At 38.7% G+C, this 144,179-nt stretch overlaps 1 protein-coding gene across 1 annotated transcript; it reads left to right on the top strand.

Annotated features, from left to right (window-relative positions):
• Positions 1–28,152: 28,152 nt before the first annotated feature.
• LOC120513594 (tetraspanin-3-like) lies at positions 28,153–109,564 on the top strand. Its single transcript, XM_039733168.1, has 4 exons — positions 28,153–28,408; positions 104,869–105,703; positions 106,627–106,761; positions 109,443–109,564. Exons 1-3 carry the CDS (start codon positions 28,153–28,155, stop codon positions 106,724–106,726), a joined length of 1,191 nt encoding a protein of 396 aa, XP_039589102.1. The 3' UTR covers positions 106,727–106,761; positions 109,443–109,564.
• The last annotated feature ends 34,615 nt before the right edge of the window (positions 109,565–144,179 follow it).

Here is a 144,179-nt window from a genome sequence, read left to right as displayed (position 1 = left end):
TTTCAGAAAACACAAATCTGTTAAAGCAGCAAGATCAAACAGAATACCAGATGCATTTCCAGAGTACCTTTTCTGTATGGAAAAGACTGGTGATATATCAAATAATGAGCGTATGAAATATTGAAAGCAGACAAGAATTTGACTCTTTTTAAAGGTGACCTGGCCTAAGGGTGTTTGTGTACTATACTACCTGCTGCAAAAAGATTTAGTCTGACTGACAATTGGGCCATGACCTATGTCCATTGTACTAAGTCTCTTGCCATTGTTGTATCAGAAATCAGACTTAGATGCATGTGGGTAGCATATCTAATGATGCAGAAAGACAGTCAGGAGAAAACAGACAGAGGTATGAGTTATTATTGTATCTAGTTTTTAATTTTGTTTTTCTTTGATTTCAAACAGAATTTGGCTGTTAAAAAATTAATTTTAATATCATGTCTTTTTCCCCCCTGTGAATTGTTGGTAGACTTATAGAGCTTGAACCACTGTTTTGCTCTGGGAGGTAACTATAGAGGACCATACTCGATAACTGAAGGTGATTCACTTATCATTTTTAAGGCACCTTTTACTAAAATAAACATTCTTAAACTCTCTAATATTTGCTCCCATTTTGTCATGTTTCTGCTGATCAAGGCTTTTGTCTGACTTTGTACATTTTAGAAGGATTAATTTAGTTCTGATAATCACCTTTTCATTTTTAAGCTGCACCATATTTTTCCTATCCATTTTCTTTCTGGACATGGCAAAGCTGCAATTAATTTATTCATACAGGTGCCTTTGCATATAGCCTGCCAGAGATCATGTCAAAAGTCTCCAGAAACTTTTACAATTAACAGTTGTAGCTATTTAGCAACCCACTATCATTAGTAGCCTCTCGGCTCAGGTTACTTAATTAGTTACAACCAATTACCAGTAGGTCATTCTCTCCTGTGCAATTTGTACTTTAGTGAAGCAGCTTTTCCCTCACCCATTTAAAAGTCTGTTGTAGGTTGTTGTGCTTGAATGATTAATACTGACCTGGTAGGAGATCCGTAACAGGCACTTGATCCTGCTGCGGCAGGACTTGCTAGCAAGGTTTCTTCTAACGGCAGCGCCAGCACAATTCACTTCGCAGGCAGATCAGAGGGTGAGACTCAGTGTGAGTACAGAGGCACTGGTGGCAGAGTCACCTTTTTCCCCTTGAACTGTGTGGATTTATGATAAAACCGAGAGCTTTATCCTCCCATGCATTTATAATAAAAATGACTTTAAATCAGCTCATTAAAATGTCATTGTGCTGCAACAGGAGCTTCATTTTTTCCTGGGCACATTCAAAAGATCAGACTTATCAGATCTGTGCAGGCAGTATAGAAAGATGAAACTGATGCCTCTGGGTGTGCTCCTCCCTGCCTCAGAGAGCATGTTAGAGGAGGGAAGAGAAGGCTCTGGGGAGATCTTATTTCTGCCTTTCAAAGGCAGCTTACAAGAAAGATGGAGACAGACTTTTTGGCCTGTAGTGATAGAACAAGGAGTAGCAAGTTTATATTAATTTAAACTAATTTTTTTGATGATGAGCGTGGTAAAGCACTGAAGCTGGTTTCCCAGGGAGGTTCTAGACCCCTTCCTGAACTCATTCAAAGACAGGTTGGACAAGGCTCTGAGCAGCATGATCCAGCTGAAGATATCCCTGGTCACTGGAAGGGTTTTGGACAAAATGACCAGTAAAAATTCCTTCCAACTCAAACTCTTCTGTGACTCTACAATTCTGTGATCTTCCCTTCTTCATCAAATATGTTTCTGCTTCCTTGAGAAGTCTGCTGTGACCACACAAGTCTTTTCCTAACAATGGCTATAGGACCTGCCAGCTTTATTTCTTGTAGGAGCCTGAAATTGAAATTCCTATAAGAGAACATTATACTTGCCTGAAGATGCCTGGTTCCCATCATCTAATTTGTATCACTGAACAAGCCTTCCTCTGTCCTGTGAAACAATAATTTTTTCAGAAAGCTGTAATTGTAGTGCTTTGATTTTAACTAGGTATTTAGTGTGCAGACTTAGAAAAGCATTTTCTAGTGCCAGAAATGTGTTGGGGTAGATGTTTTGTGAGATTCTGCAGACTCTGGGCCTTTTTCCAGGGAATGCTGCACAATAATGAATACTAAACAGAAATTACTGAATACAGGTAAATTTTAATGAACAGCACTTGTGTGCTGAACATAGGTAGAAAAAAGATTTATTTATGAAGGCTCACCTGAGACTCGTTTGTGAAGGTTCACTTGAGATTTCAATATCCCAATCTAGATGAACGTTGCTGTTCTTGATATGTGCCATTTTGTCAAGATTTCTGAGCAGAGATGAGGAACAGGAAAAGAAGTTTCCATTTAGCATAAAATGCTAGTTTTATTAATATCCAATGAAACTTGTTGATCTTTAAAGCAAAGGGAAGATTTGAAGAGATTAAAAATTGTAAATAATCACAGTAGTCTTTATATATGCAATGCCTATAGAATGGCTAGATACACTGATAGTTGTTTTTCTTGCAAGGCAGAACTTGACTAGAACTAAAGAAATATTGGTGCTTTACAAGGTAACTTTTGTAGTTTGATAGCTTGCTTCTCTATGTTTCTCAGGATATTATTTACATGGTATCTGCTTTACTACAACTCATCATTGCAAAAGTTCTTAGTTTGTACTCTGGATGTGACCAAATAATATGTGGTAAACTACACGCAGAACAAATGATGATGTTAGGATTAATTATTGAGACAAGAAGTCAAATAGTACTTATGTATAATTATTTTCAGAGACTGAAGTCATGGCGTGGATTATGGTTAAATTACCTTCCTTTTACCCATTTATTCAGATATAAAACAGAAACAGTTTTCTGAAAGTGTTCATTAAGTCTATTTCAGGGTCTCTTTGGGACAGTTTTGGGTACTGAATATAAACTGGTATCAGCACTTTCCATGCTCCCACTGTAAGTGCAGTAACAATTATATGATACTGTGTATGATTCAGGCTTGCAGGTTTTTTTGAGTTATTCTGTAGCACAATAGATGGCTCTGTGTAATGACACTTGCCTGTATTTTCTCAAGTGACACTTTGCAGACACAGTTAGAGCACTGAATCTATCTTTTATGAATTAATTAAGATGGTATTTGTGTTTCTAACTCCCTCAAGGAAGAATGTAAATGAAGTATATTATGCTTAAAGTATTATTGTTGAGTTGGACTGAAAATTTCAGTTTGAGATTCTGAAAGTTGCTAGTGCTGTCTGTGTCAAGAAATAGAAGGTATCTATAATCCCTTTCATATTAAATACACACTCTACATTTAAAAGAACAGACTGTAAATTTCTTTTACAGAAAATAGTAAAATATTAGATAGAATGTGTATCATATTCTCAATAAAAAATATATGTATTTGAATAAGTTTTATAGTTAAGCACATAAAAAATTCAGGAAATCTGAGAACTGTTGACTGTATAGCTGAAATTTTCACTCTGTTTTATATGTGGAGGCAAATTCTTCCATTATGTCTTGGTTACCTATAAAAATGATAGTGCTGAAGTGACATACACAGCACTTTAAACAGAACACACCAGGCAGCACAGAAGCTGAGAGGCCAAATGAATTCAGCTGCGTGTAGTTACATGGCCCTTCATACTATTCCTTTTTCTTTTTTAGCCCAGAATATAGACTTCTCAGTTCTTAATTTCCGTGCATCTTCCAGCCATATAGTACTCAGTTAAAATAAAATGGGTAATGTTTATTGAAGAAGATGAGTCCATGCCATTTTTGGTCCTGTATCATACAAGATGTTTGTCTGTTACTAGGTTAAGTACCGTAATGAAAAAAGTCCATTTTCCTTGATACTGTGACTGAATCAATTTTTCATAGATTTTAAAATGTGCTATCAACGAGTATCAAGCGATCACTAGTACAGACCTCTGCACTTGCACTCTCTTCTTCAATGGAAGTGCTCAAATGCTTCACCTGTGGATGAGGGTAACATGGCTTTTAAAGAGGGAGAAATTAAGATGGAGGTGACTGGAGAATTTTCCAAGTAAATTGTGATTATTCAGGATGTTATTTAGGATTATTCAGGAGCCTCAGAAGGCTGACATATTGTAAAGCCTACAGCTTTACAATATGTCAGCCTTCTCTAAAATTCAGATACTGACAATGGTTGCATATTGAAAGGCACTCTTACAAATCTGGTTAAGGAATGGCCACCTGGATGTGGCAACAACTTATTAGCAAGACCCAATTGTTTCTGTGTCTCAGGCAGGTGTCTTTGGCTTCCTGCCAGGGTCTTCGAGCCCCTGCCAGGGCTTTGAGACATCCAGGGCATCCAGAGAGATGCTCTGGGTTCCGACATGAGACATGTCCAAAAACAGGGCATGCAATTATCTGTGAGTCCTAGAGTGTCCCATTTTTTTTTTTTTAAGATGCAGAAATGCAAACACGTTTCGCTTTTAACTGTGATTTAAGAAGGCTGAATTTTTCTATGACAGGCAATATCTTAGTCTGACCCAAATTCACTATTTTTGGAGCTGCTTTGCTGGAACAAGATGAACAAATGTCAATCCTTGTTTTCTGTTTTCATGGGAATAGATGAGAGTGGATATATTTCCACCAATAAGATTTGGAGGGTGATGTGTAATGTTAACATGCAAATCAGGTTGAGATGATATTTCTGTCAGGGGAAATAAAAACTCTTCCATGAATTTCCCTCATCATTCCTTTCATTTTCTGCATATAAGCTCCATGTAAAACTGTCAGGCTGGTAATTAGGCAAATTATAGGGACCTTATCATATGAAAACTAATGCAATTTCCAGAGAGAATTTCAAATGAAGATGCCCACAAGGAAGGCAGAAGTCTGAGCTTGTTTTCCTTTATTGAGACTGATTTATAAGTACACAGATTTTTCACTGTCTAAACTTGACAGCAGCAAGAGGATCTAAAGGTGGATTTTCTTGCAATGAATAGGTCTCTGAAAAATACTTGTCTTCCAGAAAGTAACATATTTAAATGCAGTGTAATTTTTTGGAAAATATTCCTGCTTAGCTCTGGTAAAATTGTACAAGCTGTCTGCATACTGCATGGTTTTTATGAGAAGTCATGAACTGGTGAAGGTTTATCCAAAATCAGCACAGACTTGTAAAGCTGGCAGCCATCTCTCCCAAGAGAGAGTTGGTGGGAAAAGCCAATTGTAAACTATGTTTTATAATTTGCTGCAAATTCTCTGTGCAGAGCTCTACAGAGAAACAGAATTTCTCAATTTAAGGAGATGGGGCAATAATAATTAAAAAAAAGTGATCATCCGCCTTTGTCCTTTTAAAAGCAGCAAATAACATTCAGTAAACAGATAAGAGGCTGGGGAAAATGTAGTAAGCTATGTAAGAAGGAACCAGCTCTCAAAACAATCAAGGGGAATGTTTTGGGGTGGCAGAGTCAAAAAGGAATACAATGTATGAAATAGACTAATTTTTCAGTCAGAAATATATTGACATAATATTCTTAAACTTCTGTAAGACATTTTTCTCAGTCCTGCATTACACCCATATAAAAAGACCAGCATTTGTCAAAATCAGTGTGTGTTGAATGAATCTAATTTAGAAGAAACTCATTGTAAAATTGAGAAAGTTAGACCTGTTGGCATGTCATCCAGTTGCCCATTCCCAGTTGAGGTGTCCAGGGATTGGTTTATAACCTATATTTGGTACTTTTTCATCAGTGATGCAGAACAGGGAATGTCAGCTGCCTGCTTTGGTGGGTCTGTGAGGAAATCACCCTGGTCTTGAGAACTGACCTGCTCTATCTCCACTGTGCTGGGATGGAAACTCTCCCCAGACCCTGCAGCCCAGTGTCTCTGGTCCCTCTTTACATTTATTAAACCATAAAATTTACAGCTCAGTGTACCAAAATTTACAGCTCACACTGAGGTCACATTGTAAGCCAGCAAGAGTCTTTACTGAGGCATGTGAAGGATGAAGAGCAGGCCTTGCTGTCTGTGTAATACAGTTTAAGTTTACTTTCTGAGCAGACATAGGATTGACCCAGTGTCTGGGACCTACCTCACTGGTAATACTGGGCAAGTGCCCAGAGACACTAGTGGTCCCTCCAGGAAAAAAAGCTACTGAAGGCTGATGTCCTGAGGAGGGGACATCCCTCAATCACACTGTCTTGGTGAAAAGACAACTATTTAGACACATAATCTATTTTTCTCAATCACATACTCTTCTTAACCGCTTTAGAAATGATCCCCCAAATCCTAATTTTACTTCTGTAAGTAGAACTGATTTTTTCCAGTCTATTTTTCTGTACATGTCTGATAACTGCCCCTTTCCTTCACAACCTTGTCATTGTGAAGTAGAGCCTGAAAATACAATCTACTTCCAAATACTGGTCCCTGTGATCATCTTGGGAACATCTTTGGTATTGGCAGATGGATTGCCATTTATGCTTACTATATTTCAGTGAAAGGTTTTGAGGACTGTTATGGAAACTAGGTAACCATTTCCTCATAAAACTGCTTGCTAGAGAAGTTTCTGCTGACATCACCAAGAGAAGGTGCTAAGAGCATGGTTATTATCATCTTGCCTGAGATCATCACTGTAAATGACAGGCCACAGTTTTGGAACCTTGTGATAAACTGCACAAGGTATTTTTGAGATCATAGTGATGCAAAAATGGGGTTCTTTTTTAAGAGAAGAGGAATGGGAAAGGGCAGGTGAATCACTTTCTTCTGATGTCCATTGTGTTTCTCTGGCCCCTTGGGCTCACAGGGATGTCTGTTTAAGAGTAGTTTTTCCAACTAATTTTATCATTAAAACCAGAAATTACTTCCTGTGGATATGGGAGGTGTTTACCACAACATGCTTGCCTGGGAGAAGCAAGACCCTTTTTGAAAATACCCAAGCCAGCTCTTGTTCTGTCTCACTGCTTTGCTGGGTTGATTTTCAGTTCAGAGGCGAAGATCCCAGTCCATATTCCTTCTACCTGGACATTATATCAACATCCACAGCATGGTGGCACTGTGAAGAATGGCATGTCATCCATGCTGGTGAGGAAAGGGTGGAGGTGTCAGACAATAATGAGGTGGAGACACACAAAATAGTTCTTGTTGTTCCTGGATAATGTGCCTGTGTACACAGCGTTAATTGGAGACCCATGCCTGCATCTCAGCGAGCTGATGGACTGACTTCCCTTCTCTCCCTGTTTATCTTCCAAATCTCTGACCAAATGGGGAGCTTCCTCTGACTGTGGACACTGCCATCCTCTAAGCTCCTTCAGCCCCTTCAGGCTGCCTCTATTTTATCAGTCACAGTCTGGATCCTCCAGGGTGAACAGCTTTGGAAAATAATCATCAGTCAGGCCTTATCAGTAGAAGTGAAGATGAGGACTCTCAGGATAACTCATCTATTGACACAGTGACACTAATCTATCGACACAACTTACTGGTGAATTTCTGGACTCTAGGTTGTGCTCAAGTTTTCACCCAACAGCTAAAGCAAGCAAATTCATCATCCGCAGATGCATCTAAGCAGTTTATTTCATATATAGAAAAACTGTGTGTCAGGTGGGAAAGGAGGGAAAAAATTAGCTTTTTTTCCCTGCTGGTGAGTTTAGGAGAAACAAGAGAAGGGTTTGTACCTGAGAAATCTCTTGCTGTTTTAGATAATGAAACAATTTTTTTCCCATAAAGGTTTACCTCCTTACCTTTCATGTGTGCCTGGGATGGGGAACCCTCCTGTGGGAATCTATAAAATTTGAGGGTTTTGGGAAAGCTGCAAAAGGCAGGCTTTAGAGACAGCAGAACTGTGATTAGAGCTAAGCAGTAGCTATAAAATAAGTCAGCAGAAAAATTATGTAAAAAGTAGAAAAGTAAGGACAATGGTCTGTGTATTAGTGCTTGTCTAGAATAACTCCTTAAGCTGCAGAAAAGTATATCTAGTGAGATATTAGGAAGTTCTAAGCTTAATAATGGAGCTCTGTGCATTGTATCTTAAGGCTTACAAGCAGGTATTTTATTTGAAATAAGCAAGCATTGTTTTAACCAAAGGGACTTTATAGTCCCTTTATAGTGGTTGGATGGAACTACTATCAATGTGCTTTTGTTTTGTGTGATTGGCCAAAAAACTTATAAAGTAAGTTGTAACCTTAAGTTCTTGGTCTGCTGCCTGGGATGTGAGCTGCTGGAAACTTCCCATTGCCATAACCATGTAATGAGACTGATGCTGGAAAATAAACAGCGTGAGACGCGTTCCTCAGCACTCCTGTCCCATTCGTGATTTGTACATGGACCCTGGCGGGTGATACCTCCCACACTCTGCAGTGACTAATTATTAGAACTGTGTTCAGAAAAAGCTCTGTCACGTGGCAATCAAAGGGGAGCAAGAAACTATTACAACTGACACTGTAGGCTAGAGGCAATGGCAACAAGAAGATTTCAGGAATCCAAAAAAAGAAAAAGAATCACTTGGTAAATACATGTGACATAATTATAGAATCATTGTGTCTATTTTTCTTGTCTGTGCTGGTCTTCTAGACCTAAATATTTTGCTTCATTTTAAATATTTTATTTACTTGTATGGCTTGACACAATTTTCTTCTTCTGATGTGCTTTCTTATCATATTGTTGAAGAGAGCTGCCTTCACTCTCCCTTGCCCTCTTTTCCCTCCTGCTTGCTTTTGCATAATTTTAAAGGCATACTTGCTCTTATAGCTTAAAGCAGTACTTCAATATATTCAGGCTGTGTTTGACTCCATAAAGAATTTCTTTTGCCTCTGTGATTTCAGAGAGCCTGAATTTATTGAGAGTACATACACACACACACACACACACACACACAAACACACACATATATATATATGTAAAAATTAAGATGGGAAACTTTAGGGAGAAATGTCTTTGAACTGTCATGCTAATGTAATTTTATTTTTAAAGCACATTTGGAGACCGTTTGTTCATTGTTTTGGTACATTAGCTTTGCAAATTAAGATGGGAAACTTTAGGGAGAAATGTCTTTGAACTGTCATGCTAATGTAATTTTATTAGCTTTGCGTTTGCTGATCTGGCCTTGGAAGCAGAGGCATGGGTGAAAGTTGGCATACTTTTGGTGTCACAGCAGTTCTACTCTGGAGTCTGCAGATCTACAAGCCAGACCTAGAGATTACTCCAGACTACAGGCTCAAATGGGAAGGGGGATACTGCTTCTAGTTCATGTTGTCTGCTATATGAGCTGAGAAAGCAACCCTGTAGTGGATGTAACCCAGAGCAGCCTTTACTCAACAGCATCTGATGTGTGAAGAGTAAGAGTGATGGGACCACGGGTTGAAGAGTATTACCTTAATGCCCTTTGAGCATATTCTCAGCTACAAACAAGGTGTGCAGGTCCATGTCTGTGCCTCTGTGCATGTCAGTTAGATCATGCTTTAATCCTTCTCTGAACCTCTAAAGTAAGGAGACAACAAGGTGTGCAGGTCCATGTCTGTGCCTCTGTGCATGTCAGTTAGATCATGCTTTAATCCTCTTCTTGGATAAAGGGAGGGTGGAAAATCTCTGAACCTCTAAAGTAAGGAGAGCCTTACTTTGGAAAGGATGTGCAGCCTTTCCCTGGATGGACACACCCTTGGAAAAGCAAAAGGACTTAAAACGAGGGAGTTTTGCCCTTTTTTGGGTTCTCTGTGTCTTTACACTTCTACCAAGGTCAGACTGTTGAACCTTTGGAACAACACAAGGGTAAGAACCACACAGTTCTTGGTTCTGCCTGTGAGAAGAGTGATCAGTCACCCTGTGGATTGCTCAAGAGATGTGTGAAATGTTCTTTAAACTGTCACAGAAATAAGACTGTAAAGGTTTTTCTTTCATTATTATTATGTTGTCTGTTTATCTCAATTCAAGTACTGATTCAAGCACCTTTTAACATTTGCTTAACAACACTTGTTTACCTAATTTTCTGTTACAAAATTTTTAGTGTTCCAGATACATTTGAAAAGGAGTAGGGTGGCTAAAGATGTGGACAGACTTTGAAATTTCTAAACTTTGAGAGAAGTCACCTGCCTGTGAATTGTGTGTCTCATTGACTTCAAAACTCTGAGGCTTTGTAGAACTAAACTTCAAGGGCAAGAGTTACGTGACCTTGGAAAGTTTATTTGGAATTTTTCATTTGGGGAAAATAATTTTCGATAATTGGGAAAATGAGAAAGCTGCAACTGTATAGCCTACAGAGGAGAAGTCTCAAGGAGGGATCTTTTTAATGGATGCAAGTACCTGAGGTGAGGGTGCAAAAGAGATGGAACCAGGCTCTGTCCAGCTGTATCCAGTGACATGATAGAGACAGCAGGGAGAAACTGAAACACAGGAGGCTCCCTCTCTACATTTTTCCACTGTGGGGTGACCAAGCACAGTCAAAGGTTGCCCCAAGAGTTTGTGCAGCCTCCATCCTTGGAGACTTCTGCAATATCCAGTTTTTGAAGCTTTCTGGACACTGTCCTTGGCAACATGCTGTAGGTGATTCTTCTTAACCAGGAGGCTGGATGAAATGGCATCCAGTGTTCCCTTCCAAATTCAACCATTCTGTCATTGTGTGATTCTCTGGTGCTGTTATCACACTTAGATGTCATTTATATTGGAACTGTATTAACACTGTTATTTAGCTTGTCATTTTGGAGAGCTGCAATACTGCTTTTGCCAGTTATTCATAAATCTGTATCTCATTCTATTGCCTGTTTCAGTTTGAAACCATTCATATTTCAATGGTTTTCCATTAGTTTAAAAGAATTTTGGCTTTTTGTCTCTAGTAATTCCCCATTCTTCATGTAGCCTGAAGTTTCTGCAACAATGCAATAATCGAAAACTAAAAGCCAGTAGCACTCACATTTTTCCCAGCAGGTTTAGTTTGTAAATCATTAAGACATCCTCCTTTGCTCACAGGTGAAGGACAAATTTACATTGAAGTTACAAAAGTAAATCTCCCTTCAATCAGATTTGTTACATGATAAGTAATTTAATTTCACTATATAAATTTGAGGCCCTTACAGTAGTAAATATAATTTGCCCTTTCCTTTTCTTGGATGTTACATTTTGGTGGCAATGAGTTAGTAGGAAGACTTCAATGAAGTCATGATTGTCTCTCTCTGCTCTGCACTGGGGCATCCTCACCTCAAGTCCTGGGGACAGGTCTGGGTAGCACAATATAAAAAAGACATTAAGCAATTAGAGAGTGTCCAGAGCAGGGCTGAGACAGTATTGAAGGGCCCTGAGAGGAAGCCTTATGGGGAGCAGCTGAGGTCACTTGTTCTGGACAAGACTGAGGGGAGACCTCACTGCAATCTACAACTTCCTTGTGAGGGAAGAGGAGGGGCAGACACTGATCTCTTTTCTGTGGTGACAGTGACAGGACTTGAGGGAGTAGCCTGAAGTTGTCTCAGGGGAGGTTTAGGTTGCATTATCAGAAAAGGTTCTTCACCCTGAAGGTGGTTTGAGCACTAGTGCAGGCTCCTCAGGGAAGTGGTCACAACACCAAGCCTGAGAGAGATCAAGAAATGTTTTGGCAATACTCTTGGGCACATACTGTAATTCTTGGGGATGGTGCTGTGCAGGGCCAGGAGCTGGACTTGATGATCCTTGTGGATCCTTTCCAACTCAGCATCTTCTGTGATTCCAAGCTCCAGGCTACTCTGTATTCTCCCAGACTGAGCTAATCTAGATTGGTTCACAGCTGGAATCATTGGCACTGAGTATGGTGGGGGATTCAGCAAAACAAAAAGCTGACACTAGCTGGTGGAGTTAAACTCCCACTAACCTACCCTAGAGGAAGAGACAAAAATAGGGCAGACCAGCAGAACCAAAACTGCAACAGAATTAAAAATTTCCCTGAAAACTAGGCATGTAGGTAGTAAAACAGAAATGTTGTTAGGCCAGTACTTGTGCTATTCAATACTGGGTGCAATGATTTCACATGATGGTTTTACACACAAAGGACTGTATTTAGCATTTGAATCCCACACAACAGCACACCATATCTGTTCATTCTTTGCAATATTCGAATCACCATGCTACAGACTTCCTAATGCTCTGCCTTGACTGCTATCAAAGGGAAATATGTGAGTCACATAGAGCATAATAATGAGACGATAAATTTCTTACCCACTACCTTCAGGCAGTAGTGTTTCTGTGCCTATAAACCTTGAGGGCAAGCATCCCACAGCATCCCTTGGTTAAGAAAGTGGCGAGGTATTTTGGGGATTAAACATCTTGATCAGAAAGAGGGCTCCACCCTCCGAAAAGAGGTGTGGAAGGTGGGGTTTCTGGACTTTGTCTGATGTTCCTAGGGAGTTCTGCTGAAGAGTAGCCCTTTCAGGAATTTACAAAAGGGAAGGAAAATAGTGTTTTGTCACACACACTTGTCATGAAAATAAGTGAATTAAGCCAACACACATGTACACACACTGAGGAGTAGATCCAGAGACTTATTTACTATGGTGGCTTACTTTTGTATCACACTGTAATTCACCCTGGGGCTCTGAGGGTAAAGTAAATGCGCAGTTATGACTATAGCTGCTCTCTGAGCCAGAGGTGGGGGGCAGAGTGCAAATTGTCCTGTGTTTCCATAGCTGTTTCAGCTGAGGTGGTTTAAATATGCTTTTGGCTGTTGCACCAGAGGAGGATGGCGGGAGAAAAGGAGTCTTTCACTGCCTCTGCTCTTTCCCTCTGCATCTACTCTGTCCATGAGGAATGGATAGCAAGAGAGACTGCAAGAGAAGATGCGGGAGAGGAACTGAGCAGACTGTCTGCTCTTAATCCCATAAATAATAGACAGATATGTATAGTTTCAGTTGATAATCCCAAAGTGTGATTAGGGTGAAGAACAGAGCAGGAAGGAGGGTGTTTGGTGTCTCACTGTGTTGCAAAACAGAGCATGTTTCCTTGTGATCCTGCTAGAAATTCCTGGCTTTGGCTTCAGCAGAAACAGGATCTCACTTTAGAAGAAGAATATCTTCCTTCAAGAAGGATAAGGTTTCATGCCCCAGCACGTGGTAGAAGGTCCTTCACCTACTGTTCCCATTTCTTCACAGGAGTTTGAGGAGGGAAAAAAGGTAATTAAATTATCATTGTTGCTTTTGCTCAAATACAGGAGATAGGAAAAAGCCTCATAGATTCAAAAGCATTTTTCTGCTTTCTTTAAAAGTAGATCTTGTAATATTAACCTCACTTTAATTATAAATTGCACCTGTTCTGAGGGAAACTGAGGGAAAAATAGCTGTAGAGTATCCCTGGATAAGTGTATTTTATCTGCTCTTTTTAAAGGCTGAAGGACAACAATGGAAAGATGATCATATTTCCTTGGCAGTTCCATAACCTACATTTTTTCAGCTTCTTCAAGTTACTAGGACTATCACCAGTACTATCAAATTGAAATTCATGTGAAGGACCTGGTTTCTTTTCCCCTTTCTGCCCCGATCTCTTCCATTCCTCTCCCCTTTTCCCTTCCCCTTTCTCCCCCGTTTCTCTTTTTCTCCCCCTTCCCTCCTCCTCTCCCTGCTCCTCTCCTCCTCCACCCGCCTCTATTTCCTTTCCTTTTACTCTTTATCTTCTGCCCCCTCACCTCGTGCACTTTCTCTGTCCTACCTTTTCTCATAAGAAAACATGCTGGCTGGCAAGAATCTTCCTGAAGGGCTAATTCAAGAATAAAGGATAGTACTTATCTGGCCACAAGAGATTTTCTTTCCTTCAATTTGAAATAATAAAACATAATGTATACAACATAAATAATGTTAGCTTTCAAAATTCTATGAGAGAATGGCAGTGTGTCTTTGCTGAGCACAATTTAAAACCCTTTGTGTGAGCTGATCAAATTAAATAAACCTCCTGTGCTGTCAAAGTTCGAAATCTACTGGTGTGCCAACATTCATTCTTCAGCTCCACATTTAGCTTTATAGGCAGACAAGGTCAGCTGTATCTGATTGATTCAGCTTCTGTCTTATGGCAGTACCAGACGGTTGTTTCTCTAAGAAAAAGGGTGTTTTCCCCTATTTTCCTCCCACAGCAGAGCAGCTGATTTGGTCTCATTCCACCAGATGGCAAGCTTTAACCAAGGGAAAAAAAGGGTTTTTGCAACTATCCATTTACCTTAGGGGAGAGGGGGAAGCGAGCTATGCTTAGTGGTTATTTTTGTTGTTTTTTTTCTTTCTGTTTTAAAAAATGATTTTACCATAAGAGGCTCACATCCATCTTCTGGCATGATTTGTAGTGTTAGAAAAATAAATCAATAGAACAACATTTGCTGTCAGCTATTGAGTAACTGACAGGTGTCATCAAGGGAAGCAAAAAATGGTTTAGAATATATGATCCATCCCCAAATTTCACCTAACAGAGACAGAATCAGTGCTCCTAAACAAACAAATGGGTATAGTGATTCCAGTAAAAAATGAGAAGATATTACTACGCTCTCAGTGCTGCATAACCTACTCTGAGTTCTGGTTATCCCCAAACCCCACATTAATGCCTACCTTTGACTCTCAGGAAGGAGCTGCTCTGCCCTGTATTTCTGCTATTATAACCTGCCCTTAATGCATGAACAATGCATGGAGCAGAGAACTCTGCTTGCTCTGTTCAAGCTACATTGCTTCCTCGGTCCAGGGCAGTCTGAGTCTCAGATCTCCTGGGAGTGGAGTTAAGTCTGCTTGTATTAGTGCAGCAGACTTTATCTGCTGTGTTAAAGCTGCTAATTTTCACGCCTTATGTTTTATGGACTGGCTGCTCCAGCTTCACAGGGGAAGCAGTGGTGTCACCAGGTTTGGCTTGGCATAGGTGACCCAGCCATGGAGTGCTACAGTGATGTGTGAGGACCAACTCTCCCACCCAAGTCCAAGCTCAGTAATCTGGCCCTGTGGATATGGAGATATCTTTGTCTCCAGCAACAACAACTCCAGGGGACTCTGCAGCCTTTGGGTTAGAAAATCTGGCACAGGAAAAAATCACAGTTGCAAGTTCCTTCAGTACTGGTTGTTTTTTTTTTTTTTTTTTTTAGCAGTTCTCACCTCCTGAGGTAGTGGGTCGTGGATAAATAGCATGGTGGGAGCCTTGGCCACCCAGGGGGTTGCTGTCCCCATCCATGCAAACAGAGAAGTGGTAACCAGTTGTTCAAGAGAACAGAAAAGATTGGCCAGCATCATGAAAGTCTTGAAAGGGTAGGGGGAAATCAAACCTACATTTCAGCTGCTGACCTAATGACTGGAGAAACAGAGTTCCCTTTTTTTCCTGTAGGTTCTTTTCAAGTAAATTACTCTTCCACTACAAGCATCTTTACAAGTTTAAAATAGCTTTACCTGTGTCTTTACACCTGTTTCTTAGCTCTTTCAAAAGAATAAACTTCTAAAACTAAATCAATGCCATAGACATTTGTAAGATTATGCCAGATGAGCCTGAGGGAAATTTATGCAACAAACACAATTATGTGGCAGTTTATAGAGTAGTCAAAACTTGTGAGCTTCAGTTCTGAGACTGAAAAATAAATACATACATTTTAGCTATTTTCGCATTTCCTGGTTCATTGCTTTAATTTTTTTTGCAGCATCATGGGAGGTTGAAAGCCTTTGTTTTTCCAAAAGTGGGAGCTCATTCTTCTGTTCTGACTCCTAGAACTGAGGCTTTATAAAAGGCTCAGGATTGATTATACTATGATGATTGAAGAGCTGCAGCAGAGCAGACTGCAGTGAAATGGAACAGCTAAGGAGTACAGGTGGCAGGCTGTGGGTGTCTGACTCTGTATTTATGCTATGAGGACTTAGCTTGTGCTTAATTTCTCTCAGGGAGGGGATTATGGGCTTTGGAGTTTCGTACTGTGCCTGCAGTTTGTGTAGGCCTTAGATCCTGCCCGCCCCCCCCGCTTTTGGATAAAGCACTGCAATTTCATGCAGTGCCTCTGCCAGAGCTCCAGGCATGCCTGGGGAAGTTGTGAAGACTTTCTGTGACTTGGACATCCTTGGACACATCTTCTGTCTCTGGAAACAATCAATATCTCTCCAAAGCCATGTAGGTTTGACCAACAGCACGGCTCATGTCACCTTGCTTCGCTGTCACTCATTTTACTATCCACCTTACTTTTCTGAATTAAGGGAACTTTTGAAAGCATCACACCAAGGTGAGAGAAGTGCAGCCAGGTAAGAACTGTTTAATGCTTCCAAAGGCAATTTGTCCTCTGAGAGATATGGGAAGCCCCTGCCCTTCCCAAGCTGTTCTCAGCAGAGCAGTGGTGTGCCAGCTTGGCATGCTTCTAAGTAACAGCAAGGTTATTTTTCTGCTGGGTCTCCCTTCTCTGCTGCTACTAAAAAATGCCACTGCAGTGCTATAGAGAGTCACAACAGTTTTAATTTCTGCTCTTGCTGTGGGCTTTGTCTCTGTGAACTTGGCTTTGGTTTTCCCAGTGTGAGTCAATTCAGAGATCACTTGTTTTTGAGACAGAATGCAAGGGATGAGACCAGTGTGATGACCACAAAAACCAGGCCAAAGAAAGAGAAGAAAGACAAGTATTTTTCCTTAATTGTATCCAGTAAGTTTGAATGCTGCACTAAAGTGAAAATCTCCCAAAACCTTGAACATATTAATGTCTTTTACTTGGTTTTAATATTACTATTTGTCTCATATGGGAAATTCTGCTGAGTCTGAATTTTAATTTTTTAATAATTCAATTGTTGATATACAAACTAAAACAAAATCAGATTCCTTTTCCATATTCATAATGGCTCTGCAGTTCTGAAAGAACTTAACTGTAAGAAACCAATGCAAATCAAAATTATTTTCTCCTAAGAAAATTCTGTAATAAAAGGTCAAGTAAATGTAAAGGATTGAACATCCACATAATACTTTTTCAAGGGTAGGAATAGATTTTGAAGTCATGCATCTTAGTTAAAAAAATGCTTTCAGTTCCTCTCTGAATGACATTTTGTAGTCTGTAGGGTTTGTTTAAGTACTAATCCGTCAAACATGGAGAGAGCTGAGATCTCTGGTCTAAGTAATTTGTGGAGAGGAGACAACCCTTCTACCTTAAATAAATCTGAGTTTTCTTTGAAAGAATTGCTTGAATCAGAAGTGCTGGGCTAGCAGGTGGCTGAATCCACATGTGATGTTTGATCTCAGATGTGTGGAAACCAGGCCAACAAAGGTATATAAAAGATGAATCTGCAGTAGGCTCAGAAAGATTCCAGTGCTGCAAATGAAGGTGTGGTCAAGTTTTCAAGGAAAGTGCTAGGTGTACTTGCCTTGTGCTCAGTCTTTTCTGGGATTTGGCTTGCAGTTGAGGTCCTGAAGTAGATGAACCTTTGGTATGAAATGTATGGTTTCTCTCATGTTATGTGTTTGCAAACTTTTTCTATGTTGTTATCTGTTGACAATATTCTGAAATCTCTTATTTTACTTACTGAGATAAAAAACTTTTGCTGCTGATGGCAGGCTCCTGCTCAGTCTTTCTTCTTCAAATAAATGTTGTTTTGTTGTTACTGCCTCTCTCTGCCACTGCTAAAATAAATCAGAATCCCCATCTCAATGCCTGTAGAGACAGAAACATTTAATTTATAGCAATTTCCTTTTCTCTTCATGGTTTCTTCTAAACAGAACATGCTGGGTCTCAACCTGCATTTGCATTTATGCTAAATTACAAGCAGAACAATCAATACAAGTCCCAGCTCATGCTGCCCACAGCTGAACAGCAGCAAAAAAAGAAAACTGCCAAGGAAATTTTTCCCACCCAGCCCGCTTGTTACTTGTTTCTTGTTAATTTACCTTAACAGATGGCAATTAGCCACCTATTTATTTATCACGGTGGTCTTGGAGCACCTCCCAAGAGCTGTGGAGATGAAAAGAGTAGTTTATCCTTAGACACATGTGAAGGCAGTAAGGCAGACCCAGACAGCCACTTCTCAGGGCATGTCAGGACAGGCAGAGAGGGTGTCTGGGCAGTTTCTCCTCTTTGAGTGCCCAAAGGGATGAAGACAGGACCTCCCTTCGAAGAGGACAGATACTGGTGGGACCGCCACTAGGGTGGTTATTGCAAGCACTCCAAGCATCCCTGACAGCTGCAGTCCTCCTTGGTGTGTGTGTGTGCCTGCTTTCCACCTCAGGGACCAAGCCAGCAGACCCCAGGTGACTGGCTACAGGAGTGATCTTAGTGCTGGAAGGCTGCTGGCGCTGCGTTCTGCTGTGACATCCCCTCTGTCCTGCCACCCACCTGCCGAGCTCCTACTCATGTGGCTGAAGGCCCTGCTAGGTGTCTGCCAGTCCTCCTCTCAGAGCACATGTGGGAAGGCGTTTGCAGCTTTTGCCTTGGGACCCATGCTGAACTTAAAACAAACAGAAGAGCATCTCTGATCCTGCAGATAGCAGCCATATCCTGCAGAGCCACAGAGACTGACTGAATTGACAGGATTAATGTGACTCCAGGGGGTGTCCGTGCAGCTAATCAGAAGATGCTGGTCCTGATGAAAAAAGCACAGAGGAGACAACTGGTATGCTAAGGGCAGTGAATTCGCCTTTATTGTAGTTACAGTGCTAATGATTGACACATTACTCTGTGGGATACAGCTAACTCTCAAGCTAATTCTTGAGTTGAAGCAGGAACAGCTCAAAAAATGTCAGCTACAAATGTAATGGCAATCACTGCTCAGGACACTTGTATTTTTTGATCAAGGGTCATGCTGTAATTGATGCAGGTTTTGGGGACTGTGGCTACAGCTCCTGCCTGTCTCCCATGCAGCTTCTGCTCAGAGCCTGCTCCATGTCCCAGAAACAAGTAGGTTCAACAGAAATTAGATGAATTAATAATTTCCCTCCATAAACTGATGCTCATAATCCTGGCTGCGATTTCCTGTTATGTCTTCCCTTCTGCAGAGAACTTTATTCCCTACTGAGATGAAATAAAATGAACCAAACCAGTGTCAAAACAATTCAAAGCGCTCTGCTCCTTTGAGCAGAGGGATCAGCTCTATAGCCTACTTTGCTTGTTAACTCCTCAGGCTGCTGAAGAAACAGATGCAGGAATAATGATAGTGTGTCTAATACTATATATTAAATTTAAGTGATGTGTTGATTTTATTGGTAACACAACATGGTGTGTAATACTCCTCTCTGTCCCAGCAAATGCCCCACCTTAGAATAAATCAAAATCTCTGTGTACCTGCAGATTACTGGCTAGCATCCAAATGAGCTATTGAATAAACATGCATGAAATATCACACAAAAGACACACAAAAAATTGCAGCTGAGAAGAATGGGCCCTCAGTCTCTGTTCAGTTAAACAGTTAGACCAGTTGCTTAAACCAATGCCAACACCACTAAAGGTGCAGCACAGCTTCCCAGAAGGCATCAGCTTGGGGTTCTCTGGTCAGATGACACAAAGTGTTTGGGGGTAGGTTTGGGACAGAGTCCCTCATAATGTACCTGCATGCAGAGGGTAGCCAACCAGCCAGGGTCCTTGGTCAAACAGCAATCTCATGTTGCTGAATTATGTATGTATGTATGTAAGACCAGTAAGTTTTGTTTATTTTGCATGTAAAGGCTTTTCTTTTTCTTTTAAAATTTATTAAATTGTCACTTCTTACAGAGCTCTCTTATCACCTCCCATTCATCTTTCCCCCAAAATCCTCTAAGCCCATGAAGAAATAGAAAAATCTGTATTAACATTTCACTTTTGAAAAGGGCTAAATATGATAACTGTCAAAAAAGTGTTTTTAGCAGGGAATAAAATGTTACCATTCATCATATCCATAGTAAAACCTACTTTTCTCCTGTCTTGTATTTATAGGGTTCTTTAGCTATGTTATGCTAATTAGCTTCTAAATTCTACTTTTTCTTTTTCCCTCTCTCCTATTTAATTAACATGGTGGATGTTGTCTTCGTCTTATGGCTACAATGAACAAGGCTCCTGTGAAAACTATGTTTTTTTTAAACCTTTTTAATTGAAATGGCATGAATTCAAAGATTGTCAGGCAGTTCTAGTAATTTGGTCACATGAATGTTGCTTTGGAGACTCTTCCCCCAAAGCACATTTAAAAACTCCCAAACTAGCTTTTTGCTTAGGTAGCAACTGTTGTGCAAAAGAACATAAAAAAAGGCGAGAAGTTAAAGAATAATTAAATATTTTCTAAATTTTGGCAGTTGCACATAAAATGTTGCATTCAAGTGTGGATACACCATAATTCACACAAATATCCTTCCTCTAAGGTAGAAAATAAGCCTGAGATACAGCCTATTTTTAAAAATTGGTGCTAGGTTCCTGTCCATGGTGTATTTGCATATGAAGTTTCCATAACTTCTTTACCCCATGCAATGAAATCCTTCTCCTCAGCAAGTGGGCTCTAGATATTTTGCTCTGGCAGGTCAAAGCACTACCCTAGTTACCAGAATGAGGAGTGCTGGGGTGAGCAACCTCTCCAACCCCACTGAAGCTGGATTACTCATCCATGTGGGAAGCAAACCACCGGCTGGGGAGGACAGCAGGGAAATGACATCCAAAGCTCAGCCAAGAGGGGGTGGACACTAATCGGTTGCTCCGCTGCTTTGTTGTTGTGGCTCCTGTGCTTGCTCACCCACCTCATTTCAACTGAAATTTCCATGGCTTTGCGTATTTGTCTGTAACAGATGTTTTGTTCTCAAAGGCTGCTCCTGCTTCTGTGGTGTTTTCACTTTGTTCACAGAGCCTTCCACCTCTACATGTATAGTGCACTGCATTGCTGAGGACCTGAGGGGCATGACGTTCATGCAGAGTGTGGCTGTCACTCCACAAAGTACATTAACAATCGTTATTTAAGTTTTCACTGAAAGACAAATCTGAGCAGGTTGCACTAAGATGTTTAACAACAGCTTGTAGTAGATGCTTTGATTTTTTTTTTCTCCAGCACCCCATAAACAGCTCAAAAATTCATTTAGACATCTTCTGCTTTAAGCGTTACCTAGTGCAGGGTGCTCGCTGCAGAGTGGAGTCCCAAACACAAGAGATGAAAAGCTGCAGTAAGTTTCTCTCCACTTATACTGCTAAAGCAGATGGGATTTGTTGTGAAAGAGGTCCAGGGTGAATCTCCTCAAACTACACAGGCCATAACTGCAGAGTTTCATAGATGCTAAAGTGTCTGATTTCCAGTAACGAAGTACTGCCTTTGCCAAAAGCACCAACAACTGCCCGAGTCTGCTTCATTTCCCTTTTCCAGAATACAGGCTTGCAATGCGTAAATCTCCTGTGTCCTGGTGCTGATACCTTTGTAACAGAATAATAACAGAGGGCAATACTAAATCAAGGCCTTAATCCAGTCATTATCACAGTTAGTCACATTCTGAAAAAGAACATCATCATGAATATCTATAGTGATTTTTATCACAGAAAAAGCTACGGAATTTTTCAACTGCAGAGATGCTTTGTAGTAAGCCTAAGATCTGCTCCAGTCTTGTTTTACTGCAGACACGCTCTGCAGACTTAACTTCATTTGATTCACTAATAGTCATGCCAGTTATAAAGTGGAGGCATTTAATTACAGTGCCTGCAGCTTGTGAGTCTTGATTCAAAGCCCACCAAAGTCAAAGGACGCGTTATAGCTGAATGAAAGAAATTCAAAAGACAGCAAGGATCCCAAAGTAAGCTGTGACTACATAATCAAGGTTGGAAGAGACTTCTAAGATTATCCAGTCCAGTCGTTGACCTTCCACTGACACTGTAAGCCCTGCACCACTAAACCACATCACCCAGCACCAGATCCAGATGCCTCTTAAATGCCTACAGGCATGGGGACTCTTATCACCTCCCTGAGCAACCTATTCCAATGTCTATAAATTTTCCAAAACAAGAAAAATTTTCTGTTAAATAGTGCTTAAGTTTGAAACTGTACTTCAAAGAATTTCTATTTAATAGGCTTCTGACTTCTCCTTCCTTGACGTAATTTTTTGTATTACAATATTTGTTCCTTGATCTGTTAGTACCTTTAGTTTATTCAATAGTGAGAGTGCTCACAAATATTTTGCAGTGGATATTGGTGGATTTCTTGCAATTCTGAATTAAAAGATGTTGCTTTCAGGAACTGAAAAATTTATTTAATATATATTCTAATTGAGTCATGTTTATTCAGCAATGCTTATTTGCCTTCTATTCTATGTTTTTATATTTTATATTTTACTTTTTTTCACCTCCAGGTTATAGTGTTTCAATAATACAATGCGATCATAGAGCAGATTAAAGCATTGTGAAACTCTTGTACTTTGCTCTTTTGAACTGATGGCCAGAATGTGGGTTAGTGTTTATCAGTGTAAACCCAGTGAAGCCAGTGGGAAAAGAGCATTTTATACAAACGCTTTCTAAATATCTCAGAACTGTGAGATGTGATAAGGCTGGACACTGCTCTTGGTTACCCCCACCTTCTGTAAGCATTTATACTTGAGGAAAGGGGATGCAGGATTTCTGCAGGATGCTGCCATTCTGACTGGGTAGAATGTTAACTCTCTGCTTCTTTTAAAGACAGTGCCCAACCACAAGGTGGCACGAAGTAGACTAGGTTTGACAGCAAAATATTGTGATTCTGGTTAATTTTCCAAATATTTCCCTTTCTTTATCAGTAAATGGCATAACAATACATAAAATGCCACGTTATGGGAGTGGCAAGTCTTAGTTTTGACCTTTGTACATGGAGCAGTGATCCATAACTAGGAGAAGTAGGTGTGTGCAGAATTGGTGGTGTAACTCTGAAAAGATTGGTTTTACACCAGAGATTGGTGTGCTGTAGTTGCTCCTTAATGGACAATTTTTATAAAAATGGGACTGATCAGCATTCCTTCTGCCCACTGATGGAGCTGTGGGAGAAGAGTCTTCATGGTTTTCCACATTAGATGTCCCCTCTATTTTTTTTCTAGTTTGACTACTGTGATATCTTCAACATTTCTGCAGTACTATTAATGCTTCTGACATTTTTTGAATTATGTATTGTGTTACTGCTAATCAGATGGAGGCACAAAATCATCAGATTCAGATGGAGGCACAGAATTCATCAAATAGCCCAAGTTTCTTTAAAAAGTTATGCTAATTGTTAGTATTACAGCAGTAAGGAACCACTGTACCTTGGACTCACCCTTGAAGGTATGAAGAACCTCCTTTAATGTTGGAAGCCAGAACATCAACTTAACTGAAGAAATTTCGTCGATTTTTACCTATGGATGATTAATACCAAGTAAGTTTCTGCTGATTATTGCAGAAGTTGAAACTCTTATGATGTCTCTTTAAACAAGATTTCACTTGGGCTTACACAATTAAAGCTTATACTTTGATTTGTGCAATGCAATTCTGCATAGTCCCAAAAATGCTGGAAAGACTTTTGTTATCTAGTACCTCTTTACTTTTTGAGCTGATCTGTCTGTGCTCTCTGGATGGGGAAGGGGAACTTGGAAAATCAGGAGACAAGTCTGTAGACCATCACCACATATTTAGCTAGTGTCCTCTTCTGGGAGTGGAAGGAAGTGCTTGATGAAGCTACATTTGTTAAATTTAATTTGAAACATCTTATGTTTGTAGAAGTTATTTGCATTTTCCATGTTCTGGAAATACTTCTGCTCTCTTGCATACCTAAAGCCTTAGCAATTGAACTGTGTTTGAGTCCTGTAGCTGAAATAATGGCAGAGATACTGTGAATTATCACCTATTTTGCAAGGATTGCACTTAGCTATTTTTTATAGAAAAATAAAGCAAACTTTAGTCTATATTTGTCTGTAACACTGTCTTTTAGATAGTCTGTTTCATAGGCATTTGGGCATTTTGCATGTGGTAGTTACTATGGTCCAGTTCCTTGCAGGATCAAGATGCATGCGTACTTAGCATGAGTGAGGTAATGGAGTCATCAACTTTCACATCAAACCATGAAATTACAGCAGTTTTTTTTCAATACTGCCAAGGCTGAGATAAAGTTCAGTGATTTACATCGAGTCTGGTATCAACAGAGCTGGTTTTTTTCAGAGATGTCCTTGTTCCTGTAGCTCTTTTTGGAAGTGGCAGCATGAAGAAGTTGTGCTCTGCTTGATTTCATCGAAACAGCATTTGATTGAGGATTGGACCTCACACTGTTTTGATAGGTGTCACTGCAGCTGAGACAATCTGGCTGTGCAGGGATCAGAGCTGTGAAATTAGTTTCTGCCTATTGATTGAGATTGTTCTGAATGCTACCAACACCATTAAGATAAATGAATTCTCTAACACTGTGAAAAAGGGAACTAGCATTGCTCACAAATTTTTAATAATTATTGATGTTTCCAATATTCATATCATTGACTTACAGGATGGATTGTAAAAAAGGAAGAAACATTTAAAAAGAGACTACCGTCAATGCAATGAAAAGCAACTAAGAACTGCAGAAACCTTAGAGTATAACTTCCTACCTATTCTCTGCTACAAGGAAGATCTGAAATTATTCAAAGATAGGGCAATATTGCAGTACAGCTTGACTGAGACATTGAAGTGTTCCTTTTCATTTAGAAGTTGAATGAAATTATAAGGATTAATGTAGCTTCAGATGTAATTAACCTGATGCTGTTTTATAAACATTAACTCCATTAATCTCTGGACTGGAATTAACTAATGTTTGGGCTTGTAATAAAAACAAATATTTTTTTTCTCAGTTTTATGTCAAGATGATTTTAAGCAGACAATTATTACACTGTGTCCTGGTACATGAGCTGTAAGAGCACAGGTTGGAATGTTCTAAGAAAGAAATGGAGTGGTATATTCAACAAAATGGGATAATTGCAATCCAGTGAAATAAGCTCCCTGTAAAATCAGAACTACATTCAGTCAGGCAAAGTAAGCAATAACATCTCCAAAAAACACTCATATCCAAACTGATATTAGAAAGCTGAGTATCTATATCCCATTTCCTGAACCAGCCTGTTGCAGAGAAGCAGCAATGCAGAAGCATGTCCCTGGTACAGCATTTAAGTTCTTAAATCTGTTCTTGAGCAAGACGAGCCCCATGACAATTTTTTTCCTGCTAGGACATTTAACTTCCTTGAAATGTTGGATGACTATCTAGGAACAGAGCATTAGGAAGAGATTTGCTGTTCATACTTGCATCTCCACAGATCCAGGTTTGCAATGACCAAAGGGAACTTTTAAAATGTACTTTCTCATGTAGTCTGTTCATGCAAGAAATGACAGATGGGCTTGGTCGCTAAGAGGGAAAACAGAGAATTGTGAGGAAATGTGCATGCAGACAGGTCAGGCTTACTATGATGTATTGCAGTTGTATTGGGACCAGTACCTCTGGAGAGGAAACCTGGAGAGGAGGCCTGTAGTGAAAGGAGAAAGAAGCCATCATGAATGGGCATTTATTGACCCCAAAGTCAGAAGCAGGAGTTATGAAGGTGATGATCTAAGCTGGGACTTCCCCTGCTCACAACAGAGCATGCTTGTATCAACTCTGCTTGCCATCACAGCTGGTGGCAAAGCAAGGTCTCTGGAGACAGCAAGGATGAGAAAGAGAAAGGTACTGCTGCTTGAGAGCCTAACTTGAGGACTCATTAAATGTTGTTTTCACAACACTAGAGAAGAAAAACTTGTGCTAAAATTAGCTAAGCCAAAATGAAAGATCTGTAGTAGTTTGTATGTGTAGTAAGAAATCATATATGACAGTTTGGTATCACCATGCCACGCCTGGCTGGCATAAACTTATTAGAATCAAGGGGTTTAGGGGTTCTTTGTTTCTTCTCTGCTCACTGATGCAAAGAAGCACCGCCACACCACAAGTCATACTGCTTGACTAGCCAACAGGTCCTGAGGGAAGTGGTGCCTGGTTTATCAACACAGTGGCATTTCCCTTGAAAATCTCCAAACTTAAGTCATGCTGCAATTTTTTGGCAAAGTACTATTTGCTAATACATTGAACTCTGGAAGAAAAAAGCAGGCTTTTCCTACAAGCAGCTCTCTGTCTGTGGAGTTCTTTTTGGAAAACTGCCTTGATGAAGGGTGTGAAAATCTGGCTCAGTCCCCTCTGTCATTGATGCAAAAAGCAAATTTCTTTCATGTACCTGGTTGTTACTGAGACCAATGCTGTGCTTACTCAGACATCCTGGGTTAGATCTTTCCAACTGTGCACAGTTCTCTTCTGTCTCCCCTGGATCTGATGGACTGCAATGATAACCCATCTCATTTGTTCCTTGTTGGTGCAAGGCTGAAAGGTTAAACTGGGCTAAATGCATAACCAGCCCCATGACCTAATGGCAGCTTCACACACTTTAGGGTGAATGTATAGGGACATGGTTGTTTGCTCAGGGAAAGCACTCACAGGTTTCAGCCTATGGACTCTCCTTCAGATAGACTGGAATGGGAATTTCCATGAGTAGAAACAGCTGGATCAAACTCTCTGTAAGTAATTAACACACAGGAGAGACAGTTGCGCTTGCACTTTATCAAGCCTCTTGGTAAGATTATGTACTCCAGATAATTAATCATTACATTTCCCTATACACATAATTACCTCTAGTTTCTTGCTCTCCCACCTCCACACATATAAACAATTCATATGCATGTATTTACAGAGTAATTACAGAGTGCATATGCTGTGATTAAAGGCATATAAACTGTGTATCCCTAATTACAAGAAAAAAACACCAACAAAAAATACCCAAACAAATGAAAGCTCAGGCAGGAAACCACACCACTTCTTTAACTGGATCAAATGCTTTTCTCTTCAGACTAATACAAAGGAAAAAAGAAACTCACATATTCTGTGCTATGAGCCTGGCAAAAAAGATGCGTGTCAGCCAGCCCAGCAAGTCCCTTGGTTGTAAATTATTTAATATATGGGACATAAATCAGAAAGCAATGTTACTTGGGACAAGATGAAAGAAATGCTGCATCTCAAAGTTAGAACACCATTTGGATTTAGTTTCCTTCCACCAAATAAGAGAAGATTCTGCATATATAGCTTTGGTGGAAAACACCTGCATCCCACATGAAGTGAATACAGGTATTTTTGCCTTCTGAAAACCCTTGCTGGCTTTGTTTACATGAGGTGATCTGATGTGGCTTTTATAAAACGAGTAGCACTGCTCTCTCCTGCTGAGGTCTCACATTCCCCCATGATATTTTGACGTATGACCTGTGTGTTTCCCATGGCAGACTGTTCAGACTTTCCTTCAGATATTTTGCTCCCAAAGCACTCCAGACTACTGGCAAATGAAGTAATTCTGTGGCATGGGGAGAGCAGGATCAAATGGAGTAATTCTGCATTTTCTTGGAAAATACTCCTCAGCACCAGGTGTGACTCTTGAGGATGATCCTGCTGAGGACTTGATCCATGTGGGTCCCTTTCAACTCAGTGTATTCGGTGATTCTGTAATCCTTTTGTCTGGGATTCATGAGGCAGGATAGTAAGAGTAGTCAAACAAAAAGAAAGAAGGTGACGTGGAAAAGTTTGCTTTGATTGCTTAGATTTATTTAATCTGGAACAAAATTGTTTAGAAAGTGCCATTCACTTTGGCTGCTAAAAGTCAGTGGTGAGACTACACTTTTCAGCATTTTGCTGACAAACTCCTCCTAGAATGACTCATCATTAGATCTTAAGAGCAGGCATAGAATGATGATTGGTTGTAGTTTTTATGTATCAGCGGGGCAACTGGGAGGTCCTGTACGTGTCCCATGTATCTAGTGCTGATCATGAAGTTCAGCACAAAGGGCTCTTATTTCCACATCTGCAGTTCCAGACAAGCTACTGTAAGGTCTGCCTGAAGAGGTCCTGGACACCATCTCCAGGAGTAGGTCAGCTTGCTTTCTGCCACTAGAGGATGACCAGGACCCATTGTCTTTATGGATGTCAATGCAATTGTTCTCTGCTATTCATGCTGGAACACCACACTTGTTGCTGTGGGCATTCTCTGGACCTGTCTTTGTAGAAGTGGATGCATTGCCTTGTGTTTTGAAGTTCTTCCTATGCTAATATCTAGGATAAATTTAGTGTGGTTGGTGGAAGTCGCTGTAAAAACACTGCTCCTCCCCAGCTGAGAATTCAGAGGAGATGGAGGATGGGTAAAGGAGAATGGGCAAATGAGAAGAAGACTTAAGCCCTCTGCCTTCAGCAGAGAAGGATCTCTGTTCATGAGGCCCCTCGGCCCCAGGGGGTGAAATATGGGAGGGACAGGTATCCCCAATGGTGAGAGGCAGCCACTTCTTGGAACTGGGCAAGGCATTCTTAGAAGGACCTAAAGAGCAGTTTGGATCCATGGACAGTGGTGAGAGCACTGGACGTGGAAGGAAGATGGTCACCACGGCAGATTCTCTCCGGGCGACTGCCACGTGTGACATGGAAGCACAGGAGGTTCCAATTGTGTTTCCTGGGGAGGCCCATGGTACAAGAGGGAGACTCCTCTCTCCTGATGAACTGGGGGGACGTCGTGTGGAGGAGGGTATTGGACTGAGAATTGAGTGTTAGAGGGGTGGGGGGAGGAGGAGTGTTTTGGAGGTTTTCCATTGTAGATTATTGTGTGTGGGTTTTTTTCCCCCTCTTGTCTTTGTGTTATAAATTAATAAAGTGTTGTGTTTTTCCCTCCATTCCCAAGTTGGAGCCTGCTTTGTTCTGTTTCTGGGTCCCATCTCACAGTGACCATTTTGAAAATATACCTTTCATGGAGGCACTGACATTGTGCCAGAGTCAATCCATGACAAAGTCTTAATGTTCAGAGATTAAATGAAGTAGATGTGGGACATAGCAAAGGAGGACCAGAAGCACAAAATCCTAGGGCTGTTGAGGAAAAAGTATGTCATAGCAGAAGACTGGCAAGAAAGACAAAAAAAGATATCAGATAAAAAAGGTCAGAAATCAAGATGAACAGGGGCAGTCTGGTGGCAGAGGAGTAGGGATGACTTTGAGCAATTGCAATGTGCTTATTGCTGGAGACCATAAAAAACCTTAGAGTCCCAGCATCCCTGTTGTGTCAAGCAACAGGGAGTTAAACACCCTGGTGTCTTATAACAGCCCGCTGATGTTGACTGCAGAGCCTGCTACAGACACCATCTTGTGTTTTATCAAAGTGAGTGTGGGCAATAACTCTCCAGACCTTCACACTGCTTGTAACCCTGCTGCTGGGGGCCTCTGTAGCAACCCAGTGAATGACTGTGAGATTAAATCACACCCTTCCTTCTTACCAGAATACTTTGCAGATAGCAGCAGCAAGTTATGGCTAATCATCTGACCTTATTCTGGCATGTACTTTGTCTCTGAAGCCTTCTAAGTTAGTTTAAAGAAGTCATTACAGAACCATTTCCTGTCTGTTTAAGGAGAAAAAAATTATCTCCCTGGTTGCCTGAAATTCAGAGGCTGACTCAACTTTCCTGCAGATCATGCAGCTTTGGATCACCACAGTGCCAGCCCCAACCCTTCAGTGTCTGGCCTGAGTAACAGTGTCTTATTAATTAATAGACAAGCTGTGAAACGGGACTGGAGCCAGGTGGCTTGAAATTCTGCAGCTTTTGAGGCAAAATTCTGCATTGTGTAAGGCTGAATATGCTGATGATCCCAGCAGAAGAGAAAGTGAAGGTATCTGTCTCCAGTTGAAACTATGCCTGGGATGAAACTCTTCGGTTTGAGCCAAGGAGGTGATTTAAGGTGATTTAAGAGTGCCATTACCTGAAGTGCAATTTAGCCAGGAAACAAACCTCCACTTAGAAAAAGCACTTGATGATCTTTAATTATCACAGCAGGTCTGGACTTCATCTTTCAATCTCATCAGGTAAGTGTTTGCCCTCTGATATCAGGCTGAGTCACTGGCTGAATGAAGAGGTCAGAAGAAGGAGAAGGTTTGCACAATGTCAAAAGACAGAACCTCTTCTTACAGAGATCCTCTGTCTGAAGGGAGATTGGGACCATTCACAATTAGTAGTCTGCATCTCTTGAATGAAAATTCACTGGTCCTGTAGGGTCTCTTGTAACATTTGTAATGCTTTCAAAATATTCAATAATTGCTTATTTGTTCACCAAGCAAATACATACTGGACACTGTATATGTTGTTCTCTATATTTCTTTGCTATGTCCTGTGTTACAACACAGATTGTTATTTGAAAAATGCTAATAAAGCTCTTGTGTTCCTTAGTGCATAGGAACAGTTTCCTGCATACCAATACCTTGTATAATAAATTTGTAGAGAGTAAATGAAAAAGGAAGCAAGGTCACCTTCAGGCTTGCTGTGGTATCAGGAGTGAACACTGTGCAGAATTTGTGTTGCAGGGCCTTTGCTGAGGTGATGTGATCTTTTGCCAAAAGGGTCATAGTGTGACAAAGGCCCAGGCTCTTTAGATCACATGCAGCCTGAGTGTTGCTGGGGCAGTAGAGCAGGCTCAAGGTTAACAGACTTGGTTTGCAGAAGGGGCAAGAGCCTCAGGTGTCAGACTGGCCAAATAGATATCTTGTGCTCACAGCTATCCTCATAGTCTAAATTACACACACATTCCACAAACCCACATATACTAACTGGGAATTATGTCAGCTGCAGACAAAGCAATTAGGCTAATTTTCTCAGTGCATATGGCATGTCAGCAGCTGGCAAACTGTTTGCAGGAGGGCTCTTAAAAGTGCTACCATTAGCCAAATTATTGTCATGGATAATCAGAGATCAGTTTCCTTACGTTGCCAATGTAATGCAGTTTGGTTAGGCTTTGAGATGGGGAATTTAATTGCAGCAAGAAACCTTTTTCATTTTACAGGGATACAGTGATAAAATAGTTTACCTATGATTTGTCAAGGACTCCCTTACCTGTGTTAAATCTGATATCTGGAAATAATAGCTAGAATTTATTTCACTGGTGGCAATTGTCTAATCCCCTCGTTTCTTCTGCAAAATACAATTTGCTCACTGTTTTGTCACCTAAACTGTGTGACTAATGTTCTAAATTAAAACACTGCCCTGTTATTCTACAGCCAAAAATTTCATTACAGTTATAAGTGTGATGCCGGAGGACTAAAGTTAAAAATATCCCTTTCTTTCTCTTTCCTCTGAGACCTTCAATCCACAGGGATCAGATCCCATATAACAAAAGGTGCTGGGCTCAGCCTCCTTAAATCAAAAGGGAGGGAAAGGGAAATGTGGATGGGAGGCATAGTTGCCTGTGTTATGTGTATTGTACTATTAAGTTTGAAAGGTATTGCTGTGGAAAAGAGGAAATTTGTTACTTAGAGCACGAGTCTTGGTCATTTAATGAATGTGACTGGGGCTGAGGGAGTAATGAGGAATACTCCTGGAAGGATGCTGAGCAGCACTGAGTCACAGGAGCAAGGAGCAAAGAGAGGGTTCTACCTTGCTTCAAGGATCCATCCAGAAATGCTTTTTGGGTGCTATCTTCATGTCCAGGCTTTCCTCATTTGGCTTTCAAATGTGGTATCCAATGCTGCAGCTGTGAATCAGTCCAAGCGGCAAACAGTTCTCACCTGCTGCTGTGCCTTTACTGGTATTGAAAATTGCATTCACAATGCAGAATAGGCAGGCTGAGCTCCTCAGTGTCTGTTTGGTGGCATAACACTCCATGCATTTTGGGTGATGACTTGCTAGTGAACTTGCCACCTCTTGTGTAGCATTGTGCAACATTCTCACATGTGGGCTCTTGTTAGATGATGGGGCAACATACAATGAGGCATTCTGCAAGCCCCAGACAAAGAAGGCTGCATAAATTACTGCTTTGAGTCCAGGCAGGGAGAGATCATAAAACACAAGTTCAAAATACTTAAGACTTCAGGTTGTGTCTGCAAGACAACATTGATAGAATAGGATTTGTGCATAGTTTTAAAGGACTTCTCCAGGATTTTTCAACCTTTAACAAATTTTCACAAATTCAGCTCTGTAATGCTATTGATCTCAGTGCCACTGTTACATGATAATAATTGCTTGGGCTCCTTGAAATGGATTTGAGGAAGAAAATAAAAGTGCCACCAGGTTCAGCAGATATACATTCAGCTACAACACTATATTTGAAAAGGTCTGTTTGTCGTCCTGGCCCCTAGTTTTCTCATGGTTATTTTCATCTTCAAAGGACTTTGCAGTTACTGATTAATCTCAGAGTGGACCTGTAAAATAGTTGCAGTGAGTAACTATCACGTCTGCTGCAGAGGTTGCAAAACTGAAACAAAGGAGTTTTGACTGCACAAGAAGCTGAATTGGCTACTATGAGATCTTGGCTATCCACCCTGGCCTCAGACCTCTGTCAAATAAGTATTCTACTCTTTCCTTCCCTAGAAAGTATTTCTTTTGGATTAATTGTTGATCCCGTGGGGCACTGAATCCAATACCGGTCTATTTCTAGTAGAAGAAATACCATCTGGAGTTAGCTCAGGGTGACTGGCTGAAGTTACCTGAACCAGATTGCATTGCTCCTTCTTTGTTTACAAGGAGAAGAGGTGTGGGAGAACACGTACACAGCCAAACAGAATCTGATGAGGTTCATTTGGATTGCCATTTAAAATCATCTGCCAGCACTTTCTTTACTGGATATAAAATAAAATTCTCTGTACAAAGGTGTGAAATATACACAGAATGATCTCTCTCTACTGAGCTACCCTACACAAGCAGTTGTGTTGGGACAGATAATGAGAAACGCTGTGAAGATGATCTATGCTTTGGTAAAGAACCACAAAAAATTTGCAGGGAGCTGTCTTTTGCTGAGAAGCAGTTTTGCAGTGACCTCAACTGATTCAAAATCTTTTACATGGATGAAGGTATGGGGAAGTGAAAAAACTAGGAAAAAGGAGCAGAAAAATCAGTGTTTGGAACTGATATTTTGGAAGAGGTACTGGTTTCAAAACATAGCTATATTTTACTTAAAGAGGAAAACCCAGTCAAAATTACTAATCTGTTGCTTTTCTATTATTTCCTGGAGAATTCTGCTACCTGTGTGTTAGCCTTTTTGTTGAGGGGAAGACATGAGGACATCTCACTTTGGAATTTTGATGTTACAGAATGAGTAACTTGAAGATGCCAAGATGTATCTTCCAAAAAGATCTTCTAGCTGGTAACAAACTTAGTTCATTTGACAAATAACAAAAGTTACCAATCCAGCTTCAAAGAATGGCAGTTCTAGTGTAGATGGTATTTAAAAGCAATATTTCTTAAACTGATGCACCCTACAGATGTTTATAATTTCATCTTTCACCTAAGCTAATGACCAGAGAATGCTAGGGCAAATCTTTCCTCTGAGTTCACTTTTTAAGGTTCAGATTTCAAAACATAGCTATATTTTACTTAAAGAGGAAAACCCAGTCAAAATTTTTTCTTCACTTTTTAGTTCACTTTTTAAGGTTCAGGTTAGTAGTTTGCATTAGGTGATGATGAGTGATCTTTTGCAGCCAGCATGCTACATTAAGTATTTCATCTGTATTTTGAGAATCCATGCTAATTATGGCGCTACTGAATTACTTAGAACTAATTTTAAGGAAACACTTATATTTTAAAATAATTGGGGTAAATCCTGAGTGGTCTGATAATGGTGGATAAATCTCGCAAAAAGTGAGATTTGGTGGTTTGATTAAAAACAGTTTTCTATAATCCATGAAAGCCTTTGAAGTCAGAATTAGAAAAATCTAGATTTGTTACAAGTAATCCTAGACATATTTTCAGGTTTTATAACTCACAGTAGTCTGTGAGGTTTTTGTCCATATTTACAGAAAGTGAATTTATTGGCAGGATCTTATAAAACTAAAAATATTTAAAGTTGGCAGTCTAATATATTCATTCAGATATGGTGATGGGATCTCTGGATTTAATAATTACATTCCCAGCAATCACAATTATAAAAGTTATGCTTGGAGATAAAATGTGAGGCAGATATAATTCTCAGTTGCTACCTGAATTTCAATTTGCTCTATATCATTAGAGTTGAAAAATATTAATTAAATGCCTTTCCCTAACATTAATTTCTCTGAATACATTTTTGTCTCCATTTTTCTTTTCTTTTTTTAGGAAGTATCAAATGAAATATATTAATAAATTCAGAAATAAGTGTTTTATTAAGGGTATTAAGAATGTAGAGTGTAGCTGAACATAGCACCACAGGGAAAAAAAAAGAGAGCCAGGTTTTTATTTTAGAAAAAAAGAGAACATTTTTCCTTTATTTTTTCCTAGAAAAATACAGGTTTTTCCCTAAAGGGAAATAATGTCAAAGGATACATGCATTAAAATTGGCTTTTTAGATTATGAAAGAGAAGAAACGACTCAGAGAGCTGCTTAAAAAAGATGATGATATATTGGTAAAACGGAATTAAATGTATCTTTTCTTTTAGTGCCTATTTTCTTGTTTCTCAACAGAGTAAGAGAGACGTGGATCTTCAAAAATGGTGACATGCATTTGAATCAGGGAACATGCATCAAACTTTCTTCAAGGATCTAGTGAACTAAAAGTGTCACTCTGCAGCAAATAGCATCTCATTTTTTTTCAGAGCTGATGGATGTTTGATTCATCCAGGGTGTCACAAAAAGCTAGTGCTACAGTCCACTTGTTGTAACCATTTGTAGGCAATTAAGGAAGTGTAAACAAGCAGCATATTAAAATAACCTTTCAGCAAGGTTGAGCAACCTCTGATATTGTGCCACTCTCAGCAGTGCCACTCACACACTTCACTTGATATTAAGTGAATTGCTAATGCTGAAATTTCAGTGGGTAGAGATGTTAATTAGCTACAAAACCAGGAGTGCAGTGAGGCAGGGATGGGTAAAGAAGACCCTGTATCTCTCAGAGCTCACAGGAGCTCCTTTGAGTGACGTCTTTCTTGCACAATGTTTCTCACTTCTTATTCTATACTATCCATCTTACTAACCATATTTGTTTTCTCTGTTTTTGTTTTTTTCTTTTTTTTCTTCCAATCAGAGGCTGCACTTATGAGCCCAAAATAACAAGATAAAGAACAAATACTGTGTCTCTCAGAAAAAAAGTCCTTTATCCAAACTCTTCAGCCATTGCAACAAGCAAAATTTCCTGTTGGTATAGAAACATCTTTATCTGATAGCATTTTGTTCTTTCTGCTGGGACTCATTTCAGTATCTAACTCAAATTTAAAGTAAAGAAGAAGCTTCCCTCGTTCATCTCAGGAAAACACTGCAACATTTTTTTTACCAAAACTACCACAAATTTGAAAGGCTATTTCTCTCTATGGTCCTTCTTTGACACGTGGTGTTTGGTCCCAGATGGAAACTGCTTCTTGCTCACTACTTGATTGCTAAATGACCCATGCAAAATCTCTGAGGTGATTTTCCTTCTCATGTATTTTGACCATGAATGAGAGAACTAGGTAGTCAAAAGATGGACTTCGTTCATATGCAAGATTTCTCAAAAAACATGATAATCTTTTGTTATACTGCTTTCAGGGCTGTGAGGGAGAGTAGCAGCCTGGCTGCAAAATTGGGCTGATATGTGACAAAGATAAGCAGTCCTCACCTTCAGTGGTCTAACTCAATTTCAGAGGAAAGACAAGATAATAAAACTTGGAGGACAGTCAAAGCCCCTACATTCTCTTTCTGGAGGGATAGCTGATTGATAAATGGCTGCTGATTTTGCCCATGTGTGTCTGATTTTTAAATAAGGCCTTGCACTAGGGATAGGTACTGAGTCATTTGCTAATTAGGTTCAGCAAATGACTTTATGAATTGGTTTGAGGCAAAAAAAGTGGGTAAGGAAATCAACTGCTATTGTACAATCTAGCATTTTTCTTCAGAGTGGCTTTGACTTCTCTCTTGTTAAGGAATTTCATTTGAGCAGGAAGGCAGTGACACAGAGAAGGGGTGGCAGAGGGGCAGCAACCTGTAGACACACTTGTATCCAGGAGATGATGAGTATTCACAGCCTCAAATCATGCTGAACGGCCTGTAGCTCTCAAGCCAGCTGTTTGCAATGTTATGCTCCAGTAGGACCTGAGGATTAAAGAATCATCTGCAATGCAGATCAGATTGGCTTTCAGGGAACAGAAGAACTCACAAAGTAGAAGCAGGTGCAAGGTCCAGTCAAGAGGGCTCTTCTGTGGTCTGGATATGAGAAACAAGACTGCCACCTGAGTTAACTCACTAAGCAGAGCTATCACCCTCTATTTTATTAAAAAGGGCAATGAAGCAAACCACTGCCAAAATACATTGTATTAACAGAACATTGCCACAGCATTACCTTATAATGGGAATCAAAATTGGAGCCAAAGCACTGTATTTCTTCAATAATACATTGCCATCAGTACTTTTCCCTGCAGAGAAGCTGCATCTTCATGCCTCCCATGACAAAGAAGATAGTTTGGCACAGAGACAGTGTAATTCTTTCCCTGAATCACACAGACCCTTTTAACCAACAGGAAAAAAAGCTGGATTACTTTGTTTTTGTTCTTTTTAGATGCGGGGCACAGCTGTGTAGATTTTAGGCAACAACTGCCTGCTCTGATGCAGCATCCTGCACAGCAAGAAAACTAAACACTGCCACTTCTCTCCTTCATTTTGAGCATTGGCCTGTGCATTGGGAGCATCAGTGTGCATCTGCCTGGTTGTGAAACACTCACTGGATCACGATTCAAGTTTGGCAGTAGCCCTGTGAAAGGGTTTGGACTTGTGATTTACGATTGATATCTTTCACTACCAAATCCCTGGGCACTGCACATCTTTAAATTAAGACACATGCCTCAAGGTCTCCCAAAAATAATCACTAGCTCTGGAGGGGAAGTAACTTTTCAGTTTAAAAGGTTTATTGTCACTATGGCTTTGATGCTCCTGTCTGGCAGAGCCTGAATGACTATAGATTACTATAAGCCAGTTACTATCTAACAGCCTTCACTGAGCGGGTGTATCTATCGGTGTAAATGTCTGTCTGAAGATGGCAGAATGAGGCAATGCTGCAGGGTGACAGATCCAGAGTTTATTCAATTCCCAAAGGAAGTCTGGTGGATTTGGTGGTCAAAAAAAGTACAGTTTCATGTCAAAGAGCCAAGGAAGCAAAGAAAATACGGTTGATTTTCTTTCTTTTTTTTCCATGCTGCAAATTCTCCAGATGTAATTCTGATTATATGAGGTCCAGTGAAAGTGGAACCTTGATCCTTACTAAAAAATGAAAGGATCACACTGTGACAAAAGATGTGACAAAATTTCTAGACCGATATTAAGACAGAATTTCTAACATCATCTCAGTAGTGCTTTCTTGTGTATGGATTATGATTTTCATTTAAATTGACATAACATTTTTTTATTTGGGCATCTGACACTTCTTCATTAGCACCAACAAATCTTATTTATAACTTCCATACTATTTATTTTCAAATAGACTCCTGTCTGACCTGCTTTTTAGGATTACTCAGTTGTAATAGGTCCAACAAAGAGTATGGTTAGACCACAGAAGCACCGTCAGGTGAATATAGGGGTTCTCATGTTGATGTGGGCCTTTGTGGAAAGCTGACAGGAGATCCTGCACAAATGATATTTCTAAGTTCACTTTGAGAAATTTGAACAAGATTTGTAATTCTCTTGCATTCATTCAAACTCTACCTGTATCTTATAGTTAGAAAACAAACAAACAAACAAACAAACAAAAAGTTTAAAAAAAGGAATCACACAAATAACTTGAAAATTAGGCCGTATTCAAATCAGTGCAGTAAAAACCAATCTCCCTAAGTATTAATGAACTATTTTCAAAGAAATCAATGGAAGCAAAGGACCTACATACCACTAAGGTTCTGGGTGTTAGATTTTGCCTTGCAGTGTCTTGAGGTGTTTATACAGGTGTGGAACATCAGAGAAACAGGCTGGTGGTGTAATAATTTTAATGCAATATGAACAACAGTGAAAGAAATATTTATTATTGAACATTTATTTACTGGCCTCTGAAGTCAATAATTGAAAAACAATGGCAAAAATATGTATATAACATACAAAACAGGTTCAGCAGAAGGCAAAGTGCATGAGAAATTTCAATGACAGTTGAAATTTCAGATAAATAAATAAACCAAAATTCCACAATGTTTGTGGCTTCCTTCCTCTTTTTCTCTCTACTTTTGCATCCAGGCTATATAACACAGTGCTTGTTACAATTAAATGAATATTAGTATTTCATATTTTCATATAAATATATATGTATATATAACATATGTATATAGAAATCATTGTTGTGCTATCTCTCAGGCTTGTTTGCATAATGTTGTCTGCAGGCAGAATGTGTGGCAGTCACAGGAGGCAGCTGAACGGCAGCTGGGTTTAATGTCCAGCCTGAACACACATTTGTTTGGTCTAGCTGAGGATGGCAAAGTGGCCTCCCCTGTGATGCAGTTTGGTACAAGCTGAGAGCACCCAACAACACACCAGGGAGCCAGAGACGGGGAAGGGAACTGGGACAGCTGTCAACACCCTTCTCTCCTGTTCTAGTAGCAGGATAAGAGTCTTGAAATGGGAATGTTTTTTTTGCATCCCCTCAACAGCTCCTCTCCATTCCCAAAGTGGGCTCCAGAGGTACTTTCTACAAGAAGAGTAAAATGACCCCACCAGTGGGGCTACTGGATGAAAAGCTGCCTAAACCAGTGTTCCAGCCTGGAAAGCCAACAAAAGCCCTCTAGTGCTCTTGGGTGTTTACTTGGCAGGAAGCAGTGGAGGATGTTAAGCAACCACCACTGTGCATACATGCATTATAAATGCAGAGTATTCAGAGCACTGCCTGTGATGCCAGATGTTCGTAGCTCTTCTCTTTATTTTTCAGTAAGGGTTTTCCATGCTGTACAACTGTTTATGGGCTTTGCTCCCTTGGTGTTTGGGGGTTCCTGCTGTGCCTAAATTCTGCTAAGGCATCAGGACATCAGTTTTCTGATGCCAGCAAATACCTTCCCAGTGCTCATAATAAGAGAAGGAAAGTGAATTTAAGAAAAAAGTGAATTAACACTTTCTAAATTCAAAAATCTTTTGATCATGGAAGAATCTGAGATCCTATGGAATTAAAAAGACTTATTTACAAAAGAGTAAAGAAAAGCTGCAGAAAATTTGTGCCACTAACTATAAGTGGCAGGAATGAGGATCTTGGAGCTTAACTCACCTCAGTCTTTCCCTTCTTCTACTTTGCTCTGTGTAGAGCAGTGTGGATGCTGATTTGGCATAATTTCTGTACTCATTGGATACGAGTTGGGGCAGCCTTCCATGTATCACATTGATTTGGCAGGGTCATGCACCTCTTTCTTCTCTTCAGAGATTGAGAAATCCTTAAAGGGGGTGGGCAGAGAAGGTTGAAGTTCTTTCTGTAGCAAAGACACTACAGAAAACAAGCAGCTTCACTACTGTGTTTTGCTGACTATCAGATTTGTTTCAGCTTCAAAAGCAGCTTCTGCTGAAAGGGACTATTCAGCAGGTGGGAAAGATACTGAGAGGGCGTAGGTGTGAGTGATTTGTGCTAAATTTATATTTAGCCCTTTGGCTTAACAAGCTTTCTAGTGTTAATTAAGCCTGTGAATTTTTTTGTGTGACAGGATTCGACAGCCATTCTCACTTCATGTAGGAGCAAGCATCACGGGAAGGTAAAGACATCCAGTCATTAAACTGCTGAAGCAAATGATTTCGTTTTCAAGGGTACCATTGCCTGTTGTGTGAAAGCCAAGCTGTTCTTTCAAAGTTTGTGTTCTCATTGTGCTATTTATTTACCTCCCCCCCAATATATAAATAAAATCATGATCTTACATATACTTCCTGACAGCTTTGACAACTCAGCCTGGGATATGAAGGTCAAGCCTGGTTCAATCTGGCTTGCATTATGTGTTTTGTCTTCTCACAGGACACCATACAGGGATAGGTAGATTACACATACAAGGCCAGAACAAAGCTAAGGTTAAGCTGCTGAACTTTATTTAGCAATTTTCTAGCTTTCACAAATTATGTTTACTCACTAATTAGACTGTTTGCAGCAGTCTAATAATTAGACTATTTTATCAGCATTTTAATTTAATTTTAAATATTTTTGTAAAGACTTGCATAAATATTTTAGATGAGAATATGTTTTGTGTCTATGTCTTGGGTATTTAAGAGGATAGAAATTCTGTTATTTGTAGATGAATGCATGTCTGGGCAATTCAGAGCAGTTTTAGGCTGTCAGAGGTAACTTAAATAGAATAAAAAGCTACTGTGATATAATGCAGTGCCAGCTATGTACCACAAGAAACAGAATTCAAATCGCCAGTGTGGATGAAAACTCTGGGCACCATTACCACATGCACCTCTGTAAGGCAGGATTAGCTCTGTGGCAGCCAATCAAGTCTTATAAAGGCAAAATGGATGTGTTGGGCTAGTAACTTCTGCGTAGGGAGAAGGACATCGATTATCTTGCTTGCTTATGACACTGCTGCCTGGGTCAGCTCAGGGTGCTTGTTTTGATAAAGGCAAGAACCAATATTTTTCATGATCCATAAACAACTTTACTGGGTGCAGACACAGATATAAGAGACATGTAATTGCAGCTACATACAGTACTTCTACAATACTGCTATTCCTGGTCAGAACTGGTATTTGTTATAGCTGTGCCTGCAAGAGGTTTCAACCCTGTTACCTACTTTAAGGAATGAAGCAGATCCATTCATTCAGATTTGGGCCCAGAATTTTTATCTGTGGAAAACCATGAAAACTATATCCAGTGTATTGCTGTATCATCTTATGTCTAGCTTGCCACAGACATTAATGGCACAGGGAATGAGGTGGCAGAGAAGCAGACTCAGAGAAGCATCTGGAACAATTAAGCACACCTAGAAAAATTATCAGCTTTCCTTCTTTTTTCCTTTTTCTACCCCTCTGTTCAGCCCAGTTTGTTTTCTGCCTGCAGTGAGTACTTCTCATCCCAGGAACTGTGGGAAAATCAGTAATTGCCCTGGTTAAACTGCCCAGAACCAGTGTTTCTGAAACCAGGTAAAGTGCTATCCCAGTGTCGTGGTTTGGTTTGGAAGTGAGTTTCTGGAAAAGTTGAAGTCAAACTAATCAGTGGACAGATTTGAAATGGGCACTTGGTGTGGCCACTGGAAATTTGGATACGCCTTTGAGAACACACCGGGGTTAAAAGCAGAGCATTCTGAGAGAAACATTTTCTTTAGAATCCGGCGTTGGTGAGTGGAGTCTGGACCTCTCGCCTGCCCAGCTGCGTCTGGGTGGGGCAGGGGGAGGCCATGCGGCCTGTGAGGAGAGGGAGGCCGGAGCCCCGAAAGGTGCAGGGGTGGAGGAGATCTGGGATGTCTGGGCAGCCCCCCGGAGAGAGAGACAGAGACTGTGCTGGCAGCACGGCCGGCCAGAAGCGGGGGATGCAGCGAGAGAAGTGCCCGGCAGCTGTGGGAGTTCTGGGCAGACAGAAAGGAAGATTTTAACCCCTTGGTAGAATAATGGAAATCTTACAAATACTGATCCTCCTGAATCAGAATAAGGAGACAGAGATGAGAGATGATGAAATGGGCAAGCATGAGGAAAGCTGGAAGAGGCGAGAAGAATCCTAGGTGGGAAGAGATGATGGAGTGGCCTTGGGCTGGACTCTTTCTTGTATGGCCATGGACAGACCTATGTTTTTCCTGTGACCCAAAAACTATATTTAGGGGGAGGCAACACCTTGGAGTCAAGAGTAAAACAGTGGCGTGAACAGAGAAGGCTGAGGAGGGTGTGGGATGCCGTCTGTCTCCATGGAGAGGAAGATCTCTGTTCATGAGGCCCCTCAGCCCCAGGGGGTGAAATGGGGGGGGGACTGGTGTCCTGAAGTTGAGAGGTGAAGTAGTGGAGAAAACAGAGATAGGTGAGAAGGGTGTGAGATGCCCTCTGTCTTCAGAGAGGGTTTGAGATCTCTGTTCACGAGGCCCCTCGGCCCCAGGGGGTGAAATTTGGGGGGGAGTGGTGTCCCGAAGTTGAGAGACTGCTGCTTCTGGAACTGGGTGAAACATCTTTAAATGAAGAACCCTAAAAACAGTCCTGACCCATGTCCAGTGGTGAGAGCACTGGACATGGGGGGGAGAAGTCACGAAAGCCGATGTTCTCTAAACAAAGCCATAAGTAACATGGAGGCACAAGAAGTTTCAATTGTGTTTCCAGGGGAAACCTACAGTGCAAAGAAGAACTCCTCTCTCCCTGATGGATTTGAGGGTTGATTATTTGAGGGGTGGTGATGGACTGGAAGTTGATTACCTGAGAGATGGTGACTGGATGAAAATCTAAGCTGTTATTTCATTCTGTGGAGAAAAGGGAAGGGGGAGGAGGAATGTATTTGGAGGGTTTTAATTTCTTAGCTTTGAGTGTGTGTTCCTTTTTAGATATTGTAATTAATAAAGTGTTGTGTTTTTCCCTCCATCCCCAAGTAAGAGCCTCCTTTGTTCTGTTTCCGGGTCACATCTCATAGTAACCATTTTGAAAATACACCTGCCATAAAAGCCCTGGCACTATGCCAGGGTCAAACCATGACACTAGGACATTGTCTGGAGGCATTAAATAGAGGGGAAATATAAGAATCATATGCTTCCTTCTGCTTACAAGATTTAAAATAGCTCAAGATTCTAGCTAGCAGAAGCAGAAGTCAAAAAAGCCAGGCTTAGTGAAGAAAGCTTGTTATTTAGGGTAAAGGGATTTACTTCTAACATTACAGAGGTTGTGATGGTTTTGCTCTCTGATCCCTTCATCTTTTACCAAAGGATGTTGGAATGAGCTATATTTTAGAAAGAGTTCTTGCAGAATGCAGAAATTTCAACAAAGAGAGATTTCCTTTCAAAGATGCAGTGTCCCAGTTTAGCAGAACAACAAATATATTTTCAGTAATGGGTGTTGTCTTGAACATTAATGTCAGATTTAGAGTTTAGTTTTGATGCTTCTGTTATTCAACTTGATCCATAATGGATGCTCTGTAGGTGGTGGTATTTTATTTCTCCTTCTTTCTTTACTCTTTTTGTTTTTAAATAAATTGTCAGTCTTGTCAGAAGTTTTCTCATCTGTTCTTCAGATAGGAATGCTCTTTGTCAACAGCAAACCCAGGGGTCCTTTCTGACCCCAGGCTTCTGAGCAAAAGAAATTGTTTTTATCCCCAGGGTAAGTTAAGGCCGGTGACCCTGCTTCAGTCAAACAATCCTAGACAACACTAAATGACACGCTGAATCGTCTTACCTCATTCCTTTCATCTTCTAGGATATTGTCCATTCACAAGCTCATTCCCATGCCCGGAGGTGTACATGCGGCACAGGTACGTCAAGGTCTGGTGTCTCACTCAGGGTCACTCTCTTCACATCCCCAAGAAGAGATGCAGAAGGTCTTCCAACTGTTCCTGCAAACCTGCCAGTCCATGTGTTCTATGGGCTCAGGTCGTCCTGTTCCCAGTGGAGCCCTAATGGCCCTAATGGACTTGAACTGGTCTTAGAGTTTTTTTAACTGTGAAGGAAAATATCCAGGATTTTATACTGGCTGGCTGAGTTTTCTCCCAGGGATCAGGTGGTATGGAGGACTGGACCCAGTTTCCAAGGATAAAGGCTTATTGATAAACTCATTGTAGGGGTCAGGACTCTATTTTGGGGCAGCCAGCCCTGATGTCTGGCAACCAGATAACAAGCTGACAGAAACTGCTGATTGCCAAATTCAACTATTATTTTGAGAGAAAGCCCATGAACACTGAGAGACAATTAATTAAACTCCCTTTTATCTATTCTGAGATTCCCTCATTGCTCCTAGAAGTCTTGAAGACATTTAGTTTGTGGACAGCCAAGGCCATAGCTGTCAACACCTGGTGGAACATTTAATAATTGGAAACAAGGTAAAATTCATTCATACACAATCTTCTAGAGTAAGGAAATTGGAACAGGTTACCCTTTAACTAACTAATTGTAGTTTTCACTGATGTTTGGAAGAAGAGTAAGTATTCCTATTTTTCTCCAGTATAATTGCATCTCATTCATGACTGTTATATAGTTTACACAAAAAATAGTAAAAAAGTCTCCTTAAAATTGATGCTTCAATTAAAAAAACAAACAACCAACCAAACGACAAAGCCCAAGAAATTAGGAAGAGCCACAAATCTGCAATTCAAATATCTCAGCACGCCAGAAATATGATCATCTGCATACAAGGGTTGCATCTGCTCTGCTTCATTCCCACAGATAGCAAGCTGCCCACAGAGACCACACATCCTCCCACTCCTTCTCCTGTTTAAGCTGCTGAAATGCTGCACAAAACCAACAATACAAAATTTGACTGAAGCACTTTTTCAGTGTGGCCCTATTACTCACTTCAAAAAGGGTTTTTTTGCCACCTGGTTGTGGATTGCAGGACACCAGCAGCAGTATCTTTGGTTGTTTAACTGGTTTGTTGACTGGACAGAGTATTCCCAATGCAGCTGACAGCACAATCATCACAGATCTCTGTTGTAGTTTGATTCCTCTCATCCCTATGATGAATGCAGATTAGAAAGGAATTAAAGCACTCCTGCCTGGCCAGGAAAACCACACTTGTTTACAGGAGGTTTGCTTTCATTGGTCCTGAAAAATCTATTACTTCTCTCTTTTAAGTAACCTTTCTGCAGAGACACAATTTTAACAAAGCTCTGCAAAATGGCTGCAGCTAGAGGGAAAAGTATGTATGTGAAGATGGCTTCAAGGGATATGCTTTTATTATAAGCCTTCCCTGGTCTCCTTCTGATTTAATTTTCTTTTGTGCTCTGGGTCATTCTTGGTTTATTTCTAAATTTATTGTGTTCCCCTCCTCCTCAGTGGAAAATAGATGTAATGCAGAATCCAATTTGTTTTGAAACCGATTATTTCAAGTGAAATCTGAACACAAATACTTTATACTGGAGCCTGTTTTGTGGAGGAAGCTGAATGCACGTGGGATGAGAGTCTTCCAGTGTGAAGCAATATCACACAGACTGAGCACTTCATTCTGCTCTTCTACCTGCCTTTTTAACACTGTTAATATCTGTCAGTGGTGAGGACTGTGTGTCTTTCAAGGGAGGTCCTCCTGTGCACCCACGAGTTAGAAAATGAGTGACTTTGAGAGACATCTTCCTTGGCAGTTGCATGAAGCAGGGAGTGGGCCCTGAACCTGATATGTATTTGGTCCTCTGTGTGTTGAGCCAGAGGAGATTGGAGAACCTTGGGTTCATGCAATCTCATCTTTAGTGTGTTGGCTCACTGGGTGTGGCTGACTCTCCCCTGTGTGAGACCCAGCCGTGCTGAAGCAGCCAGGGTGATAGCAGAGGAAGAAACAACAATGAAGTCATCTTTCAAGGAGTCTTCCTCCAAAGTGCTCTTCTAAGGAGTTTGTGTCTCTTCACAGGGTTGTGCTGATGCCCTTTGCTGAATATGGAGAACCTGAAATAACAGTGGGTGTGTTGATGGAGTTACTTGTCTCTTGCCACCCTGAAAAGATCACCTCTGGCTCCCTGGTGTCCCCTGTCTTAGTTCTTCTGCTAGTCATGATGCTGGGATCAATCTCTCCTTTGGCCAGAAATCTGTCATCATCAGGAAGCAGGTCAGCAGCCTTTACTCAGTGGTGGAAAGTGGTGGGAGGGATTAGCTTCAGGGAAACTCTGTGTTTTGCTGAGCATTTTGAGCTTCCCATCCAGGAGAAATCAAAATGACAGCTTTTTCTCTACCCATGTGGAAGGCTCTTAGCATTTTTATGCTGCCTGCAGGGAGAAAGAAGCGGTAACCAGAGCCAAAAAATCTGGTCAGGCTCTGCTGCTACTGTGCAGTCTCCCTTAATGGAAAGAGGATTTCACAGACATTAGGGAAAAAACCAAAACACCAAATTTTCTTCTAAATTTGACAGAAGTGGGAATAACAACATGTCTGTTCGTGAAATGATTGCCAGATTTACCTGCTGTCTGCAGTGCACATGCTGCACCTCCTGGACTGCTCATTTCAAGGTGACCCCAGGACAGGCTGAGGGGCAGGCAGTGGAAAATGCACCTCGTTCACACTTGAAGCAGCTTAGTGAGCTGGTCATTGCAGCCTGTCAGTGTGTTTGAGAGGCCTGATGTGCCATGGCAAACATACATTTAGGCTGTGACATGTGGAATTGATATATAAGTTAATTTGCATCTTGGTTAAACTCCCATTTTACTTCATTTGCTTCCTGGATTTTTGTGCATACTTCACTCAAAAAATTTGACTCTTCATTGCAAATAAAAATCTAGACCAGAGACGATGGGCTGCCTTGTCTGAATCTGTAATTCAAATTGCTGTTAAGGCACGGAAATGTCACATGTTCTTTTGGACAAACCATGTCTGCTCTGAGTTAGTCCTAGACCCAGCTATCCATAAAGTTGTTCTCATCTCACCCTGTGGGAATACAAGAAAGACTGGCAAAAATAAGGCAAGTGTCAACTGGAGGGAACTGCAAAGCATCTAGAAGTGGAGTTTGCTTTCTGATCAGTTAACATAAAACATTTCAGAGCACTAGTACAAGACAGAACTTTGCAATGCAAGTTGTTGAGGCCAAACACTTAATGACCATGCATCCAGCTGCCTACAAGTGGGATTGGGATAAGTATTCCCCATGGTGCCTCCCACAAGCTGCAAAAGTTCAGGAAGGGTTAGGCTTAACTTCTGAGATTTAAATGGCTTCTTTTTTTTTTTCATAAACAGAAGGATTAGCAACTTCAGTGTTTATACAGGGTTTTAATAAGTAAAAAATAACTGGTTCTGTTTGAGAAGCAAAATACCATGAGCAGTGGAGAGCAGTGGCAGCAAAACCAAGAAGAAGCCACAAATGTACCGTTCTGATTCTAATTCTCCAGCTATTGAAATGTAACTGGACAAAGACAGAAACCAGATTAACATTTTTTTCTCTTCCATTCAGGAATATCAACCTGTTCACAGATGCAGTAGGTGGGAAACACCTCAGGACACAGCACTGTGGCATCCCAGCAGATCTGTGCAGTACAAGGCCTAGGTAGAAGAGAACATCAGTGAATGCCATGTTAGAGAAGCCTGAAAATGAGAATAGGGATAAAGTTAGGAACTTGAAATACAAATCAGAAGTCTAGTGGTGAACCTGAGAAAGAGGTGAGTTGTGGAGCTGTTATGAGAAAAAAATTAGCCTACATGCACATGGAAGCTCTGTGGATTAGTGCTGTATGACATGGGAATAATTAATTTCTTTTTCAGCCCAGATAAACAGTGCCCTTTTTTGATTCCACTAACTGTCTTCCCTCTCTATAAATCTGGACCGGAACACATTGCCTCACAACACTTCCAAATGCAATTTTCTTGAGACTGCAGAAATTTGTTTGTTTCCATTTACTTGTGAATGTGAGAGTAATCTGTAGAGAATTAACTTGAACAAGTGATGTAAAAGTAGCTGAAATTTTTGTTCATTTGTAGTTGACATCATTCAGTGGATTGTCCAGCATATTCCAGAAGCTGCCACAGCAATTAAGGTGTTGGTCAAGGTGGGGAGCTTGGCTAAACGTAGAGAACCATCATCCTTAGATCAAGGACTACAGGGACTTGTATTGTAGTTGTGATCATTGTGTTCACAAAGAAGTGACTATTTATCAGTTTTTGTAGAATAAACAAAGCAAGCTGTGCCTTCACAGCTACCTTTAGATTATTGTGGCAAAAAGAAAACAATTATTTGTTTCAAATAGTGAAGAAATTCAGAAAAAGAACTTATTTTAGTTTCCAGCACATTATTTGTAAGATTCGTCCAACAAAACCAGTGAAGTGGGTCTAGACTTTAATTGTATGCCTTTCAAAATATTCATGGCAAAACATACTGATCAGACGTATGAACACACATCTTTCTCTCATTTTCCTTCTCTCGTTTGTGACTTCTGTGCACAAATACATAATTACCATTGTCTCATTCTCCTCTTAGCTCAATCATCTTATTTTCATCATGCATATATACATACATGTGTGTATATGCTTTTAAATAAAAACCACTTTTCCTGAGCATCCACCCTTTCTCCTTTCCTAAGCATCTTTCCATTACTTCTTGTCAGATAATTAACAGGTTTTCTCTAGGTTTTCATCACTTTTTCATAGGAAGGTCTCTCTGTCTCACAGGTGTTTTCTTCCAGCAAAAATGAGCCAAATCTTTTGCAGGACTTCAAGTCTCTGTGGCTTACCCAGAAAGGCCAGGGAGGTGTCCCTGTTAGCTACCGGGGAGGCGCCTGAAGGCAATTGCAGCGTTGGTTTACCCAGCTGTATCTACAGGGGACATGCATCCATGGACTTTTAACCCTGTGTCTTCACACCTTTGTCTTTTTGGCTGCTTTTCCGCAAGGCTGTAATGTTATGAGGTCTCTTCTGTATGCTCAGCATTATTTTCATGCCAAGCCCATCAAGGTGTTTTACTGCCATGAGAAGAAAATAACACGGGCATGAGCTGCTCCTATAGCAGGGGCTCAGTGCCAGTTTGAAGATAATTGTCTACATACAAATGCATACCAATAAATTTCCAAAGTACTTTGTAAAATTTGCTAGTAGAAGTCCCACTCCTTAGTTTTACCTCAATGCATTTCAGCCAGTGCAATAAATTTTCTACACTCATTGCTTGTAAGTTATTTAAGTCCAGGATGCTATCTCATTATTTTGCATTCACCTTGCTATTCACCACACAATTCATTCAGACTGTTCTCAGCTTCCTTTAGGAAATCAGTTCTATGGTCTTTTTAAATTTATTTATTTCGGTGAAAGCACAGTGAGGGGTCAGCACTCTTCCTGCCTAACTGCCTGAGAATGCAGACATTTTCTTTAGCTACGAACATGCTGTCTCAAAAATATACATAGACCTAACTTAATTATATTTCCCGTAGGCTATTCAGAAAATGCAAAATGAATACTAATCCCCCTTCTCTCTCTTCACCCATCTCCACAGTCTAATCAAACAATTTTGTTGTTACACTGAGTTTGTATTCTCTCAACAAGATACATGCTATGTTCTAATGCCATGGGTGTCGTTAAGGCTTCTTGCAAAATGCAAAAATGTGAAGCCCTCCTTCTAATGTTTTTTAATTATCTCATGTGTCATCTGAACTTGCCCAGCACTTAGTGCTATGAAAGCTCCAAACCCAGATTAACCTGGCTGATACTTTCAATTATGCTCACAATCTAGTCATGGGGTGATTCTTGTCTCCCATTGACTTTGTGTTTTAATTGGTATGCTGTTATTAACAACTGACAGTGCAATGTGCTGACATCAAGCATTGTATATTCTATCAAGGAATATACTAGATGGCTAATATTTATTCATATAAGAGTGGAAAAGAAAATAATTTAATCCCCAGACTTTGTCTGGCATCCCTATTATCTCACAGTTTCTTATGTTTCTTTACAAAAATATAAAGGAATTAACCTTTAAAAAAAGAATAGCTTTGGATATCCAAATCTTTAAACTTTCTCTTCCCTTCCCTTCCCTTCCCTTCCCTTCCCTTCCCTTCCCTTCCCCCTCCCCCTGGTACCAAAGAAAATGTCTTTGTTAAGAAGCAGAAAATAAGAAAACAAACTTTTAGGTGGAGATTGCACCTATAGGCATAAGTACAGTACAGCAACCCATAACAACACAAGGTTTAACCTAATTCTCAATTTATCAGGCTATTAGAATGTTCATAAAAATTTATTCCAATTTAGAAGAGGCCATGCTTTGGCCCTGTGCATGGATGGCAGTCAGCCCTGCAAGGCTGAACTATCTGTATCTGTTTAATGATGCTCTTTTGTTTTTTAGCTTATTTTCTTTAATAGATAACATCTGTATTCTTTACATATATATTTGTAGCCTATTGTATTAGTGGCTAGTTTTCCCAGTTGTTTTCCATGCCCTTTCTCTAGGCAGAAAGACAAAACATATTCCAAAGCCCCAGTTCTGTCTTAGTTCTCCCTGGCTAACAAGGCAAAAACCCACCTATTTGAGACACATTTTTGTCAACAAAATACAGTCCCATCTAAGGGGGGAGAATTTAGAAAGGGCTTGGACTGGGTGGGGGGGGGAAATTGCATCACCACTTGTGTTCCTAATTTGTGCATTTCTTTCCATTATGCTAATTTACTAATCTTATAAAATTGCATGAATCCCCGTTGGGAGGGGGGAGGTGGGCTTTTGCAGACAATTTTCCCTAACTGCCCCTGGAGTCCTTCAATGAAGATCCACTTTTATATTACCTGCCATACCAATATTATCTCAGAAGTGTGTGTTTCATTTCTAGGTTGAAAAAGGCATCACTACTTTAAGTGTTTTTCTCACCTTAGATTTCCCATTCTGCTGTGTGAATAAGAGCATATGGTGCTCTTTTCTGCTTTGTGTGATGAGTTCAGCGTGCAAACAGATATCTTGAGCTTCACAGCTGCCTTTGTAAGTGAACGTGTTAAAGGGGATGCAAGAGGCAGCCATGAAGGTACACCTTGCCAGAGGGAAAAAACTACAGTGGAATACTGGGGAAAGTCAGTGGCACTCTCTGCAAGCTGTCCATGTATAAGCAGAGGTGGTACTGAGAATCTTAAATGTGTGTTAGAGAAGGAGAGCATCTGCTGTGGGAGCTGGAAGGGTTCTGCCTGACTGGTTGTCAGGCCAGAGGTTCTATGTAACTGTCAGAAAATTTGAGCTAACAAAAAGTCTAGTGATATTTAAATTCTTCTTGCTCTTCTGTTTAAACCTTTTGTTTCTTAGAGGAATAGGAATGGAAGTGAGCTTTTTGTCTGTATTTGTTGAACCTGTCCCTCCTACCCTTTTTTTCTTTATAGCTTTTCTCCTTCCTCTATCTCCTTTCCCCCTATTCAGGATCTTTCTCCAGAGCTGATGTTGCTTTGAGGGAGCTAGACCAGAGGCCCTCCAGACATCCCTTCCCATCCAACTTGTTTGATGGCTTTGTTATTCAGTGTCTCTGAGATCAGAGAGGCTGGACACACTGGGAAGAAACCTGGGAAAGATGGAGATGGCTACTGAGCACCAGCCAAATACTTTCATGTGTTTGTAGCAGTGGGAGTAGTGAAAGCTTTTCATTTAGGCATTGTAGAAGGCAGATTCCTGGGAGTGAAGGAAAAGCAGTTTTCTAACTGAAATTGTAGCTTTTTTAAAAATTTTTTTTTGGGTGGAGAGAGCTTCAAGGAACCATGTGAGGAAAGACTTAAAACATGAACCTTATGTTGGTTAAACTCATGTGTTTGCTGGGAACACTCAACAGACTGAGGAGGCCGGGTGGAATGGCCACCGTGCTGTGAATCAGATGCTGGTAAATTCTCTCCCAGAGAGAGAGTTACTGGTGTGCACCATCCCCTCATCCCCTGGGGGATACTCCCCCACCTCCCCTAGGCTGGAAATATCACTGACCTCTGCGTGAAGGCAGCAGAGCAGACTTCTCACTCTGCAAAGGGTGGGATGGCTTCAGTTTTCATAAAAGAGACTAGGGCTAATGTGACTGAGGACAAGAGAGTAGTACTGGGAGAAATCACCTCTGATGTGTCATATGAGATGATGGGAATGTGGGCACAGTCATACAGAAATTGACATCTTCTTTCATGTTACTGGGAACTTGTCACAGCGACCTTGGGGATGTCATAATACTAACTTTAGTTATTTTAACCTTACTAACACTAAAACATGCACTGAAATCCATATTGCATGGAGACCGTAGCAATGCCCTTAGAAGTGAATTGCAACACTGTTACAAGAAAGTCCCCGACACAGAAAAGGACTGCTAGTTACATATCCATAGTGAATGCTGCCTTTCACTACAGCAAATTTATGGGTGGGAAAACACAGAAACCACTTTCCGTCTATTATTTAATGTTCATCTTGTCATTAATAATGTATTAATCTTAAGATGCTGACTACATTAATTTCAGAGAATATCTATGGAATATTTCAGTTGGAACAATGTTGGCATTTGTGGAAAGCTTCCTGCTTCCTAGGACAATGATTTTCCCACCCAGTGGTTAATTCAATGGAAATTGCTACTGCACAGAATGTTCATACTTTCTTACTGATATAATTGATAGATATAGAAAGATTTGCACCAAACAAGACTTTTATTTCAAAAGCAATAATAGAAAATTCCATTGCTAGATCTTAAGAAATGGTTATGCTTTATGAAATTTCACAGTTATGGTTCAGAGCATCACAAGCAAAATTTACTCATTCATTCCAAATATGTAAAGGGCTGCAAAGCAGGATTTAATTTCTCTGATCTGTTAGTAACCCCATCAACCCTTGTAGCCTTTGCAGGGTGTGTAACTATGTCCAGAGGGCAAATAGACAGATCACTTCTGTATTCTCTGTATGAACAGGCCCGGAGTAAATGGGCAGAAGGTCATGGAAAAGAGAGATGCATTGGGAGCCATACACTGGATTAGTCACCAGACTAGCTGGCGTGTTCCTGAAGCTGATGCTCTCACCAGCTCTTTTGCATCTCCTTGACTCTGTCCAGAGGACAGTAGATTGTGCTGAGACTGGGCTGTGAAGGCTAGGAACCCAAAATTGACGTGCAAACCTGATGTTTCCCTGTGCGAAACCTGAGAGTTGCTCTTTCATAAGTGTCAATCTTAATGTCTTCCTTTCATGTTTTTCCATGAAGCAACCTTCAATTTATGCTTATATGTTAGTGGGAAAATGGAAAAGAGAAAAAATCCTACAACTTAATTAAAAATACCTTAAACACTTAATCACTCTGCATGTTTATTCTGCAGCAAACTCTTGGCGCTGTAGTTGTGAGCAGTTTTGCTTGCATTTGAGACTACAGAGGATGCTACAAATGGATGAACTTACATCTGCTTAGATCTTCTGTTGGAAGGGAGGAAGAAAGGAATAACAATGGGGAGGTATAAACTTAAAAGTTCTTAACCTCTTGTCTCTGAGGGAAAAAATCCACAGAGCCCTTATTTTCCCCTCGCTCTTTTTCGAGTATTGTATAGCAAGAGAGGCTTTGGATTGTGTCTCTGAATCTTTGTTTGTATTTCCACTCAAGGACCCCTCTGTGACATAACAGGATCCCTGTGTTGGATACTGGCCTAATGTTCCCTGAAGCACTGGAAATAATCTTCACAAAAATTCAGAACTCTAGGAGGTGGCTGCAAACCACACTGATGCATGCTGTGGGACATGAGAGTGAGCAAGCCTGGCTGCTTTGTTGCAGCAACAATTTGTTATTCCAGTATAATTTGTGACCAGGCTGGTGAAACCAGTTTGGAAGGGCATTGCTTCTAAGCACTTCTAATGCTCAAACCTGTTCGTGAACTGAGATGGGGAAAGGTCATGTGTGACATTCTGCTGGAGCTCTGAGGTGGCAGTGGACTGTGATGTGTAGGAGGGACAAGCAGATGAGGAAAAACTGCTTTACCTAGACCAGGTGTGACATATTCAGTGCATCAGACTGGGACAATTAATTCTTCCAGGGGTGGCTGGGAATTCTTGGGAAAATCATGTTACTGTGACATCTGCTTGAACCACATAAAAAGCTTTTAACCTCACCTGTTTTAAAAAAACACCTTGTCTTTCATATGTGTGTTTTCACCTACCCCCTTCCCTCCCCAGGAGTGCATTTCTTTAACTGTGTGGTTTTGAGGAGAGATTTTGTTGTTAGCAAGAATAGCAACTGCTGATGTGGAGTCTTTCTGAAGGGATAGATCTTAATTGCTCATTCTGAGTTTGTCTTTTCCAGGTACAAAATAAATCAATCTCAAGCTGTGTAGCTATTGAGGGGAGACATTTCAGTGTAGTACAGAATGCAACTTCATGTGTGAAAATGGCATATCTTGAAAATCAATTTCATGTCAAAATGGGGTGTTGATTATTTTCACTTGTTATATTTATGAGGCACTAAAGGGCAAGCCACAGTATGTAATTTGGTCAACATTGGTCTATTGCATGTGCCTATAGCCAGTTAATTATACATTGTATTTTGCAATGCTAAATGTACTGCTCAGGTCACATAACTGCTGATAGATTGCATTGTAGGCTGAAGAATGGGTCTTGTATTACAAGATTAAGATTAATCCACAGAATTAAGACAGGTTCAGAACTGTGGCAATTGGTTTTGAAATGATTAATGGAGAATGTTATATGTCATTTTCCTCAATAATGATATTGTAGTTACTTCCTTTGCTGCATAAAACATTTCAGGATGTGGATGTGTTAAGGGATTTATATAATTACTGTGCGGAATATCTTAAATAAGAGTGAGAAAAGCATACTGAGACCAATATGCTTTTGGTTGTCAGACTGTGAAACCATTTTGTACACAAGAAAATGGAGCCACATTCTTGGTACTCTTGAGGAAGAGGATAGAACTGTGCATTGAGCTCTTCATAGAAAAAGTTTGATCTCCCTGTCTCCTGGAAGATGAGTATGGCTCACTACCAAGTACCTGGAGTACTTCATGTCACTCACTTGATAGTCAGATTGCCCTGCTTAGTCTCTTCTGGAGCACAAGGATACCCAAAGAACTATGGCATGTTTGGGACACACTATGAACTCCCTTGTAGACTCCTTGTTGACCCCTGGGCAGGTCACACAAGCTCAGTCTAGTATCGTACAGGGCATTCATGGAGTGTTTTTCTCCTGCAGCTGCGTTCCAAACAGCTTGATAAGACCATGGCTGTGGTCAATGAATCCCTACATCCAAGAAACCCTTCTGCCCCATACAGTAACCTTAGGTTTTTTTTGTCAAATTTTTAGTGCACTTTGAGTTCCATCAGGAAGCAAAACCAATTCATAGTGCAACTTTTTGCAGTCCTGGCAGATTGATAGCTGTTGACTGGCTCTCTAGCCTTAACTCCCTGCTAAAACAAGGTGAAAATATTTACTTTAGAGGTATATGCTGTTTGTCACTGCAGTGCTTTCTCTGTCTTGCCCACACATATTCATAATTTCACAAGGCTAGAAGACTCAAACTTATGTCTTTAGAATATTAATGTGAAAAAAATTAGAGAAATCCTTGGGATTCACTGAGTTTCAGTCTGCAGGTTTCTATTTCAGTCTGTTCTTTTTGTTGAATTTTATTTGGTCCTGGTGACTTATCATTTTGTGATTATTGTTTGTACTTTTCCAAGGGTGAGGTTGTTCAGGAAACCTGTTTGTGATGCTTATTCCTGGAGATGTGGTAGTGTGCAACAGCAGCATACCTGATTGTGTCTTTCACTCTGTGTGTCACTACTCTGACCTCCTTCCAACAGTGACTCTCTCCCCTTTAAGATTTGGAAAATTACTTTTTTTTTTTTCTCTTCCCTATTACTACATAACTTGCTGATGCTCTGAGAGAGTCAATGTGTAGTTTTTCTGGATAAATAAAGCCTATACTAACTATAAAAGCCAGAAATCCCACAGAGCATGAAATCCCCTTCTCCATTTTTTCTTCACACCTGGTGCTGAGTTTCACCAAAAAAGCATTGTACTTAGGGCAGGTGGCGGTGGTTTTGGGTTTTTTTGGGAGCATATTAGGACAGGTGATACTTTGAATGTAGACCAAGTTTGATAAATTTTATGATGAGCTTTACCATAAAGTCACATATGTCTGCTCCCTTTCATGCATGGGCAAGATTGTAGCAGGGGTTCTTTCAGCCCCTGCAAATTTAAACATATTTTGTACCCAGTCACCCCTGTGTTTCTTCTGGTCCCTTTGAATAGTTTAATAAATTCTCGTCATCAGAATCTCTCATCTTGGAATCATTACATGGGAGTACAAAAGATGCAGAGCTGATTCATCAGAAAATAGTGAGTGACTCTGTCCTTCTCAACTCTGAAAAAATTCTTGGGGATGTGCTAGACATCTCTGCTGTCAGCTGACATTATCACTTTAAATCAAGTGAAGCAGACATTGCAGATAATGTCTTACTGTCACAGAGCAGGTAACCTTGACAAACCTAGAAGTAACAATTTTAAGTCAGGACTGAGACACACACTGGCAAGAGAGTCTGGTCTTGCAGCTGTCACCTGTGGCTACAGGCAGTTGGACATATGTCTCCAGCCTGTAAGCTGAATGGCAGCCTCCATGAATACCAAATTCTCCTTTCAAGTTTTGGGACACTATTGTCGTAGAGCGGTTTCAAAGGATTTGTGTTTTCTTTGCTCTTCTCCCTCCCACAGCAGTAAGTCTCTCCACAAGAACATCCAGCCTGTGCTTTGCCCTTATAGACTCCTTTTGGGGGTCTCCCGGCATCTCTGGGGAGAAGCTTGCTAGTGTCAATTAAAAGTGACATTCACTGCCTGATTTATTCTATTTCCTTGTGAAAGGACTTAGACTACAGTGTGTTAAAAACTACAGTGTATTAAAAGCTGGACAAACACAGAGGAAAGTTGGAACTAAGAGGATTATGAAATTCACTTACTTTCTGAAATGAAATTGGCAGGTTGTTATGTTTCTTGACATACTTGCAATACCACACTTACAAATCAAACTCATAACAGACTTCTGAGGCTTTCAGATGTTCAGTATTCTAACTGTCCAAGCTATCATGCTCTATGTGCCTTTGGAAAGTGCAGCCATTGTAATGGAGACTGGCACTAGCACAGTCTTGAGCAGTGCCTCCTTGTGGGATTTATTAATGCAGTCCTGATCTGGAAAGGTGGACTTAACCTTCTGGAAGACAGACTGTCCACACAATACATGGATTACAAAAGGAGTACTTCATATCGCTTCATTGACTAGTGGCCCTTTTCACTCCCTTTTTGAGTAGAAGGATACTTGAAGGGCTGTTGTAGGTCTGAGGCGTGCTATGAGCTCCATTGTTGACTTCTTACTTGACCCTGGGTTGGTTAGAGGTCACAGTCAAGTTGTGGGATGTATGTCTGTCCACAATAACTTCCTGGCCATGAACATGAATCAGTTGTAATGAAACTGATCCTTTTCCACTAAGATCTATTTGAGCTTAAAAGGCATCCTGGCTTCCATGTGCTCACAGCAAGCCCTTGACTAGTTGGTACTACAGAACAGCAGCAGCATGTTCAGGCATTGAAGGCCTGAATCTGTTTGCTCTCCCCACAGCTAAGAAGAGGATAATAACAGTATCACACCTTAGAAATGTGTTGCTGTATTGATGGGGAAAAAGTCAGTCAATTTTGCTTGCATAGATGTGTAAGAATGCCATATGCAGCCCACATAATAATTTATCTCCTGTGCTCAATTTCATGTAATGACTGCTACCAGGAGCTCTGTGTTAATTTACCTGGAGGAGAATACCCTTCCTAAATATGCCCTGGCTTAAGCTATCACCGAGTGAAGGGATTTGAATGGCAAAGAGGCCAAACTTGTTGATGAAAAGACTACTGCAAGTAGCTTGAGACAGTTGGGCAACATGATGGTAAATTACATTCATTGTTGCTGGCTGCGAGGGAATACAAATCAGATGGAACAAATTAATCTCCTTATATACATCGATGGCTTCTGAATTAGTTGTCACCTTCCAGGGAAAAAATAAGCTATGGTTAGCATGGTGGGAAGTTCAATAAAGATGTCTGCTCAATTTGCAGCATCAGTCAGAAATTAATAAGCTGTTGAACAGCTTTAAACTGAGGCTAGAGAACACCACAGCAGCAATGTTCTGCACTACATATTTTCTGCTTTGTGTACATGTATATTTTAGAATACTCCCATTGTCCTCTTGAAAAACAGAAAAAGTCAAACTCCTGAGAAGAAATCAAGGAGACATGACTGGACAAGCACAAAACTGGGCAAAATTGGTAGATTCCTATCCAAAGAATAGTTGTGCAAGGGCCATTTTTTGCCAAAAAGTCAAGGAAGGAGCTGCATATCTTCAGACAGTAGTCAGCATTGGATTGTTGTGATTTCCCTTGTGACAATCAGACTCATGGCTGAAGTAAACACCCATGCCCAACTCTATGTTTCAGTTATGAGAAACATACTTGGTTTGAGCCATAATATCAGAAACAAAAAAGTGAATTAAATTACCTTTCTTTCTTTCTTTCTTTCTTTCTTTCTTTCTTTCTTTCTTTCTTTCTTTCCTTTCTTTCTTTCTTTCTCTTTCTTTCTTTCTCTCTTTCTTTCTTTCTTTCTTATTTTTTCTTTTTCCTTTTTTTAAATTTTTTTTTAAACGAAAGCCTTTACTATTACCTTTTCTAAAAACATTCTTAAAATTGTTTCCTTTTATCTGTTTGAATCACTTAGTTTTATTGTATTTTATGGTAAAGAGTGTTGACCAGTGGTTAGATGAGGTGCATTCCTTGTTATAATATAAGTACATATTTTGTTGTAGCATAATGTTTCTCTTCCCCTGAAGCAGTGTTCTTTAGTTCTCTCTAGTGGGAGACATTTTGACAATTCTTATGTTTCTATGAACTGCAACTTAATTACAGTCTCTCTGGGAAACTGATGGGCTTTCATATGGGGTGTTTTCTTCCTGTTCTCAGTGTTCTTTCAAAAATCTTGTTTTTTGGCTGTCAACCAAAAAACATAGATAAATTGGGTTTTTTTCCAGCTTTATTTTATTTAAACACAGAGAACATAAGGTATTAGATAAGAAATTATGAGATGCCTGAAGGTTAAAGGTTGAAGTATTCCCAGAGTGTATTAAAGATTACAAGATACTGACAGTCCAGTGGCAGGTTAAGAGGAGGGAAAGTTAATGGCCTGTGAGATTAAATTATGCATCTAGAGAGTGCTCAGCTTATTACTGACAGGTATTGCTTTCAGAAATAATTGTTCATTTTTAAAGGCGTTTCTCTGCTTTGTGCTGAACTGATCAGCCTCCTGAAAGTGGTCATTTAGAGGCATCAGCATATGAGTTACTTTTTTCTATATAGGGGATTAGTGATGTAATAAGATAGTTGGTTTTCATGAATTTAGTGAACAGTAATTGGGTAGAATGGCAGCTTTGACATCAGACATTTTGAGATGGTTATGTTAAATAAGAATTGAATTTCGTGACTGATATCAAGAAGGCTGAATGCTCTCAAATCCATGGGATTTCAGGATGCTTATTCAACCCTCTTTAGGGAGAAGCTTTCAGGGCTTTTCATAAAAACACAGAGTGGTGGAAAGTAATCTCTGAAGGTCCACAGTATAGCCTTCTGTTCCAAGTGGGATTTCTGTCAGCATGTCTGTGTCTTTGCCTAGTCAAGCTGCTTTCTACTATCATTTTTCTTTAGAAGGATTGGACAAAATCAATAGGGCTCATTCAAAAAGAGGGGACTATTTTCTGCAATTTAACTCTTCTTTTGCTTGTTTTGGCTATATAGATTAATTTTCTAGGCTGCTATATTGACTTGTTCAGATAATTCCTTTTAGGTACAAATCATGTTGCTTGAGCTTTCTTTATTCTCACACAAGGCTCTATTACCTTTTAGCAGGGCTTTTTGTTCCTGAATAATGCAGAAATTGAGCACCTACTACAGGCGGCAGCTGGATTATTACCCTTACATATCCATGTTTTGTAGAAATGCAGAACTAAAGAAATACAAAAGCCCTGTCCTTATAAAGATCTGTAGTGATGCTGACTCATACTTAGCATGAAGAAAGACCTGCCATAAACGTGCCGTTTCCATTCAATAAATTTTGAGTTCCTCTTGAACAAGTGGCAAAGATTTACCTGCACGCTTTGAATTGCTCTGACAATGGGATGAGGCCATGCAGATGACTCTGGTACTTGGTGGTTATAGGGGAACCTCAAGTAGTGTTCTCTTGAGATGGTCTTGTTGGACACGGTCTGTCTGTTTCAAAGGAGACTGCATTCCAGCACCTCGCAGGTCCCCTGATGTTTAAGGATGTTCTGGAAGTCAGAGCCACCTGTATGCACTTTCTGCAGAGACACTGGTGGCACAAACCTCCAGCAGATGCTGTGATACAGGAACCATGCTGGTACACCCTCTGTTGGTGCATCCAACTTCACTGCTTTCCACTTGCTTGGGGCAGATGGGGAAGGAGCTTACTCCTTTCTGATTTAGTGTCTCACTCTGTCCCTGCATAAAACCACCATCCCTCTTATTTTCTCCTCTTTATCCCCTTCCCTGTCTTTTGGTATAGATACATGCAGGTAATAATCTTTCCAGCATTGCTGCTGTGTTTGCAGCATGAGACAGCAGGAAGAGGCAGAAGCAGAGCTGCAATCCTGTCTCTTCTTCCCTGTTCCTGGGAGGATGCATCTGGACAGTGATACAGTGGCCTGACCATCTTCCCCTTGTAGATTTTCCTTCTCTGGATTTCACAATAGACCTCTAGTGAAAGTGCTTATACAGCCCCTGTAGCCAACATGATGGATTTTTCACTCCCACCTCCTCAATTGCAATGTTTCTTAATAATCCTCCAAAGGCCTCTGCAGTGACAGCATCATTTAACAGGGAGATCAGCATGGCCTTTTCAATGTACAAAACCATGTGATTGACATGAGGGGGAAACGAGCAAAGCAGGTAACACACCAGCTCTTCTGAACCCACTGCAGCCCTGCCTGAGGAAAATAATCCCTCAGCTGTGTCAGGCACTGTGGAGAGAGATGAAGCATGCATGGGTGAGCCTCTAAAGGGACTCCCTCCAGAAAGACAGACGAGGAATGTCTAGGGGTGGGAGTAAAGTGTGGCAGCTGTATTTACTCTAGCTTGCTCTCAGTATTAGTTTTATGGCTTGAAATTACAGTGCAATACTGCTGTGAGGAGGAGATGTCTGAAAAGCTAAGCGGGGCTCTTTTCAAAAACAGCTAACAGCAGGGGATGTTCATTGCTCTGTGCCTCTGTGTTTGCTCTGAAGATAAATTAGATATTCTGAAACTCTCAGACTGGGGGACATAGTTGCATTTTTAATGATTTTATACACACACACACACACACACACACACACACACATATACATATACATACACATATACATATACATATACATATACATGCATTTAAATCTTTGCTGGTGCTCTCAAGATCATTCCCACTTCAGAGTGACAGTGATGTGCAAAGGCATGTGAAGGCTCGAGGGCAAAATTCTCTGCAATTAAGATGTGCTAACATTGCTGTCACCTCTCCTTTTCTCCAGCTTCCCCATTACATTTTTATAACTTTTCTGCTTCAGTAGTCAATCGTGATTGTACCTCCTGGCGGAGAAAGGCACTGGATAGATCTGACAAGTTCTGTTCTCAGGGAGGAGGAGACTGCAGGGCATCTCACTGCAATGAGATCTCTCCCCTCCCCAGGAAGCCCCTGCTGGTATGTCATTATAAACTGTACTTTGGTATATTGGTATATTCTTCCCATACTGTCTGGAGTAGCTGTGCCCCCATTCCCTATGGAAGACACCATGCCAGCCTTGTCTGTGTGTGCCTCATCTGCAGTCTGCAGTCTGGCCCAGGGCACTTTGCTGTGTCTTACTGCCTGGCAAAATTTGCTCTGATAATGTACTGAGATTGCACTCTTTCATGGATTTGGCTAATTGGAAGAGGACAGCATTCCATCCACTGCAACTGATAACAGCTTGACATTGACTTCTTTTTGGGAAGATTGAGACTGAAATGTGTAAAATGCAGAAAAGATCAGCACAAACAAACTTCTTAGTAGGTTTCTAAATTACCTTGTTTTAAACCATGTCTTTCAGAACTTCATATGGCAGAGGTCTTTGAAACATTTAAAGGGACATCTTGTCATTTTGCCCCACATGGTAGAATACCTTCTTTCCTAGTATTTTTTAATCCATATTTGTGGAGAAGATAATTTCCTAAATAAATCTTCTGTCTGCATTTTCTCAGGTCTGGTATAGGAAGGTTAGCCCAAGTATAAACTGGTATAAATAATTTAAATATTTCTTCAACAGCCTTTCAAAGATCCTATTGAGAAGTCTGCAGATTCAGACTTCTATCTGAAGAAGATACTACTTCTACTACGCTGCTACTATCACAAGCTCAGGAAATACTAGTATTAAAACTGTGACAGAGCTGGTATTGACTTCAGTGGAAAAGGTCTGGATGAATACAGTTTTAGCCAGCCAGTTCTTTTTTGATGTTTACTAAATGACATAATATTCACCAAGAAAAGCCTCTAGAGGTTTCTCCAAACCTTTCTTCACTGGTTTACATTTTGTCATTCCAAATCTCCCCTTAAATATTTCAAAGATTCTTATTTTACAGGGAGAGAGCTGAGGCTGACCAGACAGGCGAACTAGAAATATCTGGTAGACAGTGGTAGGCTTGGGACTCATCTCTCCCATGCTGCCATACAACTCTCCATATTTTGATCCAGAATTCCATAAGGATGGCTGATGAAATCATGGCCCATATTGCCAAATCTTGGCCTCTTAGCTGGACAGAGTTGTTCTTTGGAAAATAGTATGGATGACAAAATCTTAGTATGTGAACAGAGGAGAAGCAGTTCCAAGAAACATAAACAAAAGAAAATAAAGAATGTAAGTAATTCTGAGCTGGTTACTGGGGAAGGATGAGCTTGGTGCAAAAGTAAAGGAGGATTCTTTGTCCTGCTCATTAATTTGTGAAAGGAGAGTGGTTGTTACACAAAAAAGAAGTTCAAGGAATTTGGGTAGGTTTTTTAGTGTGTGTTGAGGTGTTTGCTTTTAATTTTGCAATTCAAAGTTTATTTTATTTTTTTTTAATTTTTTTTTTTTGGTATTTTTTCCCAAGTCATGGCTTGTCACTGAGTGTTGGAACAGTCTGCTGCAATCATAGAGTTTTACAACCAGGCACAGTCTCAGCCTGGAAGTCTGAGCCACTTCATAATAGTAAATTGTAAGCTTGCCTCCCTAGGACTTTGGGCAGGGCTGGGTACGATGGTGTGCCTAGAGAAAAGCATGAAATAGGGCAGCTCGCAACTTTACAGGGATTCCCCTTCTAATAAGAAACAATTTAATTCTGGACTGAAGAATGTCAAGAGAAAAATTAATACAAAAACCAAACTCCATGCCAAAATTAAGCCCTTGCTAAAGTCAGGGGTCTCAAACTGCAATGGTCCTGATACTCTTCCAACTTCTTTTATATCCCTGAATCTTTACTGATTTTAATGTCATTAATTCTGATTTATAGCACCAGTGTAGGAACAGGGAATGGCATTATCGTTTGCAATATCAGGCTGCTCCCTGAATTTGCACCCATAATTATGTTTTTAGAAGCAACTTAAAGTTTCCTATTATATCCACAGCAAGATCTGTTTAAGAGATAGCAGTTGCACATAAAGAAAATTTATACCCCTGAGGAGTGAATCAGCTTAGAAAAAAGATAGAGAAGATCTGTATCTCTTTTCATCCTCACAATTCCCAGAGACAATTTTTCGGGTTCCAGCAATGTTAAGAGCTTGATTTTTCTTTCTCTCTTCATATAAGAAAATCCCTCACTTTTGTTCTGCATCCCAATTCTGAAACATGGTGTCCTGGAGCGTGATATTCTACGTGCCTTGCAGAACCTAATCTTATCAGGAAAAATCCCCATGAGCTCCAGTGGACTTCAGGATAAAAGTAGAAGCAAGTGGAACAGAAGGAAGTGTGAGCTGGTTATGTGTGTGTGTATTAGCCATCACACAGGATTCTTCTGATGTTGGTAGGGGAGCAGGTGGACAGGGTACCCCAAATTTCCTTATGTCACTTGATAAATCTGCTTTGGAAAGATTCTCTGCTGTTCACAGAGAATCTCAAAATAAGCTGACTTCCCCAGATTTCAAACCACAATGTTAATGTTGGGATAAAAAAAGCTTTTACTGCTACTTTGATGATTTCCTTGAGATTTCTTTTTGCTGAAAACAAGTTCAAACACCTTTCTCCCATTTCTTCTGTTATCATTCTTCTTTTCTAAAATTGCCCATCACTGGCACCTTTTTTCATCCAGAAAAATATGAATGCTTAAAACTTTCGGGACGTCTAGTCTTTAATGATATTCTAGTTTGGAAATATTTCAGTGAAAGAGCCGGTGTAATTTCTATCTTTTTCATGTAGGAAAAAACCTAATTTCAACTCATTTGGTCTGGAAAAGAGAGAAATTTGTAATGTGTGTCACAGATAGCTTTGTGCTAAGACCATATGTGTTTGAGCAGTAATCTCAAAAATTCAGCTCTAGCTCTTTCTAAAGACAGAGAAACATTTTGTAGATGAGGTGTTCTCTCCCAAAGATTACAGGTACTGAAATATCATTACATAACCTCTGTAGCCTCATAGTCTGACATTTTCCAGAGGAGAATTTATTGTAAGGTTTTCTGTCTGGTAGTGCTTTAACATGCAGTTGTCTGACTTATGAGTCCAGGACTATTTTCATCTTACATGAATCTGTAAAAATTAAAGAGGTCCTAAGTAGAACAGTGTCTGGCAAAGGAATGCTCTCGCTTCTAGGAAAATTCAGCTGACCTGTGTTCTCCTGATCCCTGTTCATCAGGAAGGACAGTCACTGCTGTGGTGACAAGGGCTGTCTGAACAGCAAGGCCCATCTCTGTGCCTCTCTGCCCTCCACAGGGCATGCAAGCTTTGGAAACCTCTGTGTGCACAGCCTGAGTGTATCCCACTGTCCTGCCAGTGGCTGGAGCTGTCAGGGGGTCAGCTGCTGGGTACAAGCCTCCCTGGCTCCTGCAGATGTCAGCTGGGTTTCAGTCCTCCTCTGTGGATTTGGCCTATGGCTCAATAGATGCATCTTAGGATCAGCCAAGAAGAATGATGCTCTTTCACTGTCCTTAATATTCAAAAGAAACCTGATGATTAGCCAATCCTTTTTTTGATGTTCACTTGTGGGACACATATCAGCTCACAACAGGGACCTTCTTCATGTGCTTTTATCCCTTGGCTGATGCTCCAGGGATTCTGATCTGAATCTGTCTACATATAAAAGCAGGAAGGGAAGAGAGAGTGAATCCCTAGCTCCCATCACAGATGGCTGGTAATTAGTGTACTGGTTCCATCTCCTTAAAAACATAGCAAAGATAGTTTTCTAGTGACAATGTGTTTGACTTCAAGCTGTTTTGCATCACAGTAATTCTCTTGGAAAAACACAGAAAGAATTTCTACCTCTGAATAAAAAGAAACCCTCAAAAGTTTATTTTTACTTATTTATACTGGGTCAAATATTACATGCCCTTCAAATTTCTTACATGGGAAATTTTGTCTGAGTGGGATCTGCAGACTTATGGAAATGGAGATATATTAGTAATAACAGTCTAATCTTTCAGACACGAATATCATAATGGACCTTAAAAGTAAATATATGTTACATTAAAAGGTATAGATGGCTGAATCATGACCCAATTTTAGATTCTGGTTTAACACTCTTATCTTAACACATGCTCTGCTCTCAATCAGGAGTAATATTCTACTGTGGTGTCTCCTCTTTTAATTGATTCAGTCCTGTGGCTCCAGGTGTGCATGGTCCATCCCACCACAACCCTCACAGATACAGCAGTGGTACTCACAGGCTATGCAAGGTGTGCAACCTTCTAATGGATAAACTGTATCTCTGTTTTCCTTTTCAGTGCCAGTCTTGATCACATCCTTCAGCCATCTCTTCTTGTCATCATGTTAGAAATGATGTGTCTCTTATTTATTTTCTGCCTCACTTTCTTAATTATGTTTCTGCTAAAGGGAAATGGGGACCTTCTATCACCAATAGTTCTGATGATGATGAGGCTAAGGCTAGATCCTGTAGGATGTCCATAGCAGTCTTGGAATTTTACCACTTCTTAAACCAGCATTTCACTGTTGGAAATTACTCCTTTTCCTTGCTGCAGTTCAGTTGAAGAAGTTAAACAAAACAGTAAAACTACTTTGATGAAAATGCTGTTAAACTGGACATCAGTATGGACAAGAATTACCTAGATATACTGCAGCTCTAAGTAAAATCTGAAGTTTGCTGTGAAAGCTTAATTTTAGTTAAATATCTGTGGGACATATTCTGACTTCACATCTATTAAGAGATATGCTAATGCCAAGTGAGATTAAAAGCTGTCATCGTGGTCTCCCTCAGTGAAGACAAGATGAAAAATAACCAGACTATGCTGCTTCTGGGACCTGTACATTAATCTTGCAACCTCAGTAATGAGGCATAGACAGGTGCTGTATGTTGTGCAGACAACACAAAACACAGTCTGATCATGCCAGCAACCCTGGATCTGAAGCAACCCTGGATCTGACCTCACTTGGTAAAGATCATCTGTCTGCCTTTGGGCATGTGTGTGTCTCTGGGTTTAATGCATTTCCTCAACAATCCAAAAATGATTGCACAGAGGGTTAAGTAATATGCTTTGACCTGTTGTTGTGCTTTAAACCCAGATGGATGACTAAGCACCATGCAGCACTTTGCTCAGCCCTTCGCTATCACTTCCACCCCACACTGCAATGGGGAGGAGAATCAAAAGTAAAACTTGTAGGTTGAGATAAGAACAGTTTAATATTTAAAATAAAAATAAAATACAGTAAAAATGATAAATAATAGACAAAGCAATAATATTAGGGAGGGAAAAGACCCAAACAAGTGATGCACAAGACAATTGCTCTCCCCACTCTGACTGATGCCACACCCCATTCCCCAAACCAGAATGGCCACCCTCTGGGTAACTCGCTCAGTTTATATAGTGGGCATGATGTCCCATGGTGTGGAATATCCCTTCAATCACTTTAAGGTCACCTGTTCTAGCTATGCTCCCTCCCGGTTTTGTTTGAGACAGGGAAAAAAGAAGTCCTTGATTTAGGAGTAACATGACTTAGCAAAACCCAAAATATCAGTGTGTTATCAACACCATTCTCATTCTGAATCCAAAACAGAGCACTGGAACAGCTACTGAGGGGAAATTAACACTGCCCTCACTGAAACCAGGACACCTGTACATGTGCTGAGTAGGACTGGGCTGTGATCAAATTTTCCCAATGACAGAACTATTACCATGCCAATTTTCTGCAGTATCTTCTTTCTTTCAGCTTTTTATAATTTGTGACAAGTGCAATTGATGTCAGTTAAAAGCCTTCTTTTTATTGACTTAATATTGTCCTAAAGTGCCTCTAATTCATTGTGGTCCAATTGTTAAGGCCTTCCATGAATGCGAAGTTTTAGTAAATATGGAGTACTGTCATCATCATAAGATTTTGGAACTGAAAATCTCTGCAGTTATAGAGGGAAGCCAGTGAGTGACTCCCCAGCCTCTACACGTTATGACATTTGCTTCCATGCATTTATAATACATCAGACTAGTAAGCAGTAACAAGGTACAGGTTTTTGCTTCTCTGGACTAAGACAGGAATGGCTGCGAAAATTAATTAAAAAAAAAGTCTCTTGGTACACCTGTGTAATGGATTTATGGCAGTCTCAAAACCCTTTACCCTTCTTCATTTATATGTTTAAAAGCACACTATTATTATTTTGGTTGCAGAATGTTTCTGCCCAATTTTTTGGTAAATCACCATATGGGGAAAATAGATATATGTGAGAAAAACTCCCTGCCAAGTTGAGCTGAATTCACTAGTTGTAGCCAAAACATGAACCAAATAATTAAAGCAGTGCTTGGAAAAGGTTTTGTGAGACAGAATTCTGGAGTGCCCATACTTTTGGAAGTGCAATGAGGCGGTGGACTGAACAGAGAATATTACTGAAGAAGGTGCTTTCTCAGTGTGGGCGTATATGGTTGTTTCTTTCCCAGAGCAATCAGCATTTAGGAAACTGCCTCCAGCTGGGGAAATGACTGTGTAGTTCCAATGTGGCACTGTTCTGGAAGTCTGAATGGGCTGGTTCAGATTACAGTAAAAGAGTGCAGCAAACACTGAGCTTGTTGGATGTAAGAAGACCTTCGCCTGTCCTGAATTTTTTGTTTTGATTTAAGCATATAACAAACAAGTATCAGCCTGAAAATTTTTGATTTCTTTTATTTATTTTTTAAGCTGGTCATTTTGGATGGTTCTGAAAAATAGATGCAGGGAAATAACAATCTGCATATTCAGTTTGAGCAAGAGTGTTTAACAGACGGCATGAAAGTGAGATTTGTTCAGTCAGTGCAGTTTGAGCACAAAGGGAGTGCTCACCATCAGGCATTAAATATCCCAGCTGTTTGCCTGTGAAATCGCATAAGGCACCTTCTAAGCATTTTTGCCATTATCAACTTACACTCATTGCATTGGACAGAAATTGAAGAGATTGAAGCAAATAATGCTATTAGAGTAAAAATAAGGAGCTGTCATGTGATCCATTTCCAGCTCCCAGTTTATGGACCTGTCTGTTCCTGAGGACATAATATGTGTTTTGCGATGCAGCATCCCAAGCTCCACTTGTCTCAGTGCAAAGGATCATTTTCTCCCATGCAGATAATTTCAAGCTGGTATCAGTGCTTTTTACTGTGCAGCTTTTCCACTCAGGTACAACTTTAGCTCATTGGTTTAATGCAGCTCTTGGAAGACAACTGGCTCTTCTTCTGCCAGACCTTAGTCTGCAGAGTGAGCCCTCCATCAGCTGCAGCAGGTGGAATTGGCATGACAAACTGTTTTGGAGGTGACAGTGCAGACTTTTGTCTTGTAGTGCCTGATAGGAAGGCTGCAAAGCCTCCCATTTCCCTGCCACGCCCCTCAAGGTTCCTCCAGGCCCTGTGCTACCAGCAAATAAAGCCTACAGCTGCAGTGCAGCTCTGCAGTCAGACCTTTTAGAGGTGTTCGCCCACCATTAAGAACTCTGCAGTGTATTTGAATCTTTCTCCTGGAATGAAAGAAATGAAAGGAAAGGAAATGAAAGGTAATAAAAGGAAAGAGTCACCCTTAGCTGCCTTGAAAGCAGTAGAAGAAAACTGGCTCAGTTTTTCAAAAACTATAATTGTGACATTCTGCATGGAAAGTTCCACTCGCAAAGATGAATGTTTCATTAATTTTTAAGGATGTGAAACTACTGGAATATTAACTAGAGCTTTTGCTGTCTAGCCAATGCACTAATACCATGCGACAGTCATATTATTTTACTCTGTTAAAATAGTCATTAAAAACTTAGCTAAACTTAAAATAGTGAAACATCAAAGTGCAGTTTTATTCTTATGAGTGCTTACTTAGAAATCACTAGTTTTCTCTCTGAAAAATTACTGTGAACTCTTCCTCAAAAAAACCTTGAATAGTGTAAATCTCAATCTAAGATGCTGCCTAAAAGAGATAGAGTAAATTCTATTATTCATAAACAGTGTTCTGTCTCTGGAAATTAATTATCTCTAAACCTCATTTTTTCTCTATTACTACTCAATACCCTGTTAGCAGACAAACAACACCTGGTGGCTACTTCTGATCACTGTATTAATGCAGTGGTTTCCTCTCTTTCTTTGAAACAAGTTTCTCAGACGGAAGTAACAGTAGCAAAGAGAGCTGATTGTCTTTTCCCTTACTTGATGTGTTGTGTAGTCATCCATATAGTCCAAAAAGTGCATTAAACTATCTGACCTAAGGGAAATGATTATATAAGGCAGAAGCAGCCAAAAATAGCATTTGTAAAGTTGGCTGGGAACTTGTTATCTTTGAAAGTTTGCTGAGCATATCTGGTTTCACTAACAAAAATTTTCCTAAATTTTTCCTGTGGTTTTCAGCTTTTCAGTTAGTGTGTATCCTCTCCTGGCATAACCAGTTTTTGCCAGAGAAAGCCAAAGGAACTTGGCAAACCAAGAATGCAGAGTACTGTTGATATATCCAGGAGAAAACACCACTGAAGAATTTTAGGAAAGGATTCTTACCTTATACTTTGGAAACTGTTAAAACAAAGCTTGTGTTACTTCAATTTTGGTATTCAGTTCCTTTCTACAGTCTTAAAAATGAAGAACCACATATGATTTCCATAAGGACACTTAGAGTAGGATGGAAGTAGCACATTCCCAAAATGTATGTTTTATCAGTTGAATGCCAGTGCAAAATGTGTTTTAGGTTTATGTCATACCCTTGCATCTTGGGTGCTGCAGAGACCAACTTAAGTATTAACTCATTCTGTTCAGCATAATGATCCCAAAAACATTAAGGCAAACATTAAAAAATCCAACAAACCAACAATAAAGCAACCCAAAACATCACAGAATTTATGCCTTTTATCTCTGGGTTTGGGGAATACAGGTGTGATGTACTGCCTGCTGTAATCCGAGCATAAAATTTAAAAATATCTCTGGGAAAGACCAGAGGACGATGTGCTTGTATGTGCCAAGGTACAGTGTCTAAGTGTCATGCAAAACTAATTCAAGAAGGTTTTGTGAATCAGGAAATATCACAAAGAGACAGCATCTAATCTGCCATCTGAGGGAATTTGTTTTCAACCAATCTACATCCTCCTCAGTGCTGCATAACATATCTTCTGTTCCCTCAGTACATTCTATTTGTTTAATTGTGCCATTATTTGTTAGTCTCATTTGTACTTATTGGCAGGTAGAAATCAAAATTGATTAGACTTTTGTAAAGCTACACTTTTTTATTCTGTTTATCCTTCCTTCAAATACCAGAATGTAGCCTGTGTAGGAAGGAAGAGTACAGCTGCACTGCAGGAAGATATGAAATGCACTTAAGAAAGGTATAATGCTACTTCATCCAAACCTACTCGTATTTTCCTACCTTCCTATTACTTTCTGCATTTTAAATATATGTTATCACTTTTCCAGAAGAACATTCTGGTGGTATTCTGCAGTCCACTTTATTGAAATAGAAGCCTTGGAAGAAATCTTTGTTGTTGAAACATATTTTCTGGTTGGCTTACGATGTTATAAAATTTTCTGACCTCTAGTATGAGCATTGCAAATTCTCCAAAATAGATTCTGCCACTGAAAAGTTGCTAAGCAACTAATCCTGTCTGATCTATTGTGGTCCAAATAAATGAAACAGACATATAGAAGAGAGTTTATAAACCTAATGGGTTGTAAAAAACAAACAAACCTAAACCTATAAACAAATAGATAAATAATGTGTTTAATAGCAAAATAAATAACTGAAGGAAAACAAAAGAAAACTGCCAAAATTGCTCAGCTCACAAGAAGTATTTGAATACATTTTAAGCAAAAGCAGAAAAGGGTCAGTATTGTCACTTCATAGGCCCAGATTAGCTGTCATTTCTGTCTGCTCTTTGGCATCCTTAATGGTTGTTTAATGTAATTTTTGCTGGGTATTTTTCCTTGCATGATATAAAAAAGTGTTACTTAGGTAGTTAAAAATAAGCTGTTATTCATCTTTCAGATGAACTGTCATGATTTTTTTTTTTTTTTAAATTTACTTCTAGAGTCAGGAAGCTTTTCTGTGTTTCCATGCTCTGCTTCCCATTGTCCTGTTGTTGCAGTCTGGCCTCTAGAGCTGGGGATTTAAATCCAGAAGAAGGAGGAGATGCAGCTCTTGCTGAAACTCAGAGGTGCCATTGACGTGGGGGAGCCCTCCAGATACCCATCATGTTTGCAGCCAAATAGCTTTTCCTGTTTGAGGCAAACTATGCACATTTTTTGTCAGCTTGGCTGATTGTGAGGGTTTCTTTTTCTATCTTGCTTCGCCTCCTCCAGGTTCATATGGTTGGAGGGATAAAACTTTAGCTTTTATTTTGAGGCCAGGGCCCTGCCAGCTTCAGCTGGTGCCATAGTTTTCTCCCCTAATTACCTGTGCCTGTGATTTTGAGTCTCAAACTTCTGTAATTTATAGTAATCACTGTAATATTATCCTTATCACTATAATCCCTTAGATATTTTCACCTCTACAACTCATTGTGGATTTTTCCTTTCCATGACCATGACTTCAGTGCAAGATTATTGTTTCAAAATTTATTGTACATTCTTAAGGAAGCTTTTTTTATTACACTGAATCTTCTTGCAGTTTTTTGTAGATTTCAGGTCTTTCAGGCTCTCACACTCACAAGTGCCAAGATGTCTGTGGTCTGGTCGTGGTACTTGGTCGAGGACAAGGATAAGGGGTTCTTACTGCATCTTTTGGCTACTGCTTGGCAAAAGGTGCTTTGGACAGATGTTTTACATCCAATAGGAGACATCAGCTACAATGTGCTAATGCTTTGTCTCAGTTCATGCTTACTTCACTTTTCTTAAATCTTGGGTCAGATTACTGTCTGTTGACTCTTCTCCCTCATTTTATATATATGAGACATGTCTATAGCCATTTCCTGTTGGTCCTATGGGCAAAAAAGAGGTATAAGGGATACGTCACAGCCTTTTAGCTATTCTTCTGGTGTGAGGATTGCAGGTCTTCTGCTGATGGACTGTGTGGCCTCATCTGCCAGAAACAGAATTCATATCAACTTTAATTCTACAAACTGTTACATATTTCTGCACTGATTTATGATCAGAGACATTGTTCTTTACTTACAGACTGTAGGTCTGGGAGATGTCTTTGAGGTCAAGACACCTCCCATACCTACAGTCTGTAAGTAATATGAGAACAGAAAATAAAACTTCACAGTTGTACTGTGAAATTGTGTATTTATTTATATGCTGCAAAAGCTACATTGGAGGTCCTTAAAGCCATTATTGGAAGGATAGAAGAAAACTTAAAAGTGAAAATAGTGATTTTAAGAAAAGTTAATGGAACACAAAAGAATCCCAGTAGCCTTCTTTGACCTTACCCAGTAAGACGTTGGTCCTTTTCAGGCCTGACTCAAAGCTAGGACTTTTCCAATGACTTGTTTGGGCCAAGCCTCTGTTTTATTTTAGTGTAAAAACTACTTGATCTAAGGTAATACATAAGTCCGGCCAATACATAAGTCAGAATTAAACAGCCACCTCAAATTACATTCTTTTCTCATTATTATTCACTTGAGAAACAACTTCTGTTCCAGCCTTGTTAAGTTGTTTGACAGAGAAATCAGTCACTCCTCAGAAAAAAAGGAATGGAAATGAGTTATTTCTATTTTCTCCTGGTGTTTATGCAAGTTTCCCCTTAAGCACTTACCGGAATGAAAGCTTTTCATCTAACACTTTAATTCTGTACACCTTTTCCCCGGGACCAAGAGAATAAAATAATAGCAGCACTTAATGAAAGGGAAAAGGTAATCACTGGAGAGGAAACACTCCAGGAGCAGGTAACTCTCACAACTTATTGAATACAGTCAGCATAATTATTAGACCATTTTAATGACTATCATTGCATGTGAATTCTAATAATGGAAATTCCAGGTGCTCATCTGGAAAGAGTTTCTCTTGTAGTGCAGGGAGAAGGAATAAGGATTTGCAAGGTGTGTTTTTTAAACAGGTTTTCTCTCAGCATGCCAAATTTTATCATTTTAAGATCTTGGGAGTGAAGAGCTGGGCTGAAACTCGATATGTATGAAATTCTGATGCTTTGCAGATACTATGTTTTGCTGTATCTTAAAGAAACTTTTTGGTCTGTTAGGTATTTCACTTACCAAACATGTATCACACTGATTTCTCCTCACTCTGGGCTATTCAGTTTGCCACTACTTTGGGAAAGGACATGGCATCTTTCATTTTCCTTGCAGAAATCCTCATCCTTCTGATGCCTCCAGGTTTGATCTCACAAAATGTTGTTCAAAGACTAGTGAGGAAGGGGTCCCCATTGGTGCAGCATCTGTGTGCGGCTCTGCAGGGAGCAGAAACACATGATGGGTTAGTATGGGGGATTCTTACAGTCTCTCTTACATTCTCTCTCTCTCTCTTACATGTTATGCCTGCAAACTCCATCACCACAGTTCTTACCAGCAGTGCTCATGAAGACTTGTTCTTCCTCTGCTGGCGAGATCATAGCCTGCTTGAAAAGTAATCTGTTGAAGCCAAATGAGTTGAAGATATATGCCAACATACTTTTGCTTTTTTTCTCCCCTCGTCTAGCTCTTGCTTCCTGTGCTTTCATAATATCTGCTGCAGTGGTGTTCATTATTTTCTTGGTGCCTTTCAGATCCATTTATTTACCTTAATCCAGATGAAGGTACTTAGCCTGCCCTGCAGTAAGCAAACACATTATGCTTTCTGCCTTCCGCTTTACTCAAATCTGTAGCCTAGTAGGTTTTCATTTCCTGAAGCCTTGCAAATGACAGCAAATGACAAACCATCAAACTTGTTTGAAGAAAATTTACCAATGCAAGCGAAGTTTTGCAGAGTCCTAATTCATGGTCCCGTGGCAAGCAGAACACATGACTGAAAGATTTTTGCTCAGTAGTACTGCTGGTTCAGAACAAATGAGCAATTATGTTTCTTGACTAATGAACAATTATGACTCTTGACTAAGAGTCCTGCATTTGGTTTCTTACCACTAGCCAGCAATTGTGCTTAATACTCAACTTTTGCTTGAAAGCTGTATATTAGAAATTACCCAGAGACTGGGTGAAAACCATATGCTTTCCTTTGTTGCATACACTGTATGTGAACTGTTACTATGTGATGTCTTTTGGTTTACAAAAGCTGACTTTAATCTTCAGGAAGAGCGTGTTTTGAAATTTAATTTCTCATGTCAGGGTAAAACTTCTCTTAGGAATTGTAGATCTGTCTTCTGGTGCAAATAATTTAGAGTAGTCTTGTCTTGGCAATAGGGTATGCTTTTACAAACCCCAAAGTGATTTTTCCTTGTGCAAAGTCCCATTCCTGCTGCTTTCTACTAGAAAGAGAGCAGGTGTTATGAGACAGTGAAGCAGCAGACTTCAGCTAAGCCTGCTGCTGCATTTTCAACACCAGCCCTTGTGTAAACCAATTAATTCCCACAGTCTGTGTCTATGTCTGCCCAGAGTGCTCACAATACTCTGCTATGAGCAGTAATAGAATTTGTTTTATAACCTGAAGGTCCACGTAAAGGGTAAAAAGTATGTAGCTCACAAAAAGTATCATGTTGGAGATAATGAGAAGCTTCTCAAGAGATCTGTCTTGAATATGAGGTATGAATATTTTCTAAGTGAGGCTGAGATCCAGGCCTTGCATTTTTTCAAGATAAAACAAACCAATCCATCCACCCACCCATCTACCATAGTGCAGCTGGATATCAGAACTGTGCCTGTGTGTGAACCCAGTGTTCCTGAGCCACTAATTTGAGGATAACCCAGGAGCTTGCCAACTAGTTGTCATTAGAAGGGTGACAATGGACTGGCTGAAGATGATGGAGCCCCTTGCAGCCAAGTGAGACACACAACTTTTGGCCACCTTCACAATTTGGCATTCAACTATAAGATGCAGGATCCCTCCTTGTATAACCTTCTTGTCCAACAGTTTGTATGCTTAAAGGTACCAGTCAATATCCTGGTGGGACCATCTGACCTTTTCCTTCCAAAGGTGGTCCTGGTTGCAGAACTGATCAAATAAGTACACAGCTAAATCCCTTGTAAGCAAGCATTTAATGCTATTCATGCAGAAGAAGTAATGCAGTGCAGCCTTTTGTACATGATTAAGCTATTGAAGACATTTTGTGTTTGATTTATAAAATATGTAGTGATGGATTATTCTTGTGCTTGAGTGGTCTCATAGGAGTGTAGCCAGCTGGGCTACAGGGGCTAAGAAGGGCAGAGGTATGAGTGATCTCTCTCGACCCAGCTCAACATGCTTCTGCAAGAGTTCTCACTGCAAGAGATAGCTCTCACCATCCAGAAAAGAAGCTACCACCTTATTTGGAAGATCTGATTTTCTGAGTGGACATTTTCTCTTGCCAAGGTCTCAGTAAATTTGTTTTCCTCTGCAACTGGCTGTATGTGAGTGTTTGTGCAATGGCCCTTAGGTCTGGGTCTTCATTTTTTTTCACCTTAAGCTGATACTGATCTCTTCAGACATTGTGGCTCTCCTGACACAACAATGTGACAGCAGACACAAAACTGACATAGGTCATGAAAAAATTACAAGGATCATGTTCTAGAGGACTGGCTTCTCTGTCTGCCCCCCTGCCACAGCCTTTTAAACTAATAATTTCTGTAGATTTTGTGTTGGAGGAGGAAAAGCCAATAGCTTTCTTAATGAGTAGAAGTAATTTAATAAGCAATGAGGAGGAGCGGAAGAGTCGGGTTAAATTCTGCAGCCATTCTTCTATTACAACTATACATCTGGGCTTCAGTATTTATGAGGACCCCTGCTGTTGATATAAACAGCCAGAAAACAGAACCCTCACCCACACACAGTCTTGCCAAACCAACGTCCTTCTTTCCAGAGGTTCTGAGCCCTCCCAGCTGAGAAGGCACCAGCTTTGGTCAGCTGAGAGTGGGAGCAATGGTGACACTGAACTGGCTGAAGAACAGCCTGTACAAAGTCTGGTCGTGCAGGAAGGACTGTCACAGGTGTTATATGGGGATGCACTGGGTTCAGCTCACTCATTATCAACTCCGAAAGTTTCTAAAAAAGTTTCTCTTTTCCTGCCTGGAGATGGGGATTGACCTGGGATAGAGTGAAATATCAACAGTCTTGCCTGTGCATGGCATATTCAAATGGTGCATTTCACTTCTGAAAACATTTCTTGGTGCTTCCAGAATAGTTGGAAGAGGGAGACAAAGGAAAACAGAGCTTTAAAAAGAGAGCCAAATATCTTTCATACCAGCTCATATGTCTTAACCTAAACTGTATCCCAGAAACAGAAAAATTAAGCTTTTTACACAATGTAGCCAGTATCTTGCCATGTTGCTAATATTTTATTTAAAAATACATACCTGCACATGAGACACAGTGGATCTGAGAGCATCCTGGTAGAGGCAGAAGTCTCTATTTATTCACAAAATCCACATAAACAGCTCCACAGACCAACAGGAACATTTACAAAATTTCTTAGCCAGTCTGGCCTCTGAGCTTGGGAGAGGTGTTTAATCACCCTGGTGTCATTATGAAGTGTTTTCAGATTATCCGTGAGGTAGCTGAAGAGCTTCATGAATATGTCCTGAGTAAGGTACTTTTATGTCTAATCAATGACAAGCAGTAGCCTTATTTTAAATAGTGGCTTTCTGTTGATTTAAAAAATGAATTCATTTCACCCATGGTGATAAAAGGACATGATTAGGGGGTTCCAAGGCCAAACACTTAAACAGCACAGAGTGTCAGAATTATGTCTGCAATCTCATTTCAGCTGCCACTTTATATCTTCTGATACTGTAATTACATGTACACTTGTTTTTCTTCAAAGTGACCTATGACCAGTTGGTGCTTGGTTACATGAGCAGTTATTTGACATTTATTTTATCTTCTTTATTGTACACATTTCAAACTCTACTGTGAAGACAGAATAATTAATTTCTTCACAGGCTTTTTAAAGGTGTCTGTCAATGTGTCACTCTTTCTAGGTGCTTTAAACATAAAACTTCATGTATTTCTGTGAATTAAAAGGAGTATTTGAATCTGTTTCACTGATGGGAGGATGATTTTAACAGAAACTAGAAAAACACTTATGATACAATTTTTGTTGTTACAAAGTGGTTCCTGTCGTATGCCACACGAAGATGTCAAAGACCTGTTCTCATTGTCTTCAGCTGTAGCCCTGAGAGCTCTGCTGTTCTACATCCCCCCATGCCCAATGGCACTTGAAAAAATGTGTCATACAATTAGAGATTTGTAAAGTATCGAGGCAACTTGTCTTGTGTTACACAGGATCTCTGAAGTAGATACCAGAGCTGAAATGCAACTATTCAAGGCAGTGTTTCAGAGCATAAATGAAGAAATCTCCCTGTTACACCTACAATCATCCATCTCCTTACGCAGAACTCATCTCGCAGCCAAACAGCTTGGCACACTGAAGGACCCCACTGAATCTTTGCAGCTGATCTTATTACAACTCTAATTTCTCTAAACCCAGTTCTTCAATCTTAGTTACTGTTCCTGTATTCCTCTATTTTGGCCCTTCCCCAAATTGTGTCCTGGAAGAAAAAAATTACAACCAAAGTAAAAAATTAAAGTAAAAAATATGACTTTACTGTGAGCAAATTCCTTGAAAGAAACAGCAGTTTGGGCTGTAACAGCAAAACAGCCTAGACCATACCCACTTGTAAATGATAACAATTTTATTTCATATTATATATTAGCATTACAGCAAATATATGGATATGTGTTGAGTTAAAATAAATTATTTTATATAGTTTTGTAGTTCATCTTTCTTAACTAAACTCAAGATTTTAGTGATATTATTCCTGGAATGATTTAATCTCTCAAGATCACAGGTTGAATATTTGTTGTGATGTGAAATATGTTTTTATGAGAATACCTGCTTTCTCCCACTGCTTTTACCCTTTTTTTTTCTTTTTTGAGAACACTCATTTGACCATCTAGACATATTGTTGTCAGGAATGTTAATACTAATAATGACAACAATAATTGTCAGCATCCATTAGGAAAATAGATGCCACAGCTAAGTCAACCATTTCCTTGAGCAGCTTACTCCAATTCTTAGTGTACCTTTCAATAAAGGAGATTTTCTTACACAGTATAAACCTCATGCCTTCATTCTTTCACTCTTTGCTTCAGTGCCTCTTTCTAGCTTATGTTGTAGTCTAGTTCCACTGAACTAGGTGAACTTTTGCTCTGGGCTTTTAAGGCAAATCTTGCACCATAGATTTATAAGCTTATTCTAGAATATTTGCTATCTAGGTAAAAAGCTTATGCTTCTCTTTTATTTTCATCTGGTGCAAACAGAGATGCTCTGTAAAAATGAATTCCTCTTTCTGCTGGTTTGACATTACTAGCTTCTAGCTAAATCTGGTGAACAGCTTCCCTTTCCAGGATTCAGTCTTCAGCTAACAATGCCATATGGTTACCCACCTAATGGTGAACTCTAGCAGCTAAATAAGTATTTTTCTTCCTTGACAAAAGAGTTAATGCATGTGTCTAATTACATTTCATAATGTATTTTCATGAGGCTTCTCCCATGCAGAAAGAAAATACTTGTCATGGCTGATAGATTAGTTGTGTTCCCTGGTTAGCTATTAAAGTTGCTTATTCTGCTTCATCTGCACTATTTTTAGGATATAAGTGCTGACAAAAATTTATGTTGTTCTTGGATTTCTCATTAAATGCAGTGTTTGAAAAGAGCAGCAGAAGATGTACGTACATCTGGTCAGAAATACTGCCATGTAAAATACCAAAAATTGTCTGGACAGACTAGTAATTATTCAGAAAGTCATGGACAACACTAATATTAGCAATTTTGAAAATAATAGTAATAGTAAAATCCTGTAATCCTAGTAATCCTTGTGATAGCAACAGTAACTGCCAGTGTCCCAGTAGGGGACACTGTGTGTAGGGGACACTAGTGTGTAGGACAGCAGAGAGACATACCAGAGCCTTAGTTTTGATTATTTCCTGTGTCAGGGGATATGTGGCTCTTCATTTTATCCATAGATTGTTGATTGTAGATCCATTTTGGATTGTGGCTAACAAAGATATTGCCATTGTTTTAAGCAGAGGCAAATATTACCTCTTGATCTTTTTTAGTCAAAATTTTCCATTGCATTTATCTGCTGTACAAGGCTGAGACCTTATAACAAAAATGGGATAGGAACCCAGACCCCTTTAAAACCTTGAAAATATGCAGGAGTTCTTAGGTTATTTATACCTGTTTACTTAGGCTGTAGATTATTTAGGGTAAAATAAAATAAAGTAATAATTGTTAATTCAGAGGGTTGTGTCAGGTATTTGTTCAGTTAATTTAGAGGGTTGTGTCAGGTATTTGTTCGGGAGAACAATGAATAAACATTTTTCTTCTATTACTTACTGGGATTTTCATCTGTAGGTTGCAGCTATCTGTGAGACTGCTGTGATTAGAGCTAAGCTCTGTGTTCTTGGAAGCATTGAAAGCAGCTACTTCCCTGCAGCATCAAAGCACTGGGAATCAACATGCTAGCAACTAATGTCTTGAGGAGTTGCACAGTTTCTGCTATGTTCAGTGTGTTTTTTTCATAGGGCCCCAGACACTAAGGCAGTTGGATATAATTTCATCCTTGCCTTGCTTCAACATAAGCTAATTAGGAAGCTCATTATTTATTTGGCACAAATTTAGCATAACAAATCAATTTAACAGGGCACAAGAGACAAAGTAATTTAAAATTAAAGTCAGAATCAAGATGAAATAGCAAGATGGAATATTTTAATTTCTAATAATTCACTAACATCCTAATGGCTCTGTGGGTCTCAGTGGTGTTTCTGACACATATAGGTCAGCACCAACCTCCCAGAGAAAGGCAGGTTCACTGATCAGTATTTTCTCTTCTAGGTGGCACCACCTCCCCTCCAGTCATTCCCATCCAATGTCACTATGCCACTACTCTAAACAAGATGGATAATCTGAAAGAGGGAAATTGTCTGACTTGAATAGAATCAAATAGCTGGAAACTATAATTAATGAAAATATTTTGGTAAGTTACCCAATTATAGAAGTTTCAGTGATTCCTGTTCAAGTTGAGTTGGAAACAGATTTGTTGGGTTGATGTGGAGCCCAGGTAACCTACACACTGTGCCTAGTATTAGTTTTCTGTGATCATGAGCATTTTGTTTTAAACTTAGAAAGTTTGTGATGAGGTTTTAAAAATTTATTGATTTTTTTTATTGCTTTACCTAACTTTAAAAATTAGTTACCAAGATTAGTGTAGAGCAAAATGCTCAGCTAGTGCAAATCTTTGAAGTCAATATAATTATATTCATTATCACTGGGGGCAACTGGACTCCACCTATTTTAGAAGTTTCACATAACTTGTGTCTACCATGGATCTAATTGTTCTTGCATGATTTATGCAATTTAGGGACAGTGCATTTTCCAACCAGTGTGGAACCTGGAAGATTTCCTTGCCTGTTCAAAGCATGTAGGAGTTTATATTTACAGTTCTCAGCATGATCCTTCTCACTTTCCCAACAGCTTTGATTCATTAGAAAAGAGACAAGGAGATTGTTTGAGGGATGTTGCACATGAAAGACAGAAGAAATACTTAGTCTGTACTGAAATCCTGCACAATTACATGCATTTTCCTGGCATCTCTCTGAACAGGTGAAGATTTTTTGTGCTTTCTGGAGATAAATTTGTCTGATGCTTTTTTACTCCTACTTTCCTCATCAAGTCATAAGGCTAAACCTTGGGCTGGACCCAGAGCTGGTGCAAAAACAGAACAGAGGATCTACACAGACTAGCACCAGTGGGAGAGGACTGGGAACACATGAAATAGTGGAAGGGATCATCAGGAATACTTACTGTTCTGTGCAGTGGTGTGATGGTGGTCTTTTGCACCATTCATCCAGAGATGGAGACATATCCACTCCTGCAGATTTCATGTGCTTAAGCCAGTGAGGAACAGTGCAAGGACCTTCTTGACTCTCTTGCTAGAAAACTCTGATCTCAGAGTTTGAGGTTCCTAGTTTCTAAAGCTGTCCAGAAATGTGACGTCTGTTACCTACATGTTGTATCTGTGATGAATAAGATTAAATTGATACAAATTCTTTGGTATTAACAATAGTTTATATTGCACAAGTAGCAGAATTGTTCACAGAAATGTTCTGAGAAGTTATATTCTTATTCAAATATGGGAAACTCTTGCTACAATTCAGTAAGAATATACAAATACAGTGTGGAGAACGAGTCTCAACTGAGATCTTGTGTATTCAGGTACCTATGGTACAGCACTTGAAGCAGATGCCTTTCTCTATTCTGTTTAGGAGTGTGGAGGGTAAGAAAGGTCTTCAAGCAATCTTTGCAAATATAGTAATCTGTTCCTGGCCAGATTTTCTCCACAGCTTAACCAGATTTTTGACTGCTTTTGATTTTAGATTTTTCCATAGTATAAGGAAGCAGAAAGGCATGGTGTACTTACTACATTCTTTTCCTGAAAGACAAAAGAGAGGAATTTTTCTGCAAGTCATCAGTATTTGGGTGATAACTTCTAAGAAACAATTTTACATGTTTCTTCTTCCTTCTTTTTTTTTTTTTTTTATACTTTGGTGTTCCAGATTGGAAAGAAATGACCTCAAGATAGGCAAGGAAAAGATCCATAAAACAGAAAAATGCAACTATTTTACCCCATTGCTCTTTCTTCCGACAATATCTGTATTTTGTGATAGTACACATACATTCCTCGCTAGAGAGTACTTACACTGATTCATAAAAAGGTACATAAAGGGCAAAATACATTTTCAGATACAATAGTAAGCTGCAAACAACAGAGCAATCTCACCACCATGTCTCCATTAGCTTTCATGTTTGTGCATTTAAAGAGAAAACGAGGGTCTGGAGACTGTTGTTGCAGGCGGTTAAGAGACTTGTAATTCCTGACTGTTGTTGATCTGTCCACAAAACTGAAAGACTGTAATTGGCATTGGGGAGCCAAGGAAGGATGCACTTCTACAGCAGAAGTGGGAAATGGCTACGATCTCACGTGAGGGGTTTTTGGTTAAAGAGAAGAATAACAGTCCAACATCATTAAAGCCTGTAGATGGAAGTCTTAAGTAAGCTGCAGACCTTTGCCTCTGTGTGCACATTTTTCTGTAGCACTGAAGGGAAAGGGATTGCTTTCCACACTAAACCATCTTGCTATCTCTGCTCTGTGAGATCACCTCCTGTAGCATGTTATACAGCAGTTTGATTAACAGTATGAATTGTTTTGAAAAAAAGAAGGTTCTTACTACATCAGAGCAAATGAACAGCCGTGAGACAGACTTCGTGCGGCCACACGTGTCCAAACATGGAAGAATGAAGAGAGGAGCTATATCTGTACCAAGCTATTAATCTAAAACAATTTCACCTTCTTTAACATAGCCTCTTAAGAAGGCATAAACCTTATTCTGCTCAGAAACATAGAGCATTTTCAAGAGTTTGCACCGGTCTTGAGCAAGATGATGTTTAGTGAGCACTTGATCACTTAACCCTGGTGCTGTATCAGCAGGCATTGTTCCTACTCATTGAAATGCCTCATTTTGAAGCATTAAATTTGATAGTTACATTAAATGTTTCAAACTATGCAGTTTTTTGGATTAGAGATGCATATTGGGAGGGAGGGAGGGAGGGAGGGAAGAAGGAAGGAAGGAAGGAAGGAAGGAAGGAAGGAAGGAAGGAAGGAAATTTTGGATTTCAAGAACAAGGAAACTGCTAGCAGAGAGTAATAACCACAGCCAGGACATTGCAGGGAAGCCACATCATTGGTATGTAAAATAAGGCTCATTCTGCATTATTTGATTCTTAGGATTGCTAGCTTGGTGTTTTCTCAGCCCAAGGATACCTTTTTCCACAGTTCTGAGTCATTTTGAGTGGCCTAGGACCCATGTGCTGATAGCAGGAGTAAATCCAGGCCCACACCCAGAACTTTAGGTAATATTATCTACTTTCTTGCTTGACTCTTGTGGTAATACACTGAATCTTACCTATAATCTTACAGGTTTATTTATGAGATATACTTAGGTACAGTGACTTGCTAGTCAAAATTTCAGAGCAGATGCACACACATACATGCAGATACATGCATGAAATTTGTCTGAAAAGGTCCAAATTATTCCTGTTTCTGGTGTTATTCCTGGTTCTGAGTAAAACAAAGAAGCTACAAGTAGTATTTTTTCTGGATTAATCTACAAAAAATACATAGGCACTTGAATAAGCAAATGATCACTTTTCTCAGTGATCTTAATCATAAATAATCATCATTGATCTAGATAATGTAAGGGCACAGAGAAATATAAATGTCCAAAGAGAGTTTTTGTTTTCTTTTGGTTAAATTCTGTGGCAACATTGCCAGTGGGTCTTGTGGAAGAGCGTTTTTGCCTAAACTACTTGCCTTTACTCTCTAACATCAGTAAACAGAAGATTCTCAGGGTCCCATTTAAGGTATGTATAAGTTTATCTGAGCTGCCAAATCAGGACCTAGATAAGGATATAAAAGTACTGTGGCTGAAATAACAAGAACTGACACCCTTCCATATACTCCTTGGGGCAGAGAAACAGACTGATCAAACTGCTAAATATTTCAGCTCCCTTCCAGTAAGAATTTCTGGCAACCCACGTTATCAGATTTCTGTGCAGATGTTCATCGGGTAAACAAACACAGATCTGCACTCCCAATCCTGTCTTTAGAAAACTGGCTGGAATAGTAGCCCTCCTGAAATGTAAGAGATCACTCTTAATTGCACAGATGCCTTGATATTATTTTCTTTTCTTTTCTAGATGCATTAGGACACTGCCAGGTCTCTGTAGCAGAAATTGAGATAAGAGGTAATTTGCAATACCCTCTAAGAAAAATAGTCTGAATTTTCTACCTTCTTGCCTTGACTTGTCTTTCTGAAACAGTGTTAATGAAGGGAAAAACAAGCTTTCTTGCAGATTCATGCTGACTTTCAGGCAACCAAGTTTCTGCCTGTGTCGATGTCATATGAACATGAGAGAATTTAACACCTTGAGCTCCTGAAGCTTAATGGCCAGTTATGCAAAAAGGGTGGCACAAAACTCACAACTGAAATGATACCTTGACAGCATGTAGCTCAAAGTTTAGGATATAAATACCTTATTCTTCTGCTGTCTGCAGTCCTAAATTTTTCTGGTAAATTCCCCCAGAATTTAAATTACTGTTTCTGACAACGTCTTGGTGTGCTGGTCATGTCTGTGTAAAAAATTCAGGCAGTGTCTCTGTTGGGATACACAAAAGTGTTCTTCTAACCATCTTGACTGATAAAGATTTAAAGGAAACAACCAGTCACCTCAAGCCCAATCATTTTAAGTATGAAAAAATTTGCAGGAAAAGAGCTAAATGTGGGAATATCGGTCTGAAGAGCAGTAAGAAGGCAAGAACTGTGTAGGGAAAGTCACTGGGGAGCATGAAAGAGTAGTCCCAGGGCCAGTGGTGTTCCACTGCAAGGCTGGCCTCCTGGTTATGGCATTAGTTTGCTAGCTGTGAATGACTTATATGAGAATGAGTTATTATAAACAGCTTAGATATTTATGTATCTTGTCAGAAAAAAAAAATTGCATTAAATTTTTTTTTTGGTCATTTAAACCTTAAAATAAATGAACGGATTATCCAGGTATGAATGGAGAAATAATTAGCAGATCAAAATAGGGAAGAGTGATTTTATGGTTTCTTTTGATGCATTTATAAGCCAAATAGAAGTGTTTTTAAACACTTTTCCTACCCCATGTCTCTCTAAAAGGCACCTCATTATTTAAATTTTAATTTTAATAAAATTCAATTGGAGACAAGAGGACAGGAGGTATAAACCAGACATTTTAGATCTTTTTTCTTCCATGAAGCAATCGTTCAGAATACTCCTGTTGGACTTGCAGAAATACTCTGCAGTTTATGTAACTGGTTGTTTAAGAGTAGAACAAAAGAGAAACAGGCTCTATGCAGGGAAGATAGAAAATGGGAATGTTAAAAAGGTACAGTTATGCTGTAGAAAACAAACAGGTTTTTTTAGAGACTTCTCTGTGGAAGAAGAGTGCCCATTCATTTCACGGAACCATGGATAATATATAATAGAAGTTCTCAGAATATTGTAGGTGTTGTGAAGTGAAAGCTAAGAGGAATACCTGTTATTATTAGGATTATTGTGGGAGGCTGCTGAAATATTTTGTGCTTGTTTATGCTGAACATCAGAAAAATCAGTGGCTGGAATCAGAAAGGGTTAAGAAAAGTCTCTAAAATTGTCCTTTTCATTAGAAAAGCTAGGTCATTTAGCAGCCCAGAAAGAAATTTTGGAGCTACAGCAACAGAGAAAAAGATGGTGAATAGAAAGGAAAATGACAATATTGTAAGAACAAATGAAAAGGCTTATAGTACTTTAGAAATTCAAAGGAATAACAGCAGACAGGATAGGGGTCAGATAGTAGCAAATGTAATGTAAAGCTGAAATTCCTGAATTAGCTGATCATTACGCAAAAATAAAAAATAGCTGTTCTATCTGAAGGAAGAAGTGACATGTTAGACTGGGACCAATGCAAAATTCTGACTTTTTGGATGATGTGTAGGAACAAGGAAAGAGACAGGGCTGGGAACCTGGGTAGCTATCCCAGGGGAAAGTAGTGCTGACAACTGCTTTTGCCACTCAGTAAGAAAGAAGACCTCTAGAGGATGTGAAACACGTTGCTGCAAATCTTTGGCTTTTAAAGGAGAGCACATCTGGGGATTAGAGTGCTGTGCTGTGCTGTGCTGTGCCATGAAAGCACCTGTAGTGGGCTCTGAAAATGCAGCTGGGCTTGACCCTTGGAGCTGTGATCAACAGGCAAGAATAACAATCACCCTCCCAGCCATGAAGTCTGGTGATGGCAGCATAAGACATGACATTCCTCCCTGGCCTCTCATCCATACTGAGTGAGAGCTGGGCAAATTTCCTTCACCACTGGATAAGAGCCTGGTTTTTCTCTCCCTCCAGAACCAGAGTATGTCCTCATGCCCAGCTTTGATGAAAAAGAGGACTCTTTTGGTCATGTTTCAAGCAATTAGGGGTTCACTGAAGTGCAAGAGTGCAACTTTTTTTTTTTCTGTGTCAGGGGTTTCATTGTTTTGAATGCAATCATAGCCACTTTTACCATCAAGGATTGCTGATGTGTGGTGGGAGTCTATAGACCTTCAGATTTCTCTTCCCTGTGCTCCTTACAACGGAGAAAGTGTGACGCTTGGACTGGTTGGAGTGGAGTGCCACTGGATGTGAGTTGGGTCAGGCTTCTTCTTACCTCATTTCTGTTTTGAGTAAATTGTTGTTGTCTCAGCCCGTGATCTGTGCATTTTTTGCCTCCAGCTCCTGCCAGCCTCCCTGCAATTGCATTCTGTTTTTGTTGCTCACTGAAACCAGTGAAGGCCCAGTGAAGGCCAGGGTGGTATAAAAGTGATGAAGAAAAGGTCAAAAACCAGCCTTAAGTCTTTAGTTAGGTTAATTTTCTTTCCTTTTTGATGGTGAGAATTGCAGCACTGAGAAGAATATTGTATTTGTCATAGAAGATGTGAATTGCATACACTACCTGGAATCTTCACAAAAGGAAGAAAAAATATCAGCAAGGATGATAGCACAGCTATCAGTCTGCTTTTTCCGTTGGTTGCTCCATGTATTACAAAATGCCAGAAGGTTTAGAAATCATAAGTCGGGGGATGATCTTGTCAATCAGCAGGTTTTAATATCTTTCTCAATGACTTTCTATCTTGCATCAGCTTCAAAAAAGTATTTCCTTATTGTTGGCAAATTCTGGAAAAAAGTAGACTTGGAAAATCTTCACCAAGTTTTCATAGCTTATCTCTTTATATATCTCTGTATTATTTTCAGGTTCGCTTGTTTGAATTTTACTTTTGACCCAACTGCAGTAAAACTCAGTCTGGTATACCAGTTGAAATTGTCCCACTGCGCGTGGTCATATGGGATTCAGATGATGGGGCTATCTTTTCACTTTCTTGTCCTTCTGGACCTTCTGAAATGCCTTACAGTTATTATTTCACTGCTTTAAATTATTTTCTTCATGGTCTTTTGAGAGTTTTTATGCTATGTAGAAAGATGCAGTCTGAATCCAGCTGTGTAAACACTAGCAGTACAGAAGGACTGGAAACAGTGATAAAAAAAGGAGTTTGCTAGACAGATGGCAATAGTGGATGTCTAGAAATAGAGCTTAAAAATGCTGGTTTCAGAATTATTACAAGCACTGTTAAAAGGAGAACCTCTAATAACATGGATGTTGGAGTCACATGTGAAAGCAGATATTACTCTTTGAGAGCTCCTGTGAAGCATTGCCCTTTCACAGATTTTGTTTGGGCTAGGTCAGAAAGCTCATTCCTTCTTGTGAAACTTCATAAACATATAGAATATCGCTTATTCTGTGAAGTAGTCACGGGAAGAGAATTACAGCACTTCCAGCCTTGCCTGATTTGGAGGAGGGGAACTTCTTTTCTCCTGAAAAAGTAACTCTAAATCCATAAAAATAGTACAGAATTATTTTTCTTATTTTCATGTTATGAATATTTAAAAATACCCAAGATATCCCAGAAAACCTGAGACCCGTCATCTCTGAATGTGGTTTGAGAACTAATGAGAGCAGATCTGCAGCTTCTGTTGTGTTCAGATTAACATCTGTTAACGATGAGGGTTTATTTGTATGAGTGATGTCTAGAAATGTTATTTGTAAATCAGTACATAAACATTTTTGGTTTTTATTTCTGTTTTGTTTCATATGCAGAAGATGGCAAAGAATGGGACATCAGAATTTTTCATTCCTTATATTGGCAAAGCATTGTGATCAATTAACATAATGGCACTGAAATATCACATGGAAAGAAATGCTGAGTAGAAAACATTAACTCAAAGTTGCGGTGATTTATTGATGTATTAGTGGGACATAATTAATCAGCAACTTAGTGAACTGTACATTGAGGATCAATATCGGAGACACAACAGGAGAACTACAATAACAAACACTTATAAAACCAAAGGAAACACATACAAATTAGCAAAGACCCTTCTATGGTAAATGCCAAGAGGGTCCAATCTAACCCCACCAGTACAGTCACATGTATGCACACACAGCTGCACACACACCCCTGCTCTCTGCAGGCTCCGGGCAACACAGGCCTCTCTTTATGAGTTGTGGGGGTCCCTTGAGTTACTGACCAAAGGTGGTCCATGGCAATTTCAGTGCAGACCTCCAGGAATACTTTTCGAAGGGATGGATTACAAGTTTATAATGTTGAAACAACAGTTAAGGAGATACCACTCCCATTGCATGCAATACTGTGCACATGAGACTGTTTTTGAAAACCAGATCATCGCAGCTCTTCCTCTACTTAGGGATGGCCCCTTCCCATGCTTCTGCACTGTGTAGTGTGTTGTGGGGCCAGCCAGAGAGGGAGTTTTGACAAGGGAATGCAGTGAGAGAACAAGGGGCTATGGCTTTAAACTGAAAGAGAGAAGGTTTAGATGAGGTATTATTAAGAAATTCTTTACTGTGAGGATGGTGAAGCACAGGAACAGGTTGCTCAGAGACACTGTGGATGCCCATCCCATGGATGGTTCAAGGCCAGGCTGGATGGGTTTTGGAAGGTCCCATGTCTGTAGCTTGGAAGATGATATTGAGAGGTCTCTTCCTACTCAAAGTGTTCCATAAATTTAATGAACTTATGGCTAGTTTTATTAGTTTAACTTCTCAAAGCAGCTCAGTTTGGTACCAAGAGAGGATGGGACATATCTGATTTCATTTACTAACTCCTTGTTTATGTATCTCCCACTGCAAAATATCTGTAGGATTTACATAATTTCATTGGTCCCTTCATGTTTTACAACCCATGAATCCATGCTCTATGCTTTTATTGAACTTTGCAGGAATGAAAAAGTGTGAGAAATAAAAAAACCAAAAACAATGAATTTATTTTTCTTGGTTTTACTAATTGCTTTTTTTTCCATTTCAGAAGTGGAATTCCTTCATCAAAGAGTTACTGGGGCAAAGCCATCTTAATTTTTCTCATTATTTAGGAAGGCAGAACGGCAGTGTGATTGAAGAGAGGAATGAGACTGTAACCTGGGTTAATAGCAGGCAAGTCCTCTTTAACCTTTTTGTCTTCCAACCCGCTCTTTCCATGGTGTCCAGTCCCTTACCAATTCCACTTTTCTCCCCAGTTTGATTAACTGCCAAGAAAGCCTTAAGTGTTGGCTTGGATTTCAGCACAGCAGCTTTAAATTGTGCTGAGGCTGTATTTTAACAAACTGTGCAAGTAACTTAGGTGGCCATGTCATATTTCTCAGGCACCTTTCCGCACTGCTAATGTGAACCAAGCCTTGATCTATGAGTACACCTCTAACCCACTACTTTTTTCAGCTGTGAGGATGTATTTCTTGGTTTAGTTCATTGTAAAATGCTAGTTTATTTCATTGTAAAATATATAAGGTTAACCTGCACTGACACTGAATTTTCAAATGTGTAAATAGAATTAAAAATTAAATACAGTACATCTGCTTTTGTCCTATCTGAGAATCACTGTTATGTTTTACAAGATGACATCAATAGCAAATGATGTACAATCAATAGCACATTAATTTGAAAATGCAAATTCAGGCAGATATTCCCAGCATAAGGCAAATGAATGTGAATGGTTCTGTCATTTGTGGTACAAGCTTTATTCATCATTTGATTCTGGCATCAGTGAGCAGTGTGGTGAACACCTCTCCTCCAGGTTTTCTGCAGAGAGAAAATCTGGGGTGTTTTTTGATATAAAATATAAAGTTTCACAAAACCCTTCAAATGAAAAAACTCAGATGGTTTCAAGGGCCAGCTATTATTTTTTAACAGAAATAAGAGATACTCAAATCAATGTTTTCTAGATATCAACCACATTAAATGATGACCAGGCTGAAACTGCTAAAGTTTTGCGTTTGTAAAGGTTTTTTTTTTTTTTATTTTTTATTTTGTGACTATAAGAAGTTATGTGTCCACTGAAGCATGTAGACAGATGAAATTGGAGAACTTCATACTATGGTTTGTCTGCCACAGAGCATATAAACACACCTAACAAGGCCTAGATTAATTTCAGGTCAATTTCATCTTGAATTTTATGTTTTCCCCAAGAAATTTGAGTTACAGCTCATAATTTAAGAAAAAGCCTCCAAAAGACTTGCAAAGACACAAAAGTATTTTGATGTAAGACAGCTCTATCTGGGATTCTAACTAACATCACTTAAAGAGGAAAATTTCAACACTTCTGCATAAACTGATCCACTTTGCTGAGGTCTAGTGACTATGCTTAAATTTTGGAAGTAGTAGATCAGATTTTGAAGAGACTATTAAACTCTTTGTAGCATTCAAAATAATCCTGTGCTTTACAGAAGTTATGACTGTATTTTGCCAGGATTGCATGAAGCAGGTTCCAATAACAATTCTCCTTCTGCATTGGTTGTATACGAAATACACCAGCATGTCTGGCTTGTGTTATGAGATTTTCTGGTGTGGGTCACTGTCAGACAGTGGTCTTGACTGCTGTAGGGAAAAAAGAGTTAAACCTGTCTGTTTTTTTTCCCAAATTCCCCCAGTAATGGCCACTGCCTCTCTTGGCTTGCAGGTTTGCTCATCTATGTATAATTGTTCTCTGTTTTGCTTGCAGTAAGAATTTGTGGCCTTGTTTGCGTTAAAGATCTATTGTTTAGTATTTCCTTGAGGAGGTAATGAATGAGTAAAAACTGTTGTAAATAAAGCTGGTCAATATTTTGTGCTGTCATTGAAAGATTCTTCCAGGTCCACTTGCAAATACTGCAGCTTCAGCAGTCTATGCTGCAGCTCCTGGGCAGATGTATGTCCTTAATTAATATTTGCATGCTGTATCTTAGATTAGCTCTGAGGACTGAGCAGTAGCAAAAGTGGCTTGTATCTTATCAGACTTAATGACTAGTACAGACTAGATACATCGCAGTTACTTGATACAAAGCACTATTCTGTATTCTTTTATGTGAAAGTGCCATTAATTTATACGTGTTAATTGTAAACCTAAGAATCATAGCACTACCCAGCTATCTTCTTAGTGTATGTCTTCAGACCACAGACAAATGAATAAGTCAATTGTTTTTGCTATGTGGCTCCTACATTTTTTTTTCATTCTGAAGTTGTATAATATATTTGCTCTAGTTAGCAGATTGTCATTAGAATGATGTGGTGCACCGCACAGCTAATTACTCAGAATATCTCTGGGGGAGCCCTCATGCTTGCCCTGCAGCACTGATGGGTGATTGTGGGTGAAAACTGGAGATGAAGTCAGAAGTAAGGTCAGATACACTGACTGGGTCTGTCTTAGTTTCTCTCTTCACAAGATAAGATTGTGGATATCTCTTCCCTCTCCAGTGGGAAACTTGACTTCATTTGCATAATTAAATAAAGCTAAGCTTACCAAGTCTGGAGTTGTAAGCACTGGTGGATTAATTTGGATCTGCAGGGGGGGAAACAGGTAGGTGGCCTGAGGGGAATGCAGGTCTGAAGGCATTGCTTCAAGATCTGTGCTCTGATGCTCTAATCGATCAGCCTGTTAATTGTGCAGGAGGCTGGTAGGAGACAATGAAGGCAAAATACTGCTTGAAGATAAGGGGCAGGACTTAGGAACAATTAGCAAGACCAGAAGAGGAGAGTTAAATGATTCTGTTGCAGCACTGTGGTTTCTGTTTTCTTCTCTGATGTCTCTGCTGGTCTCAGTGGTAAACCTAATTTTTCATCATATGTTATCCTTGTGTTTTCTCAATTGCTTCTTCTTAAAGATTCAAACCTGAAAAGTAAAAATACTCCCAGATTTATAAGTTGAGCATAGCCTTTAAATTTAACTTCTCAAATTGACCTAAAGGTACAACTTTCTCAAATCCTAGTGCCCCTTTTCATCCTTCATCTAGGATTTAATTTCAAGACACGATCTCTCTGATAGAAGAATATTGTCTGCTCCTCCTTATGGAGGAGCTTGGTGGGAGGTGTCTGGCTGGCTCAATTCTCCCAAAAGGAGCTGAATGGTGGAACTGCAGGCAGGGTAAAGGCAGTGCTGGTAATTCAGAAAGATTTAGGGTCAGACTCCTGCAGTAAAAATTGTCTCTTGCTTGCAGTGTTCCAGTGCTTTCCTACACCAGTTATGACTGATAATGATTGCAAAGCTCCTTCTCATGATGCAGTTAGAAGAGCGAAGTTTAAACTCAGCAGAAAAGTAACACTTCTCTATCTGCCTTAAAAAGCCAGGGTGGCTGCTGAAGGCAATGAAGCATTCCAAGTGAGAATGAATTGAGAGTGTCAAAAAACTATGCAGGTAACATATAAAAGAGCATGTGAACAAGGATTCCTAACTCTGTGTTGGTGTAGGGTATATAACTAACAGAGAAAAGGAAGGTATAGCTAGTTGTCTTTCATGTTACACATATGAGTGACTTTTCTGTAAAAAAAGGCCACTAGACGATGTGTTATCTACAAGACACAAATTAGATCAGGAAAAACTACCATGGCGTATTTTGAATAAAATCTAGCTCATGAAGTATGAAAATCGAGGTCTTGCAAGTGAAGACAAAATGCAATCTGGAACAGGGCTTCTTCTCAGAGTTACTTGTTCTTACAACAGTAAATAGCAACAAATATTCTATAACTAAGTGCTTCTTTTATGAGTGGGGCAGCCATTGCCCAGATAAATGTCAGTGAGGTAAATGTCAACCCATGAGTAAAGAGGATGTGACTCAGCCTAAATCTTGCACACAATCACAAGTGTTTTAGTATGAGGTTGACATGCAAAGAAAGTAAGCTTCTTGAAAAATGTTTTAGTTATTTTTATTTTAGTTGCATAGCAATATTTGTTCAATAGTATCACAGCAGGACCAAAATCCCAAGCGACTGTCATTGGTGATGCTCTTTGCAGCCATAATCCTGGCTATCCAAAGCAAGCAGGTTACTGGTGAGGCTTAGCAGAGCCTTTGTTCTTCCCATATTTTGGTTTCTCGTGAAGAAAAATCAGAACATTGATGCAGACACATACCTGATGACCAGGACTGGTATATTCACCTGAGAAGTCAAGTGAACTTAAAGCCCATTGAACACAGTGCCATACAATTTGAAAAGTAATATCTGCATGAAAATATGCAGTCTTAAAGGCACACAAAGATTGGAAGTGGAATAATGTCAATGATGGTAAGAGATCAGCTTTCTTTTCCTAGCTTGCCTTAATGTACAGGGTATCATCAACAGAATAATTTAGTTCTTACCATAATTATTTATGGAAATCTCAGAGCAGTTCAAAAGGTGGCAAAGGGTTTTTCTTGTAGTTTGTCCTTCCCAAAGCTTATGCTTGTATTCAAGCAGATAATCTTCCTTTAATCTTTCCCACACATCTTCAGGATCCATTCTCTTGTTTGAGTTACTGAGTTCCATCCCCTTTTCTCTACCCTGAAAGTCATTACAAGGAGTGAGACATTTAACTCTTACTTAGGAGTTATTTAACTCTTATTCATATTCTTTGTGATTAGCAGGTCACCTTCCGCCAGTACTTCCCTGAGATTATTTACCTAAAGAAATAAATACATGTTTAAAAAAATCTATTACTTAAATCCAGTCATCCTCTGTTTAAAAGTATTTGGTTTATTATGTGGTAGGTCCTGATGCATTAACTATAAATTTAAGAAGTCAGAAAAACCAACTTTCATTTCTTTTTCTCTTTATTTACTATGATGACAATATGCTTGGGGTAGACTATGTGGTAACATTTCCTATCTCCTTCATATGCAACTTTTCCTTTTTCTGTCATCCAAAAATTATTTTAAAAAATAGAGAAAAGGTAACTCCAAATTTAGGAAAACTTCCAAGGCTGGACCCTGGATTACCTTTTGTTACTTGATTGTATATTGTTATTTTTATTATTATTACTGATATTATACTGGTTTTATTCGTATTCTACAAATAATAGAAGGAAAATAAAAAAGAAAAATCCTCCAAAAGAGATTCCTAGACAAAAAACACACAACCTAAGCTAAGGTGTTGCCCTAAATTACTTTTATTATATACATTTTATATAGGTTAAATTTCAAATTAAAGGTTCCTTTATTCAACTACCCATTCAACTACCCATTTTATAAAGTGAACCTTACTTAATATGTCAATTTTTGCAGCTATTCAAACTCAAGTAAATCTATTCTAAGCAGTCTGCATTGATATGATTTATTTTTCATTTAAGAAAGAGTGAAAATTAAATTCAAAAGCAAGCACCTATCTCCACCTGCTAATCTATTCATAAAATTATCTATTGCATGAATATTCATTTCTTACATACTTGCTGATAAACGAATGGTTTAATATTGTTCAGGCTTTTAGTCCCATTTATACTTTTTCCAGCTTTGTCAGTGTGGACTATTCAGCAGTTTAATATCTAAAATGGCAGTACATATATATTTAGATTAAGCACTTTAAATTTACCTGATGTAAGGTGATTTAAATAAACAGGCAGGCTAGCTCTTATTTTCATTTCATAGGATTCATTCTGTGTCATTTCAGAATACTTGCTGTATAACCAATATTATATTTAATTACGTAGCAGGGGTTTGGAAAGCCATCTTTCCACTTTTCTTCAGACTTTACTGTGGAGTTGATAATGAAACATTTTTAGGATTTTTTTCTTCCTTACACAAAAGACCACTGGGACGAGATCGTCTTTTGTACAGGTTCATATGGCAGCATTACTGGGTATGAAAAGTATTAAAACTCATTAATGTGGGTAACCTCTAGTTCTTTCATGCACATATTCTCTAGGGAAGGTTTCTAGATTTGTTTGTACACATCTGTTTAATATGTGTCTCTCTGTCTACAGAGAGATCAGAAAGGGTTCAAAAATTTCAACTGCATTTACCTTGAAAATAAGAGCAATTGAGCCTAGTTGTGGAACCAGTTTCTCCATTTTTAAAGAGTGTAGGAGGTTTTGCAGAAGTGAGGCAGTATGAGATCTGGGTCAGAAGAGGGAAACATGCCTAGAAATCTCCTTTTGCCCCCTTTAAAATAATGGAGATTTTAATGTCTTTTTTTCTCTGTCAGTGTACTCTCTACTTTGGTTTTTTTTTGGAAAATCTTGTTTAATTTTGGTTCAGGAAAAAAAAAAATTAAGCAAGATACCTTGAAATTCTCTAGGGAGATTGTTGCAGAATACTGTTCCAGTCCCTTAAAGACGTTGTTCTGAATTATATCATAATACATAAAGTAATTTTAAAAAGACCCTTGAAATGAAAGATAATTCTTAAATGGAAGTCTGCCAGTGAAGTAAGTAAAAATTAGTTTTTTTTATATCTCTATAGTTTCCCTAAAATGTTTAAAAAATTCTTGCAAAAAAAAAATTTGATTTTGCCCCCCATAAATCTGAAATCCTAGGCTATGATTTCAAGTCCTACTTAAATTCATGAAAATATTCACTTTCTAGGCAAGAAAATTCTTAATATTTATTATGTTTATGCCTTCAAATTTCATTTTTCATACATAATTTCTTCTATAGGGCAAATAATCTTAGCCTGGACCCTTTTTGCCAACTCTGAAATACCTGGTAGTGTTCCAGTTTACTTTGACTTTTCACCTGCATCTTTTTCTGCAATCTGCCTTCTCAGAGTCACTTGCAAGTACAAGAATATCACCAAGGAAAACAGTAGGTCTGTTTTAATGTGTCATTTTTGGCTGCTGGGTTATCTCTGTGTCGTCAGGTCCTTGTTCGTATTTCTCTCTGAGTGCAGGCTTTTTCATTTATCAAAGCTCATTTTATCATCTTCTATTCCTGCTACTTCCAAATCTGTGGCACCTGAATGTTTTGTTCAATTGAGTTCTACTTTTTACCGCTACCTGCAAATTTATCCAGAGGGGCAGTGTGAAACAGAGGCATAGATTATGGTATCTGAGATCTACTTGTTTGCAAGGACAACACATTTTTATAGTAAGTTTTACCACTAGCCAACATTTCACCATTGCTTATTGAAAGAATAATATTGAAACATGGTGAACCCAAAACCACAGTTGCCATTCTTTTGGAATCTGACCTGTACAATATTGAAGATATTTCTAATTAAAAAGAAGATATTCCTGTCTAGTAAATTGCATAAGCATTTTTTACAAATAAAGCAGTTAATTATCTGGACTGAACCCATACAAACCTAGAATGCATGTGTATTTAGTAGGTTTTACCTTTATTTCAGTGTTTGTAAGTCTAAAGAAACACTGTGATTTTCAGCAGTGGTTGTTACCATGTTGGCCAGGGATATGGACTCTGTCATCATTCCATGTGCTATTTCAATATTTTTAAGGCTTATCAGAAGCATTTGTCAAAGTGGCACTTGCTGAAGACAAGTTGAGCAACACTACATCTTTATGTTAAAATGAACGGGGCTGCCACTTGGCAAACAGCCAGGACGGAGAAAGGCTTGAATATTTGAGTAAGAGCGGCTTGTTCCTATTAGGAATGCAATGAACATGGAAGAATTTCTTTCCACTTTTCCCCGCAATATGTCCTATCTTCCTCTGAGGATTTTGCATGGGAAGAAAGCATTTTGCACAGCCTCTGTACACAGGGAAAGGGAAGACACAGAGGGCCAATCTGTGCCGCAGCTAATCTAGGAAGGTCCACGGTCTCAGCTGTTGCCCCTTCCCTCTTCTGCAAAATGTCTTTTCAGAAGCTTCTGTCAGCTTCTTTGAATCCCATTTTTCTGGAAACTGGAGCTGTTATTAGGTGCCTGCAATAAATTTCTTATGCATTCCACTTGCTGACAGGTCTGTAAAAACCACTTTGTTTCTGAAGTGAACATATTGATGGTGAAATATGTCAGCATGGCACATGGAGAAAATGATGCTGTTCTGGTCACCTACACCATTGCTGCACCCCTCAGGACACAGGTAGAACCTTTGTCTTGCTCCTGAGGTTCTGCCTCCCTCCATGACTCTGGGGACTGCTGTTAAAGGAACTTCCTGCCCATTTGCATTTGGAGGCCCACACAGTTGTCAGTGAAGTGAAATTGCAGTGTTCACCTCCCTTTGAATGCTCTGGCCCACACGTTGGGGATTTTAGACCAGAGCAGATACTTCTGAAAGATTCTCTGCCTAAAATTTCACACTTTGTGAAAATTCTCCACAACAGGGATTCATAATGAACATTTTTGCCTAACTACCTATTTTGTCTGTCTATTGGCGCCTGATCATTTGTCAAAAATAACTATTCAATTCCCTCAAGTAATGGATTTCTACCTCTGATGCTTCTTATGCCTGTACCACTCCAATATTTCTCTAATGCTCCACCTGCAAATGAATATTGAGGGAGGAGAAATGTGTACAAGGACTTGCAAGGTTACCCTCCCATCAGCATGAAACATGAGTTTCCCTGAATGTCATGGGCACGGCATCACCTTGTGCTTGGTAAGTGGGTGGTGGTAGGAATGAAAGCTTAGGTAATACCTAACTGCTTTATTTCGGATGAAAGCTGGGGGCAGCCCTGAGTAATCTGCCACTACATTCTCTGCAAAAGGAAGACCACAGTTACCATTAAGATTAGCAATTTTCTATTCAGTCCTGAGTGACTGCTCCCACAATGCCAATCAGAAAAATGGAAATTATTTTTTTTCTTATAGAGACCACCCAAACAAGTTTTGCAAGGGAGTTAAAGAAGAAAAATCGTCCTGAGTGACTGCTCCCACAATGCCAATCAGAAAAATGGAAATTATTTTCTTTTGTTGTAGAGACCACGCAAACAAGTTTTGGAAGGGAGTTAAAGAAGAAAAATACAGTTAATGCTTTTTCTTTTTTGAGTATTTTTGGTAGCTTTTATCCTGATTCAGCAACTATGCTCTTCATTGGCAGCCACATTGAATGGAATTTGTCTAAACCTACTCACAGTTTTTCCTACAAATCCTTTTTTCCCTTGTCACCCCTCAGCTTCACACTGAATCTCTGACTTTTATCTGACTGTTGACAATGGAAATACTCATGTGTTTTGGTTTGTATTGCCATGGATATTCATGCTGGAGCAAGTACTCAGGACTATAATCTGTACTGTGGAAAATTGCCTCAGACTGTGCTGTAGGCAAGAAAGCTGTCTGGGCTTTCTCATGCAGAGCACATCCCAGAGCCCAGGTCTGCTGGAAGGCACTGAGGAAGATGCTTGGGTAACCATAACCACACTCATCAACATGCTGTGGGGAAAGGTAAGATGTTTCTAGAGCACTGGAATATTTTTGGTAGACCTAGCTGGATTTTAGCATTATGGGAACCTCTGAAAAGGCCCCTGATTCCCAGCAGTTGGACTCAAATAAGTTTTGATGAGTACCTAAATTCTGAAATAAAATAAAATGACTCCTACCAACACAATGCCAAGTTGTTCTATTTTTCATTGGTCCAGAAGTTAGCAGGGACATAATTCCTGGTACTGGAATGCATTCACATTTTCTCTCCCTTAAATGTGTTTTTACATTCCATGTTCAAATATATTTTAATTTGTTTGCTTTTTTTCCCCCTGTATTTAGATGCTTGTATGATTTTAAACATAATAGATCCTTTCTATGTCAATGACAGCATCTCCATTTAAATGCAGAATACCTCTTGAAGACAATTGTTTGGTGGAGAGATTGGAGATAGAAATAGAACACAGAAATAAATTGCATATATCTTTGGTTTTGATTTTTTCCCTCTAAAACCTGCATTTCATCTGAATGGAGATGCATAAAAATCCCATTAAAATTGGTTCCACTTCTTTGAAATGTGCTGTAAGACTAATTCTGACAAAGTTGATATTTTATATGCTCATATCATGACTTACAAAAGGTAATAAAAATAAATTCTCTTGTATAGTCACTATAAAACCTGGTATGAGATGAACATTATGTTTGATACGGATATACTTACTGCTATGCCAGTAAAAAGAGATGAGGACCCTATCAAATACTCCTTTTACTTTCACTTGGCTAAATTTTCAGCTGTCTTGTAGGTAGAAAACATTATTTGCTAATATCTTTCTTGGTAGAAGATGTGACCTTCAAATAATTATTCAGATTAAACCAAATTTAATATTCTAATCGATTTTTCCCCCGATCAATCATCTGAAGAAGAAACTACACCCTGCAAAATATTACCAATGAGTTAATGAAGCACAAGCTGCACAAATTCCATTCTTTTGTGTGAGCTCCTGTTACAGGTCTGAAGAGGTCTGCAAGCTGCTCACACCAAGATAATCCACTGCTCTCAATTTAAAGAAGTTGCTGTATGTGTCTTTGGACAGAACAAGTACTTCAGAAGTAGTCCTATGCTCATAACATCATTGCTGCTACAATGTTTTTTTAAAATCCTAAATTGCTCCTCAAGTGAAAATGTAATCAAGAATTTTTTGCATGTGATCGTGCTGAATTTCTCCTCTACAGCCTGGTTTGAGAACAAGATTCAATAACATTCGAATTCGTACATCACTGCTGCAGTGCTCTCAAGAAAAAACTGATACTGAGTCTAGATTTACCTTGTGAGATAAACATTGGGATCCAAGTTTCCATATTGTAATAAAACCTGATGACTTAAGATTGAAATTTTTGGAGCTCAAAGAGCATTAATAGACCTACGTTCTCTTGTAAACAGAGCATCCAAAGGCAACATTTGTGAAAGTACCTCTGTAATTTAGGATGCCGAGACTGACTGATCTTAGGATTTATCAGAAAATTAATTTGAAATACCTGTATCAGGTGATGTATATCGATTTCATAGTATCAATATGAAAAAAATATTTCCAATTTTTTATTCACATCTTGCTGCTTTATGGCTGCGCAGTTAGATTCATTCACTGGTTGGGAAAAGGTCACAAGTAGAATGCTACATGTTGCTAAGATCTATCTGAATTTTCACATGCAATACAATGGAGAAAACTGGTCCAGAAGGGTTCCAGCCCAATGTTGCATGAAAGTCTTCTTTTGAGGAAAAAGCATTCTACAAAAGCATTCTACAAGGATTCGGTTTTCTGAGGAGACACAAAGAACAAACTTTACTCATGAGAAGTTCTGACAAGTGTAAACCTCTTGTCAGGTCTTCATACCTTCCAGATAATGTAAGCAGGCACTCCTCACTTCCTCCCTAAAGAGAAATCTGTCAACTATTTCTATGAGTTAATAATATTTCAAATTAAAAGTCTTTTTATAACTTCAGAAAATGCCCAGAAACCTTGCATATGATTTCTGGCAAATCTCAAACACAAATGAGAGCACTGCATTCACATAAGTAATATTGTAGCTAGTGATGGTTGAAAACAATGAAAACCTATTCACAAAATACTTTAAATGTCAAGGTGACTTGAATTTCATGATATTCAGCTTTTTCTTAATTTTTTGAACACTTTATAAAGTTTTTACAGAAGTTACAAAGGTTTTACATTTCTTCAAACCTGTTTTTATTACCAACTGCAATAAAGACAATCAAAAGAACAGAAGTTCCATTTTAATTTTAATTTCTTTTTTTTTCTTTTGCCATTATGTGTCTTTTAAAATGTTCTCCACAGTGACAGAAATATGGAAAGTGACTTTTTTTTCCCTCCTTTTTTCATATTTTGATAGTCCATATTCATCCAGTCACAAGGTATTTCATAGCAGTTACAGACTGGCAAACAAAAAAAAAAGGAAGGGAAAAATGAAATTTAACAAGAAAAAAGGAAAAGGCTTTTAGTCTGCATTTTTTTATGTTCAATTCATAAAAGGAAAGAAAAAGGGAAAGACATGAAAACACCAAACCCTTGACATTTGATTTTGAACATTTTCAGCACCAATGAATGTGTGGGATATTAAAAGCAAAACCAAATAAATCCTGAAAACATTTGATGTGCTTCCTCAGTAACAAAAGGCAAATGGAACCAGGATACTGGCAGACTTGCATTCAAACATGTGCGTAATGGTAAATCAGCTCTTGAGTGGAGTATATTTTCTCCATGAATAGGAGCTGGTAGTCATACCTCTGTTTGCTTCAAGCTTTCCATGGGAGGTATCAGTCTCATGCAAGGCAATATCATCTCACTTTGGTTACTATGGAAACCAGTTGTGCATGGCTGCAACTGTAGGCACTGGGTCCAACCAGGCTTTTTTATCTTTTTCCATTTGGGCTGCCTTAATGATCTCGTAATATATGACATGTTGCATAAAACAGTGTTCTTTATTCTCAAAGAGGCAGTGCACTTTGCAGATTTTTGTGTTTTAGAAATGGCTTTCCAGTTGGTACCCAGTCCTTCTTCTGTGTGGAGTTTTGAGTGCCTATTATTGCTTGGATGACCTGATTGAGAAGCAACAAATGTTGGTTCCCCCCAAATATTACTATTTAAATGTTGCCACTTTACATGCAGTCAGGGTTTTTCTTGGAAAGTGGAAAAAGTGTGGGTGAATTCTCTTTGACTTGGGAAAGATGTACTGCCAAACCAGCAGGTAGGATTTGGGCCAGTGAAAGGAGAAGTGATACCACTGACAGCCACTTACACTTTATCCAGATTTGCTGGCCCAATTGGGTCACACACCAGCTTCCACCCAGTGGAGGTATCAAGAAGGTGTGTAGTGATGGAGAAGCTTAATGTAAAAGCGGAGAAGAGGAAACTGACAAAAACCACTGTTTTTTAGAATGGTTTTAAAGTAATATCTTATGTAATGTGTGCCTTAATCTAACACGGCCTTTAAAAGTTCAAAACTCTCAAACCTTCTTCTGAATGCTTTAATTTCACCATCTACCTCTTCATCTGTACATGGGTTACATGGGAAGTAGCAGCTGTTTTACAGAGGCAGCTTTGGGGTTTTTCTGTGCCCCTGGGACACAGAGCAGTTCCTGAGGGTATAGCTTTGAGATCCTGTCTCTTGTTTTAGGAGGCCTGTATGAAGCTTAGAAGATTGTCTGATCTAGTGAAAGGTTTTCTGTCTTTGACTAGCAGGGGACTAGAACTAGATAATCTAGAAGGTTCCTTCCAACCCAAACCATTATGTGACTATGATTCTAAGATGGGCTTGTGTAGCTATACCTGAATGCCATGGTCACCTCTAGACTTTGTCTTGTTCGCACAAGCCTGAACAGACTAGCTGGTCATCTTGATATGAATAGTTGCCCCTTGCAGCTCAGCTGTACTCCCTGGTCAATCTGTATGACAGCCTGTGCCATCCAAAATGAGTTTAGTCAGCTGCCTACACTGCACAAACACAACATTGACTTGATGGCTCTCTGGTCCCACTCCTGGAGCCAGATGGAATGAGCCTCTTTGACCTTCTGGGCACATCAGAGCTGTTCAATGTTAGTTATAGCATTCTAGAGCAGTGAATGCTAAAAAACAACAACAAAAAAAGTATACTCTTGACATTTTATTAACTTGAAGGATTATACTTTCAGCAACATTCCAGAAAATAGTTTATCTATGGTGTATTACCTGTTACACTCACATTTGAATTTCAATACTCATCAGTTCATAAGCAGAAACAACTTCAGAGAAAACAGGGACAGCATTTATCATGTTGTGCTGTTTACCACTGTAAAGAAAACAGAGGAGCATGCCTATTCTGTCATACCTATATTCTCTTTGTCACATTACAGTCTCCTGATGGATAGCTTTGCTCATTGCTTTTTGAAGCTTTTGTCCACACACTCAGGTAAAATGACATATCACAAAGGCAATGCTACTGAGGGTGCCAGTTAGTCTTTTGGTTACTTCAGAGACCAATTCTGTTTTTCTTGTCCTTCACCTTACATTTTTGAGCAGAAGCTTTCTTTTCCTGAGTGCCTATGAATTGCATAGCAAAAAGAGGGTAAGGGGTTTTAGATAGCTCTGACAATATTGATGACTACCACTGCAATTTCCTCTTCCATGTTGCTGAGTGTGGTCTATTTCCCCCAAGGACACTGAGACCTCTCACCTGGGGACTGGCTCCCAGTCAGTGTTTAGTGTTGGTGCTTCTGATTCCATGTTGAACTGGTGGTCAAGTATGATCTCTGGCCCATTTGTTCTGCCAGGAATACAGTGTTGTAGAATAAGCTAAAAGGAAGTTATGTTGTAACTAATTTCTTACTATTTCATTTAGCCTTATGGACACAGGAATGGGCAAAAAGGAGAAGAGGCAGGCTGACATGCTTTTGTTCACAAAGCTTGCAAGCTAAAAAACAGTAGTTCTTACTCCTCACAGTATTTTCTGATATGTTTCCTCATGCTTTTCTGATATTTTTTTTCTGTATTGTGAAACAAATCAGTGTAGCTTCCGTGTGTGTACAGATGTGAGGGGGAATTCTGTTGCTCCCTTCCCCAGCTCTCTGATACAGAAGACAGAAATCAGGGAAAAAAGCATTCCAAGAGAATAAGTGAATGGCAGCAAAACCAACACAGCAGGAGGGCTGGGGGGTAGCAGCAGGTGGAACAGGAGAAAGGGGAGACACAGACATCAGAGAAGGAAGACTCACATTCAGGAGCAGCTTTGAAAGAAGGATTTTGTTAAGATTTAACAAGTTAATCACTGCATGCTAATTACTGTTAATGAAAAGATTAAAAATAATAAAAGCAATTTATCTCATTCCAAAATAATTAGCCTTAATAACTTGTTTGTGCAGCATATAGAAAGAGATTTTGATGGGAATCCGCCCAACATCTGTGTATGCATAGTGTATATACCAGCAATATGTTCTTGTAAAATGTCTGACAGATGTGGGATCATCAGCTTTGCTGAGACTTTAACAGGGTTCCAGGGATCTGAGCACCAAATTATTCTGGTTTCCTGTCAGATTTGCAGGTGCTCATGTTTCTGAAAATGAGGATCATCTCTCTGTATTCTCCCTTATGTATGTATGTTGCATTAGTCTTGCTCTATGTCTTGGGAAACCAAAGAGACCTTAAGGGACTTCATCAGGATGATTACAGAATCATTGCTGGGTTTGGGATCTGCCTTCCTGGCACCTGTGGCAAGATTTATGCAGATTTCCAATCCTGCATGGCTCATGCATACCACAAGTTTGAGCAATAACATTCTTCTGATAATGCTGATAAGTGGCATCAATTCCCTTTGTTATTGTTGTGAAGTGATTTAGCTATTGTGTAATTCAGTTTCTTTACACACAAGGTAAAGTTAATGTAGCACTTACTGCCTCTTGTATTGAGTCATTACAGTAGTCAGTCAGATCACTGGTAAGGCAAGCTGAGGGGTAAAAGTGTGAAATGGCAGGGATTTCTCATCCAGGTTTCTTAAGTGAAGTCGTGCTGGGTAAAAAAGGGCAAAATATTATTAACATCATTACTGCCCTTAAAACACTGAATGAATGATAAAGGTGTTAAGGAGGATAATGAGTCTAGGTGAGTATCACCTGCGGAGATTCCTTATTGAATAGCTCTGCCTAAACCATCCATTTGTTAATGGCTCTGACTTGCACATTTGTTGCCACCCTGGCTACTGCTGGAGAATTGGGCAGTCCAAGTAATCCGAACAAGCAGTGCTGGCTACCACTTTGACTATTCCTCTGCATTTAGGTCTTCTACACATGAAAGGAGTGCAGCCTTCTTCCAGCTGTCCTCCTTCAAGTGCAAATGTCTCCAATGACAGCAGTGTAAGGCACCCTCCACAGCAAGTTGGGTACATACCTTTCTGGTTTCTGCAGGCTGTGCTGAGCAAGCTGCAGCAGCAGCATGTGGTTAAGCTGATGCAGGGCATAGTCTTTGTCCTAAGGAGCCTTATCTGAGTTGCTCTCTTGCAAGTTGTTTTTAGGTGGAGATATCATCTGCTGCACCTGGATAAGTGGGGTTGAAGCCTCTTAAATGTTGATTAGGGAGGTTAGCAGGAGTGAGCAGAATGAAGAGGGTTAGGGCTGTGATGGTTTTACCCTCTTTGTGGTGCTATGAGGGTGCCTACCTTAGGTCTTTTGCTCGATTTCTGCTGGGATTCCTAGGTTTCATCTTCTGGGGTACTGCTGCAGCTCAGATGTTTGGTGGAGTTTCAGTGATCCTGATGATCAAGAACTACAGATGTTTATTTCAGGAGTCTTACTTGTCTCTCCCTGGTTGGTTGGCTCTTGCAACTGCACTTACATTGCTACCTACTGGAGTTTTGGCTGTCTCTATTTCTGTTAAGTGTTCCCGCCATCAGCAAGGGACTCTCATGTACTTGCTGCTGCTCCTTCTTTGCTTAGAAATGTCTTCAGCAGCTCTAGCACATCCCTACTGTGTTAGGATGGCGTCTCAGCTGGAAAGTGCTATGGGTTACCTTGTTCACCAGCACAACTGGACATGCTCCCAGGATCCTGGAAACAGTGCTGTGGATGTGATACAGAGAGAGCTGCAGTGTTGTGGGGTCCACAACTACACAGACTGGCTAAAGGCATCATCCTTTTTGTATCATCCAGCTTGTGTCCCTGAAAGCTGCTGTAAGGAGAAGTATTCTCATTGCAGGGGAGACTTAGGCTATGTGGAGCAGCTTTCTGAGGAAGGCTGTCTAGAGAAGCTGGAAGACCAATTGTGTTTTTCCATGATGTACATTTTTTGGTGTTGTACTGTGCTAAGCATCTTGGAGCTCTTGGCTGCTGTCAGCAATGGCATCCTCATGAGACGTCAGCCATTCCATGAACTTTGTATTCTGGACTCGTATACCTTCTTACAGGACTATAGGTACTAACTGCTTTGCTGGACCTGCTACATGTTTCCTTGATTTTTTACTACTTCATTGTTGCATTGGAACAAAATTTAAAAAAAATCCCATAAATAATAACTGTAAATCAAACTAGTTGATCACTGCTGAGTTTTTTTTCTTTAGCGTCATGATCTTAGATCAGTTGTCGCACAGATTTTTCTTTTCACTAAGCATTCTGTATCTGAAAATCTTCTGGGGATGAGTCTTCCAACAGGCACAGATGCAAAACCACTGTATGTGAAGGGAGGCAGTAAGAAAAGGCGTGTCTGGCTCAGGGGCAACTTGTTGTGAGGTCATGAGCTGTGCTTTTGGACTGAATCTTAACTGTACTAGAATCTTGGAGAGCAATTAATGTACAGATTCTTCTACTTCCAAGTTTGTGTTGGAAGCTTTGGTTTTTCTATAAGAAGCCCTTTAGATTTTTAGACCTTTAGATTAATATTTATTTTTCTTTTTTCCTGCTGAAATGCTCATTTAAATAACTGATTCTTCAATGAAAATCTATGTCAGTTTTTGAAGTGGCATGAAGGGTACAATCTAAGTAGGTTTGACAGCAGCAGAGTAAGTAATATGATAATGAGCAGCAGGAGGTAAAGCAGTCTTGGGAGATGCACAGGAACAATTCACAAATAATAGAGCAAGAAAGTCTGTCTGTATTCATTCATTTATTTCATGACAGAGCAAGGAATGAGTCAATTATTTTTTGCCAGAAAAGTAATGTGGGGCCACATGTGCTCTTGAATTATACTAAAAATACACTTCTTTTTCTTAAGAAAGTGCCTGCCCTTCTTACTAAATCCCCTTGTTGCCTATTTTCTGTCAGTCTCTCTCCAGTCTGCATGTGCTGAAAGGGACTAAGTTAGCATGTGGAGTACTCATATGCTTGTTTATTGGTGTTTAGAGATGTGCTGGCAAAGGCTCTGTCCTACCTGCGTTGGACTGCACAGTGTGTGCTTGTATATATGTGTCTGTTTGGAAAGTGTCTTAAGCCTCTCTGCTGATCTGGGAATGGGCACTCCAGCAGCTTTATCCTTTGGTAAGTATGTGTAGGAGATCTTGAGGGCCTACAGCTGCACCACATTAGGTTTTACTGGACTGGAAACAAGGAAAAGGTCTGGGTCCTTTTCCTGCTGGACCTGGCAACTCCCTTAGTGCTTGAAGTAATAGTCAGTTCAATCATTATTGCTCTAAGTTTTTCACCAAACTTCAGGTAACTTAGTGGAAATTTCAGACCTAAATCACCAGAAACTGATTTTCATGAGTGGAAAAGAGAAAAAAACCAGAGAACATTAGGTCAGTTCTTGAATGCTAGTTATTAGCCGTGTGAAACAACAAACATGAAATATACTGCAAATCTTCTCCAGTAAAAAAAAGGCAAAACAACAACAAACCAAACCAACCAAAAAACCCCACCAAAATCCAAACACCTCCTTTCAAACAATTAAGGAATTTTTTAGATAAAGGAAAATAACTAATTCATTAGACAGAGTAGCTCTTCAATAAAGAGGGAATGACATGGGATGGGTGTGGCAATGAATGATGTTTGTCTGGTTAAGCAGCACAATAGGAACTTTGTGGTACCCTGGCACATAGATGCTTTGCAATGCAAATTACTGTTATGACATTAAAAAGATGCGATGAAAATGAAGTGACAATAATAGGCCCAGGGAAAAAGATTTTATTGGAGAAAGTGGAAGATGGAGTAGGTAAAGTACCTTTTAACAATTTGCCTTTATTAAGGAGGTTATTATTATTCTCAAATCTTATACCTTACAACTTACTTCACAGTTTCTGAGCCAGAGTCTCTTAGAAGGGAATGCCCATATTTTTCATCAATATGCAGAAAGTAATAATTTCAAGGTGATTAAAAAGAGTTACTTATGTGGATACCTTCATCTATTGTGTCTGCTAAAAGTTAAGGTCATTCATGATTCCCTCTATTCTTACTGTACTAAGAAAATGAAAATATAAATATGAAATTGACTGGACATTGAGTATATGAAATAGCTTTTAGTAGTTATTTTTTCTCTTGCATATTTTTCCCTGTAGAAGAGCAGATAGTAAACCCAGTAGTAAGTGTGAGGATGCATGAGACAGACATAATCCAGCTAAAAATGGTTGATAGTAGAGTAGAAGACAAAACAATAGATTTATTACTCATTTGATGTTTTGCAGTTTGATTCTGAATACTTACTTTGGGACAGGAATAACTTCTTTTGAAAAAAAAATGGTGCTATTTCTAAGCAAGTGCACTTAGTTTCTGTATTGTAAGATACATAAATCCTTGGGTGCTATTGCATTCTATGCATTTTGTATTAATTCTGAAAGGATCACCAGCTGTTTTTCATAAACTAAAAAAATTAGCAGCTGTATAGGAAGGCAGCAAATGACTTACAGTTAGCATTTCTGAAAATTGTGTTTATTTAGATTTGAAGGGGAAAAACTGATATCCAGTGCAAAGCTGGAAATGTGTTCTGTGATTACCCTTTTACAGAGCTTTTATATATATATATATCCCATATATTCCATACATGAGCTGGTGACTATACTGTGATATCTTTTGTAGAAGGCAACAGTCAGAAAGTTAGAATTGTTTCTGAAATGTAAAATACATTTTTATTTTTTCAGCTTTTTCTTATCTGTCTTTCTGTCTTTCCCTCTTTCTAACTTTTTTTCCAAGAACTCTGTATTTTTTCCCTTATTCCTTTATTGTGAATGCTGGCTTGATTTAACTCTGAGTAGAACATAATTCAGCTTCTGAATTATGAGTTGTTCTTCATCAAATCTCTTGTCTTTTCAGTTCAAAATTAAATTCTGTCTCACAAACAGAAAGCAGAAAATCTAGGCTTTGCTAGGAGGTGATTGAAGACTCAGTCCCTGCCTATCTTACATGGATATTGTTAAATCAGTTAAAATTACTCTTTAATTGAAATTATGGCTTTTGTAGTCTGTTGTAGAATTGCACTATGTAGAGTAGCAGGAGGTTGTAGAGTTGTACACGATGTATTCAATACAAACACGTTGTATTTTCTTGAAAAATTCGGCTTGCACATCTAGGTTAACCTCCTTCTTACAAGGTGGAATTACACAGGGCAATAAAGAAGCTGAGAGAAGAAAGGAAATCTAACTCTAAACTATCACAGTATCATCCTGGAAGATGATGCAAATAATTTTTGACCTAAGAAGTACAGAGAATGAGCTGAACTACTTATTCAATTATGTCAAATGGTCAGCATTCATTTATTAAATAATATAAAGTGAAATTCAATTAGAGCAAGTAAGTGATTGCATTATGTAAAGCAATTTTTAAAATTGGGTAATATGATAATAATTTATTACATTAGGTTCAGAATATTGGATATTGGTACTTTAATTGAATTAATGGAAATGCTTATGATGGACTAGTTAAAAGAGTTTGCAAGTGAAACCACTCCTCCTTGTATTTCTTTTTTAGTATTGAATGTGCTGCTATTGCTTTCAAAGCAAAGGCTCAGATTTTACTGTGGTATTGTTCTTATAAGTAAATTCTTGTAAACAGTACTTGTAAAGCTAATTAATAAGATGTCCAAAACATGGGGGAAAGGATCACCAATTAAACGTCTTAACAGAGGGAAAAATTGAGTGCTAAAATTGCAATCTTATAGGAAACATACTAACATATTATGAAAATAAAATATCTCAGTATCTTTCTACAAGACTGGTTTTTCTATTTTTCAGACAAACAGGATGAAACAATCAGATTTGAAGATTTTATTGAGACTTTTCTGGAGTGGGAGAATGTGATTTCAACCTCTGTGTGCTGACAAGAGGGTCACACTTTTTCATACTATTTTGTTAGAGCATTTTCCTGTGATTATACTTGACTAAGGCAAAAAACGGCCTCATTATATCTCTTAAAGTGTCCTCTTTTGCTACTCAGCCATTCTTGTTGTAGAACTGGTTTGGAGGCATTAAAAAATGTTAGAAATATGATCTATTATTAAATGGTCTTTTTTTTCCCACTGTACTTAGTAAAAGAATATTTGTCTAAGGACTCAAATACCAATTTTTTAAATTCAGGTATTCTTGCAGCCAGAACTTTTTAATGTCTCAAGGAATGTGTGCTTACTGTATGAAGCAGGTGCAAAATCCTGAGGAGCCTATGGAATTCTAAAATGAATCTAAGTGTGGAACTTTATGCTGATTACTTGCAGAGCTGTGTGGCAGAAAATAGCATTCCAAATTTTAGGCAAGAGTTATTGCACAAGTGGCTCAAAACCATGTGCAAGTAGAAAAGATAATATTTTAGGACATCTGGAAGTGTTATTTATGTAAAGCATTTCCCTTGGCTGACAGAAGTTAAAAAAAAAAAAAAAAGATGGTCTTGTTTTGTTTTGTGCGGCTCTCCCCTGCACTGCACAGGATTTTCATGCAAGAGGAAGCCTGGAATGTCTGTGTGAGAAAAGGGAGAAGAAGCAGTGACTGTTGGGCTCTAATTGAGGAGAAAATGCTGAGAGAAAGTAGTGCAGTAGTGTGAATGCAATAGCAACAACTAAACAAAAAAAGAAAATGAAAACCAGAAGTTTATTTCTGTGTCTCAGTAATCATAGTCATCTGTTAATAATTTGAGGTTAAAAATTCCACACAATGAAATTTTGAGATTGGAAAACATGTTCTTTAACCTCATATCATAGCAACAGGATGCCTGTCTAATTTGGCATGGTTTGAATTTATTATCTTCCCTGAAAAATTTATTTTAAAGTTATAAAATTATAAGCTTCAACATTCTATATGAAAAAAATATATGTAAGTAATCTTTTATGTATGGTGAGCTGTATTTTTTTATCATGTAGTTTGGAAAATGGATTAGCATGGGACGGATAATCTACAAAGTGAAAAATTAATAAGTACCTGATTTAGCTTTGCATTAGGCCAGGGAGGGGGGAAAGAAAGGAAAAATGTACAGTAGGCATGAAGAAATATTGAAATTCAAATTAGGTTTATATAGCATATATGGAAAATGACAATGAAATATAATGGCTATTGAAGACATTTCTTTTAGCAGTTTTAATATTTAGTAGCCCTGTTTTAACCAAATTTATAGCCATCATCTCCTGACCTAACTAAAGATCAGAATAGACTAAGCAATTGATGACCCTAAATTAATACCATGTAGTAATTTCTATAAATTAATTTCATACAGTATATTTGCAGAGCCTTGTATAAACTGGAGAATCACGGTAGTAAAAGCACTGTCACTCTCTGAACTAATAAAATCTCTGGTGACAGTGCATTCTTATGAGTGGAGGAAATTGGCATCAGTAAGGGAAGAAGAAAAACGCAATCAAAATCCAAAACAAACAGAGCAAAAGCCAAAGCCCAAAAAACCCCAAAACACCAACAGCAACAAGAAAAAGCAGTGAAAAAGTTTTTAAAGCAGGAGTGGATCAAAACGATCCTCTCACTCAGCCCACCAGTGTAATGAGGGCTTGGGAAGCCCAGGCCTTGCTGACACCTCTTCTCCTGCCTCATTTTTCACTTTTTGGCATGTGATATCAGCTGGCACATGCCTTCTGAGGGTGATGTGGGAGTATGACTACATCTAGTACAAGTAGCATCCCTTCCTTCCTGATACACAGTCCTGACTCCTTAGGGCTTTTCAACCTTCCCTGCATTAAAAGCTTTTCTGGCTGCTGTTTACATGAAGATTAATGGCTTAGGCATCTGGGAGGTCTGATTGAAATGTACAACAGGATCTCTGCAGGTATGTTTAGGAAGAAGCACACCTAGTCTTGTTAATAAGAATAAATTATCTGAAACTTTTTTGACTAAGTAAGATGAGAAGATTTTGCAATTTACCTAGATGTCTCAAATACCTAAAGAAAATGATATGGACTTATTATACTTTCATGCTGATAACCGGCAATGCTGAAAAGCTGCTGTGCCTTCACACAATACCCCTTTGGTACTATGGTCTCCTTTAATCATACCAACATGAAATTGGTTTCAACTGTGCCTCCAGCTATCAGAGGACAGTATTTAACTGTGACTTGTTGGTCTTGCTCTGTCTCTCTTCAGACCAACTGCTAGATTCAGTAAACTTGCATGAACTGGGCTCATGATGCCATGCAAGATATGACTAGCTGATAAGAGTCCAGCAAAACAAAGGACTCTGTTCTACTCTGCTATGTGTTTTACTCTGGGATAAGAAGAAAGGAATTTGGTATGTTTCTTCATTAAAACAGACTTTTCATCCTGCATTAGGCAAAACTCCAGGGAAACAACCTTTCCCCACCCTTAATTAATCCAGAGAGTGAACAGGAGGATGACTAGACAGATGGGACATAATTTGAGTATGGAAAAATTGTCATCATCCCTCTTTAATTAGTGTTATAGGATGGCTCTCTTCAGATATAAGTAGATATGACAAAGATGTGTTTCACATATTCAAGAGGGTAATTAAACTGCCACATGCTCAAACCAATATACATACAGATCTGATTAAAAAGCTGACTCTCTGAAAACAATGATGGATGAGGTTTTAATGCACATGGGTATTAGGAAAGCAGCAAGAAGGGATTGCTGTGAAATGAATTGCTGCAGTTCTTGTCTGTAGAGGGAAAAAGAAAAGGGAAAATATATTAAATTTAAAAGAGGGAAAGGCTATAAGGAGGAACTGAGGACACAAGAGGATGAATTCATGCTATATAGTTTATAAGAATGCTTTAATTATAAAAACAGAGGAGAGCAGGCAGGCTGTACCAGTCATCAAACCACCACGTACATCTCTGAATAGTTATGCAGTATGCACCATGCAGACTGTTTTTTCCCTTCTAGACCATATGGTTGCTCCTCAAGTATGTGTGGTAGGTTAGGAGTGTGTATTTCTGGAGATGAGTTTCAACACTTGCATAGAACCAGGGCAAAAGGAAACCTAGTCTTCGGTTGCTCTACCAGGGCAGGAAACTGTTTTTCTGGGTTTCTGGCCATTGTCTCTGCCTTGCTTTTGACAGTGTTTTTACCTACCAGTAAAACCTTTTTTTCACCACTTTAAAGTAAAATCAATGATTTTTTTTTTTTTAGTGTATGCAGCAACATTTTGCTGATTGAATTCTTGGTTTAGCCTGCTTTCCTCTGGTGAAATCCATGTGGACTCTTAGAGACAGTGCAAGAGTACATACAGAGACAAAGAAGCCTGCAGAACTTCCTAAGTTATCTATAGTTATCTAGTAGGTGTACATGACCCATACAGGTTTATTGGTTCATACAAGTTGATTTTATAAATCTCCCTTTATGAGACAAACCTTGAAGCTGTTTTGACATTTGTTCTCCAGCTACTGTCTCTGTATTGGCAGAATGGCTATTGCAACTCAAAATCATAGAAAAAACTCTAATTGCTCTGAGATAATATGAAATTGACATCTTTAAGCAACACTAAAAAAGTGGTGGAATGAGCTCGGTAGGCAACAAAATTAAGGCAAAAAAGGACTTAAATATATTCAGCGTTTCCTGTCAAAATATTGAATCAATCTATTTGCATGTGAGAAAGTCAGAAGAAAAACAAATGCCGGTTCTGTTGGTTAAGGGAAAGCTGGCATGCCAAGTTTGTGGCCAGTCATATTGTGTTCTATTTTCACTGTATCTGCTAAAATGGACACTGTATCAAAATAAGAAACGTGCATGGAATGTGATGGTGCAGTTGCTTTTATCTGTGAGATGTAAAAGGAGGCAAATGGTAAAATTTTTGCTCTTCCACAGGTGTTTCCTCATTCAGAACTCTTGAAGGTTTCAGCTTCAAATCTTATCTTTTCTCCTATGGTGAATCATGTTTCATTGTGCCACTTCACCTGATCATTTAATTTTTTTAAATTGAGGTGCTAGTTTGAAAGCAAACCACTGTGAGATCCCAAGTCACAGTTACAATTTAATAGGAAAATAGAAATAAATGCAATAAGACAGAAACACTGACAGAGTCAGGATACAACCTGACACCCTGTTGGTCAGGGTGGTGGCAGCAGTCCTGTTGAAATGATGGATGTAGTTCTGTTGAAGCAGTGATCCTGTAGAGGGTTTGGTCTTCCTCTGAAGGTCCAGTGGTGGTTATGGAGCTCTTGTCCCCTGAGAATTCAGTGTTTAAGGCTTCTTGTGGTGTTCCAAATATCTGATTATATCCACGTAGGAATGCTTGGCTCCTCCTTCCAGGCACAGCACCTCCCAGTGGGATGATGTAATTTTATCAGTCATGCAGTGAGACTCAATGGCCCATTAACAGAAGATATCTCCTGGTTGGGAGGATTGGTTGTGGAAGAGATAAAGAGAACTGATCCACCTGGTTTTAACAGATGGTGATAGAATACATACTTTTGGTTACATCTTACACTGTAGCCTAAGACAGGTCAATACCATGCTCAGTAGCAGATAAATATTTTTTTCCTGAAGATATTTAGCTTTACTTTTGACTTTGTACCTGCATCCCTGGCAGAGGGGTGCAGCTAATGGGCAATTTGACAGTGCAGCATAACTAGAAGTTTTCTCCATAACTGTATATTTTACTGGAAGACTATAGCTGTTCCCAGATTATTTTATTTTTTGCCCCTCCAAATTAGATATATAGTTACATTCTGAAGGCACAAATGGCCTGACACTTAATATAGCTGAACAAAACAGAAACCAGCATCCATTAAAAATGGAGCTAGGATTAAATATCTAAAGCAATATAGAAAATCCCTGGAACCTGCCTCAGATAGAAATTTCAACTCCAGACACTCAGCCAGCAGAATTGCCCTTTTATTTATTTCCTGACACTTTCATTATGATTTATTCTTTTCTATATAAATTATCCCTGTACCATACTCGGGGAGTTGTTTCATTTTTGTGAGGTAGAAATCATTCATTTCCTGCCAATGGAAGCTCATAAAACAATATATTGACAATTACAGCCAGCTGAGCTGGTGATTATGAGATTAATTATTCTTGTGAGTGATGGCATTTAGCTGCTTTAGGCTTCCAGCTCTGTTGTGTTGGGCATTTTCTGTGGACAGGAGGCATCTATGCAGAGGTTGCTGCAATGGACATGGGGTCAGGCCTGTGCTGAGGACTCACAACTCTCCTCCAAACGGGCTGGGCATGATGGATTTAACTTGGGGATTTCCAGCTGATGGCTTCTTGACACCTGACATTTTGTGAAAATGCCTCTAGTACAATATGGGTCAAATGCTATCTTTGGAAAGCAATCTCTGGGTTTTACGTGTGGATAGGAAGCTATTTTCACTTTTATTTGCAGCAGGTTGTTCAGGATACCCCACAGCTAGTGGTCACCAGTTTTCCCTGCAGTTACCATGAGAAATTAATGTCATGACAGCTGTGTTAAGACACTGATCTGTGGAAAAAGTAAACAATTTCTCAAATATTTTGAGCCATGTGCTAGTTAGTGAATGTGATAGCTGTCCCAGAGCCTAGCTATGTGGTGATGCTGAAAGCAATTTCACTGAACATGATGGATACTGCTTTAAGCCAAAGGAGAGAAAATTTAAGTGACATTTTTCTTTTTTCTTGTCAGGGAAAGTGTGTCACTGGACATGTATTTGCTCCAGACCTCCATAAGATCTTGCTTTTGCTGCAGCTCTCTGGGCAAAAACTGGTGATGGCTAAGCCTGGTGTGAGCCAGTGAGCTGTGTGGTTGCACTGCTATGGACCTGCACTGAGCACAGGGAGCTGTGACACCATGGGCCAGCCCAGAGACAAATGCCTGAGGCACTCTCTAAAAGGGAATGTTCCTCCTAAAGAGAACAGTGGAAGTTCCCTGCATTACAGGGAGTATTTGCAGGCTGGGGACCTGACCAAAGAAACGGCAAATGTGGGTGCCCAAATTAGTCACTCAGGCAGGTCAGATGACTGACCTTGAGGCAATGTGCCCCCGATGCTGAATCACATCAGATGCTCTCTGCACTGTTAGACTGGGTTGGATCGTGATGAGTCTTCTCTTTTGTGCCCCTTGTCATCCTTGGAATGGATAAATGCCCAGAGTTGCCATATAAGATAAAAATGTACAGAAAACTTCACACAATGACCCAGTGAAACATACAAGGACACTGCATGTTCTAGGTAATCTCTAAACAAATTAGGTTTCATGTCAGCTTACAGTAATTGACTGGTTATATAGATCCCTGAGAAAGGAACTGTTAAAGAAAACTTTATAAATATATACACATACATACATACATACATGTATAATGCATAAATACACAAATATTTATAAAATATATGTACATATAACTTTTAAATAATATGTAAGATATACATTATATATATATATATATGAAAGGGGCAGGGGAGAGAGAGAGAATACTTATAGAATACTTGTACCTTCAGTTGCACTTCACTTTCATGGATACTAGACCTTTAAACTGGTCTAAATATCAAAGTTTTTGTCATTTCTGTTCCTTAAACTGCCAATGAGAGCATTATGAGATATTTAGCTACTTATTACATTCTGCTAATGATGGCATTTGATTTATGAAAAGGTAATTATGATGAGATTTTACTGGGAAGCAAAGGAACATGAGCTGTGTGGCAGATGACAGAGAGCTTGTTTAGAAAGACTGATATCTGCAAATGTCAGGAGCTCTAACTTGGTAACTGGTTTTATATTATCTCAGATAGATATACATTAAGTGTCTTATATTTTAAACAGGCAGTGCAAGAGATAGGGAGTAGTGTTAATGTTAAGGAAATGCAAATTAACAATGAAAGTATCATCACTGAATGGTGATGCAAAAGGAGAGAGTATCACCCCCTTCTCCCCTGATGCTCTTTTTTAGAGCACAGATGAGAAACCTCAATATGCAAATATTTTACTGGCAGCAGCATTTAGGGAGAGATCTGGGAGGTGTCTTAGGGGATGACCAAACTTTCTGCAATTTTTGGAGTGTTTGGATGCTGTAGAAATCCATGAAAATCTTTGGTTGTCACAATGACAGGTGATGTTTTGCACTCTACCTGAAGTCCCATGCTAAACTGCAGAAAGTGACTCAAGTACATTGTGAGGAAACTGAGAGAGTTCAGGCTCTGTGATCAGTCCATACCAGCTGTTCTGCTCTTGAGCACTGCAATTACTTGTCAGATAGTTCTTTGCACAATCTTTAAGAATTCATGCAACTGAAGCTTTTTTTTGGGAGGGGGGGTTTTATTCCTTTTTAAATATGCTTTCTTTACAGTTGAAACATTTCCAAAACTGACATCTGGCCTATTGAAAAAAAAACAGAAGAGGTTTCAGCTATTACAATTGGTCTTAGCTTCCTCACTTAGTGTTTTTTTTTTCTTTTCATGTGAGTATACAGTTTGCTCCTTCTTTGCAAAATATTTTCTCATTCCCACAGAAAAATTTCATACAAGATGTAGAAAAAATGACCAGTCCCAGTTATCCAAATGCTCTCTCAGTGTGTCTGATTTGAACCTTTCAAAGTTTCATTGTAATTCCTGAGCCTATGCTGGGGTGCATAAACCTGTGGTTTGCATTGTAGGATGGAGACTTCTGGAGCTATGCTGTGGTGTGGTAACACGACAGATATAAGAAGATCTTTGATCCTGTCCTTCCAAAAGAATAAATAATAAGGAACAAAATAGATTCCCTCATTTTGCTTTGGTCATGAATACTGCTTTAACTGGAGACAATGCATAGGCAGGGGTGACATTTTTAGTTAATTTATCCTTCTGAAAGGTGCTTTGCCTTAAGGGAAGAATTTTCTTTCTATACTTTATTTTCTGTCCTTTAAAAGTACAGTTCTTTTCTGTCCTTTAAAAGTACACTTTTCTGTGCAAATGTTACAAGTATGTAAGCCAGAAATAGCTTTATTTGACATAAAGTTGTATTCCCAAAATTGTACCTGTTAAGGCAGAACAGGTTTTAAGGAAAGCCAGTAAAGGAGTTTTCCTTTGTAATGTTTAACCTTCTTCCAGAACATCACAGTGGGTTACATTTCCTGTTCCTACCTCGAGCCATATTTAATCAGGGTTAGACATAATTTCAAACTGAAATAAAATGCACTTGTTCTGTGAACCCCTCGGTTTCCATTTTAATCTTTCCTGTCAGCAAATCAAATAGAAATAATTTGCTTTCATTTATTTCCAGTTGATGCCCTTCTCATCTGAAATATCTTGTTTCTTTGAACAAGCACTAATAAAGAAATGTTTTTTCATCTGGAAGAAAAATACTGGAAACATTTCAGAAGACAGCATTAAAATGTGGCAGATTTTGGTTATGACTGAGCTAGCATGTGTACAGTGGAAGCATACAACTATGAAATGCTTGTGGTTTAACATTGGCAAGGCTGGAGAGAGGGGATAGTTTGACAGGTGTAAGAAGTGAAGGAGTTGGACTAAAAGCCTTTGTGCATTCCTCTGCTCCCACCCCCGTGCCACCCACTATTTCTTCACAAATGTCTGTATGGTTTGCTAAGGATGGTTTTATACCTGCCAGCCAGATTTCCCCAAGTAAATATTGTTGTATTGACAGGTACGAGATGAAATGCAATACTCCAATATTTTATTTGAAGCCACAAAGTGGAATATCTTTTTATCATATTCATAATCTCATCTTTGTGAAGAAGAGCAATTCCAAAAAGAAATTGAAGCATTTAGAAATTGAAGTATTTAGTATTACAGTCTTTTCTTGCAAAGCAGTTGGTTTAAATCCCACACACACACACACATTGGGTTAAGTGTGAATAGAGGAACTGTCTTAAGTTGAATAGCACTTTTCAGTGATTTATGAGTGCTGAAGTTTTTTGATCTGATTAATGATTATTTCATTTTTGGTCAGTTATAGGTATCCTGTTAATAACAGAAGCTGTCATGAACTGTGAACATTTCAGCAGAAATCAGGGTATTTATTCACTTCAGAATTTCTTCTTGCGTCTAATAAATTGAGAACAATAATAATGCATGTCAGACTTGGCCAATATATCTATGTACTTTAATCAAACAGTTTTCAAGACACTTAAATTTTGGTGGTCTTGGGAGAGGATTTATAAGCTACAGCACTCAGCTGCAAAGAAACGGTGTGGTAGTGGGATAAAAAGTTGCCATGAGGGAAAATTCCTTTTGTTTATAATTTATAATTTTGTTTTAATACATTTCCCTTGTGAAAGACGAAACAACATTGTAAGGTTGCAATAACTCTTGACCAAATTACCAAATCCTAGATCTGCTCAGTACTATGGAGACCACAAGTGTCACAGTATCAGCAAATAGCAGGGAGCTTCAGGAGAATCCAGTGTAGGGTACATAGCATATGGCTTTTTGCTGGCTTGTTGGTTTTGACATCAAAATGTTTTACAGAAAATTAGAGCTTAAAATATACAGTCATTAGGAAGGCAGAAATAGTAATCTAATTTAAATCTTTAATACTAAAACAGTTATTTTGCAACTTAGATTCCTAGTAACAGGAGAGGAGCTTTTCCTCAGGAGCCAGTCAGTGGTGTGCCAGGGCTAATCTTGCACAGATTGTGTGGCTATCCAAATGCATGTCCCAAGCATGACAGCTGTCACATCTATGGAGCAGCTTGACTGTTTGCATTATTTTGGGAGAACCAGACATTTTTATGATGGGACAAAAACTGCTTTACCTGAATGACAGCTATAAATTCTCAATGCATAAAGACAGGCTACTGAATAGTCTGGGGTAAAACTATCAGTTGTAACGGTGCATCTTTGGGGGAGCATTGAGAAGGGATCCAGACCTCCATGAGAGCCTCTATGAGAGAGTGTGGAGGGGTGTCTGCTGGTTTATAGGTGTTTCACAACATTAAAAGTGTCTGGGGTTGCTAGTATTGGTCCTGAAAGTGTATTTCACTGGTTGCTGGCTATTTATGTGTTGCTAACAAATAGGTGCATTCTGATTTGAGTATATTAATGTAGTTTAGGGTTTGTGAGTTGAACTGTTCATCCTTATAATGTGTATGTGAGTATAATTTCTGATTTTATTTGTGACTTATACCTCTTAATCACATAAAGTCCACAATTATTTCCTGACTTGCAAGTCTGGTGCCACTTATGTAAAGATTACTCTTCTAAAGGAGTTACCAGTGTTCTGCTTGTTTCTTCAAACACCAACTCCCCTGTTTATCTATTTCCTTCTTATAGATGGATGGCTGGAAGTAAACATGCAAAACTCTCGTAAGAATAATGTTTAGAGAGAGAGAATTTATTTATTCAGTATCTTAATTTTTCTGTGTTAAATACAATTTTCTGTTAGTCTCTGTAGATGCCTTCTTGCCTTGTAAGCTTACCTAGTTCATCCTGTCAGTTTGAAAAGGGTACCTCCATGGAAGGAGAGAAGAGATGAAGATGTCTGTGTGCTGGTCTCAAGTCTGATTCCTTGTGCAGTTCTGCAGCCAAAGGAGATCAGGCAGCCATTGACCATGTCCTGGTGTTGATTGGATATGCAGGGCCATCATGTTGCATGAGGACTCCATGATGAATGCAATTTGAATACCTCTGGACAAACATTTACTGCAAGTGTGTTGTAATTTAAGCTCTTCTTTTAGAAAATGTAGATGTATGCACCTACTACCCTTCTGTTTTGGGAGATGGGTACTTTCCATGTGGGAGAAAAGAGACCAAGAAATGCTTTGCAGCCAAATGTATGCATAAGGTACACAGAATGCAATTTATTATTTCAAATTTGTTGTGTTTCTTTTTAATTCACCTAATATTGGTAAAATGTCCCTTAATAAATGGAAGACGTCTGTTTCTTCTGCCCAGAAAAAAAAAAGTGATAGTCCCATTTGTTATTTTTCTGGTTTGTTTACTGCAGATATTAAGCATCACCAAAGAGCAAAAACAATGGCTTTCCTTGATTTGTGGAGTTACACAACATCAGTTTTCTTTCTGCCTTTGCCAAAGCTGAAGTAATCAGTGGAACAGATTCAAATGCTCAAATGATATGCTTGTGTGCAGCTGACCTGGATGTCATTGTGGACAGACTGTGGTGCATCGTGGTGCAATGTTAATGGCAACATTGCTTCACTTGCCTGCTTCTTATTCTTTTTTGTTTTGAGCGACTAGTTGAAGGGAGTCTCTAGATTTGATTGTGCATGAAAGAAATTACTGAAATCTTCTCAGCAAATGCATTGGGAATTTGTTTTAGATTCTCAGGCAATCCAGCCAATCTGAACCTATATGCCTCATTAGTCAAAACAAATTTAAAACTCTTGGTACAAACCTTGTTTATCTTGCAGTCTGCATTAAAAAATTCTGGCGTATGAGTCTGTGGCATACTATTTATAAGACATCCTGGCCTTTAGTCACCCCTCACAGCCTTTTTGTGCAGTAGAAGAAAGTTTACAACATCACGTATTTTCCTCCCAGGCTAACGGCTTTTGTCTTCATGGGCTTGAAATACTTTGATGTACCATATAATTCTTTGCTGCCTTTATTTATGCAGGCTTGCACATAGAGGTTGCTATGCTGGTTCTTCTAACTGCAATACAGATTTCTACTGTGTGATGACAGAAAAATTAAATAGAAGGACCCACTACTCTGCAACTTAGCTCTCCAGACAACAATTAGAGTAGTTTATCTGTAATGTGGAGCTGTTTTGATCCTGGATTACTTTATTACCTCTTGTACTCTGAAGAGAAGGTTGCCTGTTGCAGAGGGGCAGGCAACAGCACCAGCTCCAGATTCCGTCCATCCTGCTGTTTATACACTCCAGGGAAATCTAATGAGTCTTTTTATTACATTCTGTGTTCACCTGGTCAGACCCTAACCCTCAGTTTATAACTCCAAAATATCTATTTGTCTGAACCATACTCAGTAGAGAATTGGTCTTATGTGGTGGCTATGACAATTGATGACAGTTCTTGTGGCTCTGCAGTGCAATTGAAATATAAGGGATTTAATTAACTCTGAAACTTGCCACCTTAAGCCATCAGCTGAAGTGGTCTCCAGCTGGTGGTTTCCAGATTGTGACTTTCTGTTTATGCTTTGCTGTCCAATTGGTTTTATGCCCTTATTACAGCTCCTGCACTTCACTTTGGCAAAATGTGGAAAGAGTCTCTGACATGGGACTGAGCTGAGGACTTTGGTTTCACCTGATTTCTTTCCCTCATCTCAACCACTGTTACTTTCTTTATGCTTTTCTGATCGGAGGACAAAGTACATGCTGGGTGAGTGGTCGGCTGACTAACCCTTCTGAGATATCTGCAACAAGGTCAAAGGAACATTGCAATCTTGTCTCGCTACGCCTACATGTAGTGGCCTCCTGGGGCTTTTCTCTTAATTGGGCAATATCATATCCACTGGAAAACTCAGAAAAGCTGAAGTTTCTAATAACAAATCTAAACAAATACTTTTTACAGTCTTCAAAAATCTAATAATAAGAAAAGAAACCCCTATAAAAATAAACTAAAAAGTGCAAATGTTTTTACAATTAAGTGTCTCACATTTTGATTTAGTGACTTCCCGGGTGTTTCTTTAGATGTCTAAATTGCAAAGTTTAAGATCTTTGACTTTTTTTTCCTGATTCTCGTCCTCAAAAGCCACTACTATACTCTTGGACTATTACTATATATGTATGCATATACATCACATATTACTATTATTATATGTGTATAAAATCCTACCCATTGTGGGCTTGTCAAAATAATATTTTCTTACTGATAGCTACCATAGTAGTCTTTCCTCTTTTGAGTATGTCTGTGCCCACTGAGTGCATGAGTTATAAGTTTAAGGCCAAAATCCTGCCTGTTTACTGAATCCCATTTTTCTCCATGATCACTTGTTCGTAAATACACTCAAATGCTCAATGGACTCTTTTAATTGCTTACCACATTCTTCATTTAACTGAGTTTTTAAAGAGAATAGTTGCACTGTTGGAATGGAGTTGGCTCATTTTGGTGAATGTGCCATTGGAAATGAACCTGAGAAATCACATAACCTTCCTGGAATTTAAACAGTGAGTGTTCTTACCTTGATTCATGAAGGGAACCCTGCAATTAGCAAGTGGAACATTTGTTAATTAAATAAACATTAAATGCTGCAGTAGATGTTTTCATCAATATCCTCTGACCATCAGTGTGGATAGGGAGGGAAGGCAATTTACTGCTGATTTGAGTTAGTCACAAATTTTCTTCACAGGTGGTCATAAATATAGTTGACAGAATAATTCATTGCAGACAATACTCATGAAGGAGCCAACTCCTTGTTCTCTGCTCCTAGTGATTCACAAGCTTTGCCCACATGAACAATGTCAAGCCCCATTAAATCCATGAGGGAAGGGCATTAATTTCTGGAAATGTGTTTTACTATTGCTATGTATTCGCCAGCTAGCAGAGGTTATTTAATAGTCAATTCACAAACTGTTTACTTTGACTGTCTCTCATTTAACATTCATTGAATGAACTCGGTCAACTTAAAGGAATGAGCCTAGAACTTTGCGGACACAAGTAAATTTGGCTGAAAACTTTTATTTTTTGGAAAAAGATTTTTTTATTACAAAACTAAAGAATGGAGAATATATTTGTAACAATGAAATTATACAATATATATCAAAGCCAAGAGGTGTTCTATCAACAGTATTTTCTCCTCTCCTGGAGTTTAAACTCATAATAGCCCTGTAACTGGAAATGAAAACTGACAAGAAAAAGTGAGATTTGAGATGTTTTGACAGTTTTACTTTTGTAGACCCAGCTGAAAGCAGCAATTCTGCATATGAGATACTTTTGACAATGATGACATTGTTTTTGTCCAAAGTACATTTTTCTTAGTATAATTGTGACTAATTTTGAATGCTTCTTTTTTCACATTATCCATCCCCTCCCCCAAAAAACTCCAAACCCCAAAGCCTCGCTGATTATGACTGGACTGCTTCAATTTTGAAAACAGCAAATCTTTCCACTAACTCCTCCTCCTTTCTGTGTCTCTTTTCAATTTTGTTTTTTTCTATTAAAAGAAATAATTCCAATTTACCTCTGCATGACTGGTGATTAAATAATCTTCTGTCTCCTACTTTATTTTTCCCCTGGCTTTTATCCACTTGTGGACACCTCTTCATTTTACAATTATCTCATGACAGCTCACACTAAAAGAGAGGTGCAAGAGATGTTCCTCGTGCACTTAAACAGACCATTACCCAAGGGATATCTGTTGAATCAGAGCAGTAGTGTGTGTAGATGAACAATGGCTTCAAGAAAAGGAACAAAATAGCCAATTTCCCTTGTCTGTACACTTGCCATTCTGTGTTTACAGTTTTTGCATAAAGGATGTTGGGTACAAAGGTGTTGTGTAACATATCTCTATCTGTCTTTCTTTTAAGTATGCATTTAAGGGGAAATTAATAAAACTGTCTAAACCCCTATCTGAACCTTCAAATGCTGACTTCCTCTACAGATATCTTGTGGTGCTGCATTCTAAAATTTTGCAATCTGCTGTAGAAAGGAACATTTTTGTGCATTTAGAGATGATCTGCTATTTTCAGTGAATACCTCGCTCTTTTCTTGTATTTTTGTTTATTTGAGGAAAAAGGAATACAGTCAATTATGGTTCCTCAATTTTTCCTCACTTTTCTTTTTTAGAAAACTTATCATCTCTGTCAGACTTGTTGCTAAAGTAAATGATATCATCCTTTCATGGCATTAATTTTAAGACAACTGCTTCTTTCTCTTGACAATATCCAAGCACAATATATGACTATTATAAATATGTGGATATAACAGAAAAATTATAACCCTTGTCTTGTTTTCAGTACCTGCTTTCTTGAAGGCAATTTTTTTTTGTGAGCTGCCACTGCACATTAGATTTAAGAATGTATAAAGATGTCCAAAAATAAGTTGAAAATCTATTCTGAGATATGGTGTAACATGCTGGAGTTGCACTTCTCCTCTCACAAAATTTTTCCTTATTTGTTTATTCAAACGCATAACACCTTTCTTTTATTCAGTTAAAAATTTTAAAGGCTTTGAGTCTCCTAATAAAAGAGGCAATTATCTATTATTCCTTGTGATGCTGCACCTTCATAAAATATCCCATAAACTCATAGAATAGCTAGTTTAAAATAAGAAAATTAATATTATTTTACTTCATGTCATTAATTTCTAGTTGTTCTTCAAAAGGTTAATGGAAGAGAGACTGAAAGATAGATGCATTGGTAGCTATTGGACATTACAAACCAGTTGCAAAGCCTGACTCAGAAAGCTGTGAAGGTCTATTATCTAAACTCTCAGATGTTATCTTAGAGCAAGCAGCGGTCCCATAGTTGTGTTTTCCCTCAAGCAAGTGATGTTGCTTGTTTCATCTGCAAATTTATATTTGTAATCTGTATGGATATACAGATACTGCTATGCTGAAAGCAGCTACTGATATGCTGAAGATAAGCATCTTGACCAATTATAATTAAAATCATAATATTAGTGTCCTGTGGTTTTGGCCAGGACAGAGTTAATTTTTTTTTCAGTAGTTGTGAAGCAGCAGAGCTTGAAGCCATATGGGTATGCCAGGGTTGTTCTAAATTGCTACAGAGAAATATAAAATAGTAATTGGACATCTACAACATTAAAGTCAGTAATTCCTAGAGTAAGTGCAGTTGCTATAAGCACAGTTTTTCACTAGATTTTTGTCCTTCTATTTCTTACAGTAGTCTGGGATAGCAGAGTAGCTAGTGTACCCTGTACCAGAATTGTAATACTTAGACTGTGACCTTAAAGCATGCTCAGCCTGGAAGGTTCATGCATAACTAATTATTTGTCATTAGATTTAAATGAGTAAAATTTTAGGACGACTTATTTATTATATTATATAATACCGTTCTTCAGGTTTGGAATAATCTGCTGAGAAATAAAAATGAGTGGAATTTTATTTCTATCATCCTTTAACTGACCTTATTTTTTTTTTTATATCAACATCTTTTATTAATATACATCACTGCTCCCCTTACTGAAAGGATGCCATAAAGCTGAGATAGTAGTGGCTCAGTTTAAACAAACTGACTTGCAGTGGGAAGACAGAGTAATTTTTGTTCCACTGTAATTCAGAATTTAATGTTTCAGGAATCAACAGTTCATTTGTAATGTTTATGTGCTTTAAAACATTTAGTGGACAGAATGAAAGAAATTTTTCTCGAAGAACATATAATTTCTCTTTATTTGCGTATGGTTCATTGACCACTATATATAAATGTTATCATTAAGGAGAAATTGGCAGTTCATGAATTAGAAACAGGAATAATTTGGCAGAAATGATTGTTTTCACAGAATCAGAGAATATGTTGGGTTGGAAGGGACCCATGAGGATCATCAAAGTCCAACTCCTCACCCTGCACAGGACATCCCCAGAAATCACACGTGTACCTGAAAGCATTGTCCAAATGCTTCTTGAGCTCTGTCAGAGGTGGTGCTGTGACCGGGGGGGTGCTCCTCCTTCTGTGAGCAGCCTGTTCCAGGGCCCAGCCACCCTCTAGGCGAAGAACCTTTTCTTGAGATCCAGCCTAACCTCCCCTGACTCATCTTCAGGCCATTCCCTCAGTCCTGTCACTGTCACCACAGAGAAGTGCCTGCCCCTCCTCTTCCCTCAGAAGGAAGGTGTAGCTGCAGCGAGTTCTCTCCTCAGTCTTCTCCAGGCTGAACAGACAAAGTGACCTCAGCCACTCCTCATATGGCTTCACTTCAAAGCTCTTCACCATGTTTGTTGCCCCATTTTGGACACTCTCTAACACCTCAATGTCTTTCTTATACTGTGTCACCAGAACTGCCCCCAGCCCTGGAGGTGAGCAGAGCAGGACAATCCCCTCCCTTGCCTGGCTGTGATGTTGTGCCTGATGCACCCCAGGACATGGGTGACCCTTCTGGTCGCCAGGACACACTGAAGTGTACAAAGGACTATTGATTAATTACTTTTCTATGGTAACATTTTGTATTGGCATAGCAGGAGCAGAGGAATTTGCATTATGTCCCACTAGTCTCTAGAACAGCATATACCAATTCTATCAATGTGGTCCTACAGTGTTTAATATGTTGCTGGTTCATATATGTTTTAATAAACACCTGCTTAATTTATTCCTACATCAGTGAACTGACGGAGGGAAGCAAGAAATAATTGTAGTGCAGCAAGAATTTCTATAAAATGAAAGGTCTTATTGTTCAGGAAGTGTGGATATGAGAAAGCTGAAGAATACAAAAATACCTATAGGAGTCTCAGGAGAGTGGATGTCTTGATGATGTGTATGAATTACCTAGTCACAAAACAGGTTTTACTCCAAGCTGGCAATATCTTGGAGGAGGCAATAAATCTTGTCCAGTAGAAAGGTCAGAGAACAGTGGTCTTGGTTGAGTGCTGCAGTAGTATTGTATTACAAACAGGTAAAACAAGCTAATGGCTTGGGCAGTTATGCTCTGGGTTAAAACTTGGCTGGATGGGTGGGCCCAGAAAGAGGTGGTGAATCTTGTCACAACCAGTTTTTTACTGGTCATTAGTGGGGTTCCCCAGGGCTCAATATTGGAGCCCTCCTGTTTAATATCCTTATCAGTGATCTGGATGAGAGAATTGAATGCATACTCAACCACTTTGCAGTGACATTAAATTGGGCAGGATTGTTGATCTGCTGGGGAGTAGAAAGGCTCTACAGAGAGATCTGGACAGGCTGGATTGATGAGCCAAGGTGGATTGAATGAAGTTCAACAGTCACCCCATGCATCGCTGCAGGTTTGGGGCAGAGTGGCTGGAAACTCAGTTAAAAAGGACCCTGGGGTACTGAGGTGCTGTTAAAGAACATGTTAAAAGAACATCAATGATGCTGCTGAAGTGTCTGCAGCACAAGTTGTATAAGGAGAAGCTGAGGAAACTGGGATTGTTTACCCTGGAGAACAGGAGGGCTCATTGCTCTCTACTGCTACCTCAAAGGAGATGTGTTGAGGTGGATGTCAATCTCTTCCAGGTAACAGGTCGTACAACAAGAGAAAATGGCCTCAAGGCACACCCAGAGGAGGTTTAGATCAGGTATTAGGAAATTTCTTCACTGAAAATGTTGTTCAGCTTTAGAATGGCTGTCCTGGGAAGTGGTTGAGTCACCATCCCTAGAGATATTTAAAAGAGTAGTAGTTGCTTTAGTGGTAGACTTGGGATTCTGGGTTAATGGTTGGACTTGATGATTTTAAAGGTCTTTTCTAACCTAAATAATCCTACAATACTATGACAACACAAAATCTCTTTAGGATTTGAATGCAAAATCCCTCATATATATTACCACCAAATGTTTAAGTGGTCTTTTTACAGGTTCTATAACTTCAGTAATAGATCTCAGTTTTTAATCCCCTCAAGTGTTTTTATAGAGCTTGAGCATCACCCAGCCTCCCAGAATGATTCTCTTAACCATTATCATCTTTTACTGAGTAAATTAATCTCATCATGTACATCACATGCTCCATTAATATTTTTTCTTGTTAAGAGGATATTAAGCCCTAATCATGGGACATTATTCAAAGTTGTAATCCAGATAGCTTCCCAACATTGTGCATATTGTTCTTTTTTTCACTCAATGATTTATTTTTTTTAATGATACCAGAACGTCTGCCACCCTTACTACTTAAGCAAACTTTATGTGCCATTGCTTATTGAAGTTCAATGAGATCCTGATCCACAGAGATATTTTTGCAAGCTTGGATTGTTATTTGTCCCTTATTATTATTATTGTTTGACAGAAAGCTGTCTTTGAAGGGAGCTGAAACCCAAAATATACTGATATGTATGTGCCAGGACATTGTTTGTACCTTCATTTGGAATGTCATAATACCTGAACCAAAATCTAGCCAAACCCCTATAGTCACATTATGTCTTCCAGAATTGAGAAGATGCTCTGTGAAGTATGCTTCAGAAGAAAATTACAATTATTTTTGTAGTGAGTACAAAATTTTTAAATATTTGAGATTTTAAAATTATGCCAATCTGCATAATTAATTCCTTTGTTACTTTTATATATATATACACCCACACCCATACACCACACCCACACCCAGAGACAATATATGTGACACACACAAATATATATGTATAAGATATATATATATATAAAATATCTATCGATCTATATATATATACACCTTTATCCAAATTTCATTTGTTTGGTCCTGTAGAGATGGCCCATATTGCTGAGTGGAGTCTTGTTTTGATTAAGAAAATAACATTTGAAAGCAGAAAATTCTGCATTTGCTGCTCCTTCAATAGAACTGAATGGAGACATTTTAATTCTAATATACATCACACATAGAAACTTTTTTTTTGTTATTTAAAGACTCATCATGTCACCAAAACTGTTGGTGGACAACCTTATTTGTCTTTTTTGAGCAAAAGCAGAAAATTTACAGGAATTTTGTCTCTTTATTTGTCTAATTTACTCCTCAGACTAGTCTGAAATCTAAATATAGCTAGGAATTTTACACAAGTCAGGCCAGTTATCCTCAGTCACTAAGAGTACCTCAGAATTTCTTCACTTACACCAGAAGAACAGGGCTGGGATTACTGTAGTCTCCTTTGGGTAAACCACTAAATGGTTTGGGGATTGGGTTTCTTTCTCCCCTTCTCCTTCCTGTCTCACTTCCTCCACTCTACCTCCACTTAAGACTCTATCCTTTGCAAGCTAAATGACCCATTTTTTACTTTTCTTCCCCAAATTGTGTGAATTAATATAAAGAACTCTCAAATAATTAATTTAGAAAGCTCTGACATAACAAAAAAAGCCCACTACTTAGCTAATTCAGAGCCTGCTTTGATATTTGCTATTCTATAACTCACTAAAGTATGTCTGCCAAAGGCACAGCAACTTTAGCAGGTTGTATCTGCCCTTTGCTGGATCTTTGAAACTTAATTAATATGCTCAATAAGTGGAGTTTGCATTCTTTTTTAGAGTTATGCCAGATCATCTTTCCTTTTTTGTTATTCTTTTAACAGGCATCCATTGCTACTTTAATGCATTTTGTGCTGCAACAGAACTATGCTTTCAAGCAAAATGTTGTCTATAGCAAGAAATGCAGCTGGGAGAGACTGTATTATTTTCTCCATCATGATCAATGGGCTTGAAGTTTGCTTGAGCAACACTTTTGCTTAGCTGGGCTAAGCAGAAAATTGTATGAGTGTATTAAATATACAAGAAGCTGTTCTTTAATTGTGCAGTGGAAACACCAGCTCTAATGACTTTAGAAAGAATTACTGTATTAATAAAAAATTTTGCATCAGGAGATTACTTTCATGTATTATCTCATTATGGGTAAATTTATCACTTTTGGTGGGAAGGCTGTAGACTTTGGTAGAAAATAGAACAGAGTTAGTTTAATAATAGAAATATTTCATATATAATATTTGTCTTTGGGATTATAATTGTTCCTAATTTATTCTGCTTTTGCTGTTGGTTTGTCTTAGAGAATTGCTGCCCCTGACATAAATGTTCCTCACTTGTTGGAAGTGTGTGCAATGTTTTACTCAATTAGGCATAAATTGAAGTGGTACAACGTTTGTTGCTAAAGTGTTTCTCTAAAGTGAATAATCTAGAAACCCAAAATGCATATTTTTACATAATAAGCGATATTAAAGTGTGTTGGTAAAATGGACACAAAACAAAAAGGTGTTAGTATTTTAATTTCAGATTAAGGATTATACACTGATTACAGGAGGTAATTTTTACCTTGCAAAAGGCAGGTTATAATTGTTTATTTTAATCATTACAAATAAGAAGTTATATTGCTAAAGCAGTTGTGAATTAAGAATATACTTTCCCCCTTATATGTTCAGATTTTCATCAAAACTTTGGAGTCTATAGAAATAGCAGAGTAATTCTGGAACTGCAGTTTGCTTTCTGAACAGAATAATCAATAATGAAAAGAGACTGCTAAATTAATTGATCTTTTGGCCATATATATAGTGCTATTTTTTTTTGTTATTTTTATTTTTTTCCCCCCTTACCCAACCTGTTGTTTTTGAAGTTGGAGCGAACTGTTCAGCTATCCAGTCCAAGTGATAAATAATGATTTATCATCCCTTTACTACACCAGAACTGTAACATAGTTAGCATTTCCAATATAATAGTTCTGCTTTCCAGGCAAAATAAAGTTGATATTTTAATATTTTCCCATAGTTCAAGACCTTTGTTGTAATTTCTTTGCTGGATTTTCTCCCTCTTTTAAGTACAGAAACAAAACCTGAGGCAACACTTCATCCAGTGCTTTGACACTGCTCTGTATGGCTGAATGGTTATCTCCCATGCCTTCCAGAAAATACAGCTGACAGTAAGATTTTCTTGACTAAGATTGTCTTGACTGAGACCTGTTTTTCATGAAGAAGCTTCATTTACTTAAAATGAGTTTGCTGGCTAGTATAAACTGGAAGTGTTTATTTCATAGCATTATTATTGCTAAAAGTTATCCTTTTTATATCTACATATTTTGAATATCCTTTTTGCCACTTGACACTTTCTGCTTGACATATTAGGATTTTTTATGACTGTTTTCTGCATTAGCTGTGAAACATATAAAGCTTCCTAATAGTACTGTTTAAAGTATTGTATAATTCAAAAGTTAGCAAAAAGACAATAAGCAAAAAGATTGATTATGTCTCAGAAAGCCACCTGTGTGTCCATTAAAGGTGATAGAAAACTACTGATAACTATACTTAAAGAGTTTAATTGGTTATGAAATTATCTCCAGTTTCTCAGTTCTCCCTGATGGAATTAACAGTTTGACCTTATGGGCTTGACCAGCAGGAAACCAGTACACAATGATTAACAGCTACCTCTTTTCCATATATTTTTATGAGCTTGTTCTCAGTTAACTCCACTATTCTGAATACATTTGAATATTCTTGTAATAAGATAATTAATTGTCTTGCATTTTTAACTGAGTTGGACTCTGCTCAGCACTCCTTTTTCATGCTCCTATCTCCATGTTAAAATTAGTTGTGTGATTAGTTCTGTTTTCAAAACACTAGTAATAAAGCATTCTAATGCTCCATAACTTTCTCTTTCAATGCCTATTTTCTCTCTTGCTCTACAATCAATGAGCCTATACTTTTCATTTACTCTTTTCTGATTCTGTAAATGCAGAACAGTGTTTTTGTTCATATGCTGAGTATCTTTGGCCAGTTTTTGGCCAGTTTTAACTTGTACCTCCATCCTTATGGTTTCTATTCATATATTGCTGCACTATTCTTTTGTGTTACCCTGGTATTTTTTTTTTGTTGTTATATTTTGATTTTCAGAGATGTCTTTTAAAATTTGGTAATAGCTGTATCTTGTAATTTTTTGGGTTTTTTCACTTTTTGAGAGAGACTTTCATGTCATGCTTTCTTACAGTACCCTTTATAATCTGCCAGCTCTCCTGAATACTTTTAGCTTCTGCACTATCAATGCAAGATAGAGTGCCTATTCATAAGATTACCTTATTTTTCATCTTAGTACTGAATCTGAAATATTTTTCTGAGGAAAAATTATGAAAATAAGAATACTTTCATACGAAGGTATCAGCATAACTAACACATTAAAAGAGTTCATTATAAATTCTAAATATTTGTGATTTATTTAGAATTGCCTCTATAATTTTCAGTGACACAGAAGTAAGACTGGTCAGTTTACTAGTCAGTTGAAGTACATGAAATGGAGCTACACGTGTCCAATAGTTAGAAATAGTCAGGGGAAAAAAAAAAAAAAGGACTTGTTAATCAGGACAACAAGTTTGGTTTGTTTAGTTTTTGATAAAGCGAAGCCTTTTGTCAGTGATCCAGTGAAAAACCAGGTCTAGTGGAAGGTTCCCTGCCCATGTCAGTGGGTTTGGAAGCAGATGATCTTTGCAATCCATTTGATGATTTTAAGTTGCACATGGGTGAAGACTACCTCTACATGAATTACACCTAAGAATTATAATATAGGAGATGATGTTAACTGTAATCATAACATATTGAGATAGTTTTGCACATTGCATTTATCATTGTAATGTCATAAAGTCACTGCTTAAAATGTCATATCACTTGATAATATCCTCTTGTTCCAGTTATACAGACATATACACTTCATTCATGTTAAGGTTTGGAGAGCAGTTATATTTTAAAGAGAGCAAAGAATTCACACCTTGTACAGCAAAATCTAATGGCGTTCCTTTAGATGGTGCAGCTGGGCTTCCTCTGAACTCAGGTGAGGATTAAAGATTTATAGAGCTAACCAAACCGAGTATTGTGACCTACACTTGCATTCTGCATTCCCCTCTGTACGAAACTACAGTCATGTACAAAAACCTGAACTTTGCATACTCTACTGGGTACAATTGATCTTCAAGCACCTTTCCTTTGTGAAGGCTGACTCCAAACTCACCAAAGCCTGCAAGAATGTTCCCATCAGTTCTTAAGTATTTGTCTTAGGAATATAAATGAAGCCTCTGCTTTTGAAAAACTATACTTACAAGAATGTATTAAGCCTTCCAATCTCTTCAGAAGACTTTCAGAGAGTAACCGGTCTCTTACTTTTGAGACATTTGTTTAGGTATGGGTAGAAATTGCACCTGCGCCTGTTATTCTTGTCCCTGAATATTTGTATTCCCGAGGATGAATTTTCATAAGGTAAGGGATGACTTGGCTCCTCAATTTAAGTCTATTACAAAGGGTATTTTAAATTTATTTCTTATTTTTGATTTTTGATTTTCTTTTTTTTTTTTTTTAGTCCAGATAGTTTGTGCCATTATATTTCTCTGCTTTTTCTCAAACCTCAAAGTTTGCCCTTTTCTGCATGATTTTTCCATAACTTTTTTCTTTTCTTTTTTTAATCTTTAGTTAGTTTTGAGTTTTTTTCACTTAAACCCTATTTCTTGACTCATTTGACTCATCATAAGGACATATTTTCCTTATTTCTGGTACCACAGAGGCTTGTTTACACTCATACTTCCATGAATGTGTAATCAAATTATTTGCAAAAATAGAAGAGAAAGCCATTTTCATGCAATTCAGATGAATGAGATTTTATACTTGTTCATGTAGGAGATTGATAGGCAGTGTATGTTGGGCTGTATGCATGGATTCTAATCAGAAAAGAGGGCAGTTGCACTAATAACATATTCATTTGACTATCAGATCAATATGTGTGATAAAGCATGTGTTAAAATGCTGTAACCAAAGTCTGGATGAGTCAGGAGTGAAACAAACCTGACCAATGACCATGCTGCTGAAGTTCATTAATTTTATAGCTAAAGAACATTTGATGAAAATGTTGCTGTTCTCTGCATTGCTGGAAAATGGCAAGTTTTTATTAAAAAAAAAAAAATCAGCCGTAAATGTTTTTATGTTAGCTAAGATTTTATGTGTTACATGAACCAGGATTCTCATATGTGTTTTCTGATTAATGACCATAATTTTCTCATGGTCAGACCCATGAAAATAAGAGGGAAGCCTGATCTGGGAGTTGGATGAGTGGAATCTCTTCCTTGTGGCTGGGGTAACAGGGTTATTACACCGAGGGAAAGGTGAAGGGAGTGAGCTGTGGGGGACAAAACGATGAGGTAGGAGAGCAGGAGTAACATGACACCCTAAGAAGAGGCCGTGAGCTATCAGGGACCCCCACAAAAGCTCATGGCAGAGGCACACAAAGGGTGACTGAGTCTGGGTCTGCCTGTGCCATGCAGAATATACCTTTTCTAGAGACATGGCCACAGCAGTGTCAAATACTTTCTAAGCTGAGCCTTAGCACCAGCAGGTCAGAAAACCAGTGACCTGTACAGCAGGTATCAGACCTGTAAGGCTAAGTGTATGTGCTGTCCTTTCCTGGGGTTTACAATGACTGATTAGAGAGAGTGCCCACTCTCAGTACAGAACTGTAAATCCAGTGTCAAAATAGCAAAAAACCAAGCAACCTGCCTACATCTCTCTATGCTCTGTCACTGTAGAGATAGGTATTTTTAAATCTCCTGCGAATCAAGATAAATCCTAAATTTCCTAAAGATTCATAACTTGTTAATGAAATTTCTGGGTTATCCAGATGCTGCTGGAGCACAAATAATAAGATATATTGGCTTTGTAGCAGCTATGCAGAAAATTTGAATGAAGGCAGCTGTATGTAATTTCTGATCTTGAAGCCTTGAAGGCTTACCCTTGGGAAGTGTGATTTCCTACCAGAATACTTGTAAGTAGGAGAATTTTGGAAGAGGATATCCCCAAATATTTAACACAATTAGTCTTCACTTTGGGTGCTGTAAATTGTGGAGGCTGACATATAACTAAAACCTCCCAGATTTTAAATATATGTTAATAGCCAAACTTAAGGAAAATTTATGTCACACACAGTCAATGAGCTTGAGAACAGTTGTATCAAAGCCAAAACCCTGTGGAGTGCTACAGGGATGAGATGTTTCCTGCTGAAATGCTTAGCAGTGCTTTTGAAGCAGAGACTACAGAACATTATTTGAAAAAAAATATGAATCTTGATCTGGGTGTCATGAATCATTCCTTTGTATAAACCAGATTGGTCTTGGATGTATCTCAGTAAATCCTGTGTCTGAATTACAGTATGTTTCTCTTGGACATTTCTAGAAGTGCAAAGGCAGTAGGTATTCACATGTAATACTTTCAAAGAAGCCCATAGTTTTCAAATTTTGGATTATGTGTTTTTTTATTTTATTTTTTATTTGAAAAGTCTCAGCCTTTCAGTATGGATTCTTTAAAAAAAACTGTTTTGAATTGCCAAACATCTGTTTAATGCAATAGAAAGTAAGCACAGAACTGTGAAAAGACAATTTATTGTCATTACACTTAATCAGCACTTTAAATGATGGTTATTATACTTGAATATACTTAAATAGCATACTTACAGTACACATATAGCAGAAGCACATTTATGCTTCTGTCTGAAGCTGGCTGTCTGGCCGGCTGTCAGTCAGGAGTGAGTATGTGTTTGTCAATAGGACTTACAGACATGCAGCAGATGCCAGCTGGCCTTGGAAATGTAGGAATAGGTGAAACAGGAACACATTATACATGCACTCCTTTTCTCATACATCTATTTTGCATTTTTGGACTGACTTGCTCTTCCAATGGAGAGAGCTCCTAGTGACATCTTAGAAAGACTAATATCATAAGTGGTCTAAGAAAGAAATATAATAGTAAAAAAGAAAAAAAAAAAATTGAAGCCTCTGCTGCAAAATGTTGTGTCATAAGTGGTCTAAGAAAGAAATATAATAGTAAAAAAGAAAAAAAAAATTGAAGTCTCTGCTGCAAAATGTTAGTTAGTGTTTAGTTGTGAAATTCTGTAAAGCAGCAGATTTTCTTGCTTGAGCTGTTCTGGCTTGACCTTTTGCAAGGTGAGTATGAAGCTCACATATGAAATTTGCAGCAGAACATTAGCAAGATAAAGATATAAAGGAAAATTTTGTTTTGAAGACCAAAGGGTGCCTCAGAAAGCTGAAACTGACAACTTTGCATGCAACAAGCACATAATGATTGCAATTTCTTTCTGAAAATGTGGGTAATGACATAATCTCAAATAAGACAACTTTAACAGTAACAGCTGAAATCTGGGTTTTGCTATTAGATCTTCAAACTTGCAGAGATTTTGATAAATGAACAGTAGCTGATTTTAGACTCTAGAAATATCTCAAGCCTCTTTCTAAATGTTCTTGATAAAAGATTGATTGTGTGAGTCCAAGGGAAATGTTTGACTAGCCACAAAGACACTGAAGTCAGAGAGCTTAAAGATATCTGCTCTCAAGGAGCAGAAAGGTACTTCTGCAAAGCCCTTTTATTTTTTTATTGTACCCTGTTAAAGAAGTATTCCCATGTTTACTGTGCAGCATGAATAGTACCTTACTTCACAGCTTACATTGCATGTAAAAGAATTTGTATAATAGTTTTCACTCATGGTTGCTGAAAACAGGTGACTTAGAAGATGAGAGTTCAGAGGACAGAGTATCATAGAATACAGACTAATATGAAGTTCATATTCATTAGCTGTATAAAACGTATGACCATCAGTGAATTGGTATTTCTAATTCCAAATATTTTTTAACAGGAAAGGAAGATATTCCTGAAAAGTGTAATAGAAGAAAATGCTAGAAGTTACACAAAAGTATAGAAATCTCCCTGCACATTCCACTCTTCTTCTTTCAACAGGTTTTAAAAAGTCATGAATAGGTTAATTCAAATTTGAGTAAAGATTCTTTCTGTTCAAGGTACTTTTATGATTGCAATAGAACTTTTGAGGGTGATAAGATTCACTTTTAATTACAATAGAAAAAGCCAAATAAAATATGGGCACTTCTGTTTTAAACAGGTACACACTGAAGTTAGGATCTACACATGCAGATTTGTAATTAGCTATGTCACTCTTTCATAATTCCTCTTTTTCTTTTTATCCTTTCTTCTTTGTACTCACCCTCAAACGACAACTTGAACAAAGTAAAAACTGCATTCAAGACTGAATCTGAAAATAAGCTTCTCCCTTTTTTCTTCAAAGTGTCATAATCATTAACAGTGTGACACTGTATTTGCCCATGTCAAAATAAGACTCAGTTCCCCTATCCATCTTCTTACCCCAAACCAGCTCTGTAAAGGCACAATAAGAATTATTTATTTCAGCTGAGGTTTGGAATCTGCTGATTCAAACAGGAACTAGATTTCCTAGTTCTGCATTTCTTACATGGCAGGTAATAAAATACTAATTGGAAGAGGGATGACCACAGACTCCATAAAATTTTGCATACATTTTAACATAAAAGATATGCAGAAATGCAGAAACACTTTATAACAGTGGAAGAATTAGCACTGTTTTTATTAAATTTTATTTTTGCATGATGACAGGTCCTTCAGCTTAAGGGGAAACCCTTACAGTACCACAAAATGAGCAGCCCTCCATGGCAAAAAATGATTGCTTCATAGCCCAGCTGCCTGCCAAAGAGGATTAACTCGCTGCACACATTGGCAGATGCTCAAGGGCCTGAGTGAATTAAAAGCTGTTTGAAATGAGTCTTCTCTGTGAACTCCTAAGCTTTAGCATTCTCTCTCTGCAGGGGTAGACTTTTCAGTGGACAATTGAGACTCAGAAGTAGCAGGAGTTTAGACAAAGCTTTCTTAGATAGGCTGGTACCATAATGAATGTTGGTTGGGGAAGAAACTTACAAAAAGTATCTCTTGATTAACAGGGGCTTCTTAATGGATTGTAGAGTGGCATTTTCTCACTGATTTAGAGGGGAAAAACATCAGGTACAGTGGAAGAAAAAGAAAAAAAGCACTTAACTGGCAATTAAAACATTCTATCAAGCAAAAGTATTGACCAGAAAATACTTTGAACTGCTCCCATAGAATTAAATCAGCAAAATAAAGATATTTTCAGTATAAGAACATAGGCAATTTTCCTGGTTTTGGCCAGGACAGAATTATTTTTTTCACAGCAGCCATGAGAAAGTGGAGCCTGGAGCTATGTAAGCTTGTCAAGGTTGCTATTCTATACCACTTATGTCACCACCAGGGGCAAGAGTAAGGGATTCCTGCTTCTGGGAAGAAAGTGAGTGTGGCTTGCGATCTGGAAAAAAACCATGGCGGCATAGAGGGTCTGTCTGCCATTGTTTTTCATTTTCCTGGGCTTCCTGAGCATTTTGCATATAAATCACCCTCTCTTGTACACTGTTGTTACCGACATTGTTGCTGTTACTACTTGTTTTCTTATTTTATTGCTGTTTCCAGTAAATTGCTTTTATGTCAATCTTTAATCTCTACCTTTTGTGTCTCCTGCTGGAGGGGGGAGGGAAGCGGTTTGTAGTTTCTTTTTAGAGAAATTGCTAAATTGCGGAATACCATTTCTAAACCCTGACATAATGCAAAAATATACCAAAGAAAATTTAAAAAATATTAGTAATTTTTAAGGACAAGGGTATACAATTTATTCTTGATAGAAAAAGAGGGGGTGGAAAGACAGAAAAGATAGAAAAGATGTGATAGAATTAACTTCCCTTCCAGATCTTACTTTTAACATGTAACAAACAAATTGCTTTCAAAACTGGGGGATACCTTTGTGATTTGAACTCTGAAAGGGATTTTCTTCTGCAAACTCTTCTGTTTTCTTTTTTGAACATATTTACTTTTGACACCTATTCTATCTGGTGATGTAGTTTCATACTCCGATTCCATGTAGTAGAAAGAGAAACATTTTTTCACTTTTTGTTTTTTCTCCTTGGTAATTGTCAATAATTTTCCTTTATTTTTCTAGATATTAATCCTTCTCTTTCTAGAATGCCTTTCAATACGTAGTCTTGTCCAAAGCTTCCAGAACAGTGAAATACGTGTTATCAGTAGCATCACCCTTATGAACTTGACCATAGACTGTTTCAAAGATCTTCCCATGTGTTCACACCTTTCCAATATATTGAATTTAATTGATTAATGTAAGTTTTTCTCCTTTTGTGTGAATTTATGACAAAATAAAAAAAAAAAAAGGTCCTGGTTTTCTGGTTTTGTCCCAGTGCAGTTTGTTTCTGTTGCAAGACTCCTTCTAGGCTGCAACCCAAAAGTTAAATAAATATGAAAAAATTTTTAAATTATAGAGACTATATCAGGGCTTTAGATCAGAGGCCTTTTTGGATTAGAAAATTAGAAAGCCTTAGAGGAAGTGGAAGGGCAGTAGGAAGCCACAGTTTTCTTGATGTAAGACTCTCATGAATCTTTCATTGTGTTTCAAAAATAATAAGGTTAGCTGCAAAAGATCTAGGAAAAACCTAAATGCCATTCTTCCAAAACTTATGAGCCTTGTTATCTTCAGAAATATTTTTGCTAAATGGTATAAATAGTTTAAAATTTTATTCTATTAAGAGAGATGATAATATTACTACTCGAGTAACATGCTCAAAACCATACTGGGTTGATCTTATTAACCAATACTGATCAACACTAATATTTAGCAGCACTGCCACACTTCTAACGGAAGAAAGATATTCCTTCTTTGACAAACAGAAACAATAGATCAGTTTTGAAAATTTTATTGATAGATATTATAAGTAAACTTGTAATTTCCCTAAGGAATAGGGAATTCAATACAACAAATAATTTCTATAAAAATGGGCACACTGATCTATAATTGTACTTGGTAATGTTGTTTGTATGAAGTCTTCTCTGTGAATTGAAGTATGATTACCTAATTTTTTTATCTATAGAAATTGTTTTGTTTTCCCAAATTCAAAGAAAACTTACTACCTCCAAAGTGAGATGTATATGTAACGTGTGGTTACATTGTACATTGTTAAAAATTTACAGTGAATAATTGAACTAATTATTATGTGAATTGTCTCTTCTCTGTAAATTATCTAGTTGAAAAATTTGCAAATAATTCTGGTCATCTAGGAATTTATAATTAGCAGAGCTTGTATACAATTTTCTATGACTCAAATATTGTATCTGATTTAATCCTTATGCAACGTCTGAGTTTTAACATGGTCAGGAGAGACATCTTAGGGGTAATTTCTCTGCAGAGTAGAAAATGATTTGCAACAACACAATGTAACAAATGACACTACAATGGTAGGACAGAGATATGAATATATGAAAAACAGCTGCAGCTCCCTCCAAACCCCAAATGGAGCCAAATTTGGCAATAGGCTTGTACTTCTTGAATCCCTGTCTTTGGATGACTTGGAACAATTGATCTTGCAGAGACATTCATAGAAAGAGAAAGAAGATATGCAGGTTACAGAACAGCACAGTTTTCTAGAAATATTCCTTTGGAGGACTGTATAAAAAAAAAAGAAAATGAAGGTTATTAACTGACCTTTAATTGGAAATTCTCCTCTAACAATATTTTATGCTGCTTTTAAACTTCCCTTTATCTTTCCCAATGTTTGGGTTTCATGTCCTCTCCTCCTTAAGTTGTAAATTACCATATACCTTGTGATCTATGTTAGATGTGCTGATAATTCCCTCCTTCCAATGCATGTTTTATCTTCATTACTTTAAAAATGTGTGGGATTTTTTTCACATATTTTAGTGATGAAAATTTTAGTGATGGTTTAAAATAAATCAACTTTTTGAAATGAGCATTTGATCCACATTCCTTTATTGCATGGTTCATTGTAATATCCCATCTCCTTGAGTTTCCATTCTGAATAAGTTTGAATATGTAATCTCTATAATTTAGGTGTATTGATATTTTATTAATTAATTTCATTTTAATTGGCAGATGCCCTTCTGCAAACTGAGAGAAAAAAATGGAGGCTGGGATAGAAATACAGGGTTCAAGAATTTTTTGAGGAAATCTTTGTAAATTGAAGTCTGAATAGTGCTACCATATTGGATAGTTCTGCTGTTTGCTTAGTGTATTGTTTTTCTTTATATTTACAGCCTTTTTCTTTTATGAATTTTCTTTTCCTACATTTATAATACATAGTTACCAGTGAAATTTATTCAGACTCTGTGTTATTTCCATTTCATAATATTTCATTAAACTTTATTTGTGTGTCATTAAAATCACACTCTCTCCGGTCCTGTAGTTATCCACACTATAGTTATCATGTCATCATAAATCCTCTGTTAATAGGATTTTATTTCTGAACTAACAATAAAAAGTAATGGAAAAATGAAAATTTTGTAACAAATTATTGTAAAGTGCAGAAACTGAGCCAGCAGGCTGCAAAAATGAGATAAGTATTTTTCTTCACTTTCAGAGCAATATATTAACAATTTATGAGCTATCACTTCAAATAATCTAATTGAATTGGTGGAGTCTGGACAATAAGTTTGAAATACTGTCTCTGAAGGACATCTATGTTGTTTTATTTTTATTTTAACTGTTTTTCAGACTTTGTCATAGTAATGGGTGTGTGTGTTGAGTCAAAAGGAAGTATTCTTAGCTACTTTTTATATTTAATGAAACATTTTTAAATGGATGTTACTTACCATACATACAAAAATTGGAGCGTTTGGAATGTTTCTAATTCATATTGGGCTGCACTTATCTATCATACTTTTGACTTCATGCCTTTGTTACTCGATAAAAAGACTGTTTTTTGTTTCTCCCTGGGGAGATTTAAAAGTGCAACATTGCCATTGTATGGCATTAATATTAAAAAAAATACAAAAATAGTCATAATCTTATATCAATTTATTTTTCCTAAAAGAGTATCAGATAAAATTGGAAAACGATGGTGATATTTTGTAATCATGGGTGAGTCAACATGACACTGTTGTTTCTTTTAAGCTGACCTTTCTATCTAATGATTTTTTAAATGTGCATCTTTGTTTCCTTTTTGCAAATAAGAATTAAATGCGTACTATATATATACGCACACAAATAATATAATTTCTGGAGCTCTGAACACAGAACAATCAGCAAAAGTACACAGGTATCCCAGGAGACTAAGATATGAATGTGTTTGAAGTCTGGTGTTTTTTCTCTAGTTTTTTATCAGTTCCGTAAAATGGCAGAAGAATTGGAAAATGTAATGTATGTATAAATTTACACAATGCATATGTAGGAAAACAAACAAAATTAACAGTAGAAAAACATGGTATAATAACAGCCTATTTGAAATGTAGATATAATTTAATTCAACTGAATGTGCAGATCCTCACAGAAGCATTATACAGGGTCCAGACATTAATCTTAAATAAATCTAGAAAGAAAGTGAATAGCCTCCAGCAATTTTTAAAGGTAAAAAGCCAGTATTGCCTTGGTTAATGTCCTAATAATTATTTTTTATTGCCTTCTGCTTTGGGATTTCAGTAAGGCCACCTTTTCTGTTATATGTGTCATGGTTTAGCCCCAGCCAGAAACCAAGTACCACACAGCCACTCACTCACTTCTGCACCAGCAGGATAGGGAAATGAATTGGCAGAGTAAAAGGTAGGAAACAGGTGGGTTGAGATACAGTTTACTGAGAAAAGCAAAAACCATGCCCACAGCAAAACAAGGCAAGGAAATCTCTCACCACTTGCCGTGCACAAGCAGGTGTCCAGCCATCCTCAAGAAAGCAGGGCTCCATCATGTAGAACAGTTATTTGGGAAGACCAGCACCACCACTCCAACTGCCCTCCTCTTCCTCCCTCTTCCCTCTACTTTATACTGAGCATGATATCAAATGATCTGGAAAATCCCTTTGGCCTGTTTAGGTCACCTGTTCTGGCTGTGTCTCCTCCCAGCTTTCCATGCACCCTCAACACCCTTGCCAGCTTGGCAGCAATAAAGGCAGGAAAGGCCTTGGCTCTTGGTAAGCCATGATCAGCAATAATTAAAACATCACTATATTATCAACCCTGGGTTCAGCACAAATTCGAATCAGCCCCATACCAGCCACTAGTAAGTAGCTAACTAGCTGATTCTACTTCAAGCTAAACTGGCACAGAATGTTAAAGGTTTAATTGTGAGCTATGTAATTATTCTCCAGTAAAATAATTAACTGTTTAAGTGAGCAATGCCTACATTTTTTGGGCTGGAAGGAGGGCAACCTTCAAGCATTGGGAGTATTAGAGTACCCAGTTAAGTGTTGTCTTGTATAACTTTAATCTACTTGAGACTGTGCTTTACCATGTCACCACCCAGTCAGGAATCTGATGTACTCATGTTATATTTAGGTACTAAATATTTTTACTTCTTTTTGGGCAATTGCATAAACTAATGCAAATTAATATCTAATACAGAAGGAAACTCAAGACACATTGCAGCTGAAGCTCCAGTTAAGCTTTGGTCTTGAGCTTGGTTAAGGGATGAATGGTATTTGTGGCACCTTTACTTTAACACCTTGCATGTTAGACATGAATTTGTTATTTTGGAAAATGACCTTTGGCAATTCTAAGATGAATACGCTTCTGATATTATTTTTGGAAGGACTTTATAAACTTACCAATTTGTCTCCTGGTTTCTTAGTGTTCAGTCAAGCTGCTTTTATGAAAGTCTTTTTTACTGTGTTTGAATCAGTGATAATGACCAGGAATAAAAATTGTGGAGAAAATACTCAGAAAATAAAAAATAGATAGTCACAGAACTAGTTCCCAGTGGCAAATTTGCACCTCCACATGGTCTCTTGGCCCATCACTGTCACATTATAGCAGGCATCACGTGAAGTCAGTAGGAGACAGGTTCAAAGGAAAGAAAAGGAGGTGACTTTTTGATATGTAAGTAGATTTCTTGCTGTGGATATGGAGCTGTGTATATCCTGTTATGGGATTTCCTGGGCTTTCATAGTATAGAGGGAGGCAGGACAAGTTCATGCAAGAAATCTCTGCTAAGGCTACTATGTAGTACTACGAAATTACATCTGGCTCTGGAAATCCTCAAACTTTTAAGTTCTTTTGGAAGAATTTTTGGTGTTGGTAAGCACTGTGTTTGAAGATCACTGAAGGCCACTGTGAAGAAATGACTCCTGCGACTGTACAAAGTTTGGTTGTACCCTGAGCAGTCAATTCTAAGTACCTGTGGTCTTCTACCATCTGTATTTTCTGTCAGTGTGAACCACTCCAAGGATCTTCAACAATCATTAGCAAAGCAAC

This window comes from Passer montanus, unplaced genomic scaffold, assembly GCF_014805655.1.
Source record: "Passer montanus isolate IOZ18808 unplaced genomic scaffold, ASM1480565v1 scaffold84, whole genome shotgun sequence".
NCBI lineage: Eukaryota > Metazoa > Chordata > Aves > Passeriformes > Passeridae > Passer > Passer montanus.
This window is presented reverse-complemented; position numbering and strand designations above follow the sequence as displayed.

Bases quoted from the DNA above. Each gene is read 5' to 3' on its own strand.
- LOC120513594 (XM_039733168.1), top strand. From the start codon at position 28,153: ATGGTGAGAGGCAGCCACTTCTTGGAACTGGGCAAGGCATTCTTAGAA. The intron at 28,409-104,868 runs GTATTGGACTGA...AATGTTGATTAG, and splicing joins GGGACGTCGTGTGGAGGAGG to GGAGGTTAGCAGGAGTGAGC. The intron at 105,704-106,626 runs GTACTAACTGCT...ATTGGTGTTTAG, and splicing joins ACCTTCTTACAGGACTATAG to AGATGTGCTGGCAAAGGCTC.